General features: G+C 52.1%; 4 protein-coding genes, 1 long non-coding RNA gene and 1 pseudogene across 7 annotated transcripts in view; 2 read left to right on the top strand and 4 right to left on the bottom strand.

Moving 5' to 3' along the window:
• The window catches only part of LOC140400174 (solute carrier family 22 member 6-like), a 33,481-nt pseudogene extending 32,048 nt beyond the window's left edge, over positions 1-1,433 (bottom strand).
• The window catches only part of LOC140399944 (uncharacterized), a 220,487-nt gene extending 212,509 nt beyond the window's left edge, over positions 1-7,978 (top strand). The window contains exon 2 of the long non-coding RNA XR_011937925.1: positions 7,709-7,978. This is a non-coding gene — a long non-coding RNA (uncharacterized lncRNA). The remainder of the gene's footprint in view (positions 1-7,708) is intronic.
• On the bottom strand, positions 5,265-32,746 carry LOC140399941 (solute carrier family 22 member 6-A-like). Its single transcript, XM_072489428.1, has 10 exons — positions 32,285-32,746; positions 29,827-29,930; positions 26,887-27,041; positions 22,554-22,722; positions 18,939-19,062; positions 17,837-17,952; positions 16,319-16,533; positions 13,377-13,485; positions 12,143-12,346; positions 5,265-8,110 (listed from the first exon to the last, which is right to left on the bottom strand). Exons 1-10 carry the CDS (start codon positions 32,672-32,674, stop codon positions 8,017-8,019), a joined length of 1,680 nt encoding a protein of 559 aa, XP_072345529.1. The 5' UTR covers positions 32,675-32,746; the 3' UTR covers positions 5,265-8,016.
• Positions 32,747-44,706: 11,960 nt separating this feature from the next.
• Positions 44,707-84,087, bottom strand: LOC140399934 (solute carrier family 22 member 6-A-like). The gene is made up of 10 exons (XM_072489421.1): positions 83,624-84,087; positions 71,774-71,877; positions 69,005-69,159; positions 65,567-65,735; positions 55,796-55,919; positions 54,199-54,314; positions 51,813-52,027; positions 49,850-49,958; positions 46,479-46,682; positions 44,707-45,276 (listed from the first exon to the last, which is right to left on the bottom strand). Exons 1-10 carry the CDS (start codon positions 84,011-84,013, stop codon positions 45,183-45,185), a joined length of 1,680 nt encoding a protein of 559 aa, XP_072345522.1. The 5' UTR covers positions 84,014-84,087; the 3' UTR covers positions 44,707-45,182.
• Positions 84,088-96,841: 12,754 nt separating this feature from the next.
• LOC140399933 (uncharacterized) lies at positions 96,842-129,717 on the bottom strand. 3 transcript variants are annotated; one of them, XM_072489418.1, is made up of 14 exons: positions 129,609-129,717; positions 123,043-125,522; positions 121,099-121,224; positions 118,872-118,990; positions 111,337-111,504; positions 110,111-110,282; positions 108,514-108,621; positions 107,506-107,670; positions 106,947-107,073; positions 102,595-102,863; positions 101,432-101,616; positions 100,426-100,500; positions 99,039-99,192; positions 96,842-98,625 (listed from the first exon to the last, which is right to left on the bottom strand). In XM_072489418.1, the coding sequence occupies exons 1-14, from the start codon at positions 129,691-129,693 to the stop codon at positions 98,563-98,565; spliced, it is 4,296 nt and encodes a 1,431-aa protein (XP_072345519.1). In that variant the 5' UTR covers positions 129,694-129,717; the 3' UTR covers positions 96,842-98,562. The 3 variants fall into 3 exon arrangements, with proteins under 3 accessions (XP_072345519.1, XP_072345520.1, XP_072345521.1); XM_072489419.1 differs by lacking the exons at positions 96,842-98,625; positions 99,039-99,192; positions 100,426-100,500; positions 101,432-101,616; positions 102,595-102,863 and adding an exon at positions 107,205-107,247 and having other exon boundaries at positions 106,945-107,073; XM_072489420.1 differs by lacking the exons at positions 96,842-98,625; positions 99,039-99,192; positions 100,426-100,500; positions 101,432-101,616; positions 102,595-102,863 and adding an exon at positions 107,205-107,244 and having other exon boundaries at positions 106,945-107,073.
• Positions 129,718-137,409: 7,692 nt separating this feature from the next.
• The window catches only part of LOC140400207 (speedy protein 1-A-like), a 16,637-nt gene continuing 12,425 nt past the window's right edge, over positions 137,410-141,621 (top strand). Inside the window, 1 exon segment of the mRNA XM_072489675.1 lies at positions 137,410-137,561. Within this exon segment, the coding sequence (XP_072345776.1) occupies positions 137,410-137,561 (152 nt within the window).

Genomic DNA, 141,621 nt, shown 5'->3' with positions numbered 1-141,621 from the left:
GAAGGGCCTGTTCCTGTGCTGTACTTTTCTTTGTTCTACATAGATTACTGTAGCTGAGTGGGGTCGTTATGTTTGTAGTTGATAAAAATTCTTGCTGTGAGTGTTTATTTAATTGTGAACTAAATTCTTAGAATAAAGCTTGTTTTTGATTGAAAGCGCCCAAGAACTCAGCTGACTAACACCTGAAAGGCAGGAACTTGTGCTCCTCGTAACCTTAATCGCTAAACAGTTGTAGGTCAGGTGAACTTCATGATATACTATGGGGTTTTCGACACCATGGCCCATAGTGTTGAGAGAGCGGTTCACAATGCACACAGGATCATGGGCCTCATAAATAGAGGCATTAAGTACAAAGGCCGGGAGGTTATGTGAAAACTTTAGAAAGCTCCGGTTCGGCCCCAGTTGAAAGGTTTGCGTCCAGTTCGGGTCATCCACACTTTCGGGACGGTAACCTCGAGAGACAGAGAGGGGGGGTGCAGAGGGAGATCCGCTCAGAATGGTCCGGAGATGAGGGGATTTTAGCTCCGAGGTTCGGCTCGTAGGATCATAGAATTTACAGTGCAGAAGGAGGCCATTCGGCCCATCGAGTGTGCACCGGCCCTTTGGAAAGTGCGCCCCACTCAAGCCCACACCTCCACCCTATCCCCATAATCCCACCTAACCTGCTTGGACACGAAGTGCAATTTATCACGGCCAATCCAACCTCCACGTCTTTGGACTGTGGGAGGAAACCGGAGCACCCGGAGGAAACCCACGCCGACACGGGGGGAGAACGTGCAAACTCCGCACGGACAGTGGCCTGAGCCCGGGAATCGAACCAACAGATTTAAAGTTTTTGGGCAAGGTGGGGAGGATGTGAAGACCAACTTTATTACCCAATGAGTGGGGGTGGAAGCGGAGACGATAAATGATTCCCAAAGGAAATTGGTTGGGCGGGGGGGTCGAGGGGAATAAACCCGCCGGGATGTGGGGAGGGGCGTGGGGCTGACTGAATCGGTGTGCAGAGAGCCAGCATGGAGCCCATGGGCCGAATGGACTCCTTGCCATCCTGCCAAGTGGTTTGCACTCCAATACGGTCATGATTTTAGGGTGGCACGGCGGCACAGCGATTAGCACTGCTGCCTCACGGCGCCGGTTACCCGGGTTCCATTCCGACCTCGGGTGACTATCTGTATGGAGTCTGCATGTTCTCCCCTCCGTGTCTGGCGTGTTTCTTCCGGGTGCTCCGGTGTCCTGACAGTCCAAAGGTGTGCAGGTTAGGTGGATTGGCCAGGCTAACATTGCCCCTTAGTGTCCAAAGGTTTGGTGGAGTTACGTGGATGGGGCAGGAGAGCGGGTCAGTGCAGACTTGATGGGCCGAATGGCCTCCTTCTGCACTGTAGGGATTCTGTGACCCCACGACGCTCACACTCTTTGCCTTTAGCTGGGACCATCGTCCGCAAACCGGGCAGCACGGTAGCCTTGTGGATAGCACAATTGCTTCACAGCTCCAGGGTCCCAGGTTCGATTCCGGCTTGGGTCACTGTCTGTGCGGAGTCTGCAGATCCTCCCCGTGTGTGCGTGGGTTTCCTCCTGGTGCTCCGGTTTCCTCCCACAGTCCAAAGATGTGCAGGTTAGGCGGATTGGCCGTGATAAATTGCCCTTAGTGTCCAAAATTGCCCTTAGTGTTGGGTGGGGTTACTGGGTTATGGGGATAGGGTGGCGATGTTGACCTTGGGTCGGGTGCTCTTTCCAAGAGCCGGTGCAGACTCGATGGGCCGAATGGCCTCCTTCTGCACTGTAAATTCTATGATAATCTATGAAAATGCAATCTCCAATAAATCCCCGTAAGGCTGAAGAAAATATACTTGCATCTAGCTGTCGCCAATACACGTTCATAGTCCAGACAATCTTCCAAAATGGCTCAGTAATTAATCAAATAATGGATCCATTCAATGCAATTGTTAGTTGCTTCATATGAGTTTAATACTATTGCATCGAAACTTGTGATGGGCAATCAAATAATATTTGGTCGACGTTTACCTCACAGGTAAGAACATTTCCCCTAACTGTCTCTCTTCCTAGTCCCTTGGGGAGACCTACCAAGGGAATGTAGAGATTGATGTCCTTCCTTCAATCCAAAATGGCCTTTTAACCGTTCAGACATTGGCAGAAATGTGGCGAGCACAAACATTATTTCTTAAAAGTCAACGAAAGAGTCGGAAATCTGGATTGAGATGTCTAAGTGTATCGGTCTTCCTTTCGGATTTGAGGAATTTGTGTGAGTGCCTTTAAGAAAAGGGTGTTTAAGAAATGTACCTTTAAGAAATGGGTGTTTATCAGTGATGTCAGAGTGTGGGTGGAGCTAGGCTGTCTGTCAGCTTTTTACTTTTGTTTTAGGCTGTTTGCTGCAGGGTGTGTTTTAGTTTCGTTTTCTGTGTTGGAGCTGAAGCCAGACAGAGCAGGTGTACTGCTGTTCTCTCTGCCATGAAAAGACTATCTCTTGATCATTTGGTGAATTCAGAATTATAAATGTTCTCAGTAGTGAATGTAAACCTAATGTGCTTCTGTTAAAAGGTGTTTCTTTTGTCTTCTGGATGTTGTTTGGGAAGTTATTAAGGATTACTTAGTGTTGTATTCTTTGGGGGTTGTATTTGAATTGATGGTTGCTAAGATGTTCACTGTATGTTTTAAAAAGGTTAACTTGAGTTCATAGAATAAACATTGTTTTCCTTTAAAAAATACTTTTCCATTTCTGCTGTCCCACACCTGTAGAGTGCGCCATGTGCTCCCCATACCACAATCTATTAAAAGTTATGGGTCAGGTGAACTCCATGATACACTTTGGGGTTCTCTAAACCCTGGCCCGTAACAAATTGGGGGCTCGTCCGGGATAAAAGTCTATCTATTCGATTGGCTTAGTGAACTAAAAGACAGTGAGGGGTGAGCATATTGTGGTTGCTTATCAGGTGTGGTATTCTAGTTTAAGTGGGGGGTGTATTGAGGACAATGGCTCTTTCAGACGCTCTGAAGTTTTTGGGGGTGGAGATGGTCACACGCAGTACCTTACAGACAGAGACTAAAAGCAGACTGTTAGATTTGGCAAAAACATTGCAGTTAACATTACCTGATGAAATGCAAAAAGATGAGGTAATTATGGCGGTGGTTAAGCATTTAAAGTTGCCTGAGATACACTTTGACTCATTGGAAATGGCAAAAATTCAGTTACAAATTAAACAAATGGAACATGAGAAAGAATGAAAGCAGTTTGAATACGAGAGACAGGAAAAAGGAAGAGAGCGAGAAAGAGATAGAGAGGAACAAGGAAGAGAGAGAGGACAAAGAAAAGGAGAGAGAAGAAAGGAGAGAAAAAAGAATAGCCCTAGCAGAACAAAAAGAAAGAGAAAGGGAGGTACAGATCAGGGAAAAAGATAAAGAGAGAGAGTTTGCACTTCAGAAAATGGCCATGAAACATGACAGTCAGTTAAAATTGACAGACGTAAAGGGAAACATACAGTTGGAAGATAGTGATGAGGATAGTGAGAAAGAGCGTCATAGTCGAAGGCTTGGTGGGGATCTATTTAAATATGTCCAAGCATTGCCAAGGTTTGACGAGAAGGAGGTGGAAGCCTTTTTCATTTCATTTGAGAAGGTAGCTAAACAAATGAAATGGCCACAGGACATGTGGGTATTACTGATTCAAACAAAGCTGATAGGTAGGGCGAGTGAAGTGTTTGCATCACTACCGGAGGAGGTATCTGGGACGTTTGAGGAGGTGAAGAAATCCATCTTAAGTGCATATGAACTAGTGCCTGGAGCTTACAGACAAAGGTTTAGAAATTTAGAGAAAGAGAATTTGGTCAAACATACATGGAGTTTGAAAGGCTCAAACAGAGTAATTTTGATAGGTGGATAAGGGCTTTGAAAATAGACCAAACGTATGAAGCTCTCAGAGAAATTATACTTTTGGAGGAGTTTAAAAATTCAATTCCTGATGTAGTGAGAACTCATGTGGAAGAGCAGAGGATTAAAACTGCGAGATTAGCAGCAGAAATGGCAGATGATTATGAATTAGTTCATAAATCAAAGTTTGGTTTATGCATGTTTCAGCCTGTGAGGGATAGAAACTGGGGACATGAGAAATACTCAAGTGGTAGAGGCAAAGGTAATCTGATGGGAGATAATAAGGAGAGTGTACCTCAGACTAAAAAAGAAATCCAGGAGGGTGGAAAAGAAATGAAAAGTTTCAAATGTTTTCACTGGAATAAACTAGGCCGTGTAAAGTCACAGTGTTGGTGGTTGAAGAAAAGCACTGGGAAGGCTGATGTGGTAAAACAGGATAAGACAGTGGGGTTTGTTAAAGTGGTAAAGGAATGCCCAAGGGAAGCGAAGGAGGTGCAAAAGATTGTACAGCCTGATCAAGAGGTGATTGATAAGAAAGTGCCAGATGTCTTTAAAGAATTTAATTGTGTGGGTAAAATTTACTCATGTGTATCATGAGGACCAGGTAAAGAAGTCACAATTTTAAGAGATACGGGAGCTAGTCAATCTTTAATGGTAAGAGATGAGGAGTTATGTAGTTTGGGAAGAATATTGCCAGAAAAGGTAGTAATATGTGGAATTCAGGGTGAGAGGAGTAGTGTTCCATTATATAAAGTAAGGTTCGAAAGTCCAGTGAAGCGTGGTGAAGTGATGGTAGAGTAATAGAGAAACTATCTTGTCCAGGAATACAGTTTATCTTGGATAATGATATAGCTGGATCGCCGGTGGGAGTGATGCCTACTGTGGCTGATAAGTCAGTGGAAAATCAGACAACTGAAGTGTTGAAGGACGAATATCCTGGGATTTTTCCAGATTGTGTAGCAACAAGGTCGCAAAGTCACAGGTTAAGACAAGAAGAGAAATCAAAGAGTGAAGATGAAGTTGAAGTTCAATTATCAGAAATGAATTTTTGATCAGATGGTTGAAAAAGAACAAGAACAGGTGGAGGATGAGGCGGATATTTTTAGTTCAGGAAAATTGGCGGAGTTACAACAGAAAGATGTAGAAATAAAACGGATGTATCAGAAAGCGTATACGGAAGAGGAATCTGAGAGTATACCAGAGTGTTATTACCGTAAAAATTATGTCTTGATGAGAAAATGGAGACCTTTACATATGCAGGCGGATGAAAAGTGGGCAGAAATTCAACAAGTAGTATTGCCGGTAGGGTATCGAAAGGAGGTGTTGCGAGTTGCACATGAGGTACCAGTGGGAGGTCATTTGGGAATAAGGAAAACTCAAGCTAAAATACAAAAACAATTTTATTGGCCTGGACTACATAAAGATATAGTTACATTTTGTCAATCATGTCACACATGTCAAGTGATAGGGAAACCTCAAGCAGTGGTAAAACCAGCCTCAATACCCATTCCAGCATTTGAGGAACTTTTTACAAGGGTCCTAATTGATTGCGTAGGACCGCTTCCTAAAACGAAAAGTGGGAATCAATATCTTTTGACGATGATGGATGTGTCTTCTAGGTTTCCAGAGGCCATTCCAGTACGTAATGTTACAGCGAAAAAGATTGTGGAGAAGTTACTTAAATTCGTTACTAGATATGGACTACCCACAGAAATGCAATCGGATCAAGGATCAAATTTTACCTCCAGGTTATTCAAAGAAGTTATGGATAGCTTAGGAATAAAACAATTTATATCAACTGTGTACCATCCAGAGTCGCAGGGAGCATTAGAAAAGTGGCATCAGATATTAAAGACAATGTTGAGGGCTTATTGTCAAGATTATCCAGAGGATTGGGATAAAGGAATGCCATTCATACTGTTTGCAATTAGGGATGCACCTAATGAGTCTACCAAATTTAGTCCTTTTGAACTAATTTTTGGTCATGAGGTAAGAGGACCACTTAAATTGATTAAGGAAAAATTGGTGAGCGAGAAATCGGAAATTACACTATTGGATTACGTGTCAAATTTTAGGGAACGATTAAATAGAGCAGGTGAATTGGCTAGACAACATTTAAAAGTTGCACAAAATGTGATGAAACGGGTAGCGGACAAGAAATCCAAAGTTTGTAGTTTTGCCAGTGGAGATAAAGTTTTAGTGTTGTTACCAGTGGTAGGTGAACCTTTAAAAGCTAGGTTTTGTGGACCTTATCAGATTGAAAGGAAATTAAGTGAGGTGAATTATGTGGTAAAAACACCAGATAGAAGGAAGACTCACCAAGTGTGTCATGTGAATATGCTTAAAAGGTACTTTGACAGGGAAGGAGAGAAAAGGAGGTTCTAATGATTCTAACTCAAAGTGACAAACCAAATCCAGATGACTGTGAATTTGACATACCTCCAATTAAATTGGAAAACGAGGACGTTCTTAAAAATTGGGATAAATTGTTGAGTTACCTTCTAGAGGAAAAATGGACTGACCTGAAAGAGTTATTGATATCACATGGGCAAGTTTGTAGAGATAAAGTGGGAAGTACTAAAATGGCTATACATGATGTAGATGTGGGAAATGCTGTTCCAATCAAACAACATCCATATAGACTTAATCCTTTAAAATTGGCACAGGTTAACAGAGAGACTGAGAGTATGTTTAAAAATGGCATAATTGAAGTGGGTTGCAGCCAATGGAGCTCACCCATAGTGATGGTACCTAAACCAGACGGTACCAAACGGTTGTGTGTGGACTATAGAAAGGTTAATGCAGTTACAAGAATGGACTCTTATCCTATCCCACTTTTGGAGGATTGCATTGGGAAAGTGGGACAATCAGCTTTTATTTCTCAACTAGATTTACTTAAAGGTTACTGGCAGATACCTTTATCCGAAAGGGCGAAGGAGATTTCAGCTTTTGTGACTCCAGATGGTATATACCAATTCAAAGTTATGCCACTTGGCATGAAAAACGCCCCAGCCACATTTCAACGGTTAACTAACAAAGTTGTTTCAGGTTTACCCAATTGTGCGGTATACATCGACAATCTGGCAATTTTCAGCCAGACATGGACAGAACATTTGAAACATCTGACGGAGTTATTCGATCGACTTCAGGAGGTGGGTTTGGTGATAAACCTAGCCAAAAGTGAATTTGGAAAAGCCCAAGTCACTTTCTTTGGCCATACAATCGGACAGGGTCGAATGGTCCCACGGGATGTGAAACCAACAATTATACCTGTTTGTGTGTGTGGTTTCTTTTTAAACGAAAAAGTATATTTAATGTGTGCATTTCTTAAAGGATAGCGAAAAGGTGAAAAATGAAACCATCTTAAAGTTGATGGTTTATTTATTTTTCTTGGGGGGAGGTGTCATGTGAGAGTGCCTTTAAGAAATGGGTGTTTAAGAAATGTACATTTAAGAAATGGGTGTTTATCAGTGATGTCAGAGTTTGGGTGGAGCTGGGCTGTCTGTCAGCTTTTTACTTTTGTTTTAGGCTGTTTGCTGCAGGGTGTGTTTTAGTTTCGTTTTCAGTGCTGGAGCTGAAGCTGGACAGAGCAGGTGTACTGTTCATCTCTCTGCCATGAAAAGACTACCTCTTGATCATTTGGTGAATTCAGAATTATAAATGTTCTCAGTAGTGAATGTAAACCTAATGTGCTTCGGTTAAAAGGTGTTTCTTTTGTCTTCTGGATGTTGTTTGGGAAGTTATTAAGGATTACTTAGTGTTGTATTCTTTGGGGGTTGTATTTGAATTGATGGTTGCTAAGCTGTTCACTGTATGTTTTAAAAAGGTTAACTTGAGTTCATAGAATAAACATTGTTTTGCTTTTAAAAAAATACATTTCGATTTCTGCTGTCCCACACCTGTAGAGTGGGCCGTGTGCTCCCCATACCACAATCTAGTAAAAGTTGTGGGTCAGGTGAACTCCATGATACACTTTGGGGTTCTCGAAACCCTGGCCCGTAACACCTTAGTGGGCGATGTGCATCTTGGGAATATTACAGGTTAGTGAGGGGCTTATTGTGAGAGGGTGACTCAGGTTACAGAATCTCTGATATTATTTGTACTCTCGGAATGCTGATCGTTGAGTGTGTCTGGTTAAACGGTCTGCTTCATCAGCGACAGGTGCGTTTCATGCAGCGGGATCTCATTCCTCTTGGAGTCCTTGTATTTTTCCGCAACTTTCAATGCTCTGGAATAAAGAAGTCAGAAAAATCACAGCCAGGAAACGGCCACTCTGTCTCTTGTGACTTTGTTTTCTTCCTTCGCCCATTGTTCCTGTTTGCGTGTGTGTGTGTGCGTGCGTGTGTGTGTGCGCGGGTGTGTGAGCGCGTGTGTGTGCGTGCGTGTGTTTGTGTGTGTGCGCGTGTGAGTGTGTGTGCGCGTGTACGTGTGTGTGTGCATGTGTGTAACGTGTCTGTGTTTGCGTGTGTGCGTGTGTGTGCGTGTGCGTGTGTGTGTGCGCGTGTCTGTGTGAGTGCGTGTGTGTGTGTGCGTGTGTTTGTGTGTGTGTGCGTGTGTTTGTGTGTGCGTGTGTGTGCACGTGTGTGCATGTGGTTGGAGAAAGTGTCACGGGAGAGTCCCTTGAAGAAACGTTTTGTCTTATCAAATGGCTTCAGTGATGTCATTGTGTGGGTGGAGCTGGGCTGTGGCTCTGGGTTTTACTTTCGTTTTGGTTTGGGCTGTTTTGTCGCGCTGAGTTTTGTTTGCTTTCATTTTCACATTTGCCTGCTGGATTCAGACAGAGAAATCTTGTCCTGTCTCTCTCTCTCTCTCTGCAGGTTAAAAGGCGTCTCCAGATCACTTGATAATTTAAAAGTGATAACTGTTTTAGGAAGGAATCCAAACCTACTGTTTTGGTTAAAGGGTTTTCTGGTTCATGGGGTGTTGTTATTAAATTGAAACAGTTAAGGGAAGTAATTGAGGGTTATATATAGAGTACTGTAGCTGTGTGGGGTATTTAGGTTTGCAGTTGATAAAAGTGCTTACTGTGTGTGTTTATAAAACTGTTAACTGAATTCGTAGAATAAACTTTGTTTTTGATTAAAAGTGCTTAAAGCCTCTGTTGAATAACACCTGAAAGTTAGGTCCTTGTGCTCCCCGTAACCAAAATCTATAAACAGTTGTAGGTCAGGTGAACTCCATGATATACTTTGGACTAGCTTAATGGTAAAAACTGGGCCGTATGATTCTATGGTGAGACTGCAAGGTTAACAATATAAAAAGGTGCGAAAGCAAGTGTTTTGCAGTGGAGATGAGCAGGGCTAAGATGGGATGTCAGTGAGCAACAGGAATGGGAATTTGCGTTAGGAAGATAAGAAGGGTGACTTGAAGCTTAACTTGTGTGTTTCAAAACAAAGTCCTCCAGCCCCATCCAGTCCTCCCTATCTCTGTAACCTTCTCCAGCCCCTACAGCCCTCCCTACAATCCTCTAATATACCATAGTAGTATTGTCACTGGACAATTAACCAGAGTTAATTAATTAATCTGGGGACCAGGACTCAAATCCCGCCACTGCAGATGGTAAAATTTGCAATTCAATCAAAACCTGGAATTAAAAGTCTAATGGTGACCGTGAAACCATCGTCGATTGTTGTAAAAACCCATCTGGTTCACTAATGTTCTTTAGGGGAGGAAATCTGCCATCCTGACCTGGTCTGGCTTACATGAGATCACAAACCCACAGCAATGTGGCTGGCGCTTAACTGCCCCCTCAAGGGCAATTAGGGATGGGCACTAAATGCTGGCCCAGCCTGCCCTACCCACGTCCCATGAACAAGTAAAAAAAAAAGGATCAAGCGGTTTCAAGTGCTTGCAGTTTCTGCTATTGATTTGCAAGCTGCATACGGTTTTCTCGCCTCAGCCAGCACATAGAACCAATGAACCATATAGTCTCCATTCGCATCCCCATGCCAAGAGCTGCCCCTGCCTGCTCCCTGCGGTCACTCACTCCCCCATGCCAAGCTATGGCACTCCCATGCCCATTCCACTGCAGGCTACAGCAGAAAATACGGAGGCATGGGATTCAGGGTGATTTAGCAGTTTGGATCAGAAATTGGCTAGCTGGAAGAAGACAAAGGGTGGTGGTTGATGGGAAATGTTCAGACTGGAGTCCAGTTACTAGTGGTGTACCACAAGGATCTGTTTTGGGGCCACTGCTGTTTGTCATTTTTATAAATGACCTGGAGGAGGGCGTAGAAGGATGGGTGAGTAAATTTGCAGATGACACTAAAGTCGGTGGAGTTGTGGACAGTGCAGAAGGATGTTACAAGTTACAGAGGGACATAGATAAGCTGCGGCGCTGGGCTGAGAGGTGGCAAATGGAGTTTAATGCAGAAAAGTGTGAGGTGATTCATTTTGGAAGGAATAACAGGAAGACAGAGTACTGGGCTAATGGTAAGATTCTTGGCAGTGTGGATGAGCAGAGAGATCTCGGTGTCCATGTACATAGATCCCTGAAAGTTGCCACCCAGGTTGAGAGGGTTGTTAAGAAGGCGTACGGTGTGTTAGCTTTTATTGGTAGAGGGATTGAGTTTCGGAGCCATAAGGTCATTTTGCAGCTGTACAAAACTCTGGTGTGGCCGCATTTGGAGTGTTGCGTGCAATTCTGGTCGCCGCATTATAGGAAGGATGTGGAAGCATTGGAAAGGGTGCAGAGGAGATTTACCAGAATGTTGCCTGGTAAGGAGGGAAGATCTTATGAGGAAAGGCTGAGGGACTTGAGGCTGTTTTCGTTAGAGAGAAGAAGGTTAAGAGATGACTTAATTGAGGCATACAAGATGATCAGAGGATTGGATAGGGTGGACAGTGAGAGCCTTTTTCCTCGGATGGTGATGTCTAGTACGAGGGGACATAGCTTTAAATTGAGGGGAGATAGATATAGGACAGACGTCAGAGGTAGGTTCTTTACTCAGAGAGTAGAAAGGGCGTGGAATGCCCTGCCTGCAACAGTAGTGGACTCGCCAACACTAAGGGCATTCAAATAGTCATTGGATAGACATGTGGCGATAAGGGAATAGTGAAGATGGGCTTTAGAGTGGTTTCACAGGCCGGTGCAACATCGAGGGCCGAAGGGCCTGTACTGCGCTGTAATGTTCTATGTTCCATTCACCCACTTTATACTGGAGAGAACAAATGGACTCTAGTGAGTGTAGGATGTGTAAATAAAAGGCTTTTTTAAAAAGAAAAAACAGTAATTCATTGATAACCTTCCACCTTCTTGAAAAGAAACTCCTTTTATTACAGGTCAACAAAAGTGTCAATCATCCAGTCCTTTAAAGCATCAGTAGCAGAAACTGCAAACACTGGAAACCTCTTGATTTTGTGTAAATGTACACTGCGATTGTTCATGGTTCAAGCTCTAGAAATCCTCTCCCTCTCTCGCCTCTCCTGCAAGTCGGCCGGCCTCTTTGACCGAGCTTTTAGTCACCTACTGCCACTTAATGTAGCTCTTCCCCCTGTTATGTCCCATTGAAGCATCTTAGAGTCATGGATGTTTACAGCGTGGAAACAGGCCCTTCGGCCCAGCTTGTGGGTGCCGCCCAGTTTCTATCACTGAGCTCGCCCCACTTGCCCGCATTTGGCTCATATCCCTCTATACCAACCCTGCCCATGTAACTGTTTAACTTTTTTAAAGGATAAAATCGTACCCGCTCGACCACTGCCTTTGGCAGCCCGTTCCAGACGCTCACCACCCTCTGTGTGAAGAAATTTCCCCTCTGGTCTCTTTTGTATCTCTCCCCTCTCACCTTTAACCTATGCCCTCTAGTTCTAGGGTCCTCTACCTTTGGGAAAAGTTGTCGACTATCTACCTTATCGATGCCCCTCATTATTTTATAGACCTCCATAAGTTCACCCCCTGAGCCTGCTACGCTCCCAGCCTATCCAGCCTCTCCTTATAATCTTGGGAGGTATTCCTACTTAAAGATGCTTTTTAATTGGCTTTGTCGCTGCTGGAGACCTAGATTACCGCACAGGAAGCGAGAGTGGAGTAAACGTAAAGCTGGTGAAGCAGTGATTTAATTTTAATTGGGGCCTTTTGACTTGAGGTGAGATTTTGGCGCTGCCCCGCTAAGGATATTCCATCGTAATATCTTCCGGGAAAAGGTCACGTCACCAGCACTAAAATCCCAAGCAGAGCCATACCACGGGGGAGCTCAGAGAGATGCTGGCAGCCATTTTGAATGTATGCGCTAAGCCAGCGTGAGTGTGTGGCGTTACCAACCTGTTCTCTATTTCTTCAACAGTTTCTGGTAAGGGAACGTTCCGTGTTTCTGGTAGGAAAAAGGCAGTAATTCCAGCTATTATTGCCACCCCGCCGTATATAGTCAGCGGCAGAAACGATACATAGTCGCCGCTCATCCTTATAATTGGTGCTAAAATGGCTCCCACCCGAGCCATCGTACTCACAAGTCCCAATCCTGTCTGCCTGCGAGGGATACGCAAAGAAAGGAGAGAGAGAAAGCAGATAAGTATAAAACATTTCACCTTCTAACGTCCCGCCCTCTTCTCGAGGAGACGCTGACGCCGGCCTCCTTCACTGAATGGCCCTGATGGATCCCGCACCTCTGACTGTAACTCTCTGGAATGCCGCACGTCCCTCGCCGTCGTTTCCTGATGCACCCACAGCTCAAGGCCCCGCACCCCTCGCTCTACCCCGCGGGCTGGATTTCCGCGGAGCCGGGCTTTGGGGGAACGGCAGCCGGCGCACAATTCCCAGGATTCCCGGGCCCGTTCCCCGGTTTTCAGGCCTTCACGCCGTGCCTGTTGATGGGGGTGGGGCGGGGGGGGGGCGGGAATGGCCTCCCGGCCTAGCATTCCCGGGCCTGGCTGGCTTCAACAACAGATGGGCCCATGCCCTAGTCGTCACCGGGTTTCATGTGTCAGGCTAGTTTGCCAAACAGTTCTGGTTTACGGACCCTCAGGCGGGTCGTCAGCCATAGTCCGCAGGAGGGAACATGGCCTCCTCGCGCACGCCCCTCCATGCCAATGGTTGCCCCCTACCCACCCCCTACGGTCACTTGTGCCCCCCGTGCCAAGCTGTGGCTCTCCCATGTCCATTCACCCATTACATTGTATAGAACAAATGAACCCATAGTGACAGTAGGATAGGTAAATAAAAAGCTTTAAAAAAAACAGTAATTCATTGGCAACTTTCCACTATCTTGAAACTCCTTTTTACTATGGATCAATACTATGGTCAATCGTCCCGACTCTTTAGCCAATCCATAGCAGAAACTGCAAGCACTTGAAACCTCTTGATCGTGTGTAAATCAACATTGTGCAACTGACAGTATGGGTCAGGGAGGCAGAGCTGTCGACCAAGCCACGTTTTCCCTGGGGCTCTGGTGTTTCAGCAGGAGAGGGGATTTCTGGGCTCTTGGCCAAGCCTCATTATGTATGCTTGGCTGAGAGCCCAGACTTCCAGCAGAGTGCTAAAATACCAGATGAGCACTCACCTGACCACGGTTGGGTAGAGTTCGCCCGAATAGAGATAGCAACAGCTGAACGCACATGCGAGACAACCCTTCCCGACAGCAGCAAATGCCGTTCGTAAGGCCTGCAGGTCTGTAGGCGAGACAGAAGAGTACAAATGTTACTGTCTAACATTTTGGACAAATTGATAAGAGGAATACAAGTTGCTGTTCGTACCGATTGATTTAATCCTGGGACGACAGGATTGACCTATGATGAGAGATTGGGTTGACTGGGCCTGGATTCACTGGAATGAGGAGAAATTTCTTCACTCGGGGAAGGAATCGGCCATTTTGGGGACTGAGATGAGGAGAAGTTTCTCCACTTGGGGAAGAAGTCGGCCATTATGGGGATCAACATGAGGAGAAATCTCTTCACTCAGGGAAGGAGTCGGCCATTTTGGGGACCAAGATGAGGAGAAATTTCTTCACTCAGGGAAGGAGTCGGCCATTTTGGAGACCGGGATGAGGAGAAATTTCCTCACGGGGGAAGGAGTCGGCCATTTTGGGAACCGAGATGAGAAATTTCTTCACTCGGGAAGGAGTCGGCCATTTTGGGACTGAGATGCGGAGAAATTTCCTCACGGGGAAGGAGTCGGCCATGTTGGGGACCGAGATGAGGAGAAATTTCTTCACTCGGGGAAGGAGTCGGCCATTTTGGGACCGAGATGAGGAGAAATGTCTTCACTCGGGGAACGAGTCGGCCATTTTGGGACTGAGATGAGAAATTTCTTAATTCAGAGAGTGGAGGACCCGTGGAATTCTCCACCACAGAAGGCCGTGAAGTCACTGGATATATTTAAGAAATAAATAGATAGACTTCTAGATTCTAAAGGTCTCGAGTGGTATGGGGCAAAATCAGGAATATGGCATTGAGATAGAGGATCCCAGCCATGATCACACTGAATGGTGGAGCAGGCTCGAAGGCCCGAATGATCTCCTGCTTCTGTTTCTAGGATTTTAATGTTGTTAAGAAATACATTAAGCGGTAGGTACAAATGTTCCACCTGAATATTTAAGGATTGGTTAAAAATAGAAGGATTTCTGGCTCTGAATATCTGCGGAATATTCTAAGGATTGGGGACATAGGGCAAAACAGCAATCATTAAGGTCTGGGATTCGGAGAATAAATGCATGGGTTTCTCTCTGCTGTGTGACACTGTTTTAAGACAATTTTATTTTTACAGGGTTGTGAAAGGTGGTATTTAAAACAAGACCTTTGTTTTCTTCTTAAGAAGCTTTGGGAAGGGGAGTCATTCATAGGGATCAGGAGCAGGGGCCCGCAACGGATTTTCTGATCTCCAGTCCCGGAGATAGGAACTTGGAATTTTACGCCCTATTTGGGAGGGACAGAGATGAGATGTAATTGTACTTGGACGGGCTGTTCAGAGGAGCAGACAGTAGCAACTGAGGGCGGCACGGTGGCGCAGTGGTTAGCACTGCCGCCTCACAGCGCTGAGGATCCTAGTTCGATCCCGGCCCCGGGTCACTGTCAGTGTGGAGCTTTGGGACCAAGATGAGGAGGAATTTCTTCACTTGGGGAAGGAGTCGGACATTTCTTCCCTCAAAGGATTTGTGAATCTTTGGGATTCTCCGGGGAAGGTGTCGGCCATTTTGGCAACAGAGGTGAGGAGAAATTTCTTCATTCGGGGAAGGAGTCGGCCATTTTGGGACCGAGCTGAGGAGAAATTTCTTCACTCGGGGTAGGTGTCGGCCATATTGGGGATCGAGATGAGGAGAAATTTCTTCACTCTGGGAAGGAGTCGGCCATTTTGGGGACTGAGATGAGGAGAAATTTCGTCACTCGGGGAAGGAGTCGGCCATTTTGGGGACTGAGATGAGGAGAAATTTCGTCACTCGGGGAAGGAGTCGGCCATTTTGGCAACTGAGAGGAGGATAAATTTCTTCACTCGGGGAAGGAGTCGGCCATTTTGGGGACTGAGATGAGGAGAAATTTCTTCACTCGGGGAAGGATCTGGCCATTTTGGGGACTGAGATGAGGAATAATTTGAAAAGATATGCAGGGTAGGTGAATTGACCATGCTAAATTGTCCTTTAATTGGAAAAAAAAAAGAAATTGATACTCTAAATTTACTAAAAAAGAAAGAAAGTGCCAACTGGTATTAACCCTGATAAGTGTTAGGTGATTTATTGTGGGGAGGACTAACAAGGTAAGGGGATACACAATGAATGGTAGGACGCTGGGAAGTGCAGAGGCCCAGAGGGACCTCGGGGTGCAGGTCCATAGATCCCCGACGGCAGCAGGACAGATAGATAGGGTGGTTCCAGAGGCCTATGGGATTATTGCCTTTATTCGCTGAGCCCTTGAATATAAGAGGTTATGACAGAGCTGTATAAAACGCCGGTTAGGCCGCAGCTAGAGTACTGTGTGCAGTTCTCGTCGCCACTCTATAGGAAGGATGTGACTGCCCCTGGAGAGGGTGCGGAGGAGATTCACCCAGGATGGTGCCTGGAGCTGGAGCGTTGCAGCGAAGAAGAGAGGCTGGTTAGGCCGGGGCTGTTTTCCTCGGAGCGGAGAAGGCCGAGGGGGGACCTGATCGAGGTGCACAAAATTATGAAGGAGATAGAGTAGATGGGAAGGAACTTTTCCTATTAGTAGAGGTTTCAATAACCAGGGGGCACAGATTTAAGGTGAGGGGCAGGGAGTTTAGGGGGGATTTGAGGAAAAGCCTTTTCGCCCGGAGTGGGGTGGGAATCTGGAACTCGCTGCCTGAAAGGGTGGTGGAGGCTGGAACTCTAACAACAATTAAGAAGTGTTTAGATGAGCATTTGAAACAGTACAGTGTACAAGGCTACGGAGGCGAGTGCCGGGAAATGGGATTTGAATAGATAGGTTCTTGGTGGCCAAAGGTGCGAAGGGCCTCTCGCCCGTGCTGTAAAAACTCTATCACTCTACGGACCCATACCTTTTGGGACAAAGATGTTTGCCAGAATGAAGCTCCCTGCCAGGATAAGCGAAGAGCTTTGGGTGAATCGTCTTCCGATCAGACTCATGGTGAGAAACCCCATAGACTTGGCTGGAATGTCCACGGCCCCAAAAATGAACTGGATGAGGTAAATGTCGACGCCAAACCCTTGCAGGTCCATCGCCAGCCCATAATACGCGAAACCCGTTGCAAACCTGTGGCGGAAGAAAGAGAAAGTGCAGCCGCAGAGCAACTGGTCCCAAACTGGTCGAAGGGGGGGGGGGGAGATTCATTAGGGGCCCCCTTTCTGTTCCGGGATCCAGCAGATGGGCCCAAGCCCCGACATAATAATTGAAACGAGGTCGGCCATTTTGTTTTCTCAGGGTGACTAACCTGGGGGTCTCTGGATTACTAGAAACATAGAATTTTACAGTGCACAAGGAGGCCATTCGGCCCATCGAGTCTGCAGCGGCTCTTGGAACGAGCACCCTGCCCAAGCCCACACCTCCACCCTAATCCCCTAACCCATTAACCTCACCCCACCCCATCCCTTTTTGGACACTAAGGAGCAATTTAGCACGGCCAATACACCTAACCTGCACATCTTTGGACTGAGGGAGTAAGCCGGAGCACCCGGAGGAAACCCGCGCACACACGGGGAGAACGTGCAGACGCCACACAGGTGGGAATCGAACCTGGGACCCTGAAGCTGTGAAGCAACTGTGCTAACCACTGTGCTATCGTACTGCCCTAATAATAATCTTTATTGTCACAAGTAGGCTTACATTGCAATGAAGTTACTGTGAGAAGCCCCTGGTCGCCACATTCCGGCGCCTGTTCGGGGAGGCTGGTACGGGAATCGAACCGTGCTGCTGGCCTGCCTTGGTCTGCTTTCGAAGCCAGCGATTTAGCCCTGTGCTAAACAGCCCCAGCCCTTTGGAATACCAGTCCGCCGACATTACGACGAGACCAGCATCTCCCCCTTGGCCCATCAGCTTAATGATTCGCCCCTCCCACCTTCCCCCTGGGCAAGTGGACAACAATATCATTGCCAGCCAAATCTACTTGGCAACATCCTCGCTCACTCCCTGACTGCCCCTGGAATGATAGAAAGGCAGCGATCACTCTAACGGGATTGGGCAAATGTGTTGCCAGTTCATTTCTTCATTGGAGGCACATGGGGAACCGATATTTACGGATAGAAAGACATCAGAGCTGTGCACGTGTGCTGCGCCAAGAGCAAAAGCCAGACTGAAGCTGGATGTCGTGACACACTTCCCTCCGATTGATGCCATGCTGCAACCCCTTAAAGGCCTACGGTGACGCCCCTTTCCCTTCCCCTCCTGCTGCACCGTTCCCTCTGGCATCGTCGGGCTCATACCTTTCACCTGATAACCGAGTTGGGATTTTCCGTCACGCAAATTTGCTAACCTTGGCTCAGGTTAAAACCTCCCCCCCCCCCCCCCCCCCCACCCCCCACCCCCACCCCCCCCTGGTACCCGTTCCCCAATAACCTACCAAACAAGCATGGTACAACAGGCGATCTTGCGGACGGCCGGGGTCCTGAACAGGTCGAGCACGCCGCGCCTATTCGTGGAGGCCAACTGGTCGTTTGCCATTTTAGACTTGAGAATCTGTGGCACACATACACACATACGCACACGTATTAACTCTTCAATAACATTGGAACAACATGGCAGGAACAGGGGAGAAGAGGGAGAGCAAACATCTGAGGCTGTATAAGGCTCTGGTCAAGCCCCATTTGGAGTATTGTGAGCAGTTTTGGGCCCCGTATCTAAGGAAGGATGTGCTGGGGCCTTGGAAAGGGTCCAGAGGAGGTTCGCAAGAATGATCCCTGGAATGAAGAGCTTGTCGTACGAGGAACGGTTGAGGACTCTGGGTCTGCGCTCGTTGGAGTTTAGAAGGATGAGGGGGGATCTTATTGAAACTTACAGGATACTGCGAGGCCTGGATAGAGTGGACGTGGAGAGGATGTTTCCACTTGTAGGAGAAACTAGAACCAGAGGACGCAGCCTCAGACTGAAGGGACGATCCTTTAAAACAGAGATGAGGAGGAATTTCTCCAGCCAGAGGGTGGTGGATCTGTCGAACTCTTTGCCGCAGAAGGCTGTGGAGGCCAAATCACTGAGTGTCTATAAGACAGAGATAGATAGGTTCTTGATCAATAAGGGGATCAGGGGTTATGGGGAGAAGGCAGGAGAATGGGGATGAGAAAAATAACAGCCACGATTGAATGGGAGCAGACTCGATGGGCCGAGTGGCCTAATTGTGCTCCTGTGTCTTATGGGTCTTATAGAACAAGCTCAATGGCTGACCTGCTCTTCCTCTAAGGCGAAGACAGAGGGCAGGATTCCAACCCCCTCCGTGGTGTGTTAACCAACAGTGGAGTTGGCGCGCCATTGGCCCCGCCGACGGGATCTTCCTGTCCTGGCGATGCCTGTGGCGTTTGGCATAGCTCGCCATGGGGGGGGGGGACCCGCCGCGGGTCCGCTGACTTCGGCTGGACGTCAGTAGTACAGAAAGTGACGACCAGTTGCCGTCGCTTTGTGAAGGTTTTGAAGGCACCCGACCCACTGGTTACCAAACAGCCGTCGCTTACCGCGATGGTGAGTTTTTGCCCTTCCGCCTCCTTGCCGTTCAGCTTCGCCACCCTCCGGAGCTGCTTCAGGGCCACGTCCTCCTTGTCGTTTAGGATGAGCCAGCGGGCGGACTCCGGGAACCACCTGTGACAAGACCCGCGCGTGTTTAGGGCGATCATCTCCACGGCAAGAACCCTCTCGGTTGATTCCATAGCATGCCCACAGTGCAGAAGGAGGCCAGCCGGCCTATTGGCCCACTGAAAGAGCTTCCTGCCAAGGCCCACGCCCCCCCCCAACGCATCCCAGTAACCCCACCCAACCTTTTGGACACTAAAAGCCAATCCATCTACCCTGCACACCTTTAAACGGCGGGAGGAAACTGGAGACACCGGGAGGAAACCCACGCAGACACAGGGGAGAGAACGTGCAAACTCCACTCCAGGCCGGAATCGAACCCGGGACCCTGGGACCACAGATTGGGGATTGAAGTTTGGACCTTCTTTTTTTTTTTTACATTTAGAATCCCCAATTATTTTGTTTTCCAATTAAGGGGCAATTTAGCGCGGCCGATCCACCTACTCTGCGCATCTTTGGGTTGTGGGGGGGGGGGGCGAGGCCCACGCAGACACGGGGAGAATGTGCAAACTCCACACAAAGTTTGGACCTTCTTAGTTCAAATTCTCGGCCGTCACACTTACTGAGCACTCAGGGTTGCCTTTCTTAAATACACCGGACTGTATTATTATTTAGAGGGGCTGTTAAGTAACGTTGAGCATAACCAGCCTCAAAGGTAAGAATTTCAAATCGAAAACAAATAAGTTACACCCGTTAGCTCATTTATCAGGTCCTGTGGTTGAGATTTGGGTTGACATTCTCAGTTCTGCTGTGTTATCTTAATGGTTGACTGATCTAACACGCTCCTGGCAGGCCTCCCACATTCCATCCTTCGTGGACTTGAGGTTATCTTCAACTGTGCTGCCCGTTTCCTATCTCGCCTATCAGTCACCCTTGCACATTGGCCCTTCGTTAACCAGAAGCTCAATTTGAAAATTCTCCGGGTGTCTGAATCCCTCATTGCTTCGCCCCCCCCCCCCCCCCCCCCCTAACCCTGTGACTCCTCCTGCCCTACGTCCCTCCGCAAACCCTGTGTCCCTCCAATTCAGGCCTCTTGAGCGTATTCGGTTTGAACCCATCGAGCCTTCAGCTGCCTGAGTTTCCGTCTGTCAAAGAATAACGAAAAGTACAGCACAGGAACAGGCCCTTCGGCCCTCCAAGCCTGCGCCGACCATGCTGCCCGACTAAACTACAATCTTCTACACTTCCGGGGTCCGTATCCCTCTATTCCCATCCTATTCATGTATTTGTCAAGACGTCCCTTAAACGTCGCTATCGTCCCTGCTTTCACCACCTCCTCCGGCAGCGGGTTCCAGGCACCCACTACCCTCTGTGTGAAAAACTTCAGGGCGACATGTAGCGCAGTGTTTAGCACTGGGACTGCGGCGCTGAGGTCCCAGTTTCGGATCCCAGCCCTGGGTCACTGACCGTGTGGAGTTTGCACACTCTCCCCATGTCTACGTGGGTTTCACTCCCACAACCCAAAGATGTGCAGGCTAGGTGGATTGGCCGCGCTAAATTGCCCCTTAATTGGAGAAAAAATAATTGGGTACTCTAAACTTGTATTTAAAAAAACTTGCCTCGCACATCTCCTCTAAACTTTGCCCTTCGCACCTTAAACCTATATCCCCATGTAATTGACTCTTACACCCTGGGGTAAACCTTCTGACTATCCACTCTGTCCATGCCCCTCATAATTTTGTAGACTTCTATCAGGTCGCCCCTCAACCTCCGTCGTTCCAGTGAGAACAAACCGAGTTTATTCAACCGCTCCTCATAGCTAATGCCCTCCAACCCAGGCAACATTCTGGTAAATCTCTTCTGCACCCTCTCTAAAGCCTCCACATCCTTCTGGTAGTGTGGCGACCAGAATTGAACACTATACTCCAAGTGTGGCCTAACTAAGGTTCTATACAGCTGCAACATGACTTGCCAATTTTTATACTCAATGCCCCGGCCGATGAAGGCAAGCATGCCCTATGCCTTCTTGACTGTCTTCTCCACCTGTGTTGCCACTTTCAGTGACCTGTGGACCTGTACACCCAGATCCCTCTGCCTGTCAATACTCAAGGGTTCTACCATTCACTGTATATTTCCCACCTGTATTAGACCGTCCAAAATGCATGACCTCACATTTGTTCGGATTAAACTCCATCTGCCATCTATCCGCCCAAGCGTCCAATCGATCCCCAATTCCACCAACCTTTGCGTCATCCGCAAACTTACTAATCAAACCAGTTACATTTTTCTCCAAATCATTTATATATACTACAAACAGCAATGGGAAGGAGTCGGCCATTTTGGGGACTGAGATGAGGAGAAATGTTTTCATTCAGGGAAAGTGTCGGCCATTTTGGAACTGGGATGTGGAGGAATTTCTTCACTCGGGGAAGGAGTTGGCCATTTTGGGGACTGGGATGTGGAGGAATTTCTTCACTCGGGGAAGGAGTTGGCCATTTTGGGGACTGGGATGAGGAGAAATTTCTTCACTCGGGGAAGGAGTCGGCCATTTTGTGGACAGATGAGGAGAAATTTCTTCACTCGGGGAAGGTGTCGGCCATTTTGGGGACTGGGATGAGGAGAAATTTTTTCACTCGGGGAAGGTTTGGGCCATTTTGGGACTGGGACGGAGAGGAATTTCTTCGTTCAGGGGAGGAGTGGGCCGTTTTGGAACTGGGATGTGGAGGAATTTCTTCACTCAGAAGCTGGTGGATCTTCAAATTCTCTGTCCCAAAGGGCCCATGGAAACGCAGTCATTGATTAAACATATCAAAAAAACTTTGAGGGATTCATGGATAGTTCAGCAAAATGGCATGGAGTAGAAGATCAACCATTATCTCATCGAATGAAGGGAAGTTTATTCAATTATACAGGGCGTTGGTGAGACCACATCTGGAGTATTGTGGACAGTACTGGTCACCTTATTTAAGGAAAGATGTCAATGTGTCAGAAGCGGTTCAGGGAAGGTTTACCAGATTAGCACTGGGATTGGGCCGGTTGATGAGGAAAGGTCGTAGAGGTCGGGTTTGTATCCGCTGGAGTTTAGAAGAGTGAGAGGCGACTCGATTGAAACCTTTCAGATCCTGAGGGGGGGGGGGTGCTGTCTTGACAGGGTGGGACGTGGGGAGGGTGTTTCCTCTTGTGGGAGAATCGAGAACGAGGTGGGGGGGGGGGGGGTTCACTGTTTAAAAATAAGGGGGGGGCCCGTTTAAAACGGAGACGGGGAGAGAAATGTTTTCTCTCAGAGGGGGTGGCGAGTCTCTGGAACTCTCTCCCTCGAGAGGCGGCGGAGGCGGACTCTTCAAATGTTTTTAAGGTCGAGGTGGATAGATTCTCGATTAATGGGGGGGGGGGTGAAAGGTTATCGGAGGTCGACAGGAATGTGGGCTGACCTTCCAATCAGATCGTCCACGATCTTATTGGATGGCATAGCAGGCTCGAGGGGCCTCCCCGTGTTTGGGTTCTTATGCTGATGGGCTCTGATACAATTTCTAAACCAGGCCGATCGCCGTTGACTTTACCAGGCGTAGAAGAAGAAGACGAAGAACGGGACAGAGACTGTGAACTGAAGCCAGCGCCAGTGTTGGATCCCGTACGCGATCGCAGCCAGCAGCATTTGGCCTGTCGTGTAGATGTAATTGCAGATCATTTCCACGGAGGTGCGAAATCTCGTCGGGATCCATTCAACCCCTGGAGGGAAAAAAAGGCGGAGAGGGGTCCACAATGACGAAAGGAGCCTCAAAACGGGGTCCGCCGTTACCGAAGTGACGGAAAGCTAATCGCTTTCAAGACCGCATACGTTTGAAGTGGAACCCTGAGGGGGTGTGGCGGTCATGTGAGAGTTCCCTTTAAGAAATGGGTGTTTAAGAAATGTACCTTTAAGAAATGGAGCTGCTCATGTTACCGGAGTGATGTCAGATTGTGGGTGGAGCTGAGCTCTACTTTTGCTTTTTAGTTTCAGTTTGAGAAAAAGCTTGGGTGTGTCTGTGTTTTTCAGTGAGCTGCATCTGGAGTTTAAACAAAGGGCTGTACTGTTGATCTCTGCCATCCAAAGACTATCTATGGATCGTTTGGTGAACCCAGAATTGTAAAAGGTCTCAATATTGACTGTAAACCTAATGTGCTCCTGTTTGAAGGTTTGTGAAGTCTTTTGGATGTTAAAAGGTCAGCTTACAGGGTTACTTAGGGTTGTAGTCTTTGGGGGGTGTATTTGAATTAATGGTTGCTTAGATGTTCACTGTATGTTTTAAAAAAGGTTCACTTGCGTTCCTAGAATAAACATTGTCTTGTTTAAAGAAATACTTGTCCATTTCTGCTGTGCCACACCTGTAGAGTGGGCCGTGCGCTCCCCATACCACAATCTAGTAAAAGTTGTGGGTCAGGTGAACTCCATGATACACTTTGGGGTTCTCTAAACACTGGCCCATAACAGTGGCACAGTGATTGAAGGAAATGCATCGTGGGCAGCTTGTTTTGGTGGCCTCCATTGCCGTCTTTCGTGGAGGAATAGTTCGCAGTTTAGCCCACCTTGTCAGAGGTGAGCCGCCAGGATTGAGTGGATTTTCCCAGCTGTAAGAAGCCCAGTCGCTGTGCGGAGAATCATACAGCACAGAAAAGGCCCTTCGGCCCATCGCTTCTGCACCCGGCACACCCACCTAACTATTCTAACCCCGTTTCCCAGCACTCGGCCCACAGCCTTGTAGGCCCCGGCGTCGCAAGCGCACATCTAAATACTTCTTCAATGTTCTGAGGGTCTCTGCCCCCACCACCCTTTCAGGCAGCGAGTTCCAGGCTCCCTCCCCCCTCTGGGGGAAAAGGTTTTTCCTCACATCCCCTCCAAACCTCCTGCCCCTCACCTTAAATCTCTGCCCCCTGGTCATTGAGCCCTCCACCAAGGGGGAAACGCTTCTTCCTGTCTGCTCTATCTGTGCCCCTCACCATGTTATACATCTCAATCCCGTCCCCCCTCAGTCTCCTCTGCTCCAAGGAAAACAACCCCAGTCTATCCAATCTCTCTTCATAGCTGAAATTCTCCAGCCCAGGAAACATCCTGGTAAATCTCCTCTGCACCCTTTCCAGTGCGATCACATCCCTCCTATAATGTGGATTCCAGAACTGCCCACAATACTCTGGCTGTGGCCTAACCAACGTTTTATACAGTTCCAGCATAACCTCCCGGCTCTCAAACTCCACGCCTCGGCTAATAAAGGCAAGTGTACCATCGGCCTTCTTAACCACTGTGTCCACCTGCTCTGCTACCTTAAGGGACGGGTGTACATGCACACCAAGATCCCTCTGCTCCTCGGTGCTTCCCAGGGTCCTGCCGTTTATCCTGTATTCCCTCGCTTGTTCGTCCTGCCCAAGTGCATCATCTCACACTGCATTTGATTGAACTGCATTTGCCACTGATCAGCCCATCTGACCAGCCCAAATATATCCTCCTGTAATCGAAGGCCACATCCTCCTCACTATTTACCACCAATTTTCATATCATCCACAAACTTACTGATCAACCCTCCTACATTCATAATAATAATAATCTTCATTTGTGTCACAAGTAGGCTTACATTAACACTGCAATGAAGTTACTGTGAAAATCCCCTCGTCGCCACATTCCGACGCCTGTTCGGGGACACGGAGGGAGAATTCAGAATGTCCAATTCACCCAACAAGCACGCCTTTCAGGACTTGTGGGAGGAAACCGGAGCCCCCGGAGGAAACCCACGCAGACACGGGGAGAACGAGCAGACGCCGCACAGACCGTGACCCAAACGGGAATGTTGCGTGGTGAAGCAACAGTGCTAACCACTGTGCTACCATGCCGTCCAATATCTCAATCATTTATATAAACCACGAACAGCAAGGGCCCCAGCACTGATCCCTGCGGGACCCCACTGGACGCAGGCTCCCAGTCAGAAAAACACCCCTCGACCATCACCCTCTGCTTCCTGCCACTCAGCCAATTCTGGGTCCAATTTGCCAAATTTCCTTGGATCTCGTGAGCACTTCTCAGTCTCTCGTGTGGAACCTTATCAAAAGCCTTCCTGAAGTCCAAGTAGGCTACATCAAATGCATTGCCCTTATCTACACACCTGGCCACTTCTTCGAAAAACTCAATCAACTCAGTCAGACATGATCTCCCCTTAACAAAACCATGCTGACTGTTCCTGATTAATCCCTGCCTCTCCAAATGCAGATTAATCCTGTCTCCAGAATTGCTTCCAATAGTTTCCTCACCACTGAGGTTAGACTGACTGGCCTGTAGTTTTCTGGTTAATCCCTCCCTCCCTTCTTGAATAACGGTACCACATTGGCGATCCTCCAATCCTCCGGCACCTCTCCTGTGGCCAGAGAAGAATTGAAAGTTATTGCCAGCCCCCCTGCTATTTCCTCGCTTGCCTCACTCAACAGCCTGGCATACATTTCATCTGGCCCTGGAGACTTGTCTACCGTTAAGCCTGCCACACCACTCAGAACCTCCTCTCTGTCGATGTTAATCTCTTTCCTTTTATCACAGCCCTTCTCTCTGATTTCTAAATCCACACTGTCCCTCTCACGAGTGAGCACCGACACAAAGTATTCATTTAGAACCCTACTTACATCCCCTGGCTCCACATACAAGTTACCACTGTGGTCCTTAATGGGCCCTACTTTTTCCCTAGATATCCTTTTCCCCTCTATGTACATGTAAAACAATTAAGGGTTTTCCTTTATTTTACTTTCTTTCATGTCCCCTTTTTGCTCTCCGAATTTCCTTTTTAAGTTCCCTCTTGCACATCGAGGGCTCCTGCTGTGTTGAGCCCTCGATATATAGCATAAGCCTCCCTTTTTTTCCTCGTCCAATTCGATATTCTTTTTTTTGGAAACAGAATCCAATTATTTTTTTTCCAATTAAGGGGCGATTTAGCGTGGCTGATCCACCTACCCTGCACATCTTTGGGTTGGGGGGGGTGAGACCCACGCAGACACGGGGAGAACGTGCAAACTCCGCACGGACAGTGACCCGGGGCCGGGATTCGAACCCGGGTCCTCGGCGCCGTGAGGCGGCAGTGCTACCCCTTGATTCTATATTCTGCTACTGTTTTATTGATCTTATTTTCGAGGTGGTTGTTGGTTTTGTCGTGTTAATCACCCTGGGGGCAACACGGACCGCAACTGGATGCAGTTGTACTGGAAAGTCGATGCCAAACTTAGACGTTGGTTCAATACGATTTATTGAACTTCTGTAACAGTGCACACAGCTTGCTGTGGGTTTGACACTCTACTACTCTAAGCGTGCTAACTATAACTAACTAGACCAGGCTAGCTCTGAGCCACGTGTAGAAGGTGCTGACTGATATATACACCCTGACTGTCACTACAGTTGTCGCCAGTGGAAAGAGGCGGAGTGCTGATGCCTCGTGTGTTTTATAGTGGGAGACCACCCTCTAGTGTTCTCATAGATTTCATAGAATTTACAGTGCAGAAGGAGGCCATTCGGCCCATCGAGTCTGCACCGGCTCTTGGAAAGAGCACCCTACCCAACCCCACACCCTCACCCTATCCCCATAACCCAGCAACCCCACCCAACACTGAGGGCAATTTTGGACACTAAGGGGCAATTTAGCGCGGCCAAGCCACCTAACCTGCCCGTCTTTGGACTGTGGGAGGAAACCGGAGCACCCGGAGGAAACCCACGCACACACGGGGGAAGACGTGCAGACTCCGCACAGAGTCCCAAGCCGGGAATCGAGCCTGGGACCCTGGAGCTGCGAAGCAATTGTGCTGGCCACCACGCTGCCGTGCTGCTACCTGCTTCATCTCTGGCAATCGGCCGTGGGGCAGCTGCGGGACGCGCGAGGTGTTTTCACTCACGGAGGGAGAAGCCGTTGAGGATGATTCCGGACACTGCCATTCCGCAGAGGAACCTCCAGAAGCAGAAGAGCGGGTAGGAGGTGGAGAAAGCTCCACACGTCCCGGTGGCTGCCAGCTGGCAATAGGACCAGAGCAGGAGAGTCCTTCGTCCAAACCTAACGGACCATAAACATGAAGCAAAGTGAGCCGTTCCGTTCCGTGTCAAACAGTGTAACATAACGATATTGGTGAGTCATTCATCCCCGTGTGTGCCTTGATAGAGGCGGTGGCGTCGTGTTATTGTCACTGGACTGGCAATCCAGCGACCCAAGGTAATGATCTGGGGGGGGGGTCCCTGGTTCGATTCCCACCCTGGTGAAACAGGAATCCAGTGGAAAATCTGGGATTAAAAGGCTAACGGGGACCATGAAACCATTGTCGATTGTCATAAAAAAAATAACCATCTGGTTCGTGTGGTAAACCACTGTATTGTATTGTACTGTTGTACCGTTACATGCCTGGGCCTGTCCCTGCTGGCTCCGAACCACTGTGGTTATATAATATGTGCTGGCTCCGCCTCCCCCCCCGGGCTCGGTATAAAGGTGGCTGGTCTCCGCCGCTGCCTCAGTTTGGGATCCGAGGCCAGGAGGCTTTCTGCATAGTTTATTAAAGCCTCAGTTACGTTCACCACTCGTCGTGCGTTCATCGATGGCACATCGGTTCGCGAATGTTTCCCCTTTGAGGGGAGGGGGAAATCTGCCGTCCTTGCCCCGGTCTGGCCTACGTGTGAGTCCTGACCCCCCCCCACCCACACACTTACAACAACATGGCCGCCGTTTATCTGCCCCCTTCAAAATGGCCGAATGAGTCACTCGGTTGAAAGGGAATTAGGAATGGGCATTACAGCGACGCCCACGACCCCGGAACGAACAAAAAAAAGAACATTTGGAGCACGCTCTATTCCCTGTTTAATCAGTCTCGTCCTGAACTTTAGAGATGTAAATGCCAGCTCTCAGCTTGCGGAAACACTCTCTGCTCTCCATCGCCCTCTCAGGGGAACTGGAGGTGGATATTAAACACCAGGGGCCGGGATTCTCCGGTTCTGGGGCTACGGCCCCACATGCCGGCGTGGGAACGGTGGCATTTTACGCCAAAACAATGGCGCAAAATGGCCACCGATTCCCCGTGTTGCCGGGGGCTACCAGGGCGGCAGCGGGTCCGTGGCCGCGCGTGGGAGCGCCAGTGGCCTGCAGCGTCCGCGCAGTGCGACGTGGGGGAGGCCCGCCCGCGGATCTGTGGGCTCCGATCACGGGCCAGGCCACCATGGGGGCACCCCCTCCCCCCGGGGCCAGATTCCCCCCGCGCCCCTCCCCCAAGGACCTCGGAGGCTGCCCGCGGAGCCGGGTCCCGTCGGCAGATTCTCCAACCCAGCGGGGGGGGGTCGGAGAATCCCACCCCTGACCTTTCAGCGACCTCTGCTAACTGTCAGAGAATCCCCCCCCCCCCCGGGGCGATATATAGACCTGCCACCTGTGGGCGGCACTCATTTGTACAGCAGACACTGGCAGGCAAGTTCCTGGATAACAAAGCCTTATGTTCACTCGTTCTCCTAGTCTCGCAGTGAATTGATGGTATATCAATGCACCAATGACTTCGACGTGGATGTAAGTGTAGGAGGTATAATTAGTAAGTTTGGGGATGACACAATAATTGGTGGTGTGGTTGATAGCGAGGAGGCTAGTCTACAGACGATGGATCAGCTGGTGTGTTGGGCAGAGCAATGGCAGATGGAACTTAATTTTGGGAAGCCTGATAATCGTAGGAACGGTAGGGCCCCGAGGGAGTATTGAGGAACAGAGGGAACCTTGGTGTACGGGTCCATGGATTCCTGAAGGTGGGAGTAGAGGTAGAGAGGGTTGTTGAAGAAAGCCTGCGGAGAGCTTGGGCGGCCTCTGACCCGGAAGTAGCCGGGGGCCGTCTCGGCAGCAAGAGCGGTGAGCTCGACGAAGGCTCCCGACTCGCCTCCCGCAGAACGGTGAATCTGTGGCCGTTTGATGCCAGTTTTCCTGGCGCAAAAGACCACCGTTGTCACGGCGGCCGGGGGGGGGGGGCGACTCTGTCTCCAAAACGGCGGGGTCCGGCCCCTTTGTCTTCATTAGCAGGGGCACAGAACATAGGAGCAGCGAGGTCTTGGTACAACTTCAGAAAACGTTGCTTGGGCCACAGATGGAATACCGTGCGCAGTTCCGGTCGGAATGCCACGGGAAGGAAGTGGCTGGAGGGGGTGCAGGGGGGGATTGACCGGGATGTTGCCTGTCTGTTTTCCCTGGAGCAGAGGAGGCTGAGGGGAGGGGAGGGGAGGGGGATGGGGGCAATCTGATAGAGGTATACAGAGGGTAGATTGTAAGAATCTTTCCCCCATGCCAGCGATGTCCAAGGCCGGAGGGCAGGGGTCGAAGGTGAGGAGGGAGTGGTGCAGAGGGGAACCTGAGGAGGCATTCCCTCACCCAGTCGGCGGCGGGAATGAGGGACGCGCCGCCTGAGAGGGTGGTGGAGGCGGGAAATCCCGTCACGTCTGGGAAGCATCTGGACGAGCACCCAAATCGTCAATGGAACGGGATGAGAATAGATTGGGGTTCGATGGTCAGCATTGACATGGTGGACCGTAGGGCCTGTTTGTGTGCTGGACGGCCTGATGACACGGGCAGCAGTTGGACCTCATATGAGATTGCCAACTGGATCGAATGTATTCCTGGAGGTATCGCCAATGACTTGCTCCACCCCCCCTCCCCCTCCCCCCCCCACACTCCAGCTATCAGTCGGCCAACACATCCATCCATCCGCGTGCCGCACGGCCTTCCAACGGCAATCAGAATCCGAGCAAGGAACCGGAGGGACCGAGGGCCCCGGGGCTTGGACGCGGCAGCCCGCTGCAGGACGGCGTCGTCCACCGTTTCTTACTTGTCAGCGAAGCGGCCTAGCACGATGGCTCCCACCAGCAAGCCAGCCATGTAGACCGATTGAGAGATCCATTTCACGGACTTCTGATCGCACACCAGGTCCCACTGTCAAAACAAGATGGCGGCTGAAGGTTAGCGAGGGGCCCGACGACCGTACGAGCTCCAAAGGCCGGCGGAGGTTTGAGAGGAAATATTTCTCCTCTTGCCCGTCTCTAATGGGGGCCCTCCCCATTTTCAAACGCCGCCCCTGAGCCCCAGTTTTTAAGTGGACACTGGCACACCTGGCTGCGAGTGCCCACGTTTACATAGTACTACACCAGCGAGAGAGACCCCTGTGGGCCCATTACGCACGAACATCTGAATTAGGAGCAAACGTGGCCCTGCGCCCCCACCCCCCCCCCCCCCCCGCACAATTTAGCACGGCCAATCCACCTAACCTGCACATCTTTGGACACTAAAGGGCAATTTAGCACGGCCGATCCACCTAACCTGCACATCTTTGGACACTAAGGGGCAATTTAGCACGGCCAATCCACCCAACCCGCACATCTTTGGACACTAAGGGGCAACTTAGCGCGGCCAATCCACCTAACCCGCACATCTTTGGACACTAAGGGGCAATTTAGCACGGCCAATCCACCCAATCTGCACATCTTTGGACACTAAGGGACAATTTAGCATGGCCAATCCACCTAACCTGCACATCTTTGGACACTAAGGGGCAATTTAGCGCGGCCAATCCACCTAACCCGCACATCTTTGGACACTAAGGGGCAACTTAGCCCGGCCAATCCACCTAACCTGCACATCTTTGGACACTAAGGGACAATTTAGCGCGGCCAATCCACCCAACCTGCACATCTTTGGACACTAAGGGGCAATTTAGCACGGCCAATCCACCTAACCTGCACATCTTTGGACACTAAGGGGCAATTTAGCGTGGCCAATCCACCTAACCTGCACATCTTTGGACACTAAGGGGTAATTTAACACGGCCAATCCGCCTAACCCGCACAACTTTGGACACTAATGGGCAATTTAGCACGGCCAATCCACCCAACCTGCACATCTTTGGACACTAAAGGGCAATTTAGCACGGCCAATCCACCCAACCTGCACATCTTTGGACACTAAGGGGACAATTTACCATGGCCAATCCATCTAACCTGCACATCTTTGGACACGAAGGGACAATTTAGCACGGCCAATCCACCTAACCCGCACATCTTTGGACACTAAGGGGCAATTTAGCACGGCCAATCCATCTAACCCGCACATCTTTGGACACTAAGGGACAATTTAGCACGGCCAATCCACCTAACCTGCACACCTTTGGACACTAAGGGACAATTTATCACGGCCAATCCATCTAACCCGCACATCTTTGGACACTAAGGGACAATTTAGCACGGCCAATCCACCTAACCTGCACATCTTTGGACACTAAGGGACAATTTAGCACGGCCAATCCACCTAACCTGCACATCTTTGGACACTAAGGGACAATTTAGCACGGCCAATCCACCTGACCTGCACATCTTTGGACACTAAGGGACAATTTAGCACGGCCAATCCACCTAACCTGCACATCTTTGGACACTAAGGGGCAATTTAGCACGGCCAATCCACCTAACCTGCACAACTTTGGACACTAAGGGACAATTTAGCATGGCCAATCCACCTAACCTACACAACGTTGGACACTAAGAGACAATTTAGCACGGCCAATCCACCCAACCTGCACATCTTTGGACACTAAGGGACAATTTAGCATGGCCAATCCACCCAACCTGCACATTTTTGGACACTAAGAGACAATTTAGCACGGCCAATCCACCTAACCTGCACATCTTTGGACACTAAGGGACAATTTAGTGCGGCCAATCCACCTAACCTGCACATCTTTGGACACTAAGGGACAATTTAGCACGGCCAATCCACCTAACCTGCACATCTTTGGACACTAAGGGACAATTTAGCACGGCCAATCCACCTGACCTGCACATCTTTGGACACTAAGGGGCAATTTAGCACGGCCAATCCACCTAACCTGCACATCTTTGGACACTAAGGGGCAATTTAGCACGGCCAATCCACCTAACCTGCACATCTTTGTTCACTAAGGGGCAATTTAGCACGGCCAATCCACCTAACCTGCACATCTTTGGACACTAAGGGACAATTTAGCACGGCCAATCCACCTAACCTGCACATCTTTGTTCACTAAGGGACAATTTAACACGGCCAATCCACCTGACCTGCACATCTTTGGACACTAAGGGACAATTTATCAGGGCCAATCCGCAGATCCTGCACAGATGTGTGATTTGAGAATGCCTCATGGATGTGGGGTTACCCCACTGCATACAAATCCGGTTCTACACCTTCCTTCGGCTCCGTATTATACACAACGTTACTTAAGACTTTTAGCAAACAAACACACACGTTCTCGACCATACCTCCGTGACAATTGTAGCTTTGAACTTGGAGGTGTCGTACGTCCAGCCTTCCGAGCACGTCTGCGTGTCGGGCTCGGTCGCGTTGCCCCGGGTGGCGTTGAGGCCCAGGAGGTGCCACTGGGGCGGGGAGTACTCGCTGCATTTCTTCGGCCGCCCATTCCCGTCCAGGGGGATGAAGACCCGGAGGAGGTCCTCCGCCGTCGCGTTGAGGGACCCGGAGCCGTTCGTTGCCAAGGGGATGCTGCAGTGATGGTCCGGCACGGCAGCCAGGAAGTTGTGGAGCAGGTTGTGCATGGTCACGAACAAAGTTGGGAAGGCCAGCAAGAAAACGTGGATGATTTGGAATTTGCCCATATTCCCGACATCCTCCAAGATATCACTGAAGCTCATGGCTACAGCTCAAGAAGGTGCAGGCATTGAGGGAGAAGGACTGTTCCTGATTGAGAGAGGGCGCGACAGTAACGGACAGTCTGGTGCACAGAGTGTGTGGGCTGGGACCCGAACTGATCATTAATCATTCGTTACCTAATGTTTAACCTGCCGATAACAGAGTTACTTTTTCACTCAACTTTGACAGACCTGGTTCAAGGAGTTTGGACGCAAAGAGAGGAAGGCCACAGCGCCATGGTGGGTGGTGTTTTGGGAGAGTTAGTGAAATTATTACAAATGGATGGGTCGCACTTTCAAAACACACACTGGGGTACGGGTCCCCCACACACTGACTCTCACTGGGGTACGGGTCCCCCACACACTGACTCTCACTGGGGTACGGGTCCCCCACACACTGACTCTCACTGGGGTACGGGTCCCACACACCCTGACTCTCACTGGGTTACGGATCCCACACACACTGACTCTCACTGGGGTACGGGTCCCTCACACACTGACTCTCACTGGGGTACGGGTCCCACACACACTGACTCTCACTGGGGTACAGGTCCCACACACACTGACTCTCACTGGGGTACGGGTCCCACACACACTGACTCTCACTGGGGTACGGGTCCCACACACACTGACTCTCACTGGGGTACGGGTCCCACACACACTGACTCTCACTGGGGTACGGGTCCCACACACACTGACTCTCACTGGGATACGGGTCCCACACACACTGACTCTCACTGGGGTACGGGTCCCACACACACTGACTCTCACTGGGGTACGGGTCCCACACACACTGACTCTCACTGGGGTACGGGTCCCACACACACTGACTCTCTCTGGGGTACGGGTCCCACACACACTGACTCTCACTGGGGTGCGGGTCCCACACACACTGACTCTCACTGGGATACGGGTCCCACACACACTGACTCTCACTGGGGTACGGGTCCCACACACACTGACTCTCACTGGGGTACGGGTCCCACACACACTGACTCTCACTGGGGTACGGGTCGCACACACACTGACTCTCTCTGGGGTACGGGTCCCACACACACTCACTCTCACTGGGGTACGGGTCCCACACACACTGACTCTCACTGGGGTACGGGTCCCACACACACTCACTCTCACTGGGGTACGTGTCCCACACACACTGACTCTCACTGGGGTACGGGTCCCCCACACACTGACTCTCACTGGGGTACGGGTCCCACACACACTGACTCTCACTGGGGTACGGGTCCCACACACACTGACTCTCACTGGGGTACGGGTCCCACACACACTGACTCTCACTGGGGTACGGGTCCCACACACACTGACTCTCACTGGGGTACGGGTCCCCCACACATTGACTCTCACTGGGGTACGGGTCCCACACACACTGACTCTCACTGGGGTACGGGTCCCACACACACTGACTATCACTGGGGTACGGGTCCCACATACACTGACTCTCACTGGGGTACGGGTCCCACACACACTGACCCTCACTGGGGTACGGGTTCCACACACACTGACTCTCACTGGGGTACGGGTCCCACACACTGACTCTCACTGGGGTACGGGTCCCACACACACTGATTCTCACTGGGGTACGGGTCCCACACACTGAATCTCACTGGGGTACGGGTCCCACACACACTGACTCTCACTGGGGTACGGGTTCCACACACAAAGACTCTCACTGGGGTACGGGTTCCACACACACTGACTCTCACTGGGGTACGGGTCCCACACACAGTGACTCTCACTGGGGTACGGTCTCCACACACACTGACTCTCACTGGGGTACGGGTCCCACACACACTGACTCTCATAGGGGTACAGGTCCCACACACAGTGACTCTCACTGGGGTACGGGCTCCACACACACTGACTCTCACAATTGAGTGGAACCTGTACCCCAGTGAGAGTCAGTGTGTGTGGGACCCGTACCCCAGAGAGAGTCAGTGTGTGTGGAACCCGTACCCCAGTGAGAGTCAGTGTGTGTGGGACCCGTACCCCAGTGAGAGTCAGTGTGTGTGGGACCCGTACCCCAGTGAGAGTCAGTGTGTGTGGGACCCGTACCCCAGTGAGAGTCAGTGTGTGTGGGACCCGTACCCCAGTGAGAGTCAGTGTGTGTGGAACCCGTACCCCAGTGAGAGTCAGTGTGTGTGGGACCCGTACCCCAGTGAGAGTCAGTGTGTGTGGGACCCGTACCCCAGTGAGAGTCAGTGTGTGTGGGACCCGTACCCCAGTGAGAGTCAGTGTGTGTGGGACCCGTACCCCAGTGAGAGTCAGTGTGTGTGGAACCCGTACCCCAGTGAGAGTCAGTGTGTGTAGGACCCGTACCCCAGTGAGAGTCAGTGTGTGTAGGACCCGTACCCCAGTGAGAGTCAGTGTGTGTAGGACCCGTACCCCAGTGAGAGTCAGTGTGTGTAGGACCCGTACCCCAGTGAGAGTCAGTGTGTGCGGTACCCGTACCCCAGTGAGAGTCAGTGTGTGTGGGACCCGTACCCCAGTGAGAGTCAGTGTGTGTGGAACCCGTACCCCAGTGAGAGTCAGTGTGTGTGGAACCCGTACCCCAGTGAGAGTCAGTGTGTGTGGGACCCGTACCCCAGTGAGAGTCAGTGTGTGTGGGACCCATACCCCAGTGAGAGTCAGTGTGTGTGGAACCCGTACCCCAGTGAGAGTCAGTGTGTGTGGAACCCGTACCCCAGTGAGAGTCAGTGTGTGTGGGACCCATACCCCAGTGAGAGGAGCAGCCCACCCCCTTCACCCGCACCTCCTCTCCCTGGTTTGGGCCTGTCAGCCAAATGTCCAGAATACTCGCTGAGCGCCTACTTTGAGAGCGGTTTCAACCCCAGAATGTTTGAATATGAGCGGGCAGGAAGGAGGAGCTTAACCATCCGTCTCTGCAAGAACTGCGGTAGACTAGGAATATCCCTAAAGCAGGAGATTAGAGACAGGCTTGCCCCTGACGTGAGAGAAGAGTTCATCGAATATTCAGCGCCTGGACAGCTTTAGAGTTTTAGATGAGGTCGGAGTGGCTGGGGAAGACACAGAGAATACTTAGTGGAGCGACACAGGTGGTAAAGGAGTTCAGAGGTCGAGTGAGGCCAAGAACGTACAGAGATTAAACAAGGTATTTAACCCGAAGGTGATCTCCCCATAATAATAATCTTTATGAGTGTCACAAGTGGGCTTGCATTAACACTGCCATGAGGTTACTGTGAAAATCCCCTCGTCGCCACATTCCGGCGCCTGTTCGGGTCCACGGAGGGAGAATTCAGAACGTCCGATTCACCCGACAAGCACGTCTTGTGGGAGGAAACCGGAGCGCCCGGAGGAAACTCACGGGGAGGACGTGCAGACTCCGCACAGACAGTGGCCCAAGCCGGGATTCGAACCCGGGACCCTGGCGCTGTGAAGCAACAGTGCTGACCGCTGTGCTGTCGCAGATCTCGTGGTAGTGCCCCGTAATGGTACGGTTCCCCAGCCCAGTTTAAAACACTGTTTCGTCTGCAGCTAGAGTATGCGTACGGCTCTCATCGTCAGATTTTACAGGAGTCCATTGGTCATCATGGGCGGGATTCTGCCGTAACCGGCGGGGCGGGGGTCCCGGCGGGACGGAGTGGGCGGGGGCCCCAGCAGGACGGAGTGGCGTGAACCACTCCGGCCTCGGGCCGCCGGGAAGGTGCGGAATCCTCCGCACTTTCAGGGGCTAGGCCGGCACTGGAGTGGTTTGCGCCGCGCCCGCCGGCGGGGAAGGGGCTTTGGCGCCACGGCAAACGGCGTTGAAGGGCCTCCGCCAGCTGGCACGCGTTGGCGCATGTGCAGGAGCGCCAGCGTGTGCTGGCGTCATCCCAGCGCATGTGCAGAGGGCTTCATCTCCGCTACAGCCGCCGGTGCAGAAAAATAGAGTGCCCCCACGGCACAGGCCCGCCCGCAGATCAGTGGGCCCCGATCGCGGGCCAGGTCACCGTGGGGGCACCTCCCGGGGCCAGATCCCCCCCCCCCGCGAGAACCCTGGAGGCCGCCCGCGCCGCCAGGACCCGCCAGGCGGGTTTTACGCCGGCGGGACCGGCAAAAAGAACGGGCGGCCACTCGGCCCATCGCGGGCCGGAGAATCGCCTGGGAGGGGCCGCTGCTAGCGCCCGCCGACCGGTGCGGCGCGATTCCCGCCCCCCCCCGTCAAAACCCCGTCGCCGGGGAATCCGGCAGCTGGCAGGGGCGGGATTCACGCCCCCCCCCCCCCCGGCGAATCTCCGACCCAGCGGGGGGTCGGAGAATCCCGCCCCATATTCCAAAATTCCCTGTATGCGGGAACAGTTCCAGTGGATTGGGAAAATGCGATTCGAAAAGGGAGGGAGGGAGAAAGTAGGAAACTAGAGATGAGTTCGTTTAACGTCTGCCGTTGGGAAATTGTTAGACTCCATTATTAAGGAAGCAGTAACAGGACATTTGGAAAGTCAGAACGCATTCCATCAGAGTCAGCGTGGTTTTACGAAGGGCAAATCATGTTTGACTAATTTCCTAAGATGTAACAAGTCAAGTCGATAATGGAGACCCTGTAGATGTAACATATCTAGACTTCTGGAATGCGTTTGATAAGGTGCCGCACAAAAGGTTAATTCACAAGGTTAGATTACATGGGATTAGGGGTAATAATAATAATCGCCTATTGTCACAAGTAGGCTTCAATGAAGTTACTGTCAAAAGCCCCTAGTCGCCACATTCCGGCGCCTGTTCGGGGAGGCCGGTACAGGAATATGAACCTGCGCTGCTGGCCTTGTTCTGCATTACAAGCCAGCTGTTTAGCCCACTGTGCTGAACCAGCCAGCTTGGATAGAAGACTGGCTGATGAACAGAGACAGAGAGTCGGGACAAATGGGTCTTTCGCTGGATGTTAAGATGTAACTAGTGAGGTGCCACATGGTTCGGTCCTGGGGGCCCCAACTATTTGCAATCTGTATTAATCACTTGGATTAGGGATAGAAGGTTCTCTTGCCAAATTTGAAGATGACACTAAAATAGTTGGGTGGGTAAGTTGCAATGGGGAAATAAGGGGCGGGATTCTCCACTCCCGCGCCGAAGTGGCCGCGCCGTCGTGAACGCCGTCGAGGTTCACGCCGAAGCAAAACAGCCCCGATCTCGACCGATTCAGGCCCTGACAATGGGCCAGGATCGGGGCCGCGTCACCTACACGCGCCAGGCCTTGTCGCCCGCGTAAAGGCGTAAAACCACGCATGCGTGGTTGCCGTCCTCTCTAAGTCCGCTCCGCAAGAAGATGGCGGACGGATCTTGTGGGGCCGCGGAAGGAAGGAGGTCCTCCTTCAGAGAGGACGGCCCGACGATCGGTGGGCACCGATCGCGGGCCACCCCACATTCCAGGTACCCCCCCGGTGCAGGATCCCCCCTGCATGCCGGCCCCCCCCAGCGTTCCCGCGCTGTTCCCGACGGCAGCGACCAGGTGTGGACGGCGCCGGGGGGGGGGGCGGAACCCGCCGTTTTGGCCTGGCCGCTCGGCCCATCCGGGCCTGAGAATAGCGGGGGTGCCGGAGAATCGCCATTTTGGGTGTCTCCGGCGATTCTCCGGCCTGCGGCCCGCGGAACTCGACCGGGCCGTTCCCCGCCGCTCGGGAGAATCGCGGGGGGGCGTCGGACCGGCGTCCCCGGAAATTTTGGCGGCCCAGGCGATTCTCCCAACCGGCGTGGGAGTGGAGAATCTCGCCCCCGAAATTTACAAATGGATGTGGAAAGGTTAGGTGAGTGGGCCAAAATGTGGCAACAATCTGTCCTGGTCCACCCACGTCGACGCTACCACCAAGAAAGCACAACGGCGCCTATACTTCCTCAGGAATCTAAGGAAATTCGGCATGTCCTCATTAACCCTTACCAACTTTTACAGATGCACCATAGAACGCATCCTATCGGGCTGCATCACAGCCTGGTATGGCAACTGCTCGGCCCAGGACCGCAAGAAACTTCAGAGAGTTGCGAACACCGCCCAGTCCATCACACGAACCTGCCTCCCATCCATTGACTCCATCTACACCTCCCGCTGCCTGGGGAAAGCGGGCAGTATAATCCAAGACCCCTCCCACCCGGCTTACTCACTCTTCCAACTTCTTCCATCGGGCAGGAGATACAGAAGTCTGAGAACACGCACGAACAGACTCAAAAACAGCTTCTTCCCCACTGTCACCAGACTCCTAAACGACCCTCTTATGGACTGACCTGATCTCTTCACACATCTTCCCTACTGAGTAGTGCTACACTCTGTGTGCTTCACCCGACGCCTGTGTCTACGTATTTACATTGTGTGTCTATCGTATGTCCTGTGTTTTTTCATGTATGGGATGATCTGTCTGGACTGTAGGCAGAACAATCCGTTTCACCGTAACTCGGTACACGTGAGAGTAAAACAAAACAAACAAACAGATGGGGTTTAACGTGGATAAGTGTGAGGTTGTCCATTTTGGTCGTAAGAATGGAAAGGCAATTTATTATCTCAATGGAGAGAAACTTCAGAGTGGGTCATCATGGGCGGGATTCTGCCGTAACCGGCGGGGCGGGGGTCCCGGCGGGACGGAGTGGGCGGGGGCCCCAGCAGGACGGAGTGGCGTGAACCACTCCGGCCTCGGGCCGCCCGGAAGGTGCGGAATCCTCCGCACTTTCAGGGGCTAGGCCGGCACTGGAGTGGTTTGCGCCGCGCCGGCTGGCGGGGAAGGGGCTTTGGCGCCACGGCAAACGGCGTTGAAGGGCCTCCGCCAGCCGGCGCGCGTTGGCGCATGTGCGGGAGCGCCAGCGTGTGCTGGCGTCATCCCAGCGCATGTGCAGAGGGCTTCATCTCCGCTACAGCCGCCGGTGCAGAAAAATAGAGTGCCCCCACGGCACAGGCCCGCCCGCAGATCAGTGGGCCCCGATCGCGGGCCAGGTCACCGTGGGGGCACCTCCCGGGGCCAGATCCCCCCCGCAAGAACCCTGGAGGCCGCCCGCGCCGCCAGGACCCGCCAGGCGGGTTTTACGCCGGCGGGACCGGCAAAAAGAACGGGCGGCCACTCGGCCCATCGCGGGCCGGAGAATCGCCTGGGAGGGGCCGCTGCTAGCGCCCGCCGACCGGTGCGGCGCGATTCCCGCCCCCCCCCCCGTCAAAACCCCGTCGCCGGGGAATCCGGCAGCTGGCAGGGGCGGGATTCACGCCGCCCCCCCCCCCGGCGATTCTCCGACTCAGCGGGGGGTCGGAGAATCCCGCCCCATATTCCAAAATTCCCTGTATGCGGGAACAGTTCCAGTGGATTGGGAAAATGCGATTCGAAAAGGGAGGGAGGGAGAAAGTAGGAAACTAGAGATGAGTTCGTTTAACGTCTGCCGTTGGGAAATTGTTAGACTCCATTATTAAGGAAGCAGTAACAGGACATTTGGAAAGTCAGAGCGCATTCCATCAGAGTCAGCGTGGTTTTACGAAGGGCAAATCATGTTTGACTAATTTCCTAAGATGTAACAAGTCAAGTCGATAATGGCGACCCTGTAGATGTAACATATCTAGACTTCTGGAATGCGTTTGATAAGGTGCCGCACAAAAGGTTAATTCACAAGGTTAGATTACATGGGATTAGGGGTAATAATAATAATCGCCTATTGTCACAAGTAGGCTTCAATGAAGTTACTGTGAAAAGCCCCTAGTCGCCACATTCCGGCGCCTGTTCAGGGGTGGCCGGTACAGGAATATGAACCTGCGCTGCTGGCCTTGTTCTGCATTACAAGCCAGCTGTTTAGCCCACTGTGCTGAACCAGCCAGCTTGGATAGAAGACTGGCTGATGAACAGAGACAGAGAGTCGGGACAAATGGGTCTTTCGCTGGATGTTAAGATGTAACTAGTGAGGTGCCACATGGTTCGGTCCTGGGGGCCCCAACTATTTGCAATCTGTATTAATCACTTGGATTAGGGATAGAAGGTTCTCTTGCCAAATTTGAAGATGACACTAAAATAGTTGGGTGGGTAAGTTGCAATGGGGAAATAAGGGGCGGGATTCTCCACTCCCGCGCCGAAGTGGCCGCGCCGTTGTGAACGCCGTCGAGGTTCACGCCGGCGCAAAACAGCCCCGATCTCGACCGATTCAGGCCCTGACAATGGGCCAGGATTGGGGCCGCGTCACCTACACGCGCCAGGCCTTGTCGCCCGCGTAAAGGTGTAAAACCGCGCATGCGTGGTTGCCGTCCTCTCCGAGTCCGCCCCGCAAGAAGATGGCGGACGGATCTTGTGGGGCCGCGGAAGGAAGGAGGTCCTCCTTCAGAGAGGACGGCCCGACGATCGGTGGGCACCGATCGCGGGCCACCCCACATTCCAGGTACCCCCCCGGTGCAGGATCCCCCCTGCATGCCGGCCCCCCCCAGCGTTCCCGCGCTGTTCCCGACGGCAGCGACCAGGTGTGGACGGCGCCGGGGGGGGGCGGAACCCGCCGTTTTGGCCTGGCCGCTCGGCCCATCCGGGCCTGAGAATAGCGGGGGTGCCGGAGAATCGCTATTTTGGGTGTCTCCGGCGATTCTCCGGCCTGCGGCCCGCGGAACTCGACCGGGCCGTTCCCCGCCGCTCGGGAGAATCGCGGGAGGGAGTCGGACCGGCATCCCCGGAAATTTTGGCGGCCCAGGCGATTCTCCCAACCGGCGCGGGAGTGGAGAATCACGCCCCCGAAATTTACAAATGGACGTGGAAAGGTTAGGTGAGTGGGCCAAAATGTGGCAACAATCTGTCCTGGTCCACCCACGTCGACGCTACCACCAAGAAAGCACAACAGCGCCTATACTTCCTCAGGAAACTAAGGAAATTCGGCATGTCCACATTAACCCTTACCAACTTTTACAGATGCACCACAGAAAGCATCCTATCGGGCTGGATCACAGCCTGGTATGGCAACTGCTCGGCCCAGGACCGCAAGAAACTTCAGAGAGCCGTGAACACCGCCCAGTCCATCACACGAACCCGCCTCCCATCCATTGACTCCATCTACACCTCCCGCTGCCTGGGGAAAGCGGGCAGCATAATCAAAGACCCCTCCCACCCGGCTTACTCACTCTTCCAACTTCTTCCATCGGGCAGGAGATACAGAAGTCTGAGAACACGCATGAACAGACTCAAAGACAGCTTCTTACCCGCTGTTACCAGACTCCTAAACGACCCTCTTATGGGCTGACCTGATCTCTTCACACATCTTCCCTACTGGGTAGTGCTACACTCTGTGTGCTTCACCTGATGCCTGTGTCTACGTATTTACATTGTGTGTCTATCGTATGTCCTGTGTTTTTTCATGTATGGGGTGATCTGTCTGGACTGTAGGCAGAACAATCCTTTTCACCGTAACTCGGTACACGTGAGAGTAAAACAAAACAAACAAACAGATGGGGTTTAACGTGGATAAGTGTGAGGTTGTCCACTTTGGTCGTAAGAATGGAAAGGCAATTTATTATCTCAATGGAGAGAAACTTCAGAGTGCTCGGGTGCAGAGGGATCTGGGTGTCCTCGTGCATGAGTCACAGAAAACTAGCCTGCAGGTACAGCAGGTAATAAGGAAGGCAAGTGGAATTTCGGCCTTTAGAGCTAAAGGAATCGAGTATAAAGGTAGTGAAGTGTTGTCGCGACTGTACAAGGCAATGGTGAGACCGCACCTGGAGTATTGTGCACAGTTTGGTCCCCTTATTTGAGGAGGGATGTAGTGACATTGGAGGCAGTTCAGAGGAGGTTCACTAGGTTGCTTCCAGAGATGAGGGGCGCGGTTCTCCCCCCCCCCCCACGCCGGGTGGGAGAATCGCCAGGGCGCCACGCGAATCACGCCACGACCCCCGCCCGCGATTCGCCCACCCCCCCCCAGCGCCGCGCCCGGCCCGGAAGGGCCGAGCGGCCGCTACGACACGACAGGTTCCCGCCGGCGCCGATCACCCCCGGTCACTGCCGGAGGGAACTCTGCGGGAACGCTGCCTGTGGTGGGGGGGGGGGGGGGGCTCCTTCACAGAGGGGGGGGGCCTCCGATAGAGTCTGGCCCGCGATCGGGGCCCACCGAACGGCGGGACAGCCTCTCCCCTCTCCCCCCCCCCCGGGCCTACCTCCTTCCGCGCGCGGCCCCAGAACACCGGCTCCATGTTGGTGAGGGACCGTCGCGCCGAAGAAGTTCCCCGCGCACGCGCGGGTTGGCGCGACACCCATTTGGCGGCGCGTAAGGACGTGGGGGCCAGACTAGGTCGTGCCCGGGCCCTGTCCGCGCCGTCGTGAAACGCGACTTGGTCCGCGCCGCGGGGAATCCCCCCCCCGAGGGGTTCGTAGTCCAAGGAGAGATTGAACAGTTTAGGCCGATACTCTCTAGAGTTTAGAAGGATGAGGGGAGATCTAATTGAGGTGTACGAGATGCTAAAAGGAGTGGGTAAAGTAGACGTGGAGCGGATGCTTCCTCTTGTGGGGCGTTCGAGAACGAGAGGTCATAATCTCAGGATAAGAGGCGGCAAATTTAAAACCGAGATGAGGAGAAACTACTTCTCCCACAGGGTTGTGAATCTGTGGAATTCGCTCCCCCCCGAGTGCGGTGGATGCTGGGACAGTGAGTAAATTTAAGGGGGCGTTAGACAGATTTTTAATCGGTAATGGGGTGAAGTGTTATGGAGAGCGGGCAGGACGGTGGAGTTGAGGCCAGGATTGGGATCAGCCATGATCACATTGAGGGTGTTAGGCACGGGAGGCTAAATTGCCGACTCCCCGCTCCGAGGTCATGTGTTCCAGGGAGGAGATGCTCAGGCTGATTTCGCAATCCAGCCCTAGGCCTGTAACGTTGGAGGTAGCAGATTTTGATTTGATTTGATTTATTATTGTCACATGTATTAGTATGCAGTGAAAAGTACTGTTTCTTGCATGCTGTGCAAACAATGCATACCGTACATAGGGAAGGAGAGACTGCAGAATATAATGTTCCAGTTATAGCAAGGTGTAGAGAAAAGATCAACTTAACACAAGGTGGGTCCATTCAAAAGTCTGATGGCAGCAGGAAGAAGCTGTTCTTGAGTCGGTTGGTACGTGACCTCAAACTTTGGTATCGTTTTCCTGACGGAAGGAGGTGGAAGAGAGTATGACCGGGGTGCGTGGGGTCCTTAATTATGCTGGCTGCCTTTCCGAGGCAGCGGGAATTATAGACAGAGTCGATGGAGGGGAGGCTGGTTTGCGTGATGGACTGGGCTACATTCACGACCTTTTGTAGTTTCCTGCGGTCTTGGGCAGAGCAGGCTCCATACCAAGCTGTGATACAACCAGAAAGAATGCTTTCTCTGGTGCATCTGTAGAAGTTGGTGAGGGTCGTAGCTGACATGCCAAATTTCCTTTGTCTTCTGAGAAAGTAGAGTCGTTGGTGGGCGTTAGTGTCGGCATGGGGGGACCAGGACAGGCTGTTGGTGATCTGGACACCTAAAAACGTGAAGCTCTCGACCCTTTCTACTTCGTTCCCATTGGTGTAGACAGGGGCATGTTCTCCACTACGCTTCCTGAAGTCGATGACAACCTCCTTCGTTTTGTTGACATCGAGGGAGAGATTATTGTCATCGCACCAGTTCACCAGATTCTCTATCTCACTCCTGTACTCTGGCTCGTCATTGTTTGAAATCCGACCCACTACGGGTGGTGTCATCAGCCATGATGAGGAACATGCCAGCCATGATAGCATAGCGAAGCAGGCGCAATGGGCCGAGTGGCTTCCAAGATGGCGCCGGAGCGAGGCGACTCTCTGCGAGCTCTCCCAAACAGATCCACTTTTTACTTAACCTATACTCGTTCTAATCTTTTCTCTATTATGTATTTTCTTTTATTCCCTTTTCTTCTCATGTACTTAATGATCTGTTGAGCTGCTCGCAGAAAAATACTTTTCACTGTACCTCGGTACACGTGACAATAAACAAATCCAATCCAATCCAATGGCCTAATTCTGCTCCTATATCTTGTCTTATGAACTTATGTATATCATTATGAATACACGACAGACACACATAATTAAGACAATAAGTTATGGATCCCTTATGGGCAATGGTCGTTTAATAGGATTACATTGAAACTACCAACAGTCAATCAAGGAGTATTTGGTAGAGTTTACCTCACGTTCGAGAACATTTTTACATGACCACTGCCCCTCTTCCTCAGCCCCTGGCACTGAGGTCAGAGGTAGGCCCGGGGATCACTCTCAGTCCAATGTTGTTCAGTTCAACATTGTCCTCTCACAATTGAATCACTGGGGAGGCACGATAAGCAAAATAGAATTCTTAAAAATCATGTAAGTATAACATCGGGATTGTTACGGTCTCAACCCATGGCGTGTGGTCCTTCCTTCCAGATTTGCCTTATCACTTGATGAGCGTTTAATGTGCTTGTACGGAACGTTACAGGTTAATATGTCAGTGAAGGGGCCCTATTGTGAAAGGTGGACACAGATTACAGAATCTCGCTTATCGTTTGTGCTCCAGCAATGCTGATTGTTGGGAGTAAGCTGTGTCTGGTTAAACAGTCTGCTTCATCAGTGATAGGTTCGTCTCCTGCAACGGGCTCTCTTTCCTCTTCGAGTTCTTGTCCTTTTCGGCGTCTCTCAAAGCTCTGGGAACAAAGAAGGCATAAAAATCACAGACGGAAAACGGACAACCTGACTCTCGCGGCTCCCGATTCCTTCCCCCGTCTGTCCTGTGCGTGAGTATGTGTGTGAGCTAGTGCGTGTGCACGTGTGTGTGTTGTGGGGGTGCATGCATGTGTGCGCACGTGCCTGTGAGTTGGGTGTGTGCGCGTGAGTGTGTGCGCGTGCATTTGTGCGTAAGTGTGCATTTGAGTGTGTGCATTTGTGTGTGTGTATGCATTTGTGAGTGTCTATGTCTGTGTGGGTGTGCGTGTCCATTTGTGTGTGTGTGTGTCTTTGAGTGTGTGTGTACGTTTGTGCTTTTGCGTGTATATGTGTGTATTTGCGTGAGTGTATGTGTGCGTGTGCCTGTCTGTGTGTGTGCACACGTGTGTGTGTGTGCGCGGCGTGTGAGTATGTGCCTGTGTGTGTGTGTGTGTGTGTGTGTGTGTGAGTGTGGTTCGAGAAAGTATCGCTATGCCTAAAACATATTTCTCACCGGACAACGCACACACCTCCCGACGGGAGTTAGCTGCATGGTGAGTTCAGTGGGAAACGCTGGGGGGTGGCTGAGGCCTGAGACAGGCCTCATAGGGCGAGACTGTGGCTCCCAGCAGCTTCCTATCATGGGAGATGGATAGAACGGGGAAATCTCGACAGACCAGTTGAGGCAAAGTCTAGAAATTCTTTCGGAGGCGAATGGCTTGAGAAAGGGGAACATCGAGGGGTTTGGCAAGCACGCAGGAGAGTGGATCAGACTAAGTGGGTCACACAGAGAAAAAAACACAACAGCACAGACATGGCAGTGTGGGCCAAATGTCAGGCTGAAACTTAATTTCCAGTGGCCACTTCTGTATAAAGAGGCAGGTTATTAATACACGTGCTGCCCCTTTAGAATATCCCACTCTAATATCTTCCTAGAAAAGGCCATGGGTGCAGATGGTGTAATTAATGGGAGGAGCCAGGTCTGTCTGTAGTTTTGCTCATTGCCATAGGATTTTAGTCTGACAAGGGTGCAGCATTAATACCCCACAATATATGGACAACTCTCACTGCAAAGGCCCCCGACCTGTGCTCTGACTATCAGCGCATTAGGCCGAAACCTAAAAGAGCTTGTTTCTACGTTGGCATCCTGGCCGCCATTTTGAATCTGTGCCCCAAGCCACCGTGAGTGTTTGCCGTTACAAACCTGCTCTCAATCTCTTCGATAGTTTCCGGCAAGGGAATTTTCAGCGTCTCCGGTAGAAAAAAGGCGGCGGCTCCGGCTATTATCGCCATCCCGCCGTATATAGTGAGCGGTAGGAACGAAACGTAGTCGCCGCTCATCCGTATAATCGGTGCTATCATGGCTCCCATCCGAGCCATCGTACTCACAAGTCCCATTCCTGTCTGCCTGCGAGGGACACGCAAAGAAACCAGAGAGAGAGAGAGAGAGCAGATAAATATAAAACATTTCACCTTCTAACGTCCTTCCCTCTTCTCAGTGAGATGCTCACAGCGGCCTCCTTCACTGAACGGCCCTGATAGATCCCGCACCTCTGCCTACAACTCTCTGGGCTGTCACAGGCCGCTCATTGCCATTTCCTGATGCCCCCATAGCTCAAGAGCTCACATACAAATCGCTAGTCACCGTTGTCATGAACCATGCTGCTATTATCCGTGAGGCTATTGTTAGGACTCCTGAACGGGAACCCCAAGAGTGATAACACCGATTCAATATTACGTTTGAAACAAACTTTAATTTAAACAAATTATTATTATATTAGCAACACAGGATGGGGTTCAAATGAACAGTTAAAAAGTTCTTAAATAAAAGGGGGAGAAAAACTATAACTCCCTCTTTACACTTGCCACTATTCCAATTAAGCAACCCAATACAGTTCAAATGCCCCTTATAAATAAAGTTGACACTAAGGGTTACTTGCATCTCTGTGCAGGCCTTTTCAGGAGCAACCTGAAAATCCTTCTGTCTTGTCAGAATAAAATCCTGTGGCAAACCACAAAACTACAGACAGACTTGGCTCCTCCCCATTAATTACACCATCTGTTTCCCAAGCCTAAGCATTCTCCAGTCTCCTCCCACTAAAAGTTCCCATGGCCTGCTTAGCTAAGACTAAAGTTAATCCCTCATAAATTATCGACGTCTCCATTGGGGCAGCCCTGTGGCACAGTGGTTAGCGGTGCTGCCTCGGGGCTGTTTAGCACACTGGGCTAAATCACTGGCTTTGAAAGCAGACCAAGGCAGGCCAGCAGCACGGTTCAATTGCCGTACCAGCCTCCCCGAACAGGCGCCGGAATGTGGCGACTAGGGGCTTTTCACAATAATTTCATTTGAAACCTACTTGTGACAATATGTGACTTTCATTTTCATTTCATAGCGCTGATCCACCAAACCTGCACATCTTTGGACACTAAGGGGCAATTTAGCACGGCCAATCCACCTAACCTGCACATCTTTGGACACTAAAGGGCAATTTGTTGTGGTCAATCCACCTAACCTGCACATCTTTGGACACTAAGGGGCAATTTAGCACGGCCAATCCACCCAACCTGTACATCTTTGGACACTAAAGGGTAATTTGTTGTGGCCAATCCACCTAACCTGCACATCTTTGGACACTAAGGGGCAATTTAGCACGGCCAATCCACCTAACCTGCACATCTTTGGACACGAAGGGCAATTTAGCACGGCCATTGCACCCAACCTGCACATCTTTGGACACTAAGGGACAATTTAGCACGGCCAATCCACCTAACCTGCACATTTTGGACACTAAGGGGCAATTTAGCACGGCCAATCCACCTAACCTGCACATCTTTGGACACTAAGGGACAATTTAGCACGGCCAATCCACCTAACCTGCACATCTTTGGACACTAAGGGCAATTTAGCACGGCCATTCCACCTAACCTGCACATCTTTGGACACTAAGGGAAAATTTAGCACAGCCAATCCACCTAACCTGCACATCTTTGGACACTAAGGGACAATTTAGCACAGCCAATCCACCTAACCTGCACATCTTTGGATACTAAGGGACAATTTAGCACGGCCAATCCACCTAACCTGCACATCTTTGGACACAAGGGACAATTTAGCACGGCCAATCCACCTAACCTGCACATCTTTGGACACTAAGGGACAATTTAGCACGGCCAATCCACCTAACCTGCACATCTTTGGACACTAAGGGGCAATTTAGCACGGCCAATCCACCTAACCTGCACATCTTTGGACACTAAGGGGCAATTTAGCACGGCCAATCCACCTAACCTGCACATCTTTGGACACTAAGGGACAATTTAGCACGGCCAATCCACCTAACCTGCACATCTTTGGACACTAAGGGGCAATTTAACACGACTAATCCACCCAACCTGCACATCTTTGGACACTAAGGGACAATTTAGCATGGCCAATCCACCTAACCTGCACATCTTTGGACAGTAAGGGGCAATTTATCACGGCCAATCCACCTAACCTGCACATCTTTGGACACTAAGGGATAATTTAGCGTGGCCAATCCACCTAACCTGCACATCTTTGGACACTAAGGGGCAATTTAGCACGGCCAATCCACCTAACCTGCACATCTTTGGACACTAAGGGACAATTAAGCACGGCCAATCCACCTAACCTGCACATCTTTGGACACTAAGGGGCAATTTATCACGGCCAATCCACCTAACCTGCACATCTTTGGACACTAAGGGGCAATTTAGCACGGCCAATCCACCTAACCTGCACATCTTTGGACACTAAGGGACAATTTAGCACGGCCAATCCACCTAACCTGCACATCTTTGGACACTAAGGGGCAATTTAGCACGGCCAATCCACCTAACCTGCACATCTTTGGACACTAAGGGACAATTAAGCACGGCCAATCCACCTAACCTGCACATCTTTGGACACTAAGCGGCAATTTATCACGGCCAATCCACCTAACCTGCACATCTTTGGACACTAACGGGCAATTTAGCACGGCCAATCCACCTAACCTGCACATCTTTGGACACTAAGGGACAATTTAGCACGGCTAATCCACCTAACCTGCACATCTTTGGACACTAAGGGACAATTTATCACGGCCAATCCACCTAACCTGCACATCTTTGGACTGTAGGAGGAAACCGGAGCACCCGGAGGAAACCCACGCAGACACGGGGAGAACGTGCAGACTCTGCACAGACAGTGACCCGAGGCGGGAATCGAACCCGGGTCCCCGGCGCGGTGAGGCAGCGACGCTGACGACTATGCCACCGTGCTGAGGGGGTGTGACGAGAAAGTCTGACGGACATTCACCCTCAAATGGACTCTCCCATCAGAGTTATGAGGTGACGGGAATCGCAGCGTTCTGGTGGGTTTTCACCGCTCCCGGCCTAACCCGGGGGGGGTGGGGTGGGCCCCAGGCTGATCAAACCCCCCTCGTCCACTTCGCTGCGATGAGTTCAGTCTGGCGCAGTCTGCCTGCGCTCCGTTGATAGCCTTCTCATCCTGATGGCCGCAAACGCAGTTACTGACCGAGTTGCGCTCCAGCGTTGGCGGGCCGCACTTACCTGACCACGGTTGGGTAGAGTTCGCCCGAGAAGAGATAGCAACAGCTGAACGCACATGCGAGACAACCCTTCCCGATAGCAGCAAATGTCGTTCGTAGGGCCTGCAGCTCTGTACGGGTGACAGACGAGGAGAACTGTTACTGTCTGACATTTTGGACAAAGTGATTAACTGATGAGAATTTCCTGGTGTTAGACCATAAGACATAGGAGCAGAATTAGGCCACTCGGCCCATCGAGTCTGCTCCGCCATTCAATCATGGCTGATATTTCCTCAACCCCATTCTCCTGCCTTCTCCCCATAACCCCCGATCCCCTTATTAATCAGGAACCTATCTATCTCTGTCTTAAAGACACTCAGTGATTTGGCCTCCACAGCCTTTTGCGGCAAAGAGTTCCACAGATTCACCGCCCTCTGGCTGGAGAAATTCCTCCTCATCTCTGTTTTAAAGGATCGTCCCGTCAGTCTGAGGCTGTGTCCTCTGGTTCTAGTTTTTCCTACAAGTGGAGACATCCTCTCCACGCCCACTCTATCCGGGCCTCGCAGTATCCTGTAAGTTTTAATAAGATCCCCCTCATCCTTCGAAACTCCGAACGAGTACAGACCCAGAGTCCTCAACCGTTCCTCGCACGACAAGCCCTTCATTCCAGGAATCATTCTTGTGAACCTCCTCTCGACCCTTTCCAAGGCCCCAGCACATCCTTCCTTAGACACGGGGCCCAAAACTGCTCACAATACTCCAAATGGGGGTCTAACCAGAGCCTTATACAGCCTCAGAAGTACATCCCTGCTCTTGTATTCTGGCCCTCTCGACATGAATGCTAACATTGCATTTGCCTTCCTAACCGCCGACTGAACCTGCACGTTAACCTTAAGAGAATCGTGAACAAGGACTCCCAAGTCCCTTTGTGCTTTAACTTAAACACCGATTCCTGATGAGATGGGTTTAGGGAGCTGAGATTGCAAACAGGTCAGGCATGATCTCAAATGCACATTGCAGCAGCTTCGAGGGGCCGAGTGTCCTGGCTCCTGATTCACACGTCCATGTGCTTCCAGAGGTATCGGTGACCCTCCGGTGGTCGGCCGATTCAGTATAATTTGTACAAATGCGAGGTTGTCCGCTTTGGAGGCAAAAACGGAAAGGTAGATTATTATCTGAATGGCCATAAATGAGGAGAGGGGAGCGTGCAGCGAGACCTGGGTGTCCTCGTACACCAGGCGCTGATGGTAAGCATGCAGCAGGCGGTAAAGAAGGCAAATGGTATGGTCGCCTTCATAGCGAGAGGATTCGAGTACAGGAACAGGGATGTGTTGCTTCAATTGCACAGGGCCTTGGTGAGGTCACACCTGGAGTATTGTGGGCAGTTCTGGTCTCCTTCTCTGAGGAAGGATGTTCTTGCTCTCGAGGGAGAGCAGCGAAGGTTCACCAGACTGATTCCTGGGATGGCGGGACTGACGGACGAGGAGAGATTGAGTCGGTGAGGATTGTTCTCGCTGGAGTTCAGAAGAATGAGGGGGAGATCTCATAGAAAACTCTAAAACTCTGACAGGACTGGACAGGGTAGAGGCAGGAAGGATGTCCCCGATGGTGGGGGAAGTCCAGAACTAGGGGGTCACAGTCTGAGGATACGGGGGAGACCATTTCGGACAGAGGTGAGGGGAAATGTCTTCACCCAGAGAGGGGCGGACTGTGGAATTCGCTACCACAAGAAGTAGTTGAGGCCAAAACGTTATGTTTTCAAGAAGCAGTTCGATATAACACTGGGGAGGAAGGGGATATGGGGGAAAGGCGGCGTTAGGCTATTGAGTTGGGTGATCAGCCATGATCATATCGAATGGCGTAGCAGGCTCGAAGGGCCGAATGGCCTCCTCCTGCTCCGATTTTCCATGTGCGATGGGTGGCACTGTCCCCTCCTGGATCCGGGGGCTGGGGGACAGAGGAGACGCGTCATTATAAAGCCGTACCGTTTGAGACAAAGATGTTTGCCAGAATGATGCTCCCCGCCAGGATGAGGGACATGCCTTGCGTGAACCGTCTCCCGATCAGACTCATGGAGGCGAAGCCAATGGCCTTGGCCGGAATGTCCACGGCCCCGAAGATCAGCTGGATGAGGTAAATGTCCATTCCAAACCCCTGTAGGTCTATCGCCAACCCGTAATATGCAAAGCTGGTCGAGAACCTGGAGCGGCAGAAAGCGGAATCAAAGAAGAACAAAGAACAAGGAATAGTACGACACAGGAACAGGCCCTTCGGCCCTCCAAGCCCGTGCCGACCATGCTGCCCGTCTAAACTAAAAATCCCTACCCTTCCGGGGTCCGTATCCCTCTATTCCCATCCTATTCATGTATTTGTCAAGATGCCCCTTAAATGTCACTATCGTCCCTGCTTCCATCACCTCCTCCGGCAACGAGGAGGCACCCTCCAAGCACCCACTACCCTCTGTGTAAAAAACTTGCTTCATACACCTCCTCTAAACTTTCCCCCTCTCACCTTAAACCTATGCCCCCTAGTAACTGATCCCTCTACTCTGGGGAAAAGCCTCTGACTATCCATTCTGTCTCTGCCCCTCATAATGTTGTAGACCTCTATCAGGTCTCCCCTCAACCTCCTTCGTTCCAGTGAGAACAAACCGAGTTTATTCAACCGCTCCTCATAGCTAATGCCCTCCGTACCCGGCAACATCCTGGCAAATCTCTTCTGCACCCTCTCTAAAGCCTCCTCATCCTTCTGGTAGTGTGGCGACCAGAATTGAACACTATACTCCAAGTGTGGCCTAACTAAGGTTCTATACAGCTGCAACGCGACTTGCCAATTCTTACACTCAATGCCCCGGTCGATGAAGGCAAGCATGCCGTATGCCTTCTTGACTACCTTCTCCACCTGTGTTGCCCCTTTCAGTGACCTGTGGACCTGTACACCTAGATCTCTCTGCCTGTCAATACTTTTAAGGAGCAGAATTAGAGCATTCGGCCCATCGAGTCTGCTCCGCCATTCGTTCATGGCTATGTTTCTCATCCCCCTGGTGCTGCCCTCCCCCCATAACATGTGCCTCCAGACCCCACATCACAAAGACAGGAAGATTCATTGTACGCACCCCCCATTATATTACTGCTGATTTCAGAATGAATCTTAACCAATAACATGCAAAACTGGTCGAAGGCCTCGTTCACAGATGGGCTCAAACCCCTCAACATCTAATGGCAATGAGTTCGGAGGCAGCTCTCCCAACCTCGGACACCACACGTGTGGCCAACAGTGTGATGCCCCAAGAGCTTGGCATTGTGCCTTCCCAATCCTCGGAACAGCTGCGAGGGCGCAAAACGTCATCTTCAACCGCCATTTCCGAGGGTTCACAGTTCCTCGGGCTTTCGAGGTGCTGAACTCAAAAGGCCTGAGGCCTGGGGAAAGGGTCCCCAGCTTCAGGTTGTTCTCCGAGGCCAGTAGTCGCACCTTTAGGTCCTGGTAACATAGAACATAGGAAAATGCAGCACAGAACAGGCCCTTCGGCCCACGATGTTGTGCCGAACCTTTGTCCTAGATTAATCATCGATTATCATAGAATTTACAGTGCAGAAGGAGGCCATTCGGCCCATCGAGTCTGCACCGGCTCTTGGAAAGAGCACCCTACCCAACGACGCCGTGGCAATCTGGCACAAACCAGCACAGTGGGCTAAACAGCTGGCTTGCAATGCGGAACGAGGCCAGCGGCGCGGCTTCAATTCCCCGTCCCGGCCTCCCCGAACAGGCTCCGGAATTTGACGCCTCGGGGCTTTTCACAGTAACTTCAGTGAAGCCTACTTGTGACAATAAGCGATTATTATTATTAATCTGAGCCCCTGTGACCCAGTTGCAACTTGGCCCATCGCCGCAGGACTTGCTACTCCTGCCCGCCTCCTGGGCAAGTGGACAGCAATATCAGTGATGGCCAAATCTCCTTCTAACACCCCCGGCCTTTAACGGGCTGCCCCTCGCTTCTGTGATGATATAAAGGCGGCCATCACTCTTAAGGAATTGTGCAAACATGTTGAAGGTTAATTTATTCATTCGAGGCACATGGGGAACAGATGTACATGGATAGAATGACGTCAGAGCTGTGCGCACGCGCTCCGCTGAAGGTAAAAAGCCAGACTGAAGCTGGATGACGTGACACACTTCCCTCCGATTGATGCCATGCTGCTATCCCTGAAAGGCCTAAGGTGACGCCCCTCTCCCTTCCCCTCCTGCTGCACCGTTCCCTCTGGCATTATGAGGGCCTTTTGCTTGCTAACCGAGTTGGGAGATTCCCGTCACGCCCATTTGCTAACCTTGGCTCAAGTTACAAAACCCTCCACCCATTCCCCAGTAACCTACCAGACAAGCATGGTACAACAGGTGATCTTGCGGATGGCCGGGGTCCTGAACAGGTCGAGCACGCTGCGCCTTTTCGTGGCGACCAACTGGTCATTTTCAATCGTTGACTTGAGAATCTGTGGACACACACGTACACATACACACACGTACACACACACACGATACATCATTACTAAGCCTCTCCTTTTTATTACAGTCCTCAACCATGAATTTGATCCACGGCGTCCTCCTCTTTCAAATTTCATCCATCCACAGGGTGGCGCAGTGGTTAGCACCGCTGCCTCACGCCGCCAAGGACCCGGTTCGATCCCAGCCCTGGGTCACTGTCTGTGAGGAGTTTGCACGTTCTCTCGGTGTCTGCGTGGGTTTCACCCCCACAGCCCAAAGATGTGCAGGTTGGGTGGATTGGCCGTGCTAAATTGTCCCTTAGTGTCCAAATATGGGCAGGTTGGGTGGATTGGCCGTGCTAAATTGCCCCTTAGTGTCCAAAGATGTGCAGGTTAGGTGGATTGGCCGTGTTAAATTGTCCCTTAGTGTCCAAAGATGTGCAGGTTGGGTGGATTGGCCGTGCTAAATTGCCCCTTAGTGTCCAAAGATGTGCAGGTTAGGTGGATTGGCCGTGTTAAATTGTCCCTTAGTGTCCAAAGGTGTGCAGGTTAGGTGGATTGGCCGTGATAAATTGCACCTTAGTGTCCAAAGATGTGCAGGTTAGGTGGATTGGCCGTGCTAAATTGCCCCTTAGTGTCCAAAGATGTGCAGGTTGGGTGGATTGGCCGTGCTAAATTGTCCCCTTAGTGTCCAAAGATGTGCAGGTTAGGTGGATTGGCCGTGTTAAATTGCCCCTTAGTGTCCAAAGATGTGCAGGTTAGGTGGATTGGCCGTGCTAAATTGCCCCTTAGTGTCCAAAGATGTGCAGGTTAGGTGGATTGGCCGTGCTAAATTGCCCCTTAGTGTCCAAAGATGTGCAGGTTGGGTGGATTGGCCGCGCTAAATTGTCCCTTAGTGTCCAAAGATTTGCAGGTTAGGTGGATTGGCCGTGCTAAATTGCCCCCTAAATTTGGAAAAGAAAATAATTGGGTACTCTAAATATATATTTTAAAAATAATTTCATCTATTAGGATGACCGCGGCATTGTATAAAAAAAATGTGGGATGTCAAAGCAGGGTCCATTGCACCAGGAGCAAGACAGAGCAGGTCTTAACGGAACGGTTGCGAGTACCTTCTGACTGGAGTCACATGGAAAGACCGATGAGATAGTGAGCAGAATGGGCTTGGTGAGCTAAATGGTAGACACACCCCCCCCCCCCCCCCCCCGCCTCATTAGAGAAATAATCGTTCGAGTTGGAGTCTGTACGATGTGCTCAACTATTTTTTTCGCAAGCTACTGATTTGTCCTCGTCGCCCCCCCCACCAATCCTTTCGGCAGTTCTCTTCCGATCGATGACCTTCGCCAATCGAAGAGGGGGAATGGGTGCAAGGGCACCACACTTCTGGTTTAACGGGGGTGAACCAGACTGAGGTGGCTGAGGTTGGTGTTACTGAACGAGCGTGAAAACGTTACCCTTTTTTGAAACCCCCCCCCACAATCGCCGCTTACCGCGGTGGTGAGCTTTTGCCCTTCCGCCTCCTTGCCGTTCAGCTTCGCCACCCTCCGCAGGTGCTTCAGGGCCACGTCGGCCTTGTCGTTTAGGATGAGCCAGCGGGCGGACTCCGGGAACCACCTGGGTGAGCAGGAATGCCGATACTTACGATTATTATTATTATTACCTCAACAGCAAACATTCTCTCAGGCGATTTCAGGTAACTCAGCGGAAAGGGAGCTTCATGGAATCATAGAATCCCCCACGGGGCAGAAGGAGGCCGTTCGGCCCATCGAGCCTGCACTGAAGGGGCGCCCTGCCCAGGCCCACTCCCCTGCCTTATCCCGTAACCTAACCTGGACATCTTTGTTACACTAAGCGGTAATTTAGCACGGCCAATCCATCTAACTTGCATATCTTTGGACTGTGGGAGGAAACCGGAGCACCCGGAGGAAACCCGCGCACACACGGGGGGAGAACGCGCAAACTCCGCACAGACAGTCTCCCGGGGTCGGATCGAACCCGGGTCCCTGGCGCCGTGAGGCAGCAGTGCTAACCACTGTGCCACCGAACCACCCATTGTTAAATAAATTTAACTGCAGTACTGTGAAAGAATCATAGAACCATAGAAACCCAACAGTGCAGAAGGAGGCCATTCGGCCCATCGAGTCTGCACCGGCCCTTGGAAAGAGCACCTTACCTAAGCTCATACCTCCACCCTATCCCTGTAACCCAGTAAACCCACCTGATCTTTTTTGGACACTAAGGGGCAATTTAGCACGGTCAATCCACCTAACCTGCACATCTTTGGACACTAAGGGACAATTTAGCACGGCCAATCCACCTAACCTGCACATCTTTGGACACTAAGGGACAATTTAGCACGGCCAATCCACCTAACCTGCATATCTTTGGACACTAAGGGACAATTTAGCACGGCCAATCCACCTAACCTGCACATCTTTGGACACTAAGGGACAATTTAGCACGGCCAATCCACCTAACCTGCACATCTTTGGACACGAAGGGGCAATTTAGCACGGCCAATCCACCTAACCTGCACATCTTTGGACACTAAGGGACAATTTAGCACGGCCAATCCACCTAACCTGCACATCTTTGGACACTAAGGGACAATTTAGCACGGCCAATCCACCTAACCTGCACATCTTTGGACACTAAGGGACAATTTAGCACGGCCAATCCACCTAACATGCACATCTTTGGACACTAAGGGACAATTTAGCACGGCCAATCCACCTAACCTGCACATCTTTGCACACTAAGGGACAATTTAGCACGGCCAATCCACCTAACCTGCACATCTTTCGACACAAGGGGCAATTTAGCACGGCCAATCCACCTAACCTGCACATCTTTGGACACTAAGGGACAATTTAGCACGGCCAATCCACCTAACCTGCACATCTTTGGACAGTAAGGGACAATTTAGCACGGCCAATCCACCTAACCTGCACACCTTTGGACTGTGGGAGGAAACCGGAGCGCCCGGAGGAAACCCACGCAGGCACGGGGGAGAACGTGCAGACTCCGCACAGACAGTGACCCGAGCCCGGGAATCAAACCCGGGACCCTGAAGCTGTGAGGCAACAGTGCTAACCACTGTGCTAGCGCCCTGCCCAAAGGCGCGATTCTCAATACCATTTCGCTTTGCGTCCCTTCCCCGATTGTCCCCGAATCTCTTGCTGTGCAAGAACTGCTGTCCTGGCACCCGGGGTCACTGTTTAAAAATAAGCGATCACCCATTGTGGATGGCGACGAGGAGAAATGTTTTCTCTCAGAGGGTGGCGGGTCTCTGGAACTCTCTCCCTCGAGAGGCTGCGGAAGCGGAATCTTTGAATATTTTTAAGGCCGAGGTGGCTAGTTTCTCGATTAATGGGTGGGGGGGGGGGGGGGGGGGGGGGAGGGGGGTGAAAGGTTAGCGGAGGTCGACAGGAATGTGGTGTTAAGGTGACAACCGGAGAGGCCGTGATCTTATTGAATGGTGGAACTGGCTCGGGGGTTGCTGAGTGACCTCACTCCTGTCCCTAAGTCAGATGTCCCTACGTCCTACACTATCCCCCGTATCGCTCACTGTGCAAACGGTGACAAGAGCCCTCCCGACAACCCCATGCATGTCATCAATCTTCATGGAGACATCCCAGCCCCCCCGCGCCCCCCCCCCCCCCCCCCCCCCCCCCCCACACCGACATTCCGGATCGTCCCAGCCCCGGATCAGGGAAGGTGACCGGCACGAGGGCAGGGGTTGAAGTTCAGGATTTCAGGTCCGTGTGGTTTTACTGCCGTGCGCGCTATTCTGCCAAGGCCGAGAGTCCGACATCCCGCCCGACTGCACGCAATCTCAAATGGGTAACTTGTCCCTTTAGAGTTTAACTTTCTTCCTCCGACTTAATGGCAAACAGGTTCGCAGTGACGTTTGCACCCTGCAGAATTGCACAGCCGAACGCCTTTGCTGGGTCCCCAAGCTCAAGTCAACCCAGAAGTGGTCCGATCGAAGTCCAGCCCCCGACAAAAAGGGTGAAGTATTTCAGTCCCGAAGGGCTACGTTTTGAAGGCGCTGGTGGCCTTTTCTTGTCTCTGACCTTCCTCTTAGCATGCTTTGACTCCCTGTCCGCTGGGACCATGAAGATACCGCACTCATTGGCCGCGGTTCCTCACCATTGAGGGGCGCATGCTCAGAGGTGGGCAAGCTGCGGCCGGGGTGGGGGGGGGGGGGGCCACATGCGGCCCATCTGGGTTCTGAGTGCGGCCCCACGAGAGACGTTTTGTTGACCGTTGCCCCCCCCACGCGGGTTGGCCGCATTCCGCTGATTTCCATCCGCGTGGTATTTTTTTTTTCCTGCTGGTCTGGCTGAAGTGATTCGCCTGCGAAGCGAGGGGCGGGTGAAGTGAGAGTGAGAACCGTGCACTCCCTCTCTACCCAAAGTGTAAATACTTCTTTTGGTTTTACCATTTGAAGTTGAGGCCAGTTCTTTTTTCTTTTAAGAAAATAAATAAATTTAGAGTACCCAATTCATTTTTTCCAATTAAGGGGGCAATTTAGCGCGGCCAATCCACCTAGCCCTGCACATCTTTGGGTTGTGGGGGCGAAACCCACGCAAGCACGGGGAGAATGTGCAAACTCCACACGGACAGTGATCCGGGCCGGGAGCAAACCCGGGTCCTCGGTGCCGTGAGGCAGCAGTGCTAACCACTGCGCCGCCGTGCCAACCTACAGTTCTATTAATGTAGAAATGAGTCAGCATTTTCTATAACTTCATATGAAATATTTGGCGTGTATTAAATGTACTTAATCTTATTCATGGGGGTTTACGGCGAGTGAACGAGTTGCGATTTCAATCTTGTGGCCCACCGAGATCAAGGAGAGTTGCTCGTGTTACCCATTACTGGTGTAGTTTGCGTAAGGGCCGTTCCCTTATTTCTCATTTATTTTACTAATTTTTGATCCATGGATATTTAATGGACGTATAACTTTAACTCGAGCAGAGTTGCAAAACGGTACACTGTGCTATTGGAGATATGGCTTTTGAACAGCAGAACTCAGACTTTCTGGCACCCGAGAGAGACTGGAAGGGGGTTCTGTTGGTTGGCCGGTGGCCAACGAATTGGCAAAAAGGCCGTATTGTGCCCGGCGACAGGCGGAGATTGGGTCCTGACCGAGCGGGATGCTTTTCAGGGGACGCAGGAAGTGACAGTCAGATTCTGGGCACTCAGGGAAGAAACTGCGAGCCTCTGTCTCTCCCTCGCCCTTTCTCCAGCCAACTGCTGATATCTGAACCTGAGTTATTGAGACCTGGATGAATCTCCAGTGGAAACCATTACGGATTGAAAACAAAAATCTCAAACTGAAAACCTGGACTGAAAGAAGAGGTGCTGGAAGTCAACCATCTCAAACAAAGGCTCCTCTCCTTCTTGCATCATGGTGGCAAAGGGAAGGCAGTGGCATTGTAGTATTGCCACTTGTCATGTGAGTGTACCTTTAAGAAATGGGTGTTTACGACTGCAGTGATGTCAGAGAGTGGGTGGAGCTGGGCTGTCTGTCAAGCTTTTTACTTTTGTTTTTGAGCAGGCTGCAGGGTGTGTTTTAGTTTCGTTTTCAGTGTTGGAGCTGAAGCCAGACAGAGCAGGTGTACTGCTGTTCTCTCTGCCATCAAAAGACTATCTCTTGAACATTTGATGAATTCGGAATTATAAATGTTCCCAGTAGTGAATGTAAACCTAATGTGCTTCTGTTAAAAGGGGTTTCTTAAGTCTTCTGAAGGGGCAATTAGGGATGGGCAATAAATGCTGGCCCAGCCTTCGCTGCCCACTTCCCATGAATAAATCAGAAAATATATATTTTCTCACCCCTCTTTTCTCCTCTGTGTTTGTTTGTCTGTCTTGTATATGTGTGTGTGTATAGAGGGTGAGCGTGAGTTAAAGGCAGGGTGGGGGAGAGGGTTAGGAATTTGATAATAGTTAACTAGGGAGAGGGTAGAGCTGCCGAGGGGGTGTGAGTTCAGGTATCTACAGGTTAGGGACTTTGCACGAAAGGTCTGGAGGGGGTTCCCTAGATTGCTGGGATACACGCTGCTGGAGCGACTGCTGCTTCCGGATGTGGAATGGGAGGGAAGAATTGGAGATATATACAAGTGGCTGGGGGAGCAGGGAGGCGAGCGGGTGGTGAAGATCAAGGAGAAATGGGAAGCGGAGTTGGGAGGGGAGATCAATTGGGGAGTATGGAGTAAGGCACTGCGTAGGGTAAACAGGACCTCCTCGTGCGCAAGGATGAGCCTGATACAGTAAGAAGTCTTACAACACCAGGTTAAAGTCCAACACATTTGTTTCAAATCACTAGCTTTCGGAGCTCTGCTCCTTCCTCAGGTGAATGGAGAGGTTCCGAGGAAGGAGCAGTGCTCCGAAAGCTAGTGATTTGAAACAAACCTGTTGGACTTTAACCTGGTGTTGTGAGACTTCTTGCTGCGCTCACCCCAGTCCAACACCGGCATCTCCGCATCGAGCCTGATACAGTTTAAGGTGGTGCACAGGGTGCGTATGACTCGGGCGAGAATGAGTGGGTTCTTTCAGGGGGTAGCAGATGAGTGTGAGAGGTGTGGGCGGGGGCCAGCGAATCACGCGCACATGTTTAGGGGTGACGGAAAATTGGGAAGATTCTGGACGGGAGTGTTCGCGGTCTTGGCCAGGATAGTGGAGGAGGAGGTGGACCCGGAACCTTTGGTGGGGCGATATCTGGGGTTTCAGATAAGCTCATGGAGAGGAGGAAGGCCGATGTCTTGGCCTTCGCTTCTCTGATTGCGCGGCGGCAAATTTTACTGGAGTGGCGGTCGGCATCGCCACCGGGGGTAGCGGCTCGGTTGGGTGACCTGTACGACTTCCTGCGGTTGGAGAAGGTAAAGTATGAGTTAAGCGGCTCTGCAGGGGGGGGGGGGGGGGGGGGTTGAGAAAAGATGGGGGATGTTTGTGACCATATTTGAGTAGCTGTTTGTTGCAGGGATGGGGGAAAAGGGTGAAAATCTGTATTTGTGACACAAATAAAGATTATTGTATTTGAAAAATAAATAAAAATAAGACACAACCTCAGAGTTGTTCATCTTGGAGGTTGTGTCCGGTGAATTTACTCAAGAGGTTGACTTCAGTCCGCGACAGCACATGTTCTTAGCTGTTCAGCGGTAAGTGGTCTGAGTTCATTTCAGAGTACACATCGCTTGATAATGGAAGGTCGCAGGCTGATCGAAAAGAGGTCTTTCGGATTCTGAAAGGTTTATCAGAGAGCGGATTTGGAGACAAGATTTCCTCTCGTGCGGAAGAGCACAGACCAGGGATTCCATCCCCGGGCCGCATTCCGGATTTGGGCGTTGCAGTCTTGCCCTGCCTGCGTTGCCGATCCCAGCGCTGTGGGTCTGAATGAATAACTTGCTCGGTGCACTGGGGGTGGCAAAATGGGGCAGCACCCGCTGCCTCACGGTGCCAGGGACAGTTTTAGCAATGGGCAAACCACCCAACCTGCACATCTTTGGAAACTAAGGGTCAATTTAGCACGGCCAATCCACCTAACCTGCACATCTTTGGACACGAAGGGTCAATTCTAGCACGGCCAATCCACCTAACCTGCACATCTTTGGACACTAAGGGACAATTTAGCACGGCCAATCCACCTAACCTGCACATCTTTGGACACTAAGGGACAATTTAGCACGGCCAATCCACCTAACCTGCACATCTTTGGACACTAAGGGACAATTTAGCATGACCAATCCACCTAACCTGCACATCTTTGGACACTAAGGGACAATTTAGCACGGCCAATCCACCTAACCTGCACATCTTTGGACACTAAGGGACAATTTAGCACGGCCAATCCACCTAACCTGCACATCTTTGGACACTAAGGGACAATTTAGCATGACCAATCCACTAACCTGCACATCTTTGGACACTAAGGGACAATTTAGCACGGCCAATCCACCTAACCTGCACATCTTTGGACACTAAGGGACAATTTAGCACAGCCAATCCACCCAACCTGCACATCTTTGGACACTAAGGGACAATTTAGCACGGCCAATCCACCTAACCTGCACATCTTTGGACACTAAGGGACAATTTAGCATGGCCAATCCACCTAACCTGCACATCTTTGGACACTAAGGGACAATTTAGCACGGCCAATCCACCTAACCTGCGCATCTTTGGACACTAATGGGCAATTTTAGCACAGCCAATCCACCTAACCTGCACATCTTTGGACACTAAGGGACAATTTCGCACTGCCAATCCACCTAACCTGCACATCTTTGGACACTAAGGGGACAATTTAGCACGGCCAATCCATCTAACCTGCACATCTTTGGACACTAATGGGCAATTTTAGCACGGCCAATCCACCTACCCTGCACATCTTTGGACACTGAGGGGCAATTTAGCACGGCCAATCCACCCAACCTGCACATCTTTGGACACTAAGGGACAATTTAGCACGGCCAATCCACCTACCCTGCACATCTTTGGACACTAAGGGGACAGTTTAGCACGGCCAATCCACCTAACCTGCACATCTTTGGACACTAAGGGACAATTCAGCACGGCCAATCCACCTAACCTGCACATCTTTGGACACTAAGGGACAATTTAGCACGGCCAATCCACCTGCCCTGCACATCTTTGGACACTAAGGGACAATTTAGCACGGCCAATCCACCTAACCTGTATATCTTTGGACTCTAAGGGACAATTTAGCACGGCCAATCCACCTAACCTGCACATCTTTGTGTAGAAGATTGTAGTTTAGTCGGGCAGTATGGTCGGCACGGGCTTGGAGGGCCGAAGGGCCTGTTCCTGTGCTGTACATTTCTTTGTTCTTTGTTCTTTGTTGATCTTTGGCCTGTGGGAGGAAACCGGAGCACCCGGAGGAAACCTACGCTGACTTGGGGGGCGAACGTTCTTCAGCTGGAATAAAACCTCCCCAACTTTTACATCCCATTCTCGTCGCAATAAACAACAACGTACCATTTGCCTTCGCAATCTCTTGCTGTCTCCTCACACTAACCTTTGGTGACTCGTGTGCCAAGGCACCCAGATGTGTCGGACCTGAACTTATTATTTTCTTTGACATTAAAGCTGTCTCGCCCGGAGGGATTTACTGACCACCACCCCCCTCACACCTTCCCAAATGTCCCTTGCCCTGACTTCCTCACCAGTCACGTCGCGCCTCTTCGGGCCCTCTTTTCTCTGGACCATTTCTCAGTCGTTTCTGAAGCTTGCTCCATTTTACTCACGCCACGTTGTCGCTCACTTCTTCACACCTTCAAGATTTCCGATGAATTGGCCTCCTCTTCCAAACTATGGCGATGGACCAGAGGGCATTGGCTTTGCATCTTTTATCCTCTGGGGCTTTAAAAAAAAAATCCTCACGTGTGTGTGTGTGTGGTCCAGAGCAAGGGGCTCAAGGCTCAGGATGAGGGTTGAGGTGGGGGGTGTTCGTTTAGGACTGGGATGAGGAGAAATTTCTGCACTGGGGGAAGGAGTCGGCCATTTTGGGACTGAGATGAGGAGAAATTTCTTCACTCGGGGAAGGAGTCGGCCATTTTGGGACCGAGATGAGGGGAAATTTCTTCACTCGGGGAAGGAGTCGGCCATTTTGGGGACTGAGGTGAGGAGAAATTTCTTCACTCGGGGAAGGAGTCGGCCATTTTGGGGACTGAGATGAGGAGAAATTTCTTCACTCGGGAAGGAGTCGGCCATTTTGGGACTGAGATGAGGAGAAATTTCTTCTTTCGGGGAAGGAGTCGGCCATTTTGATAACCAAGATGAGGAAAAATGTCTTCACTCGGGGATGGGGTCGGCCATTTTGGGGACTGAGATGAGGAGACATTTCTTCACTCAGGGAAGGAGGTGGCCATTTTGGGACTGAGATGAGGAGAAATTTCTTCACTCGGGGATGGGGTCGGCCATTTTGGGGACTGAGATGAGGAGACATTTCTTCACTCGGGGATGGTGTCAGCCATTTTGGGGACTGAGATGAGGAGACATTTCTTCACTCGGGGATGGGTCGGCCATTTTGGAGACTGAGATGAGGAGACATTTCTTCACTCGCAGAAGGAGTTGGCCATTTTAGGGACTGAGGTGAGGAGAAATTTCTTCACTCGGGGAAGGTGTCGGCCATTTTGGGGACTGAGATGAGGAGAACTTTCTTCTTTCAGGGAAGGAGTCGGCCATTTTGATAACCAAGATGAGGAAAAATGTCTTCACTCGGGGATGGGGTCGGCCATTTTGGGGACTGAGATGAGGAGGAATTTCTTCACTCGGGGGAAGAAGGCGGACATTTTGGAGACTGAGATGAGGAGGAATTTCTTCACTCGGGGATGGGGTCGGCCATTTTGGGGACTGAGATGAGGGGAAATTTCTTCACTCAGGTGAACCTGTGGAATTCTCTACCACAGAAGGCTGTGGAGGCTGAGTCGCTGAATGCTTTTCAGAAGAACCGCCAAAGGCATCGACAGGCATGCAGGGGGTGGGGGGAGGGGCTTGTATGGTTAAGATAGAGTATCAGCCATGTTCATATTGAGTGGGGGGGGGGGGGGCAGGCCCATGGCCTGCTCCTATTTTTTACGTTAAGGCTCGGGTGTTATTGTCTCTTATATCATTCCTAATATCTCCTCTACCCAACCCTATTAGGGCAGGGCTGGGTGGTACTGGGCGGGTGGTTAGCACGGCTGCCTCACAGCGCCAAGGACCCCGGTTCGATTCCAGCCTCAGGTGACTGTCAGTGCGGAGTCTGCACGTTCTCCCCGTGTCTGCGTGGGTTTCCTCCGGGTGCTCCGGTTTCCTCCCGCAGTCCAAAGATGTGCGGGTTAGGTGGATTGACCGTGCTAAATTGTCCCTTAGTGTCCAAAGATGTGCAGGTTAGGTGGATTGGCCGTGCTAAATTGTCCCTTAGTGTCCAAAGATGTGCAGGTTGGGTGGATTGGCCGTGCTAAATTGTCCCTTATTGTCCATGGATGTGCCGGTTAGGTGGATTGGCCGTGTTAAATTGCCCCTTAGTGTCCAAAGATGTGCAGGTTAGGTGGATTGACCGTGTTAAATTGCCCCTTAGTGTCCAAAGATGTGCAGGTTGGGTGGGGTTATGGGGATAGAGTGGGGTGAGTGGGCCTGGGTAGGGTACTCTCTCAGAGAGGGTCGGTGCAGACTCGATAGGCTGAATGCTCCTGTGTACTGACAGATCATTTCTGCTACAATCTGTGAAAGGCACCAATAACGTTTGACATTACCAGGAGTAAAGGAAGAAAATGATGTAGGGGAGAGAGACGGCGAACTGTAGCCAACGCCAATCTTGGATCGCATAAGCCATTCCTGCCAGGTACAGTTGACCAAATGTGTAAAGGTAACCGCTGATGAGGGAGATACATGTTCGAAATCTCGTGGCAATCCATTCGACTTCTGCAGGAAGACAAAGATGGGGTCAAGGTACAGAATACATGAAAGCAGCCATTACAAGGACGGCACTGTGGTTAGCGCCGCTGCCTCACGGCGCCAGAGACCCGGGTTCGATTCCGGCCTCGGATGACTGTCGGTGCGGAGTTTGCGTGGGTTTCCTCCGGGTGCTCCGGTTCCCTCCCACAGTCCCACATTCGATGCAACGGACAATAGCAAATTCTCTTCGAGCTGACGCTTCGATGGGTCTTCTTTGGTTTTCAACCTGGACGCGGATCCGTCTCAGACCGTCGGGGGGTGTCTACCACAGGCAGGGCAAGGAGGCGGGGCCAGGAGTCACCTCAGCCAGAACGGGGCGAGGGGGGAGATCGAACACCATTTCTGTGTGCACCCCCCCCCCCACCCGCCAAGGATTCTGAGTTGCCCCAATACCTCTCCGGGCCGACCAGGAATCTCTCCCGCTCTTACAACCTGCCACCGGGAGAGTTTGCCAGCTGGCCCACAAACATGTTTGCGGCCGGGCGAGCAACGCATCTTCCCTGGGCCGTCAGGTCCTGGGGTGGGCCTCGGACCCAGGGCTTCATGCTCAGGGGCAAGGGGCGCTAAACCCCACCCACTGCGCCACACGACCCCCCCCCATCTACGCGGAGCACCCCCCCCATAAAATGTGGCTGACGTACGTTTGCTTCTGAAGAATGCCAGTTCACGCTTGGGGGTAAGATTCATTGGGTGGCAGGCCACCCATTTGGGCCTATCTGGCCATTTGGGCCTATCTGGCAGGCTGTTGGGGGAGGGAATTGGTCTGCAGCAGGATCATCGGCCCCTTCACTCAGGAACGTTTTTAGTTCAACGCTCGAACACCTTCCTGAGGGGAACACAGGTTCAGGGCAATCAAGCCCAATTCTCGCCTCGCCTGACGCCCACACGCAGACACTAATCCCTCTGTGGCGGGGTTCCCTGAACAGCGAACAGGGATCGCGGCTGACCTTTGCCCTCCGCAGTGAGGTGCCTGTATTCTACGCCACGGTTAACACCACTTTTCAGGGTCGGGGGGGGGGGGGCTTTTAGAAAACTCTCTCCCACAAACAGCAACCGATACCCGATCAATCTTTAACTTCTCGATCTGGGATTAACGGAATGCTGTTAACCGATTAAGGGACGTGGGGGCAAAGGCTGTTCTCCCGGAGTTAGCCTGCCAGTTAGCCATGATCCTATTGAATAGAGGAGCAGGTGCTGGAATGACGAATTCTGCTCCTATCTGGGGAGGGTGAGGCTCAATTCACCAAGAGGAACACGGAGATTCCTGGGCCGCTGTGCCTCAGATAATCACTGAATGCGCTCTCCGTGCTGCCTCGGGCCTATTTTCGATCGAGTTCCAGGCTTCCCCAGGGCTTATGGGAGGCACGGTCGCACGGTTGGCTAACGCTGCTGCCTCACGGCGCCAGGGACCCGGGTTTCACTTCCCCCCTCGGGTCACTGTCTGTGCGGAGTCTGCACGTTCTCCCCCCGTGTCTGCGTGGGTTTCCTCCGGGCGCTCCGGCTTCCTCCCACAGGCCAAAGATGTGCAGGTTAGGTGGATTGGCCGTGATAAATTGCTCCTTAGTGTCCAAAGATGTGCAGGTTAGGTGGATTGACCGCGCTAAATTGTCCCTTAGTGTCCAAAGATGTGCAGGTTGGGTGGATTGGCCGCGCTAAATTGTCCCTTAGTGTCCAAAGATGTGCAGGTTAGGTGGATTGGCCGTGCTAAATTGTCCCTTAGTGTCCAAAGATGTGCAGGTTGGGTGGATTGGCCGTGCTAAATTGTCCCTTAGTGTCCAAAGATGTGCAGGTTGGGTGGATTGGCCGTGCTAAATTGTCCCTTAGTGTCCAAAGATGTGCAGGTTGGGTGGGGTAACGGGAATTGGGTGGGTGGGGAGTGATTGAGGAAGGGTGCTCTTTCACAGGCAGACTCGATGGGCCGAATGGCCTCCTTCAGCACCGTCGGGATTCGATGATCGTGTGGTTTGGACAAGGAAGGATGATTCTACAGAGTGGGTTGTCTGCCATTGAGTGGAAGGATTGCAACCCAGTTAATTGGCAGCTTCTACCAAGCGAGATGTTGGGGGTTTGGGGTCCCCCCTCACTCCTTGCGTACAGGGTGCTAGGCAACAAAGTCCCTTACCTTCAAGATTAGTCAGTCAGGGTTCGCGAGAGAGGGGAATGGGAGCAAGGACTTATCAAAGGAAGAATCAAAGACCCGTAATTCAGCTCTCTACTCATTTAAGGGATGTGGGTGTTGCGGTCCGGGCCCAGTATTTATTACCCACCCCAGTTGCCCCTCGAGTAGGTGGCGGGTGAGCCGCCATCTTGAACCCGCTGCAGTCCCGTGTGGTGTAGGTACACCCACCGTGCTGTTAGGGAGGGGGTTCCCAGGATTTTGACCCCGGCCACAGTGAAGGAACGGCCGATATATTTCCGAGTCGGGATGGTGAGCGGCTCGGAGGGGGGGGGCTCGCAGGCGGGGGTGTTCCCCGTGCGTCTGCTGCTGCCCTCGTCCTTCTAGACGGTAGAGGTGGCGGGTTCGGAAGGTGCTGCCGAAGGAGCGAGTGGCTGCGGCGCGTCTTGTAGACGGTGCACACGGCTGCCGCTGTGCGTCGGGGGTGGAGGGGGCGAATGTTTGCGGTTAGCGTGTCGATCGAGCGGGGCTGCTTTGTCCTGGATGGTGTCGAGCTTCTCGAGTGTTGTTGGGAGCCGCGCTCATCCAGGCGAGTGGAGAGTATTCCCTCTCACTCCTGACTTGTGCCTTGTAGATGGTGGACAGGCTTTGGGGGGAGTCAGGAGGAGAGTTACTCTCCGCAGGATTCCCAGTCTCTGACCTGCTCTGGTAGCCACAGTATTAATGTGGCTGGGTCCAGTTCAGTTTCTGATCAATGGTAACCCCCAGGATGTTGATCGTGGGGGATTCAGCGATGGTATTGCCACTGAATGTGAGAGAACCTTCACGGTGCAGAAGGAGGCCCTTCGGCCCATCGAGTCGGCACTGGCTCTGTGAAAGAGCATTCTCTACCGCACCCCACTCCCCCTCTGCCTTCTCCCCGTAACCTTGCACGCTCTCTCTGTTTACAGACGGCAAACTGAACCCCCTTTTCCTCAAATCACTTCCAAACCATTTGCCCGCCATTTTGAATGTCAAGGGCGCGGGGGGGGGGGGGGGCTCGATTTCCTCTTAGTGGGGGTGGGGGGCGGGGGGGGAGAGATGGTCATCGCCTGGCAATCGTACAAAATGTCGCACTTACTGAGGGAGAAAGAGTTGAGCATGTTCCCCGACATTGCCACTCCGGTGAGGAACCGCCAGAAGCAGAACAAGGTGTAGGAGGTGGAGAAAGCGCTGCATGTCCCCGAGACGGCGAGCATGAAGTGCGAGCAGAGCAAGAGAGTTCTTCGCCCAAGCCTGACAATAATAAACACAGGGTCAAGGTTAACGACGAGGGAGTTCAACAGGGCGACACAGAAGCATTGCTCAGTCACACGCCTCCATGCTGTGTCACTGTCTGGTGATGTGCTTAATGTTTGGAACAATTTAATTGGTGTTCGACCTTTCGACTCCGAGGGGGTTAAGTGCCATCGGTCATTACCGTGAGCCAGCGCTGATGTGTCACAGCGACGGGGGGGGGGGGGGGGGGACACACACACACAACATCTTCCTCCCGCCCTCCGACGTGTCCCCCGGTTTACGGGGGCTTCCGCTCAGTGCCGGAATTGAAACGGGAAGCGCCGGAAACACTCCCCGGGTCGGGCAGCGGCGCGGAGGCGAGGAAGCGGAGTTCAGCCATCGAAGGACAGAGCCGTTAGCTGATGGAGTGAGGCCGCTCGGCCCTCTGGGTCCATTGCCGGTCCCACCCCCCCCACCCACCCCCACCCCCGTGCGCCGATTCCGTCAGGCCCGTTCCCTCGCCCCCCGCGCTACCCATGTAAACCCAATTGGTTTATCTCCCTCCAGCACCAGCCCACGTCCCCCTTGGAAGCCCTATATCGTCCACACTTACACCCCACTCGCGGGCAGCGGGTTCCAGCCGGGGAAAATGTTCTTCCGCACATCCCCCCCCCTCACTCAAAACCTTATATCTTCCCCCCCCCACCCGGGTCCTTGTAACATCAGCCAATGGGGAAACTGCTTTCCTTTCTTCACCTTATCCAAACCCGTCATCATCCTTGTCCGGCCTGATCAAATCGCCACCCCCCCCCCCCCCCCCCCTCGATTTCCTCCACTCCTTCTCCAACCCGAATCTCGGAGCTAAAATCCCATCATCCCTGGAATCGTTCTGGGTGAATCTCTCTCCGCGACCTCTCTCTCTGTCTCTCTCTCTCTGTCTCTCTGTCTATATCTCTCTCTGTCTCTCTCTCTCTCTGTCTCTCTCTCGCTCTGTCTCTCTCTGTCTCTCTCTCTCTCTGTCTCTCTCTGTCTCTGTCTCTCTGTCTCTCTCTCTCCCCCTCTCTCTCTGTCTCTGTCTCTCTCTCTCCCCTCTCTCTGTCCCTCTCTCTCTGACCCCTCTCTCCCCTCCCTCTCTCCCCTCCCTCTCTCCCCCTCTCTCTGTCCTCTCACTCTCTCTCTCACAGTCCCTCTCTCCCCTTCCTCCCCCCCCCCCTTTCTCTCTCTCTCGCCCTCTCTCTGTCCCCTCTCTCTCTCTCTCTCTCCCCCTCCTCTGTCTCTCTCTCTCCCCCCTCTCTCTGTCCCCTCTCTCTCTTGCCCTCTCTCCCCCCCCCCTCTCCCTGTCCGCTCTCTCTCTCTCCCCCCCCTCCTCGGTCTCTCTCTCCCCCCCTCTCTCTGTCCCCTCTCTCTCTCTCTCTCGCCCTCTCCTCCTCCCTCTCTCCCCCTCTCTCTGTCCTCTCTCTCTCTCTCGCCCTCTCCTCCTCCCTCTCTCCGTCCTCTTTCTCTCTCTCTCCTCGCGCCCTCTCTCTCTGCCTCTGTTTCTCTCTCTCCCACCCTCTCTCCTCCTCCCCTCTCTCTACCCCCCTTTCTCTCTCTCTCTCACCCTCTCTGCCCCTCCCTCTCTCGCTCTCTCTCTGTCCCCCCCTCTCTCTCTCCCCCTCCTCGTCTCTCTCTCCCCCCCTCTCTCTCACTCTCTCGCCCTCTCTCCCTCTCTCTGTCCTCTTTCTCTCTCACCCTCTCTCTCTCTCCCACCCTCTCTCCCCCCTCCCTCTCACTCCCCTCCCTCTCTCTCTGTCCCCCCGATCTCTCTCCCCCTCCTCTGTCTCTCTCTCCCCCTCGCTCCCTCCTCTGTCTCTCTCCCCCCTCTCTCTGTCCCCTCTCTCTCTCTCTCGCCCTCGCTCCTCCTCCCTCTCTCCCCCTCTCTCTGTCCTCTTTCTCCTCTCGCCCTCTCAGTCTCTCTCTCTCTTTCCCACCCTCGGTCTCCCCCTCCCCGCTCAACCCCCCCCCCTCTCTCTCTCTCTACCCCCTTGTCTCTCTCGCCCTCTCTCCCCCTCCCTCTCTCCCCCCTCTCTCTCTCTCTCTCCCCCTCCTCTGTCTCTCTCTCTCTCCCTCTCTCTCACCCTCTCTCCTCCTCCCTCCCTCTCCCCCTCCTCTGTCTCTCTCCCTCCCCCCTCTCTCTGTCTGTCTCCACTCACCTCCTCGTCTCCACCCCCCCCCCCCCCCCACCGCCCTCATCACCTCCTTCTCTGTCCCTCCTCCGTCCCTCCTCCTTCACCCATATGGCACTTTGTCCGCCCCACTCACCCGTCACTCTCCCCTGGGTGACTTGGCACCCGGCCCGCCCAGTGCAGTGGATGTACCTTTCCTTGTGCGTCTTCATACACCATCATTTCAAACCATTCTCAAAGGGGAGAGATGGTGGTGGAGTGGGTTCCGTCGCTGGGCTAGTAATCCGGAGACCCCTGGGTTAGTGTTCCGGGGGGACGGGACGGGGGTTCGAATCCCACCCCGGTCAGCCGGCGAAATTTAACTCCAATGAATAAAATCTGGAATTGTAAAGCTCGGTAACGGCGACCGTGACAACGACCATCGATTGCCGTAAAAACTCATTAAGCCCGTGTCTCCGGTTGCTTACTTGTCGGAAAGCCTGCCCAGGACGATGGCACCCGTCAGCAAACCGGCCATGTAGATAGACTGCGAGATCCTCCTCAGAGACCTCCAGTCGCACACCAGGTCCCACTGTCAAAAAATAGAGCTGATCGTCATTGAGAACTTAACAACCTCAGTATGTTACAGTACCAGACCCCAATTTAGATCAGGACACTGGACCAGATCCCAATAATTGTTCAATTTGTAAACTGTGAGGAAAGGTGTGTCATGTGAGTGTACCTTTACGAAATGGGTGTTTATAAATGGGTGTGTATATAAATATCTGTCGTGGGAGTACCTTTAAGAAATGGGTGTTTATTGCTGCAGTGATGTCAGAGAGTGAGTGGAGCTGGGCTGTCTGTCAGCTTTTTACTTTCGTTTTAGGCTGTTTGCTGCAGGGTGTGTGTTAGTTACGTTTTCAAAGCTGGACAGCTGCAGTCACAGCCAGAAGGTGTATTAGAGTCTCTCTCTGTAATCTAAAGAATGTAAATAAGACCATAAGACCTAGGAGCGGAAGTAAGGCCATTCGGCCCATCGAGTCCACTCCACCATTCAATCCTGGCTGATTTCAACTCCATTTACCCGCTCTCTCTCCATAGCCCTTCATTCCTCGAGAAATCAAGAATTTATCAACTTCTGTCTTAAAGACACTCAACGTCCCGGCCTCCACCGCCCTCTGTGGCAATGAATTCCACAGACCCACCACTCTCTGGCTGAAGAAATTTCTCCTCATCTCTGTTCTGAAGTGACTCCCTTTTATTCTAAGGCTGTGCCCCCGGGTCCTAGTCTCCCCTGTTAATGGAAACAACTTCCCTACGTCCACCCTATCTAAGCCATTCATTATCTTGTAAGTTTCTATTAGATCTCCCCTCAACCTCCTAAACTCCAATGAATATAATCCCAGGATCCTCAGACGTTCATCATGTGTTAGGCCTACCATTCCTGGGATCATCCGTGTGAATCTCCGCTGGACCCGCTCCAGTGCCAGTATGTCCTTCCTGAGGTGTGGGGCCCAAAATTGCTCACAGTATTCTAAATGGGGCCTAACTAATGCTTTATAAAGCTTCAGAAGTACATCCCTGCTTTTATATTCCAAGCCTCTTGAGATGAATGACAACATTGCATTTGCTTTCTTAATTATGGACTCAACCTGCAAGTTTACCTTTAGAGAATCCTGGACTAGGACTCCCAAGTCCCTTTGCACTTCAGCATTATGAATTTTGTCACCGTTTAGAAAATAGTCCATGCCTCTATTCTTTTTTCCAAAGTGCAAGACCTCGCACTTGCCCACGTTGAATTTCATCAGCCATTTCTTGGACCACTCTCCTAAACTGTCTAAATCTTTCTGCAGCCTCCCCACCTCCTCCATACTACCTGCCCCATCACCTATCTTTGTAACATCGGCAAACTTAGCCAGAATGCCCCCAGTCCCGTCATCTAGATCGTTAATATATAAAGAGAACAGCTGTGGCCCCAACACTGAACCCTGCGGGACACCACTCGTCACCGGTTGCCATTCCGAAAAAGAACCTTTCATCCCAACTCTCTGCCTTCTGCCTGACAGCCAATCGTCAATCCATGTTAGTACCTTGCCTCGAATACCATGGGCCCTTATTTTACTCAGCAGTCTCCCGTGAGGCACCTTATCAAAGGCCTTTTGGAAGTCAAGATAGATAACATCCATTGGCTCTCCTTGGTCTAACCTATTTGTTATCTCTTCAAAGAACTGGTTTGTCAGGCACGACCTCCCCTTACTAAATCCATGCTGACTTGTCCTAATCTGACCCTGCACTTCCAAGAATTTAGAAATCTCATCCTTAACAATGGATTCTAGAATCTTGCCAACAACCGAGGTCAGGCTAATTGGCCTATAATTTTCCATCCTTTTCCTTGTTCCCTTCTTGAACAGGGGGATTACAACAGCGATTTTCCAATCCTCTGGGACTTTCCCGGACTCCAGTGACTTTTGAAAGATCATAACTAACGCCTCCACTATTTCTTCAGCTATCTCCTTTAGAACTCTAGGATGTAGTCCATCTGGGCCCGGAGATTTATCAATTTTTAGACCTCTTAGTTTCTCTAGCACTTTCTCCTTTGTGATGGCTACCATATTCAACTCTGCCCCCTGACTCTCCGGAATTGGTGGGATATTACTCATGTGTTCTACTGTGAAGACTGACGCAAAGTACTTATTTAGTTCCTCAGCTATTTCCTTGTCTCCCATCACAAAATTACCAGCGTCATTTTGGAGCGGCCCAATGTCAACTTTTGCCTCCCGTTTGTTTTTAATGTATTTAAAGAAACTTTTACTATCATTCCTAATGTTACTGGCTAGCCTACCTTCATATTTGATCCTCTCTTTCCTTATCTCTCTCTTTGTTATCCTCGGTTTGTTTTTTTAGCCTTCCCAATCTTCTGACTTCCCACTACTCTTTGCCACATTATAGGCTTTCTCTTTTGCTTTGATGCATTCCCTAACTTCCTTTGTCAGCCATGGCTGCCTAATCCCCCCTCTGATAACCTTTCTTTTCTTTGGGATGAACCTCTGCATTGTGTCCTCAATTACTCCCAGAAACTCCTGCCATTGCTGTTCTACTGTCTTTCCCACTAGGCTCTGCTCCCAGTCGATTTTCGTCAGTTCCTCCCTCATGCCCCTGTAGTTACCTTTATTTAACTGTAACACCTTTACATCTGATTCTACCTTCTTTCTTTCAAATTGGAGATTGAATTCGACCATATTATGATCACTGCCTCCTAAGTGCTCCCTTACTTTAAGATCTTTAATCAAGTCTGGCTCATTACATAACACTAAGTCCAGAATGGCCTGTTCCCTCGTGGGCTCCATCACAAGCTGGTCCAAAAAGCCCTCCTGTAAACATTCAATGAATTCCCTTTCCTTGGGTCCACTGGCAGTATTATTTACCCAGTCCACCTGCATATTGAAGTCCCCCATGATCACTGTGACCTTGCCTTTCTGACATGCACTTTCTATTTTGTGGTGCATTTTGTGCAAATCTATCGTGGTTATTTAAAACTAATCACAATAGTGACTTTAACCTAATGTGCTTCTGGTAAAAGGTGTTTTAAGTCTTATGGATGTTAAAAGGAAAGCTTAAAGGATTACTTAGTGTTGTATTCTTTGGGGGTTGTATTTGAATTGATGGTTGCTAAGATGTTCACTGTATGTTTTAAAAAGGTTAACTTGAGTTCATGGAATAAACATTGTTTTGCTTTAAAAAATACTTTTCCATTTCTGCTGTCCCACACCTGGAGAGTGGGCCGTGTGCTCCCCACACCACAATCTAGTAAACGTTGTGGGTCAGGTGAACTCCATGATACACTTTGGGGTTCTCTAAACCCTGGCCTATAACAGGAGTGAGTCCACTGACTTTTAGATTAAAACAAACTTTATTATTAACCCAGCATTAACCCCATAAACATCCAAGAAAACAAGCTTTTCAATTAAGTTAAACAGTTCTTACAAAAAAAAGTAATGAAAGGTCTTTGAGCTGACTTTTCCATCTACTTCCAAACTTTACATGGAGCAAAATCCGCATGCACACACAGGTCAAATGCCACTTATTAATAAAGTTAACACTCTGTGTCTTACAGGTTTATTCACAAAGTCCTTGGGAGAGAAGCTTTCAGAAGTTAATCTGTGAAATACAATTCCTTTCCCCAGAACCCACAGCAGAGCTCTCAGAATCAAACTAACAATACAGACACGGGGCAGGGCTGAAAACGAAACTAAAAACGACAAACACAGGGCAGGGCTGAAAACGAAACTAAAAAACAACAGACACGGGGCAGGGCTGAAAACTAAACGAAAAAACAACAGACATGGGGCAGGGCTGAAAATGAAACTAAAAACGACAGACACGGGGCAGGGCTGAAAGCAAAACTAGAAACTACAGACACGGGGCAGGGCTGAAAATGAAACTAAAAACAACAGACACAGGGCAGGGCTGAAAATGAAACTGAGAAACAACAGACACGGGGCAGGGCTGAAAATGAAACTGAGAAACAACAGCACGGGGCAGGGCTGAAAATGAAACTGAGAAACAACAGACACGGGGCAGGGCTGAAAATGAAACTAAAAACAACAGACACGGGGCAGGGCTGAAAACGAAACTAAAAACAACAGACACGGGGCAGGGCTGGAAATGAAACTGAGAAACAGCAGACACGGGGCAGGGCTGAAAACAAAACTAGAAACAACAGATATGGGGCAGGGCTGAAAATGAAACTAAAAACAACAGACACGGGGCAGGGCTGAAAACGAAACTAAAAACAACAGACACGGGGCAGGGCTGAAAATGAAACTAAAAACAACAGACACGGGGCAGGGCTGAAAACGAAACTAAAAAACAACCAACACGGGGCAGGGCTGAAAATGAAACTAAAAACAACAGACACAGGGCAGGGCTGAAAACGAAACTAAAAAACAACCGACACGGGGCAGGGCTGAAAACAAAACTAAAAACAACAGACACAGGGCAGGGCTGAAAAAGAAACAAAAAAAAAAACAGGTTTAGCCCCTCCCATGAGTGACATCACAGCCTGCCTAGCTGTCAACCTCTTGAGCAGACGTATAATCTGGATTCCTTAACCTAAGTTCTTTTTAAAACATGGCTGCAACAGACACATCATATTATATAAAAACTCCTACATTTACCACAGGGGGTAAGCCTAAATTTAACAGCCTTTTCCAAGGGCAACAGGGGAGGGGGCGATAAATCTGCCGGCTTGGCCAGCAACATCCAGTTCTCGTGAAAATGTGGCCGCAAACACCAAACTAGTGTTTGGGAGGAATTGTATAGTTTCAGCCTCAAACGAGAGGGAATCACAGTTCATTCACCGGGGCCTGGGGTAGATTCTGTGCCGCAGGATTGGCTTTTAGTGAGTTAGACATCCTCTCTCACTCTGCAGTTAACTTTGATGACTGACTCCCCCTCTTCACACCTGTGCTCCCTGATTAACTGGCCTCCAGGGTGTCAATTCATGGTGAGCGATAGGATGTTAGGAAGTGCAGAGGCTCGAAGGGACCTTGGGGTGCTGGTCCATAGATCCCAGAGGGCAGCAGAACAGGTAGATAAGGTGGTTATGGAAGCCAATGGGATTCTTCCCTTTATTCGCCAAGGCACAGACTATAAGAGCAGGGAGGTTATGACGGAGCTGTATAAAACGCCGATTAGGCCGCAGCTAGAGTACTGTGTGCAGTTCTCGTCGCCACTCTGTAGGAAGGATGTGATTGCCCCTGGAGAGGGTGCGGGGGAGATTCACCCAGGATGTCGCCTGGAGCTGGAGCGTTGCAGCGATGAAGAGAGGCTGGTTAGGCCGGGGGTTGTTTTCCTTGGAGCGGAGAAGGCCGAGGGGGGACCTGATCGAGGTGGACAAAATTCTGAGGGACATAAATAAGGGAGAGGGGGAGGAACCTTTCCCCGTGAGTAGAGGGCTCAAGAAACGGGGAGGGGGGGGGGGGCACAGATTTAAGGGGCAGGGGGTTTAGAGGGAATTTGGGGAAAATCCTTTCACCCAAAGGGGGAGTCTGGAACTCGCTGCCTGGAAGGGTGGTGGAGGCGGGAACTCTCACAACAATTAAGAAGCGTTTAGATGAGCATTTGAAACGCCGCAGGGTACAAGGCTACGGGCTGGAAAATGGGATTAGAGTAGATCGGTGCTTGAGGGCTAGCACAGGCACGATGGGCCGAATGGGCTCTTGCTGTGCTGTAAAACTCTGCGACTCGAACACCTTTTGGCTTCTTTTACTTTAGCGAACCTCGCTGGGGAAAACGGCTGCCGATTTTATTGTTACTTGTCATTATCGGAGGTCATGTGACTTGATGAAATTGGCCACTCTAAGAGAGGGCAACGTCTTTGGCCGCCATTCATTTCAGTTTGAGGCTGTTAGAGACTGGAACCAGATTCAATTAACCTTGAAGGTGGGTCCTTTTATTCCTACAGGCGCTGCTCAGGGAAGCGTGAAGGTTCTGTCGACGATAGAAGGGACGGGCCGATGGTTAGCGCCGCTGCCTCACGATGCCAGGGTCCCGGGTTCGATTCCGCCCTCGGGTGACTGTGTGGAGTCTGCACGTTCTCCCCGTGTCTGCGTGGGTTTCCTCCGGGTGCTCCGGTTTCCTCCCACAGTCCAAAGATGTGCAGGTTCGGCGGGGATAGGGCCTGGGTTAGTGGGCCCTTTCAGAGAGTTGGTACAGACTCGATGGGCTGAATGGACCCCTTCTCCCCTGTAGGGATTCAATGATATTTGTACTGGCTAAGCCGTTGTCTCTCGCTGCTAATTTGTACTTTAGTGTTTAAACAAATCGTATGGAGCACTGTGGTTAGCACTGTTGCTTCACAGCTTCAGGCTCCCACGATTCCGGCTTGGGTCACTGTCTAATTGGAGTCTGCACGTTCTCCCTGTGTCTGCGTGGGTTTCCTCCGGGTGCTACGGTTTCCTCCCACAGTCCAAAGATGTGCAGGTTAGGTGGATTGGCCGTGCTAAATTGTCCCTTAGTGTCCAAAGATGTGCAGGTTAGGTGGATTGGCCATGCTAAATTGTCCCTTAGTGTCCAAAGATGTGCAGATTAGGTGGATTGGCCATGCTAAATTGTCCCTTAGTGTCCAAAGATGTGCAGGTTAGGTGGATTGGCCGTGCTAAATTGTCCCTTAGTGTCCAAAGATGTGCAGGTTAGGTGGATTGGCCATGCTAAATTGTCCCTTAGTGTCCAAAGATGTGCAGGTTAGGTGGATTGGCCGTGCTAAATTGCCCCTTAGTATCCAAAGATGTGCAGGTTAGGTGGATTGGCCATGCTAAATTGCCCCTTAGTGTCCAAAGATGTGCAGGTTAGGTGGATTGGCCGTGCTAAATTGCCTCTTTGTGTCCAAAGATGTGCAGGTTAGGTGGATTGGCCGTGCTAAATTGCCCCTTAGTGTCCAAAGATGTGCAGGTTAGGTGGATTGGCCATGCTAAATTGTCCTTTAGTGTCCAAAGATGTGCAGGTTAGGTGGATTGGCCGTGCTAAATTGCCCCTTAGTGTCCAAAGATGTGCAGGTTAGGTGGATTGGCCGCGCTAAATTACCCCTTAGTGTCCAAAGATGTGCAGGTTAGGTGGATTGGCCGTGCTAAATTACCCCTTAGTGTCCAAAGATGTGCAGGTTAGGTGGATTGGCCGTGCTAAATTGCCCCTTAGTGTCCAAAGATGTGCAGGTTAGGTGGATTGGCCGTGCTAAATTGTCCCTTAGTGTCCAAAAAGGTTGGGTAGGGTTAGGTTAGGTGGGGTTGCTGGGTTACGGGGATGGGGTGGAGGTATGGGCTTGGGTAGGGTGCTCTTTCCAAGGGTTGGTGCAGACTCGATGGGCCGAATGGCAAATGTTATCACTCGAATGGTTCTCAATGGACTTCCCTTCGCTCGCTAGAGGTCAAAATAAATAAACACAATAAACTCAGTCTTTTGATCGAGCTGCCCTGCCCAGTCCAGGAACAAAGATATTGCAAATTTTAAAGCTTTATTTTGAAACGTGGCTGGCCAAGAATTGTTTCAGTTGGCCGTTCAGGTACTTGGCTGTATTCAGCTCCAGGCAGTTCCGAAACCCAGGTGAATGTTCAATTACGTACGGAATTTGTGGAACTTACACATCTCTTCGTTAAGGGTGCACTTTCCACAATTTTGAATGTCTGTATCTAACCTCCTCCTTGCCCGACCTGCCCGGTCGTGTGCCCAATGGGCGGTGCTGCCACGGAAACCCCTCTCCGCCCTCGTTAACATTTCCACAAGATACCCTGAGGGTTGGCGCTGCCAAACCTGGGGAGTTACGACTGGGCAGCAAATGTGGCGATGATCCGCAAGTGGGTTATGGAGGGAGAGGGGGCGGCATGGAAGAGGATGGAGATGGCGTCCTGTCAAGGAACGAGCCTGGGGGCGTTGGTGACGGCACCGCTGCCGCTCTCGCCGACAAAGTATACCACGAGCCCGGTGGCGGCGGCAACGCTAAGGATCTGGGGCCAGTGGAGACGGCACCGGGGTGCAATGGGAGCATCGGTGTGGTCCCCGATCAGGGGTAACCACCGGTTTGTCCCGGGGAAGATGGACGGGGGGTTTGAGAGCTGGCATCGGGCGGTGATTGGAAGAATGGGGGACCTGTTCATCGACGGGACGTTTGTGAGCCTAGGGGCACTGGAGGAGAAGTTTGAGTTACCCCCGGGAAATGCCTTTAGATATATGCAGGTGAGGGCTTTTGTGAGGCGACAGGTGAGGGAATTCCCGTTGCTCCCGGCACAAGAAGTTCAAGATAGGGTGATCTCGGGTGTATGGGTCGGGGAGGGCAAGGTGTCAGAAATACACCAGGAGTTGAAAGAAGAGGGGGAAGCGCTAGCAGAAGAGTTGAAGGGTAAATGGGAGGAGGAGCTGGGGGAGGAGATCGAGGAAGGTTTGTGGGCTGATGCCCTAGGTAGGGTTAATTCCTCCTCCTCGTGTGCCAGGCTCAGCCTGATACAATTTAAGGTGGTCCACAGAGCGCACTTGACGGGGGCGAGGTTGAGTAGGTTCTTTGGGGTAGAGGACAGATGTGGAAGGTGCTCAGGGAGCCCGGCGAACCATGTCCATATGTTTTGGTCATGCCCGGCACTGGAGGGGTTCTGGAGAGGAGTGGCGGGAGCAATATCTCAGGTGGTGAAAGTCCGGGTCAAGCCAAGCTGGGGGCTAGCAATATTCGGAGTAGTGGACGAGCCGGGAGTGCAGGAGGCGAAAGAGGCCGGCATTCTGGCCTTTGCGTCCCTAGTAGCCCGGCGAAGGATCTTGCTCATGTGGAAGGAGGCGAAGCCCCCCAGCCTGGAGGCCTGGATAAATGATATGGCTGGGTCCATAAAGTTGGAGAGGATTAAGTTTGCCTTGAGAGGGTCTGCGCAGGGATTCTACAGGCGGTGGCAACCGTTCCTAGACTATCACGTGGAGCGTTAGAGGACGGTCGGTCAGCAGCAGCAACCTTGAGGGGGGGGGACGTCCTGGGGAGGGGGGGGGGGGGGGAGGACTGCCTGGGAGGGTGGATGAGCAAGAGGTAACATGAAGGGTTGGGGAAACTGGCACGCACGGGTGAGGGCCAGTGTACAAAGCTGTGTAAATATATCATTTTGCCATGTATATATCTTGCTCTGCGCGATTTTTTTTTGTAACGGGAGTGGGGGGGTGGGGGGGTTATTGTTTGTAAGGGAGAAAAATGGTGTTAAAAAACTTTAATAAATATATATTTTTAAAAAAACATTTCCACAAGATACGCATTATCCATGGAATGACCCCCGACCTCTTGGGTAGTACCCCAGTTCAGAGATAGGTTTGCTCGAGCTGAATCTGCAGCTCCACCCGAGAATTTCCATAATGGCCCCCCCCCCCCCCGCCCCCCCCCCTCCACACCTCAGACCCACCTTTCCAATGGGCCAAAACGACAAGTTGCCGTTTTCCTTCTGTTGATGTGCCGGTTGAGGAATCCACTCACGGTTCTAAGCTCTCCACTGCGAGCCTACGTGCTGCTCCGGCCGCCCCTACGGCCCTCACGCAAGCTCGCGATTGGCCTACGAGTCGGTAAATCCCGCCAGCAGGGCCGAAAGCTACTCCCGCTCACCGCGCAAAGCCCGGTGGCTGCAAGCGGGTCGCATCAAAGCCATCCAGGGGGATGTTGGCCACCCCGATCAGATCGGTGCTCGCCGCGTATCGTGCACACTCCCAAAAGGGGCCCAAGACTGCCGCGCTCAGACCTGGAAAGCGTCCAGACTATCTCGGGAGGGGTGAACGATGTCATAAATTTAAGAAATGGTGGCGGGGGGGGGGGGGGGGAGGGTCAGCTAATGCTTGCAGGGTAGAGTTACATTAAACCACCAATTTAAGTTCATCAGTCGGGTTTGCAACGCTGGATGCAAGTTTCATATATTCATACGCAAGCAAAAGGTACAGGTCCAGGCATTGCACCTTTTCTTTGATTTAAACGAAAGCGCGGGGCATATTTGCTCCCTGTTGCAATGTCCATGGCAACTCCTCGAACAGAGTCGACTTGTCAACCAATCGATTAGCACCTTTTTTCTCATGCAGCTTAAATCGTTGCCCCCCTCTGGCACGCAACGCGTGCCAGGCAGAAATCCTCGACAGCGTGCCTGTTCTATTCAGCGATATTTAAGAGACAGTGTTTTTTTTTTAAATCCCAGTGATCTCGCCAGGCGACCCCAGCCGCTGGTGGCCCTCTGCCCACCCCCCCCCCCCCCACGCCCCTCCCGCAGTAGCCGTTCTCCAACCGCAAGCCACAACGCTGATATCAGTCGTCCCTTAAGTCTGCAGTGAATCTCAAAGATGTTCCCAGGGGCCCAGCCTCACCCTCACTTCATTCCACACATTTGCAACTTCTTCGCAGCAGTGTGTGCCTCAGAGTGGTCCCAGCTCCTACCCCACCCGAGGTTAGCTGATTCAATGCAAAAAGCAAGCATGGAATCTTCCAGCCTTAGCATCACCATAAGACATAGGAGCGGAAGTAAGGCCATTCGGCCCATCGAGTCCACTCCACCATTCAATCATGGCTGATTTCAACTCCATTTACCCGCTCTCTCTCCATAGCCCTTAATTCCCCGAGAAATCAAGAATTTATCAACTTCTGTCTTAAAGACACTCAACGTCCCGGCCTCCACCGTCCTCTGTGGCAATGAATTCCACAGACCCACCACTCTCTGGCTGAAGAAATTTCTCCTCATCTCTGTTCTGAAGTGACTCCCTTTTATTCTAAGGCTGTGCCCCCGGGTCCTAGTCTCCCCTGCTAATGGAAACAACTTCCCTACGTCCACCCTATCTAAGCCATTCATTATCTTGTAAGTTTCTATTAGATCTCCCCTCAACCTCCTAAACTCCACTGAATATAATCCCAGGATCCTCAGACGTTCATCGTATGTTAGGCCTACCATTCCTGGGATCATCCGTGTGAATCTCCGCTGGACCCACTCCAGTGCCAGTATGTCCTTCCTGAGGTGTGGGGCCCGAAATTGCTCACGGTATTCTAAATGGGGCCTAACTAATGCTTTATAAAGCTTCAGAAGTACATCCCTGCTTTTATATTCCAAGCCTCTTGAGATAAATGACAACATTGCATTTGCTTTCTTAATTACAGACTCAACCTGCAAGTTTACCTTTAGAGAATCCTGGACTAGGACTCCCAAGTCCCTTTGCACTTCAGCATTATGAATTTTGTCACCGTTTAGAAAGTAGTCCATGCCTCTATTCTTTTTTCCAAAGTGCAAGACCTCACACTTGCCCACGTTGAATTTCATCAGCCATTTCTTGGACCACTCTCCTAAACTGTCTAAATCCTTTTGCAGCCTCCCCACCTCCTCCATACTACCTGCCCCTCCACCTATCTTTGTATCATCGGCAAACTTAGCCAGAATGCCCCCAGTCCCATCATCTAGATCGTTAATATATAAAGAGAACAGCTGTGGCCCCAACACTGAACCCTGCGGGACACCGCTCGTCACCGGATGCCATTCCGAAAAAGAACCTTTTATCCCAACTCTCTGCCTTCTGCCTGACAGCCAATCGTCAATCCATGTTAGTACCTTGCCTCGAATACCATGGGCCCTTATTTTACACCGGTGCTGACTTTGCCCACTGGGCTGTTAAGGGGCCAATGTTGGCATTACCCGCCCCCCCACCCCTCTCGTATTGGCACACCTGCCCATGTTTACAGGTGTCTGGGCTACAAATTCACCCGAGGGAAGGCACCTACCTCCGGCTCCACGTTACGCACAACGTTACTGAAGACTCTTAGCAAACACACACACACACACACACGTTCTCGACCATACCTCCGTGACGATCGTGGCTTTGAACTTGGAGGTGTCGTACGTCCAGCCTTCCGAGCACGTCTGCGTGTCGGGCACGGACGCGTTGCCCCGGGTGGCATTGAGGCCCAGGAGGTGCCACTGGGGCGGGGAGTACTCGATGCACTTCTCCGGCCGCCCATTCCTGTCCAGGGGGATGAAGACCCGGAGGAGGTCCTCCGCCGTCGCGTTGAGGGACCCGGAGCCGTTCGTTGCCAAGGGGATCCTGCAGTGATGGTCCGGCACGGCAGCTACGAAGTTCTGGAGCATGTTGTGACTGGGCGAAATGAAAGAGGGGATGGCCAGCAAGAAAACGTGGATGATTTGGAATTTGCCCATACTCCCGACATCCTCCAAGATATCCTCGAAGCTCATGGCTACAGCTCAGGAAGGTGCAGGCATTGAGGGAGAAGGACTGTTCCTGATTGAGAGAGGGCGCGACAGTAACGGACAGTCTGGTGCACAGTGTGTGGGCTGGGACCCGAACTGATCATTAATCATTCGTTACCTAATGTTTAACCTGCCGATAACAGAGTTACTAATTTCACTCCACTTTGACAGACCTGGTTCAAGGAGTTTGGACGTTAAGAGAGAAAGGCCACAGCGCCATGGGGGCTGGGAGAGTTTTGGGTCAATGTTGTGCTTGCTGCCAACATTTGGATCTTCCCGGCCACATTCTCGCAGTGGGCAAGGCACCATCTCAACCGTGCCCTCGCTCCCCTCAAAAAACAATTGTCACGGCTGAAACAATTACAAATGGGGGGGGGGGCAGACGATAAAGAATTGAAGTGTTACCCACTTCAACTGTAGCATATTGTCGACAGCAGCACGGTAGCATTGTGGATAGCACAATTGCTTCACAGCTCCAGGGTCCCAGGTTCGATTCCGGCTTGGGTCACTGTGCGGAGTCTGCAGATCCTCCCCGTGTCTGCGTGGGTTTCCTCCGGGTGCTCCGGTTTCCTCCCACAGTCCAAAGATGTGCAGGTTAGGTGGATTGGCCGTGCTAAATTGCCCTTAGTGTCCAAAATTGCCCTTAGTGTTGGGTGAGGTTACTGGGTTATGGGGATAGGGTGGAGGTGTGGACCTTGGGTAGGGGGCCCTTTCCAAGAGCCGGTGCAGACTCGATGGGCCGAATGGCCTCCTTCTGCACTGTAAATTCAATGATATTGGATGCTAGGATTGTGGAACCTAGTATCTGCTTTTATCCATCTGCACTCTACAGATTGTTAGAACGCACACTGCGTGACACCGAACCTTGACTTTCCACGGTTATTCTATTCTTTGTCCATTTGCCTGAAAAAGCTGCCATTGTAATTTAAGACCATAAGACATAGGAGCAGAATTAGGCCGCTCGGCCCATCGAGTCTGCTCCGCCATTCAATCATGGCTGATATTTTTCTCATCCCCAGTCTCCTGCCTTCTCCCCATAACCCCATATCCCCTTATTCATCAAGAACCTATCTATCTCTGTCTTAGAGACACTCAGTGATTTGGCCTCCCACAGCCTTCTGCAGCAAAGAGTTCCACAGATTCACCCCCCTCTGGCTGAAGAAATTCCGCCTCATCTCTGTTTTAAAGGATCGTCCCTTCAGTCTGAGGCTGTGCCCTCTGCTTCTAGTTTTTCCTACAAGTGGAAATATCCTCTCCACGTCCACTCTATCCAGGCCTCGCAGTATCCTGTAAGTTTCAATAAGATCCCCCCCCTCATCCTTCTAAACTCCAACGAGCACAGACCCAGAGTCCTCAACCGTTCCTCACACGACAAGCTCTTCATTCCAGGGATCATTCTTGTGAACCTCCTCTGGACCCTTTCCAAGGCCCAGCACATCCTTCCTTTCGATACCGCATCGCTTGTGTATCCCATTCTGCCCCGATTAAAAGATAAGACTATTTATAGCGTCACTCAATCAGAGCCGTTTTCAGCCCTATGTGTTTCTACCAGAGAGATATCCGGCATTAAACTCACTTTTCAGTGACGGCGGTTAGCACTGTTGCCTCACCGCACCAGGGACGCTGGGTTCGATTCCGGCCTCGGGTGACTGTCTGTGTGGAGTTTGCACGTTCTCGCCGTGTGTGCGTGGGTTTCCTCCGGGTGCTCCGGTTTCCTCCCACAGTCCAAAGGCGTGCAGGTTAGGTGGATTGGCCTTGATAAATTGTCCCTTCGTGTCCAAAGATGTTCAGGTTAAGTGGATTGGCCGTGCTAAATTGCCCCTTAGTGTCCAAAGATGTGCAGGTTAGGTGGATTGGCCGTGCTAAATTGCCCCTTAGTGTCCAAAGATGTTCAGGTTAAGTGGATTGGCCGTGCTAAATTGTCCCTTAGTGTCCAAAGATGTGCAGGTTGGGTGGATTGGCCGTGCTAAATTGCCCCTTAGTGTCCAAAGATGTGCAGGTTAGGTGGATTGGCCGTGCTAAATTGTCCCTTAGTGTCCAAAGATGTGCAGGTTGGGTGGATTGGCCGTGCTAAATTGTCCTTTAATGTCCAAAGATGTGCAGGTTAGGTGGATTGGCCGTGCTAAATTGTCCTTTAATGTCCAAAGATGTGCAGGTTAGGTGGATTGGCCGTGCTAAATTGTCCCTTAGTGTCCAAAGATGTGCAGGTTAGGTGGATTGGCCGTGCTAAATTGTCCTTTAATGTCCAAAGATGTGCAGGTTAGGTGGATTGGCCGTGCTAAATTGTCCCTTAGTGTCCAAAGATGTGCAGGTTAGGTGGATTGGCCGTGCTAAATTGTCCCTTAGTGTCCAAAGATGTGCAGGTTAGGTGGATTGGCCGTGCTAAATTGTCCCTTAGTGTCCAAAGATGTGCAGGTTGGGTGGATTGGCCGTGCTAAATTGTCCCTTAGTGTCCAAAGATGTGCAGGTTAGGTGGATTGGCCGTGCTAAATTGTCCTTTAATGTCCAAAGATGTGCAGGTTAGGTGGATTGGCCGTGCTAAATTGTCCTTTAATGTCCAAAGATGTGCAGGTTGGGTGGATTGGCCGTGCTAAATTGTCCCTTAGTGTACAAAGATGTGCAGGTTAGGTGGATTGGCCGTGCTAAATTGTCCTTTAATGTCCAAAGATGTGCAGGTTAGGTGGATTGGCCGTGCTAAATTGTCCTTTAATGTCCAAAGATGTGCAGGTTGGGTGGATTGGCCGTGCTAAATTGTCCTTTAATGTCCAAAGATGTGCAGGTTGGGTGGATTGGCCGTGCTAAATTGTCCCTTAGTGTCCAAAGATGTGCAGGTTAGGTGGATTGGCCGTGCTAAATTGTCCCTTAGTGTCCAAAGATGTGCAGGTTAGGTGGATTGGCCGTGCTAAATTGTCCCTTAGTGTCCAAAGATGTGCAGGTTAGGTGGATTGGCCGCGCTAAATTGTCCCTTAGTGTCCAAAGATGTGCAGGTTAGGTGGATTGGCCGTGCTAAATTGTCCCTTAGTGTCCAAAGATGTGCAGGTTAGGTGGATTGGCCGTGCTAAATTGTCCCCTTAGTGTCCAAAGATGTGCAGGTTGGGTGGATTGGCCGTGCTAAATTGTCCCTTAGTGTCCAAAGATGTGCCGGTTAGGTGGATTGGCCGCGCTAAATTGTCCCTTAGTGTCCAAAGATGTGCAGGTTAGGTGGATTGGTCGTGCTAAATTGTCCTTTAATGTCCAAAGATGTGCAGGTTGGGTGGATTGGCCGTGCTAAATTGTCTCTCAGTGTCCAAAGATGTGCAGGTTGGGTGGATTGGCCGTGCTAAATTGCCCCTTAGTGTCCAAAGATGTGCAGGTTGGGTGGATTGGCCGTGCTAAATTGCCCCTTAGTGTCCAATGATGTGCAGGTTGGGTGGATTGGCCGTGCTAAATTGCCCCTTAGTGTCCAAAGATGTGCAGGTTGGGTGGATTGGCCGTGCTAAATTGTCTCTCAGTGTCCAAAGATGTGCAGGTTGGGTGGGGTTACCGGTATAGGGTGGGGGGAGTGGGCCTGGGAGGGTCAATGTCCACTCGATGGGCCAAATGGCCTCATCCTGCACTATGGGGATTCTATGGTTCGACGGACGGGAAACATTGTGCTGGATTTTAGCTTTTTCCCATGCAGCAGTCTGCCCTCCAAAACTCAGCGACCCCCCCGAAGCTGTGACACCAATCGCGCCCCCCCCAAGACTGTCTCCCAATTTTGAGGGGTGCGTAACGCACGGTTGAGATTTGTAGCTGCCTGTCAGCCCCCGGGCCTATTGAAGCCCTTAAGTGGCCACTTAATGACCTCTTGATTAATGTAGACGTAAGGGACCTCACCCGCCATGCTACCCACGCCAGGGAGAGGCCCATACCAAGTATGTAGCCCAACAACATGCAGCCAATAGGTGTTGGGCAAGGGTAGCTGCTGTTTTTTGGGGGATGGACATTAGAGGCACCCTCCCCCTGCAATGTAATACCCCACCCAGAGCGTAAAATACCTGCGGGGCAGCCTGCTTTTTAACAGGCAAACCTCCGTCCGACTTTTTTTGGCAAAGGGGAAGGGACGGAACACCCTATTCAGGCGGCCAACAGGGGTCTCCCTCCACGGATGCAGTCTGACTCGCAGGGATGTGCTGCATATGTTCCCTTTTAAAGCTGCATTTAAACTGGCGTCAACCCCATCCACCTCGACACACAAGATGTGATGTATCAGTCCCACTGTTCCGCAACTCAATCTGTAGCAGCAGCTTGTACAGCCCAGACATGTGATAGTCCGTCCCAATTCACACGGTGGGCGAGATCTTCCGGCTGTTCATCGAGATCTTCCAGCCCCGCTGATGGCATTATCTTCCGGCCCCGCCGACGGCACGATCTTCCATCCCCACCGATGGTGTGATCTTCGGCCCCACTGACGGCACGATTTTCCAGCCCCGCCGATGGCGTGATCTTCCGGCTCCGCCGATGGCGCAATCTTCCGGCCCCACCGGCAGCGCACCCGCGCTGCGGGTTCCCTGGCGGAGTGGGGTAGCCCCATTGACAGCAGGACCAGGAGATCTCGCCGCTGGCCAATGACGGGCCACCTCCCGTCGCCGAGACGCCCTCCTACCGCGGAGAAACACACCGCCACAAGGGAGGCCAGAGACTCTTGCCTCCCGTGGAGTCAGACCTCCTAATGAAGAACCCTCATTATTGTTTTACCAATCCTTGTTCTGCCATTGGTGCTTTTACATCGAACAGAACGCGACATGGTGGCAGCGTGGTTTCAGAATTGACATCCCCCTTCCCTACCCTGGTGTCTCCTGTGGAGGGGAGTCCAGGCCAGGGAATGCTCAATGTGAGGCACATCCTCAAAGGGCCTTTTATTAAAATCAGAAATATGTTTAATCCATTTAGCCCTTTAACACTGAGATGAGGAGGAATTTCTTCAGCCAGAGGGTTGGTGAATCTGTGGAACTCTTTGCCGCAGAAGGCTGTGGAGGCCAAGTCACCGAGTGTCTTTCAGAGATAGATCTGATCTCCTTGTGGCCCTCAACTCTACTTTCATACACCCTCTCCCCTCAACTGCCTGATAAACTCTACCTTCATACACCCTCTCCCCCCAATAACCCTCAACTGCCTGATAAGATCAAAGGAATCTGCCTCGAATATATTCAATGACCTATAGCTTCCCCTGGGATCGAACGTGCCAAAAAATAACCTCGGAGAGGACATTTCCCTTCGGCAATTAAGTTTAGGACAATCCAAGGTTTACCAAGATGGCGCCGGAGCGAGGCGACTCTCCCAACAGATCCACTTTTTACTGAACTGATACTCGTTCTAATCTTTTACATTGTATATGTTGTGTTGCCCTATTATGTATTTTCTTTTCTTCCCATGTATTTAATGATCTGCTCGCAGAAAAATACTTTTCACTGTACCTCGGTACACGTGACAATAAACAAATCCAATCCAATCCTTATTTTTTGTTCTAAATTCCTTCTCCCCCCCCCCCCCCATTCCGTGAGGGGCAACATCCTCTCGTTATCCACCCTCTCACGCCTCCTCAATCTTACCTTTCAAGGGGTTCGCTTTTCAACTCCAATGGGTGATGAGCCAACTTGTCAAAACGTTCATGGTCAGGAGAAGCCCCTTCCTACCAGGAACCCAGCCTGGTGAACGTTCCCCAAACTTCTTCACTGCACGTACGACACGAGGTTGGGGTGATCTAAATAAAACCTGTACACAGTGCTCCAGGTGCGGCCTCACCCTGTCCAGTTGCGGCAAGGCTTCCCTAAGGGCGATCTTCCTTTTACCTCCCCGATTACCTGCTGGCGCCTGAGTGTTGACCTTTTTGTGATTCATGTACAGTGACGCCCAGATCTCTCTGCACCGCAGCATTATGGGTGGCACGGCCATTAGCACTTTTGCTTCACAGCGGCAGGGTCCCAGGTTCGATTCCCAGCTTGGGCCACTGTCTGTGCGGAGTCTGCACGTTCTCCCCCCCCCCCCGTGTGTGCGCGTGGGTTTCCTCCCATAAATCCTGAAAGACGTGCTTGTTGGGTAAATTGGACATTCTGAATTCTCCCTCCGTGTACCCGAACAGGCGCCGGAATGTGGCGACGAGGGGATTTTCACAGTAACTTCATTGCCGTGTTAATGCAAGCCTACGTGTGACACCCATAAAGATTTTTTTAAATATTATTATCCTGCAGTCTGCCTCCATGAAATAATCTGTTCTTTTTCTTGTCGGGGTGTATGTGTTGACTGTTTCCGACACTTCTGAGTCTGCACATCCTCCTCGAGTGTGCGTGGGTTTCCTCCCACAGTCCAAAGATGTGCAGGTTAGGTGGACTGACCATGATAAATTGCCCTTAGTGTTGGGTGGGGTTACGGGGATAGGGTGGAGGTATTGACCTTGGGCGGGGTGCTCTTTCCAAGAGCCGGTGCAGATTCGGTGGGCCGAATGGCCTCCTTCTGTACTGTAAATTCGATGATAATCAATGACACTTCATTTTTAAACAGGAGCATCCAGACGGAGGCCATTTTCAGACTGGCTGGCTTGTTTTCATGGGCTGTTCTGGAGCAGTTAGAGATAACAGAGGTACAACTCCAAAGGACCTGGGTGCATATTGGTGAAGGTGGCAGGACAGGCTGAGAAAGCAGTTAAAGAGGAACAAAGGGACCTTGGCGTTTGCCCATAGATCTCTGAAGGTGGGAGGGCAGGTTAATAGGGTTGTGACAGAGGCACATGGGACACTTGGGGGCTGGTTTAGCACAGTGGGCTAAACAGCTGGCTTGGAATGCAGAACAAGGCCAGCAGCGCGGGTTCAATTCCCCGTACCGGCCTCCCCGAACAGGTGCTGGAATGTGGCAACTAGGGGCTTTTCACAGTAACTTCATTGAAGCCTACTTGTGACAATAAGTAATTATTATTACCTTTATCAATCGAGGCGTAGATTACAAAAGCAGGGAGGTCATGTTGGAGTTGTACAGAACTTTGGTGAGGCCACAGCTGGAGTACCGTGTGCAGTTCTGGTCGCCACATTATCGGAAGGATGTGATTGCGCTGGAGGGGGTGCAGAGGAGATCCACCAGGATGATGCCTGGGATGGAGCGTTGAAGTTATGAAGAGAGGTTGGATAGGCTCGGGCTGTTTTCGCTGGAGCAGAGAAGACTGAGGGGCGGCCTGATCGAGGTGGACAAGATTACGAGGGGCGTGGACGGGGAGCAGCTGTTCCCATTAGTTGAAGGGCCGGTTACGAGGGGGACACAATTTCAAGGTGAGGGGGCGGGATGTTTCAGGGGGACTCGAGGATAAACCTTTTTAATCCAGAGGGTGGGGACGGTCTGGAACGCACGGCCTGGGAGGGCGGTAGAGGCGAGTTGCCTCACATCCTTTACAAAGTACCTGGATGAGCGCTTGGCACGTCGTAACATTCAAGACTACAGGCCAAGTGCTGGCAAATGGGATTAGGATTGGCAGATCAGGTGACTTTCATGTGCGGGTGTAGACTCGGTGGGCCAAAGGGCATCTTCTGCAGTATTATTCTGTGACGTGTACAGTATCGTGGGCTTTAATGGGGGCATGGAGTGCAAGCGCAAGGAGGTTATGTTATAACTTTAATAAGTCACTCATTCAGCCTCAGCTGGAGTGTTGCATCTGAATCCAATCTCCGCACTTCAGAAAAGATGCGAAGAGATTGGAGAGTGTGGGGAAAAGATTCACGAGAACCGTCCCGGGGATGAGGAACTTCAGCAATGAAGATAGATTGGGGGAAGTTGGGACTCTTCTCTTTGGGGACGGGATGGCAGAGAGGGGGTTTGATGGAGGTGTTCGAAAATCACGAGGGGTCCGGACAGAGCAGATCGGATAAAACTGTTCCCACTTGTACAAGAATCGGCAAGGACTACCGTTGCTAGCCATGGAGCTAAAACGGTTCCCACTGGTACACCCGATTTCAGATCTTCTTCTCCCCTCCCCCGGTAAAACGGGCATCGGTGTCGGGAGATATGGCCGACATTGCCGCCCGCCCTTGTCCTCCACGGAGAAGCTGATGGATTCCGGGTGAGTTCCAGAGGCACGGACAGGCAGTGAAGGACCTGGCTATTGTGTCACCCCTTTTGCTCATCGTTGGCAAGCGTGGAGCAGCGGCCGGAGTCGCTAAGGTTTTGCAGATTGAGGTTCCAACGTTGAACCATATAGGTGCTTGGGATAGTTAATCTGGTTGTAGGTGCGGGGGGGGGTTTAATTCTTTCTCCCCCCGGCACTGTGACTTTGGACAGGGAGGATGGGGTTGGGGCTCTTTCAGGTCCAGTTCTTGCCTTTAAGCGGAGGACACCACGCTAATGGCTGCGCTAGCAAGCTGGGCAGAGCAAAGGAGGCTCTGGTAGACTGGTTTGTGGTGGGGAAAATCGGTGCCTCCCAAGGTGGTGAGGGGGCTTCTGCGAGAAGGTGGCCTCGGTCGTAGGAAAGTATGTGAGTGACAACCAGAATGGCATGGAAGGCAGTGATCGGAGGGGGGGGGGGGGGGGGGGGGGGGGGGGCAATTTCATACAAGGATCACAGGGGTAGAGGTGGGGAGAGGGAGCGGACGGACATAGGGTGACAGGCAGTACTCCAAAGCCCCGACGAAGGAGCTGCTCGCGGAAAGAAAACACTTCCATCTTGAGGTTTGAGCTGGTTTCAATCGGGAGCGAACCCACTCCGTCGCTCACGAGTACGGTGACAAGGCCAGCCGAGGCGGCCACAAGGCAGATAGCCCAGGTTAGGGACGAGAGGGGGCAGCTAGTCCCGGCTCCGGAAGTCAACAGAGCCTTTGGGGCTTCCTACCGGGAGCTGTACAAATTGGCACAGGCGTCAATTTCACTGATCCCGAAGACAAGGACCCGGTGGAGTGTGGGTCATACAGACCCATCTCCCGAGCGAACACCGATGCGGAGGATCGCTTGCCACTGGTGATTGCAGACGACCAGTATCCGGCAACTGTGATACGTGGTCATGTCGCCATCCAGGGAGGAGATACCGGACGGAACTAATCCTCTCCATGGACGCAGAGGTCTTTGATCGGGTGGAGTGGGGGCACCTCTTCGACCGGGCGCTGGGTACTGCCCCATGCCAGTTCTCGGCAGCAAGGTTCACGACGAACCCAGCGGTGGTGGCATCGCTGAGAATCGGAGGCCGATTTCGGCTACATTTCAGACTGGGATGGGGGGGGGGGGCACGTCCATCTTGGCACCAATATGCGGTAACCACAGATTAATTCCATCGGGGATGGATGCAACACGTGGATGAGGAATGGGGGTAGAGAGGTTCAGGGCCCCGTACGTGGACGTAAGGGTAGAAGGGAAGAATTTCAACTCTCTGGGGGGGGGGGGGGGGGGGGGTGTTCAGGAATCTGCAGGTACGAGTCTTTCTTTGCAAGGGGGTCCCTGCATTCCCCCTGTTGGGACGAAACGGTCTGGAGTGAGATTTTGCAGGGGGTGAATTCCACCTCTTCCTGCGGCAGGCTGAACCCAATACAACTTGCGGGTGGCACAAAGGGCTCACCTGACTAGAGCGCCCATGGGTGGGTCCTTCCCTGGGGTGGAGTGTGGGTGCAAACGGTGCCGGAGGGGGCCAGCGAACCACTCTGGTAACCTCTGCCCAATATTGATCCGAGTTCTGACCTCGTCCTTTGAGACCATGTCCGACATCGTGGGGGTTAGGATGGAGCCTTGTCCGCTGCGGTCAGTATTTGGGGTATTGGACCTGCCCCCGCTTCTTGTGGAGGGGGGGGGGGGCGCGCAACACCTTGGCCTCCCTGATAGCCCGTCTCCAAATTCAGCTCAGCGGCACCACTTCGGGCCTTGGACTGGCTGGTGGCCTTGGCAGGATTCCCGAGGTTGGAAAAATAAAATATGCCACCCGAGGGTCGGAGGAAGGAATCAGCACAGGGCAGGAGGCCATTCGGCCCATCGAGTCTGCACCGACTCTCTGAAAGGGTACCCGACCTCGGATCAGACACCCCCCCCCCCTCCCTGAACCCAGTAACCCATCTAACTTGACCTTTTGGACACACGGGGGACAATTTATCAAGGCCTATCCACCTAACCGGCACATCTTGTGGAGAGGATGTTTACACTTGTCGGAAAAACTAGAAGCAGAGGACACCATCTCGGACTAAAGGGACGATCCTTTAAAACAGAGATGAGGAGGAATTTCTTCAGCCAGAGGGTGGTGAATCTGTGGGAACTCTTTGCCGCAGAAGGCTGTGGAGGCCAAATCACTGAGTGTCTTTAAGACAGAGATAGATAGGTTCTTGATTAACAAGGGGATCAGGGGGTTATGGGGAGAAGGCAGAGAATGGGGGATGAGAAAAATATCAGCCATGATTGAATGGCGGAGCAGACTCGATGGGCCGAGTGGCCTAATCTGCTCCTACGTCTTATGGTCTTATCTTTGGACTGCGGGAGGAAACCGGAGCACCCAGAGGAAACCCACGCAGACACGAGGAGAACGTGCAGACTCCACACAGCCAAGTCACCGCAAGGCCGGAATCGAACCCAGGTCTCGGCTGGGACTCGCTGCCTCGGAGAGTGTGGCGGAGGCACGTTCAATCGAGGCTTTTCACAATGGAATCACAGACTTATCTGACAGGGGATGAATGTGCAGGGTCGCGGGGAGAAAGGAGGAGGAAAAAAAAGAGAAAGGCATTAGGTGAACGGCTCACTCAGAGCTAGCACGGGCATAACGGCCGAATGGCCTCCTTCTGCACAGTAACAATTCTGTGGTGCAACTTATAAACAAATGGATCTCCTGCTCGGCAGTAAACGTGGTCTGTGCCGACATTACCCGGGTACCTGCAGTGTGGTAGTCGAGACTAAACTGGCAGAGCCATGGGGCACTCTGTTCGCCAGAGACGCAGAAACCCAGGTCAATGCTTTGGGGACACGAGTTCGAATCCCACCCCGGCAGCTGGTGGAATTTAAACTCGAGAGGAATGAAATCTGGAAGCGGAGTCTCGGTAACGGCGACCGTGACAACGATTGCCGGAAAAAACCTCCATCGCTAATGTCCCCTTTAGGGAAAGGGGGAAATCTGCCGTCTTTACCCCGGTCTGGCCTACACGTGACTCCAGAACCACGCCACACACGTGCAATGTGGTCGACTCTTAACCGACCCCCTCGGAGATGGGCCGAGCGAGACACTCGATTCAAGGGGGACAATTAGGGATGGGGGAGAAACGCTGGGCCGGGCCCAGCGACGCTCACACACCCCATCAAACAAGAAAGAAAGTGAGAAAGGGGCAGTAGGAGATATTTCTTTACAGCAAGGTGCCGGATTGCTTCAGCTACTCTTGTGGGGAGGCAGAGACCAGAGCACCTTTATGGGGTAAACTTGACATGATTTTTTGGACTGGAGGGGGGGGGGGGGGGGGGGGGGGGGGGGGGGGGAGATTAGTTTGGCACTGTGCCAACAAACAATGCGTCCCCCAGAACTTTACCAGGGCTTCAAGCGTTAGGTTATGAGGGAAAACTGGGAAAAATCAGGTGAAGGTGCCATTTGATGGCAGCATCGTAAAAAGTAGAACCTTCCCTCGGGTGGGGAATCTCGGGAATACCTTCAAGCGAGAAAACAACTCTTTGTTTTCCAAGATGACCAATCCAGCAGCTCGTGCAGGGTCTTACGGGCAATAGGTTAGGATAAATGAGCCACGATCTCGGAGAGACTCCTTAGAATCCCTACAGGGCAGAAAAGGCCATTCGGCCATCCAGCCTACACCAATCCTCTGAAAGAGCACCCTAGCCAGGCCCACTCCCCTGCCCTATCCCCATTAACCCACCTAACCTGCACATCTTTGGACACTAAGGGACAATTTAGCACGGCCAATCCACCTAACCTGCACATCTTTGGACACTAAGGGGCAATTTAGCACGGCCAATCCACCTAACCTGCACATCTTTGGACACTAAGGGGCAATTTAGCACGGCCAATCCACCTAACCTGCACATCTTTGGACACTAAGGGGCAATTTAGCACGGCCAATCCACCTAACCTGCACATCTTTGGACACTAAGGGACAATTTAGCACGGCCAATCCACCTAACCTGCACATCTTTGGACACTAAGGAGCAATTTAGCACGGCCAATCCACCTAACCTGCACATCTTTGGACACTAAGGGGCAATTTAGCAAGGCCAATCCACCTAACCTGCACATCTTTGGACACTAAGGGGCAATTTAGCACGGCCAATCCACCTAACCTGCACATCTTTGGACACTGAGGGGCAATTTAGCACGGCCAATCCACCCAACCTGCACATCTTTGGACTGTGGGGGGAAACCGGAGAAAACCCACGCAGACACGGGAAGGACGTGCAGACTCCACATAGTCACACAAGGCCGGAATTATCCACGGCAGTGCAGCGGTGCTAACCGCCTCGTCTCGAGTGACTGATTGGGTTACTCCTGTCCCCTCAAGGCGGGCCGAATGGACTCCACCTGGGCTGCAAAAACATAGGAACTTTTAGAATAGACTCAAAAAGCACCGGTTTGCTGCCGTCAGCAACAGTGCGGGGCCATCGGGAGATTGTGTGCGCGCCGGGCCGCGGGTTCTTAGGGCAGAAGAGGAGGCGATTAACCCGTTACGAGTCCGTGCCAATTCGGAGTTATGCTTACACAACGACAGGCAGGCAAGGCAGGCCCACTCACTGGAGCTTCCATTCGGTACAGGCAGCCCTCGGGACGCCAGTTCCGTCCGCCCCGGAATTCCTTTCCCAAACCCGGCGCGCCGCGTTTTTCCGACAGCAGGCAGAGAAACAGGCCCCCCCCAGTCTCTTTATCGTCCATTTATTTGCACCATCCATTCGCGCACACAAAAAAAAGGGAGAAACGTCACATTCGGTTGTTTTTTTTAAAAAGCACTCGCAAAAAAAAAAAAAAAAAACGCCGCCCGTTTTTCTTTTCCTCAACAAGGATTTGTACAGAAAAATTTTAAAATAAAAAAAAGATTCACATTCGAGGTGTTTTGGGATCTGCTGTCAGCTACTGTGGCCTCGAGGCAGAATCGGGATCTCCCCCCCCCCCCCGTGCCAACTTGCAGACTTCCATCGGTGCTGTCACAGCACAAAACAAATGCAGAGAACATTAATACCAACGTAGCAGCAGAAAGAGATTGGAGAGCAGGTTAGTGTTGGGTCGCGGGGTGGGGGGGGGGGGGAAACAGAGGAGGTGGTTTGGGGGGGGGGGGGGGGGGGGGGGGAGAACCCCTGTGGTTGGGTTTGGAGGAAGAAACACCCTTTCAGGAGAGCATTGGGCCTTCTGTGATCAGCTCGCAGAGCTGGCCTGTCCCATCATTCTCCTGGCAGCTGTGGCATTTCTATTTAAATCTGGCGACGAGGCTGGAATGGGGAACGCTGCACGAACCCCAGCCATTAAATAATTTGTGCTTTGCGAAGGTACGAAGAGGATCGTGAGCGTGCGAACGAGCTCAGAGGATCGGAACACGATAAAGCAACGCCCCGGGAAAACGAGCGAGGCGGCGTTCCAAGTGCGAAAAAGCGAATTCCACCCCGCCGTCCGTCGATCGGCTCGTCACACAGTGGACCCGAAACCCGTCTTGGAGGTCGAGGCGCGTGATGGCTGAACCCCCCCCCCCCCCAGGGTCGCCCAACGCCTGGGGTTCCAGGCCGGGAGGCGCGGGCCACCAGCCCCGCTGCAGACTGCTGTATCTGCGCTCGAGGACGAAGACTCACTTCCGAGAACTAGGTCCCACGCACGTCCCGGGGGAAAATGTCATTCGCCTGCCTGCAGGCTGCCGTCACGTGATTCGTCAAGTGCTTGGGGGGGGGGGCCTTTAGCTGGACCCCGTGTTTGCGGAGACGCCTGCCGCAGCCTTGGCAGCTCTGGCACCGTGTTCATCTGTCACACAGGCCTGCGCCGTATCGTGGAGGGAAACGGGGAATGTCCCAAATGGCCGCCTTGAGCGGGGGTCACTGATTACATACTCCCATCTTGGGTGGGTGGGGGGGGGGAAATGCAGCGGTGAGGTAGGACGCAAGTCTGCTGCTCTCCACTCCCATCTCGCTCGAGAACAGGCCGGCATGGGGTAACGACATGCCAGAGACCACCCAGGAGGCGGCGCCAACAGAACCCGCCTGACCTCGCCCACAGACTGAACCCCCCCCCCCTCTCATTTCCTCTCCTCTTCCCCCTCCAAAACAAATAACAGGAGGGGAAAAGAAACTTCAACTGCAAACAGGGACTGCGAACCGTACGCAGTGATCCCCGCTTCTCCCCAGAGTCTGACATCTTACCACGATAGCGTCACATCTGCAAATAGACGCAAAGCAGATTGACCGTCCTGGCTGTGTCGTCCTGCTCGAGGGGGGGGGGAACGAGGACGATGTTCGATGACTGAGGGAGGGAGGGGGGAAAACCAGGAGTTTTAGAAAAGATAGGGAGAGGCAGTGGAGGGGGGGGGGGGGATGAGAACAGAAATCGGTCCCTTGGTTTGAATATGTACACAGTTCACATTCTGTAGGCCCAGCTCCTCTCAGCTCTGTGGGTAATATTGACTGTAGTTCCACGGGTTCTGATAACCATACGATCCGTACGGCTGCGGAGAGACGGAGGAAAGAACAAAAACAAAAATCAAGTGAGGAGCGGGGGCTCGGAACTGCCAACCCCGTCCCCTACCCACCCCCTTAATCCGCGCCGGAAGGTGTGAAGGTGCCCGCGCTCGGGGCCCCAGTCCAGAGACGCCACCACGGGAACCTCGGGGGCCAAAGCGGGGAATTTGACCCACGCCCCGTGGGTGTGCTTCCGGCGGTTGACTGGTCCCCTGGTGTTTTCGAATATGCGACCGAGTAGCTTGGGGGGGGGGGGGGAGAATGCGTGGACCGCTCGCACTCGAGACTTTAGGGTGATCAGAGGACTGATCGAAGGGGTATTGGGGCCTTACCTCCCATGGACGGCCTGAGGTAGGCGTGTAGGGTGGAGGTGGGGAAGGAGAGGTGCAGTTACACCTACCTGATACCACGCACTGTAGTTGTAGGCGGCCTGGCTGCTGGTTACGTCGCCGCTCATTAAGGCAGTGGAGTTGGTGGTGGTGGCCGCCGTGCTCACGCTGCTGGCTGTGGACGGGTCCTCCATCCTCGCTTTCTTCTCCTCCGGCTCCTCGGTGCTGCGAAGCCAAGTGGTGACAGTCAACAACAGCCTCTCGTCTCCTCTTGGAGACGGCGGGGGCTCCAGCCGATAATGGCAGCGGCAATGCATTGTGGGCTTGAGGATTTTGGCCATTTGCGGTGCCGAGGGAGCGTCGCGCTGGCGGAGGGCCGATGTTCAGGGGGTGACGGCCCGCTGGGGGGGGGGGGGGGGGGAGCGTCGCGCTGGTGGAGGGCCGGCGATGAGGGAGCATCTTTCGGGACTTTGTGGGAGGAAACCGGAGCAGCCGCAGGAAACCCACGCAGACACGGGAGGAGAACGTGCAGACTCCGCACAGACAGTGACTCAAGCCGGGAATCGAACCCGGCTCCCATGTGGACATGAAAGATCCTACGACATTATTGGAAAAGGCACAGGGAAGTTTGACATTCCGAGACCAGGTCCGAGACAGAATGTGCAAACAGCATTCGTTGTGCTGCACGTTTCCAAGATTCACCCCCAACGTACATTAAAACCAGATTACCTGGATCAGTTATCAGTTGTAGGGGCTGACAGAGCACAGCTGGCTGCTCTGATGCCTACACAGGGTATCCAGAGACTGTGAAAGGCTTTTTACAAGTGTTCCTTTATAAAATTGATACCAATACGGCTGTCACGGCGGCAGTGGTTAACACTGCAACCTCACAGCACCAGGGAACCAGGTTCGCTACAGGCCTCGGGTGACTGTGCGGAGTCTGCACGTTCTCCCCCGTGCCTGCGTGGGTTTCCTCCGGGTGCTCCAGTGTCCTCCCACAGTCCAAAGATGTGCAGGTTAGGTGGATTGGCCGTGCTAAATTGCCCCTTAGTGTCCAAAGATGTGCAGGTTAGGTGGATTGGCCGTGCTAAATTGCCCCTTAGTGTCCAAAGATGTGCAGGTTAGGTGGATTGGCCGTGCTAAATTGTCCCTCAGTGTCCAAAGATGTGCAGGTTAGGTGGATTGGCCGTGCTAAATTGTCCCTCAGTGTCCAAAGATGTGCAGGTTAGGTGGATTGGCCGTGCTAAATTGTCCCTCAGTGTCCAAAGATGTGCCAATTAGGCTACAGGATTGCAGGGATGTGGGCCCGGGCAGAGTGCTCTCTCGGAGGGTCGGTGCAGATTCGATAGGCCGAACGGCCTCCTTCTGCACTGTAGAGATTCTATGGACAGGACATTCCTCATGGTGCAGATTTACCGGCGATACAGTGAACACGCCATTGAGCAACTCGGCACTCACCCATTCTCGGCCGCCCGCTTCTTACTGGAGTTCTGTTTGAGGAGCCTTTGATGTTCATCGTAGGCGTGTAGTAAACTGCAGCGGGGGACGAGGGGAGAGAAACACGAAACGTATGTCAGGCATCGAGAGACGAGAACAGACACATAACCTCGGGCCGCAGCGAGGCGGCAGCGACACCCGAAGCTTCAAATAAACAGAAGCTCAAAGCCTGCTCTGAAGCGTTTAGGCACTTTGACATTCCCCCGAGTGCTCACAAGTTCATCTCTCTCGAACGCTGACTGAAGACGGGAGAGTGGCCCACGTGCACGCAGACCTGGCCAAGTCCTGGTTCTACGCCCGCCCGCGCCGGATTTTGGGCAGGCTGGTAGGTAACGGTGGCATTGTTGCAGCCGGCGATGGGCAGAGGTGTCACAGGCAGTGAGCTACAGCGAGGGCGAGTGTGTCTGTCACTATTCACCCCGAGCGAGCGTTCCACATTCTCCCCGCTCCCTTTGGCAAAGAAATTTCGCCCGGTTCCCTATGAATTTCATAGAATTTACAGTGCAGAAGGAGGCCATTCAGCCCATCGAGTCTGCAGCGGCTCTTGGAAAGAGCACCCGACCCAAGGTCAACACCTCCACCCTATCCCCATAACCCAGTAACCCCACCCAACACCAAGGGCAATTGTGGACACTAAGGGCAATTTCTCATGGCCAATCCACCTAACCTGCACATCTTTGGACTGTGGGAGGAAACCAGAGCACCCGGAGGAAACCCACGCACACACGGGGAGGATGTGCAGACTCCGCACATACAGTGACCCGAGCCGGAATCGAACCTGGGACTCTGGAGCTGTGAAGCAATTGTGCTATCCACAATGCTACCGTGCTGCCCTGGATTCCTGGACTCTCGCATTTAATGGTTCCTAGTTTTGCTCTTGCCCAAGAGTGTAAATATTTCTCCCCCCCTCCCCATCCACACACAGGCACAACTCCCTCCCGCTGCAGACACGGAGATTGACACTCACGTCTGTACATTGTAGCCGAAATCCTCCAGGAACTCCACTCGCCGCTGGGAGAAGACTATTTTGGTCTCGAGGGGGAGGGAGCTGGTGAGCACCCGCTCAAAGCAGCCCAAGATGTTGCCCTCGTTGACTCGGATGTCCCCGCTGAACTCTAGCTCCAGCAGGTTCAGGTACAGCTTGGTGTTCTCCTAGCGGGGCCAAAGTTACGGCACGTTAGAGGGGGTGTTTTTTTTTGGGAGGACAAGGAACCGCGTCGCGCACGGCTCTTCCGTCCCCCAATAACGTGGCACGAGCCCCGCGCGCGCTCTCCCAGTCTCCCTCACGCTCCCCACGAAGTGCCTCCGGGGTGGCTCGCACCACTCGCATGGGCTGTTCGATCAGGAGAGCCATCTTCTGACCACACTGGTGTCTGCTCTAGAAACTACCCAGGATTGGAAACCTAATTAGTGAACTAGGAATCCACATTCCTGGCCGCCCACGGGGCAACCAATTTCTTTCAACCGTCAATTTTCTGTAGTTGGTAATCTTAAATCGCTGCCCCATTTTACTAATTCTCCGACCAGTGCAAGTCATCTCTTCCCCCCCCCCCCCGCCCCACCTTTCGTTTGTCAAAGTCCATCACATTTCCGAGGAACTCTATTCGATCACACTTCGGTTGAGACTCAAGCCCCGCGGATATGCCCTAAGAGCAGATGGAAAACGGGGCAGCCATTTTGTGCACAGCAAGATCCCGCAACGTGACATTGCTCGCCTGGTTAAATCATGTTGGTCGAGAGACCAGGATTGGGGTCAAGACCAAGGCAGGTCTTTGTAACAGTGGCCTGGGGAGGGGAGGAGACTCTTTTTGACATCCATCCCATGAGGTAGATGATGGTCTCACTTTAAGATTATTGCGCCTGACCTAGCAGAACACCAGCGCACACAGGAACGCATACACACCCACCCCTCTCCCGCCAAGGTCTTGCGTGCCTGACGGGCCATGCGGGCAACTAGAGGTGGATTATCAACCCTAATCGCAGTTTGTATTAACGTTTTAAGTTGCCTTTGAGGTTCTGTTTACTTTGACCCTTTGAGGAGCTGCAGGTTTTGATATGATCGCACAGTTAGCCTATTGAAATTCGGTTGACGTAAATAGGCACACCCTTCCCCCCCCCACCACCCCTTACCTTGTCCCTCTCGACGGCCTCCAGCAGCACCTTCCTGGCCTTCGCCAGGCTCTTCTGCACCTTCAGGAGCTGCCTTGCCAGCTTGATGGCGAAGAAGGAGGCCAGGGCCGTGTCCCGGTGCTGCTCGATGGCCTCGCGCAGGAGCTCCTCCGCCTGCTCCAGGTGCCCGCACCGCCGCTCCAGGCTCACCCGCCGCAGCAGCACCATGGCCAGGCCGGGCACCACCATCTGGAAGGACTTCAGGATACGCCGGGCTTCCTCGAGGTCACCTAGGTGAGGAACACGAGAACAAATTCACACAAAGGTGGGGAGAAAGGGGGAGGTTTTGAACGGCGACCATGGGGGGGGGGGAGATCTAAAACTGTGATTTCTTCCGTGGGCAGCTGTACGGAAGACCCCTTTGCCAGCCCCATAGACCCGGAAGGGGGGGGGGAGAGAGAAAGAAGGGTCACGGTGAGCTGGGTTGCGGAGCTCTGAACAAGCCAAGCTTGTGAAGCAAGCGGGTGGGGTAGGTAGACGTTCGCCAGCATTCAAAGTCATAGAATTTACAGTGCAGAAGGAGGACATTCGGCCCATCAAGTCATGTTTTTATAAAATCCTGATCTGAAAGACAGCCAGGCTTGGTGGTTCCAAAAGGGATAATTAAAGCACCGTAAAAGTAAGGGCTAATGTAATTTTGTTTATATAGAGATGGTTCCCTGGGGAGTAGATCAATGCTGTAGTTAATGGGGGGAAGCTAGGGGCTGAAGCAGTCAGGTGCGGAGCTCAGTTAAAAGACGAGGGTGTGAACAGACCAGGAGCTTCTCTCAGAACAGTTTAGACTTTGCCCAGGAACAGAACAGCTCTTTCTGAAAAGATTGGCAGGATAAACAGGAGTCTGACACGGGCAAGAATCTGCAGGCTGTTTCCTGACCAGTTTTCTCTCTCTCTCCAACCAGTCTTTGAAAAGGAACTCTAGTCAAGTGCACAGCAGGCAACCCTGCGTTTGCTAACTGTATTCAAAAATGGATTCTGACCAGAGACGGGTTTTGCTTGAGTGGAGATTCGTGAGAAAGCAGTTAGGCGTTAAAAAGGTTGTATTTTATTGTTTACTGAGTAATTGAAAGTTGTTTTCTTGCATGATGTTAAAGTTAGTGATACTGCATTAGTAACAAAAAGTTTGTTTCCATATACTATTGTCATATTTGTGCATGGAGTCATCCTGGAGTGAGGTATGCTTTCCTCACAGTCTTTCAAATTAAATTAAATATTGGGGTTTCTGTCTTGACATCCTAGCAACTGGTCCGGGACCGTAATAGCCTGGCTCACAAATTCTCTGGAATACAAAAACGTCTGGGAACAAGCGTGACCAAAAAAAAAAAATAAATCACACGCAACGGCCTCCAGGAATTTGGTTGGTCCGCCAGACTCGGTGGCAGGAGGTTTTATTTGAACCCTGGTCCGGAAAACGGTCGTGGTCGGTGGTCTGCGTTGGCATGGGCATTGTACCAGCGCACCCTGACCCTGAACTGTGCAGGAAGCCCAAGGCGGAATTGCGGAGATGGAGGTGTGCTGCGGCAGGCTTGCAAAACCGGAATTATTATGAAAAGGGACACAATGTCCTTGCTAATCTTTATTTAAAGGTCGCTGTACTCACTTCCCGTGCGCGGTCAACGCCACAGCCGCTAACTATTACCGACGTAGCTTGGTCTCCCCTAACGTGTTCAGAACAGTTCAAGAAGTGGGAGGGGGGCATGCTCCAACTTCACTTTCACACACACACAACCACCCCCCCCCCCCCCACGTACCCCAAAACTCCAACACGTATTTACAATTCCCCAGCTCACCCCACAGCACGCCAACCTACAAGAGGAGGGATCGAGCAGAACGAGCCCAGACATTTCCCGGGAGTTCAGAAGAACGAGGGGGCATCTGGTGGAATTCTTAGAAGGGATCGGCAGAGCGGATCCGGAGAGGTTGTTTTCCCCTGGCTGTCCTGACAGCAGGACACGGGGCGAGGTGGGGAGTTTCTTTACCCAAATGGTGGCGTATCTTTGGAATTCTCCACCCCAGAGGAGCTGCTGTTCGTCAGCCGAGTTTATTCAAGAGATTTCCGGACACAGCGAGGAAGGGGAGCAGTAGGAGATCAACCATGATCTCAATAAATGGTTAAGCGGGCTCGAGGGGTTGAATGGCCTCCTCCAGCTCCTATCAGGTCTCTGTTAGATCAATTGCAACCCATAGTCTGGCAGGCGGACAGCGGCTGATGGGACAACATGGAACATGGCGTCCATTTTGTGCGATGTGGCGTCCATTTTGTGCGACATGGGGCCCATTTTGTGGGCAATCACCACTAGACGTTTCCAATCAAGTTATTCTCACCAGCCGAGCGTTAGGTTTCACGGCAGGCGTGCTGGGATAGGGCTTCTCGGCTCTCACCTACTCTACGGGTACTGGGGGCGGTGGAAGGGAAGCGTTCATTTTGACATCCACACTTCCCAGCGCTGGCCAATGTAGAGTAACCGGGAGTGGCGGCCGTGGGTGACCCATGCCCTCTGCCAGCCCAGGAATGGGAAGACCAACACGGTCGCCTCTTGCCCGCCCCTGTTTTGTTGGCGATGTGTCGTTAATGGGAGTTTTGGCATTTCTACACGTCTGCAAAGGGTGTTTCTCTAACCTGCTACTGCTCCTCCCCCCCCTCTCCCCACAAAACAGCGAACAGGACAATCTACCCCCTCACCCTCTGCAGTCACTGGCAAGGCCCACATTAATTGACCATTCCTCAGGACGTGGCGGGTGGGTCTTCCACTGCGGTCCATCTGATTAGCATGATTCTGCGTGGCAGCTCGATGTGTCCAGCTGTCTGGCCAGGTTGGGGCAGACCGAGGTCAGACACGCTGCTGGGGGGTGGAGTCAGCCACCAACCCCAAAGGCAGTCAAGGCAGATACGAATGAAATGAAATGAAAATCGCTTATTGTCACAAGTAGGCTTCAAATGAAGTTACTGTGAAAAGCCCCTAGTCGCCACATTCCCGGCGCCTGTTCGGGGAGGCCGGTACGGGAATTGAACCGTGCTGCTGGCCTGCTTTAAAAGCCAGCTACTTAGCCCAGTGTGCTAAACCAGCCCCTGGGGTTAATACTCAGTACCCAGCACAGCTCTGGGACTCTCGGCGCCAGGTCACCACTTGCATCGTGAAGGAACTCACCAAGGCTCCTTCGACAGCACCTTCCAAACCCGCCACCTCTACCGTCTAGAAGGACGAGGGCAGCAGACGCACGGGGAACACCCCCGCCTGCAAGTTCCCCCCCTCCGAGCCGCTCGCCATCCCGACTCGGAAATATATCGGCCGTTCCTTCACTGCGGCCGGGGTCACAATCCTGCGAACTCCCTCCCTAACAGCACTGTGGGTGTACCTACACCACACAGGACCGCAGCGGGTTCAAGGTGGCTCACCCACCACCTTCTCGGGGGGCAATTAGGAATGGGCGATAAATACTGGTCCAGTCAGCAATGCCCACATCCCATGAATAAAAAATAAGCCGAGCTGTCCTATTCCTGAGATTCTGCCACTCATTAAAAATTAATTGTATTCGTGGACAAGGCACACTATTGGTTATCAATGTCACCGCAGTGGTTTATTTTAACAGTCAAATAAGTATGGAGGGGGGGCTATCAGTGGGGGTTTCAAACGACAGTCTGCAGCTTTTAAAAATAATCTTTATTGCCACAATTAGGCTTCCGTTAACACTGCAATGAAGGTCCTGTGAAAATCCCCTCGTCGCCACATTCCGGCGCCTGTTCAAGTACACGGTGGGAGAATTCAGAATGTCCAATTCACCAAACAAGCACGTCTTTCGGGACTTGTGGGAGGAAACCGGAGCACCCGGAGGAAACTCACGCAGACACGGGGAGAACGTGCAGACTCTGCACAGACAGTGACCCAGCGGGGAATCGAACCTGGGACCCTGGAGCGGTGAAGCCACAGTGCTATCCACCGTGGTGGCTCACTAATGGCCAGACATTTGTTGAAACCAATTTTGCAATCTGCCCTGCACCGTACAACCCAGCCCTCGCTGAGTACGTTACTGCGCCGCGTGAATCTAAAACTCGCCAACCCACTCCGAAGCGGCACTCCTTCCGGTCAAATGCTGGGGTTGTCCCACACGAGGGAGGGGGGTTAACGCACGGCGTGAAGACTACCCCCCCGTGCGAGGGCCTCAAAACCAGACGCCCACTCCTCCAATCTCACGCACACAATCTCAGCAACCAGGATTCAGATGCTTTTTAAACGAGGGGGGTGGCTCATTTTCCTTGTCTGGCCCTGGAGCGCGCGCGCGATCGATCGACCGGCGGCGGAGGGCCGCCCTCTTACCTTGCTGCTCCTCGAAGGCCGCCCACAGCAGGTGCAGGGTGGGCTTCTTGGGCAGGTGGACCATGCAGGCCCTCTGGAACACGTTGCGGACCCCCTCCACGCTGTGGTTCTCCAGGTACTTGGCGTACTGCGGGCAGAAGGAGGCCAGAGAGGGATGAAGGAAAGCAGGATCAAGTGGGCCCGACGCGCACGGCGCCGTGTTAAAAAATAAAAGACATCATGGTATACTGCTTATTGAGAACTGGAGGGGGCACTCACAGTGATAACACGCTTACACATTTCTTCAGCAATCCCTTAACTTCTTTAGTTTGAAGCAACACGTGCAGATAAAACAGCAATGGAATTAAAAGATTATGTTAGAAGTCAGATCATCAAAAGTAAAAACGTGAAATTCTTTTTTGTTGTTGGAACGCTTGCAAATAAAACAAAAAAAATCAACAAACACAAAAATTAAAAAAAGGGGGGGGGGAAAGAGAGAGAAGCCGCCGATCGGGTACGATCGGCAGGAACGCTGGGATCTGCATCCCGGGCGCTGGGCTTCTGAGAAGGGGGGGTTCACCTTGATCCAGAAGTCCTCGTACAGAGCACAGGCGATCATACAGCGCTCGAACAATACCAGAACCCGCTCGTTGGTGCCGCTGGCGATCTCGAAATCCAGGTAGTCCTTCCAGTTTTTCAGCTGCACTCGCTCGAGGGGCTTGACGTGGAAGTACGGCCGCTTGATCTGGGAGGGGGGGGTAAAAAAGAGGGCGACAGGAGTGGCCATAGGTGACAAAACCCCACTGTAAGCGAGGGTGAGAGAAACCGAGATATCCGCACCCCCCCCCCCCCAACCCCTCACCGATTTGAACTGCTCCTCTGTTGACCGGGTCTGAGAATCCCTACAGTGCAGGCAGCAGCCATTCGGCCCAGCGAGTCTGCGCCGCCCCTCCGAGTACTCCACCCAAGCTCGCTCCACCGCCCCTATCCCAATAACCCCTTAACCTAACCCGCACGATTTTTGGGGGGCACCGAGAGGAAATTTTAGCACGGCCAATCCACCTCACCTGCACGTCTTTGGACTGTGGGAGGAGACCCACGCAGACACGGGGAGAACGTGACCCAAGGCTGGAATCGGTCCCCGGCATGGCAGGTGCGCTGACCACTGTGCTGCCCTCCAGCGGTCTGGGCCCTGAACTCAGCAATTCCCCGCTTATATCTCCTCCGCTTCCCTCTCCTCCTTTGAAGTCACTCTACAAAGCCACCCCCGCCCTCTCTTGAACGGCAGACAGGGCCTCTGATATCTGAACGGCTGCGCCTCCAGAGAGTGCAGCACTTCCTCAGCACTGGCACCGGAGGATTGGCCTGTAGTACAGGCCGAATGGTGGAGCGGTTGCTTATGTGGGGGAAGGGATTCTTTCTTTACAGCGAGACGTACAACACAGCGCAGGCCGCTCTTCCCATCTTTACCCGCCTTGCGAGCTCATTGCACCACAGCCCTGCTTTCAATACAGCGGCGCAGCTTGCTGCTAAAGCAGGTTATACGCCGGACAGTGGGAAGGGCAGGGATGCACCGATTCAAACTTACCGCCTCCTCGAAATTCCACCTCTTGCTGACTTCCTCCTCATTCAGTAGGTACAGCTCGTGCCGAGTGGTCACCAGGTGGGCTCGGATCTTCTCCAACTCCGTGTCGGCCTGGGGCGGGGGTGAGGGGGGTGCATGATGAAGAAAGAAATATCAGCAAGGAGAACTGGCACTTGAAGGCACAAAACGGTTCCCGCACAAATATAAATAACAGATGAATAAACCTGCCCTCCTGAATCACGTTCGCTGCACTGTGGGTCTGTGTAACGTAACAGCTACATGAGCTCATGGCACAGAACGCCCCGCCCTCCCCGGTATGGCCAACATGTTCATGAGGAAGCGGAGGAGTGGATGGAATTAAACACTCGGTGAGGGAACTTAATGTCCACAGCACAGCCCCAGTGTCAAAGAACAAGAACAAAGAAATGTACAGCACAGGAACAGGCCCTTCGGCCCTCCAAGCCCGTGCCGACCATGCTGCCCGACTAAACTACAATCTTCTACACTTCCTGGGTCCGTATCCCTCTATTCCCATCCTATTCATGTATTTGTCAAGATGCCCCTTAAACGTCACTATCGTCCCTGCTTCCACCACCTCCTCCGGCAGCGAGTTACAGGCACCCTCTGTGTAAAAAAACTTGCCTCGTACATCTCCTCTAAACCTTGCCCCTCGCACCTTAAACCTATGCCCCCCTAGTAATTGACCCCTCTACCCTGGGGAAAAGCTATTAGGAGAGACTGGATAAACTCGGGATTGTTCTCACTGGAACGACGGAGGTTATGGGGCAATCTGAAAAAGGTTTATAAGATCGGGAGGGGCGTGGACCGAGTGGATAGTCAGTTTTCTTCCCATGGTGGAAAGGTCAATTACTAGGGGACATAAGGTTATGGTGCGAGGGGGGAAAGTTTAAAGGAGATGCGTGAGGAAAGTATTTTTACACAGTGGGTAGGGAGTGCCTGGAATCCGCTGCTGGGAGAGGTGGTGGAAGCAGGTACGATAGCGACGTGTGAGAGGCAAATACACGAATAGGGTGGGAATAGAGGGATACGGACCCCGGAAGTGTAGGCGGATTTTAGTTCAGGCGGGCATCATGATTGGCGCAGGCTTGGAGGGGCTGATCCTCTGCTCAATGTTCTGGTCAGGACTGGCACAAAGCCCACCCAACCCAAAAACACTGGTTGTGACTGCTGCTGGCCCAGAGATAGTACAGGGCGATTGGTGGCCATTTTACACATTTGTCTTGAAGAGGGCAGGTCCCTCTGTGCCTCAATCGAGTACCGAATCACCGCTCGAGTGATTTCCAAGGCAGGCTCCGTGACCACATTCGCCTGCTAGGCATTCACACAATCACATCTCTCTCTCTCTCTCTCTTCCCCCCCCCCGTGCCCCACACACACAGCAGGTAACAGGCAATCACAATTAGCCAATTCTGCCTCCCGTTCCCGCAAGGACTAACGCATCAGTCCCAGGGTGGCAGTTTCTGGGATCAGCCTCGGCACTAATAGGCAGGTTAAAAACGAGGGTCCCTCTGGACAAGCAAAGTCCAGCTGGGCGAATGACTCCCAGGTAACGGGGGGGGGGGGGTCGCTAACGGATCACCTTCTCCTCGTCGGTGGTCCCCACTCCGGGGGGAGGGTCGTCGCCGGGTGGACCCTCGTCGAATTCCGCCTCGGCCGCCGTCAGGCTGGTCACGACCTCGGACCTGAGCCGGAGGAATTCGTCGGTGGACAGTATGTCCTTTGGCGAGTAGTTCTGCACGTGCTCCTTAAACCTGCGCGACAGAGAGACCTGGAGTTAGAGTGCGGCTCCCGTTTAGGCAATACTGCCCCCTTTTCAGGCAAGTTGCGCTCCCGCCCCCCCCTTTCGTGCTGTCCCTAGTCCCCGCTTACCCCTTTCTTCGCCCGCCCCCAGCTCGCTGACCCACACCATCGCCTGGGCTGGCGATGGCCCGACTCTAAAATTCTCACCCTCGTATTCAAACCCCTCCGTGGCCTCGCCCTTCCCCATCTCGGCTACCCCGCCACACGCTGGCGTTCCCCAGATACATTCCTGGCCACTCGCACGGTTCACCACTGGTGCTGCTGCCTGGGTGTGAAGCTCTGGAATTCCTTCCCTAAAGGTCTCTTCTTTAAGGATGTTCCTTGGACTAAAGCGTCCACCTGCCCTCGTGTCAATGCCTAGTAGATGACCACTCCGTGTAAACAGCCTTGGGAGCTTTCACTGCGTTAGTCATGTTAAGAGACGCTGGTCACTCCTGGAGTCACCGACTCTCACTCGGATACCACCCTACAAGGGAGAGTTGGCCGGAGAGGGGGGGGGGGTCTCCGGCATCTTGCCCAAGCAGCCATTCTTCACGTGCAGGGACTGCCAGTCTCAACAGAGGGCACCGCCACCAAGCTGGACCGTCCGCAGGCAGGGGGCCTGCGAATGGCCATCAGGAGCTTGCAATGCCCTGGACAACTTTCGTGCCATGGCTTCAACAGCACCGATACCGGTGGTGACAACCCAACCGGTTCACCGATATTGTGCAGGCATGTCCTTTATTTAGCCAGTCCGGGCCTCCGCGCCAGTCCCACTGCCACATTATACAGTCTCAGGTGCGAACTGGAGGTCACCTTGCAAGAAAGGCAGCTACGACATAGAACTCGGGGTCGGTGCTATGTTCTGGACTAGTTTTGATGGCCGACAGGAGGTCGGAGAGGGATTTCCGAGGGATCTCACACCGCCCCCGGTTTTGAACCTGTTTTTTTTGGTGCCACATTTCAGATTGTCTGCATTAAGTTTGGCACAAACCCCCCCCCCCCCCCCCCCCCCCCAAAACTCACTTCTCAAAGTGGTGACTGTAGAGTTGAGTGGGGATCAACAGCACCCGTTCGTAGATGGCAGTCACAGACTTCAGCTGCCCCTGCTCCTTCTCCCAGTTGACGTACAGGTCCCAGAGCCGGTCAGACCGGAAATCGGTCCCGGCGGCAGCCAAGGCCATTTCAAACACGCTGCAGGAACAAAAACAAAAGAGCCAGCCCTACTCATCAGGAAGAACCCAATGCCACAGATCAAGAGTTGAGCGCTACACAGAGGCTAGAGGGAGCGGCCAACAATCCTCCCCATCAGGAGCATCGTGCAACGGACGTCTCCTGCCAACGCACGTGCGCACTGACGTAAGTCCGCTGCGCCTGAAGGCACGAAATGCATGCATGCCGAAGCTGGTCTTATGATATAAAAAAAATATTTTATAACCGCAGACGATGGCAGGAAAATGGTTAAAATAATTACACTTCCTAGGGCAGCATGGTGGCGCAGTGGGTTAGCACTGTTGCCTCACGGCGCCGAGGTCCCAGGTTCGGCCCCGGCTCTGGGTCACTGTCCGTGTGGAGTTTGCACAATTCTCCCCGTGTCTGCGTGGGTTTCGCCCCCACAACCCAAAGATGTGCAGGGCTAGGTGGATTGGCCACGCTAAATTGCCCCTTACTTGGGGGAAAAAAATAATTGGGTACGCTAAATTTATTTTTAAAAAAAATAATTACACTTCCACTGTCGACGTTCAAACAACACGGGGCACCAGACTCTCATCGCGACCAGACCCACTCGTAATTATATCAGATTATTGTCAAAGCATTGTTTAAACAATTCACAAATTGAGGCATGTCAAATACGGCTGGGCCGACTTCCGGTGGCGTGGGCGAGCAGGACGGCGGCCGCAGCAACAAGAGCTCCCGCCGGTGGCCGCCATTCGTGGCGATTTCGGGGAAATCCCCGAGTCCTCACGCACTCCCCGACTATCGTCAGCCTTTGGGGCCGTCACGAGCAGCCAGCGGGGCCAGTTTAAAAACCGGCGAAGAACCCTGCGCGGGTGTCGGGCAGCGGGGGCTGAGGCACTGGGCCCGGTGCGGCAGGTTAGAGCAGCGGGGGAAGGAGCTACGAGGAGGCCGAGGTAGCAGGCCCGAGGTCAGGGGGCCATGTAGGGACGGTGCTCCACGTCAGATGGCTCCCACGTAGGAAGAAAGAAGGTTGAAGCCTGGTCCCAGGAGAGCTCTGGGTGAATGCAGAGGAGAAAGAAAGACGGTTTAAGGAAGTTTGGTGAAAGTTTTTGTTTCTCTCCCCTTTTTTTTTAAAATTCAAAAAAAGAATGTCAGATTGATGAAGGACAGGAGGGTGACGGGGGAGAGAGGAGAAAAGAAAGAAGATAAAAAACAATAAGCCGCTAAAGGATGCGAAGAGCAGCATCGAAGAAAGGAGGAAACGCGGGTTCACCGCCGAAGGAGAAGACGAGCAAAAGTGTTGACAGGATGGCGGAAGCTGAACTGCAAGGCGGGGCCGCACTACTTACGGTGGAGAAGATGGCCGAGGTGATGGTGGTGGAGCTGGAAAAACAGTTTGCGAGGCACATGGAGGCCTTGAGGAAAGAGACGGCGGTCGTGTTGAGGTCATTGGTGGAGGAGGCAATCGGCCCGATGAAGGTGGAGGTGGCAAAGGCATCGGCCGAGGTGAGAGAGCAGGGCGAGAAGATGAAGGAGGTGGAGGAGGCCGTGACACGACACAGCGACCAGGTCACAACGATGGGAGACGAGCTGCGGAGGGTGGTGGAGGTTAACAGAGGGCTCCGAGCAAAGCTGGAAGACTTGGAAAACCGCTCAAGGCGGCACAATTTGATGATTGTGGGCTTGCCCGAAGGGACAGAGGGCCCAAGGCCAACGCAATACTTCGCTAAGAAGTTGGCGGAGCTGATGGGGGAGGGCGAGAACCCCACCCTGTACGAGCTAGACCGAGCTCATCGGTCATTAAGGCCAAAGCCCAAAGTGAACGAGCCGCCAAGGGCAGTAATTATCTGCTTCCATAAGTTTTGCATGAAGGAGAAGGTATTAAGCTGGGTGAAGCAGGAGCGTGCTGTGGGATGGTACTGCGGTTCGGATCTACCAGGACTTGACGGTGGAGTTGGCAAAAAGACGAGCGGCGTTTGGACGAGTGAAGGCGGCTTTGTACAAGGGGGTGCGATTTGGTGTGGTGTACCCGGCGAAGTGAGAGTAACATATAACGCCAAAGACTTTTATTTTGAGACAGCGGAAGCGGCTGAGGCGTTCGTGAGGGCAGAAGGCTTGGGACAGACGTGAAGAGCGGAACTGGAAGAGAGGCTGTGGACTGTGTTTGAGCGGCTGGAAAATGTACAAATGTTACAACTTTCTTTTTACTGATTTGTATTGAAATTTACTTCTCTGTGCATTGTTACAGAGTTCAAGTTAATGGCGTTCTGTGTTGCGACGGTTAAATGTTATGTGAGTGAATTGTAGGGGTTGGATTGTTGGGTTTGTTTTGGTGCTTCTTTCTCTGGGACTGGGTGGAAGGGGGCGAGGGGTCTTGCGGGGGGAGCCACCTGCGCTAGCTAACTAGAGTCAGTTAGTGAACGGGAGTGAGGTGAGAGGAGGGCTGCGGACGCTGGAGCCTGGATAGCAGGCTTCAATGGGCCTACGAGGCGAGCAAGAGGGGGTGGAGGGATGGATGTTGGGGGATGTTTTTGTAGGGGGGGGGTTCTTGGGAAGGGGGGGGGGGGGGGGGTTTCAATGTTAACAATGGACAGGGGTGGGTCAGGCTTATGGGGCAGGGCCCGGTGGTATGGTGATGGTGGATAAGAAAGGTGGGGGGGAGAGACTCCCAGTAAGGATAGTCACGTGGAACGTGAGAGGGCTAGGAGGTCCGGTCAAGGATGCTTGCACATCTTAAAAGTTTGAAAGCCGATGTAGCAATGCTGCAGGAGACTCACTTGAGGGTGAAGGACCAGTTGAGACTTAAAAAGGGCTGGGTTAGCCAAGTGTTTCATTCCGGATTTGATGGAAGGGCTCGAGGGGTAGCGGTGTTGGTCAGCAAAAGGGTACGCTTCCAGATGGAGAAGGCGGCAGATCAGGGGGGTAGATATGTGATTGTGGCAGGGGCGCTGGAGGGGAGATTAGTGGCGCTGTTAAGTGTATACGGTCCCAATTGGGACGATGTGGGATTCGCGAGGAAGGTGTTTGGGGCTATTCCCGACTTGGACACGCATGAGCTGATTGTGGGGGGGGGACTGGAACTTGGTGCAGGAGCCATGGTTGGACAGATCACGGCCGCGCTGGCCGGTCCCATCGGGGGGGGGGGGCGAAGGCGCTGGCTGGGCTAATGGTGGAAATGGGAGGGGTGGACCCTTGGAGGTTCCTGCACCCAAGGGAATGGGAGCACTCGTTTTTCTCAGCAGTCCACAAGGTATACTCGCAGATCGACTTTTTTGTGGTGGGGAAGGCTTTGCTGGCTGGAGTCAATGGGTCGGAATACTCTGCAATTGCAGTGTCAGATCACGCTCCACATTGGGTGGATATGGTGCTGGAGAAGGGGGCAGCGCAGAGACCGGGGTGGAAACTGGATGTGGGGCTTTTGGGGGACCAAGTGTTCTGTGAGAAAATTGAAAATGTAATTAAGGAATATGTAGGTTTCAACTGTACGGGTGAGGTGTCGAAGGCAGTTGTCTGGGAGGCTCTAAAGGTGGTGGTGAGGGGTGAGGTAATTTTGTTTAAGGCCAGGGTGGATAAAGAGGAGAGGTTGGAGCGGCAGAGGGTAATAGATGAGATGTTGGAGGTAGATAGGAGGTATGCAGAGGATGGGGACCCGGCGAAGCTGGAAAAGAGGAAGGAACTACAGGCGCACTTCGACCGACTGTCCACCAAGAAGACGGTGCGCCAACTGAGACGAGCAAGGGGTGCAGTCTATGAACATGGAGATAAGGCATATGTTAGCAGGTCAGCTCCGGAGGGAGGCAGCGGCAAGGGAAATTCTTCAGGTGAAGGATAAGGCAGGGAAGGTGGTGGTGGCTCCAGTGCTGATTAACAAGGTTTTTGAGGCATTTTATGAGAGGTTGTACAAGTCAGAGCCACCCGGGGAGACCGTGAGATGCAGCAATTTCTAGATGGGCTGGAGTACCCGAGGCTAGGGGAGGGGGACAGGGCTACATTAGAAGGAGCAATAGTGGAGCAGGAGATAAAGGATGCGATTGGGAGGATGCAGTCGGGGAAGGTGGCAGGGCTGGATGGGTTTCTGGTGGAATATTATAAAAAATTTAAGGATAGGTTGGCACCCCTGATGGTGGGGATGTTTGAGGAGGCGATAGGGAAGGGGGTGTTGCCGCAAACCTTGGGGCAGGCATCCATCTCACTGTTGCTAAAAAAAGATAAGGATCCGACGGAGTGTGGGTCGTATCAGCCCAGATCACTTCTGAATGTGGATGTAAAAGTGTTGGCGAAGGTACTGGCGGGTAGGCTGGAGGAGTGCCTCCCGAAGGTGATAGGGGAGGATCAGACGGGGTTCGTGAAAGGGAGGCAGCTGTTTTCGAACATTAGGAGGGGTTTGAACGTTGTTATGGCACCGGCGGAAGGGAAGGAAACAGAGGTAGTTGCGGCATTGGACGCCGAGAAGGCGTTTGATCGGGTAGAATGGGGGTGCCTGATGGCAGTGCTGGAGCGGTTTGGGATTGGACCAAGGTTTGTGAACTGTGAAAAGCTATTATATAAGGAGCCGAAGGCGAGTGTCCGCACAAATAATATCAGTTCGAGATACTTTTCTCTCCACCGTGGGACGAGACAGGGATGTCCTATGTCCCCCCCCCTGCTGTTTGCACTTGCGATCGAGCCGTTGGCCATCGCATTGAGAAGTTCGGGAGCATGGAAAGGAATAGTGCGGGGGGGGGGGGGGGATAGAGCATAGGGTGTCCTTATATGCCGACGACTTGCTGCTGTATGTGTCGGAACCAAGTGCGTCAATATTGGAGTACTGCGGGTATTTGGGTCTTTCGCAGGTACAACATCACTAGTTTGGTGGGGAGAGTGAAAGCCGATCTGGCAAGCCCCCCCCCCCCCCGCCAACTCGAGCGCAGAATCTGGGGCCGGCACACCCAGCGGCAGCGCTGAGGGAGCACTGCGGCAATCGCTTATGCCGTCTCGCAGGCGCGATATCTGATTGAGGCCGCGCCTGCCCGAGTCGTCAGCACATTGCTGCTGTGGGATCTGGCTGCGCGCAATGTGGCAGCTGCGTCTCCCAACAAGTATCCACATTTCAACAAAGCATTTCCAATAGCCTCAAATGTTTTGGGTGCTCCAAAAGAGCTGTGGAAACGTTAACAGGCGGTTAAAATGAATGTGTTGCCGCGATTCCTGTTTATTTTTCAATGCCTACCGATTTTCCTGCCAAAGTCTTTTTTCAGGGAGATTGAGGGAAGGATTACCTCATTCATATGGGGAGGGAAGGTGGCCAGAGTGAGAAAGGTGCTGCTACAGAGGGGAAGGCAGGCAGGGGGTTTGGGTCTCCCGAACCTGTTGTACTACTACTGGGCGGCGAATGTGGAGAAGGTGCGGAGCTGGGTCAGAGGGGTTGATTCTCAGTGGGTCAGAATGGAGGAGAGTTTGTGCAGGGGGTCAGGGCTGAAGGCTAATCACGTTCATATGTTTTGGTCCTGTCCAAAGCTACGGGAGTACTGGAAGGAGGTGTTCAAGGTAATTTCCAAGGTGGTGCGTGTGAAACTGGACCCGGGTCCCCAGGAGGCCATATTTGGGGTGTTGGACCAGCCATGGTTGGAAACGGGAGCGGAGGCAGATATCATAGCCTTCGCCTCGTTGATCGCCCAAAGGCGGATCCTGCTGGGATGGAGAGCAGCCTCTCCACCCAGTGCCCTGGCGTGGTGGGGGGGGGACCTGTTGGAATACTTGACCCTTGAGAAGGTTACGTTCGAACTGAGGGGAAGCTCGGAGGGGTTTTACAATTCATGGGCGCTATTTATTATGCACTTTCAAGAACTGGATAACATCGAACATTAGTTGAGGGGGGTGGGGGGGTGAGGGAGGCTGTGTAGATTAAGGGTGACTACAGGTAATCCCAGATTCCATTTTGTCATTTGTTTATGTAAACATGCGGGCTGATGTTTGGGGGTTTGGTGGGAGGGTGGGATCGTTGTTATTATGGGGATTGACATATTTGTTGCTGATTATTGTTTATTGTTGATGGGTCTAAATGCGGGAGAAAATGTGAAAAAGGAGAATAAAAATATTTGTTTAAAAATACGGCTGGGCCTACAACTTGGAAACAGGCATTTCAATGTTTGGATTGCTGCTTTAAACAATCCACTTTACTCCTGTGTTAAAATGGTGCAAGATTGCCTTCCCGTCAGTCTGGCCTGTGTCCTGTCCTGCTGCCAGGCTGACGCAGTTTTAGACTCACCCAGATACAGGCAGCTAGTAAGCATGGCAAAGAAACGGTGAAACAGAGCATGGATGGCACAGGCAGCGAACGCAGCCTCGTATAAAAACAGGGAACGCCCCCCCAGCCCGGGGACTCGAGCGCAGAATCTGGGGCTGGCACACCCAGCGGCAGCGCTGAGGGAGCACTGCGGCAATCGCTTATGCCGTCTCGCAGGCGCGATATCGGATTTGAGGCCGCGCCTGCCCGAGTCGTCAGCACATTGCTGCTGTGGGATCTGGCTGCGCGCAATGTGGCAGTGCCGTCTCCCAACAGGTATCCGCATTTTAACAAACATTTCCAATAGCCGCAAATGTTTTGGGACGCCCGGGGGCTGCCGAGCCCGCAACCTTCTCAGGAGCGCCGCCGATTATCGCACGGAAGGAGGCAAGAGTTGGAAGATGGACTGAATGGATTTTGGGAAGAGAGACCGTGACCCAGTGAAAGTTTCCAAACGAGGCGGCTGGCAAAACGTTCGCCGTGACACGTAAATCGCAGAGTTACAAAAATACCCGGATGCAGAGACGGGGTATTTGAAGGACAGCAAAATCGAACAGGATAACTGGGATAGAAGGGACGCCAGCCCCATGTCTGCGGAGATTGAGAGTTGGTTGGAATTGTAACACCGCATCAGGTGGCCATTCAGCCCTTCCTTGCCGGGGGCCTAGCTCTCTGCAAGAGTCACTCACCCAGTCCAAAGTCCTTGCCGCTATTCCCACCCCGGAGCCCCGAAGGTTTCCCCTCGCTTCAATGTATGATTCGATTCCCTTGATCGAATCGCCTCCACCGCACTCAGGCAGAGCATTCCAGATCCTAACCACCCACCTCGTGAACAAAGCCCCCCCCCCCCCCCCGTGGCTTCTTTGGCCCGTCACCAAGCCACACGCGGCAGCTTGCGATCTCTGGTGACTTTGCCGGGGTGGGGTTTGGCGGCCCTGAACTGCAAGTGTGTCCTTTCACGCCACCCGTCACATTACTCGGGAGACCCACCCCCCACCCAATCAAAGCCTTAGCTCCAGAGGACAGACGGAACAGCACCAACCAGCGCTAGAAAACGAGCGGCAACCGTGGTTCGCGCCCCCAACTCCGCCGCGGGTGCAGGGTAACTCAGACTCACCTCCGAAGTTTGGCGGGCGTTTCGAGGTTGGTCGCTTCGAGGATCTCCTGCAGGTACGTGATGTAGTGAACCCACAGATCGACACTGAGCGGGATAGACTGGAGGCCTCGCTGGTAAACCTGCAGCAAGAGAAACGGCACGCTAAAACCGGGAGAAGATATCAGGAGGGAATGGGATGCTCGCTCTCACTGGAGGCTGGGAACATGGTCTTGATAAGAGGCCACGGGGATTGGCAGAGGCTGGTTTAGCACAGAGCTAAATCGCTGGCTTTTAAAGCAGACCCAGGCAGGCCAGCAGCGCGGGTTCAATTCCCGTACCGGCCTCCCCGAACAGGCGCCGGAATGTGGCGACGAGGGTTTTTTTCCACAGTAATTTCATTGAAGCCTACTCGTGACAATTAGCGATTTTCATTTCATTTCCAGAGAGCAAGGGGCGGGGTATACATTATTTTTTTTTGACAAAAGCCAGGAGAGGGAAAGGAGTGAATCACAGGCATTCGGGAAAAGGCTGGAATCGATTATTAAGGAAGTCTTAATAATGCACTTTGATGTCCGTGTGGAGTTTGCACATTCTCCCCGTGTTTGCGTGGGTCTTGCCCCCACAACCCAAAGATGTGCAGGGCAGGTGGATTGGCCAACGCTAAATTGCCCCTTAACTGGGAAAAACATTGGGTACTCTAAATTTATTTTTAAAAATAATGCACTTTGAAATAGAAAAATTAGAACTTGTCGACATGGTTTTACGAAGGGGAAATCCTGTTTGACAAATTTATGAAGAGATTTTAAAAAAAAGATGCAACTAGTAGAGCAGATAAAGGGGAAGCGGTAGATGTTGGAGTTGTGTAGAACTTTGGTGAGGCCACAGCTGGAGTGCTGTGTGCAGTTCTCGTCGCCACATTATCGGAAGGATTTGACTGCACTGGAGGGGGTGCAGGGGAGATTCACCTGGATGGTGCCTGGGATGGAACGTTGAAGTTATGAGGAGAGGTTGGATAGACTCGGGGTGTTTTCGCTGGAGCAGAGAAGACTGAGGGGCGACCTGATCGAGGTGGACAAGATGATGAGGGGTGTGGACCGGGTGGAGAGGGAGCAGCCGTTCCCCTCAGTTGAAAGGTCAGTCACGAGAGGGTTGCACAAGTTCAAAGTGAGGGGCTGGAGGTTTAGGAGGGATCTGAGGAAAGACCCTTTTATCCAGAGGGGTGAGGGTCTGGAACGCACGGCCTGGGAGGGTGGTAGAGGCGGGTTGCCTCACATCCTTTAAAAAGTACCTGGATGAGCGCTGCATTTGTCTGCGATTAATATTCCCAAAAGGCATTTGTTCAGGGGCCACATAAAAGGTTAATAGGCAAGATAAGGGTGGGGTAATATTTTAGCACGGTTCGCAAATTGGTTAATGGATAGAAAGAAGTGTGCACCTAAACAGAGCTTGTTCAAGTTGGCAGACAGGGTACAATGGAGCATCACAAGGATCAGTACTGAGGCCCCAGCTATTTACAATCTATATATGTATTTATGATACAAAGCTCGGTGGAAAATTAAGCTGTGGGGAGGACACAGAGGGTGCAAAGGGATACCGCCAGGTGTTGGCAACAAGATGGCCGATTGGGAGTTTAACGTCTGGGTGTGTGGAGTTATTCACTTCGGCCGGAGGAACAGAAAAGCAGAATATTTTTCAAAAGATGTGAAACTTGTAAACGTCGATGTTCAAAGAGACTTGGGCGTGCTCGGCCAAGGGAAGGCAGAAAGTTAGCATTCAGGTGCTGCAAGCAATTAGGAAGGCAAATGGTATGTTGGCCATTTCTTCACTCGGGGAAGGAGTCGGCCATTTTGGGGACTGAGATGAGAAATGTCTTCACTCGGGGAAGGGTCGGCCATTTTGGGTCCCGAGATGAGGAGAAATGTCTTCACTCGGCGAAGGAGTTGGTCATTTTGGGGACTAAGATGAGAAATTTCTTCACTCGGGGAAGGGTCGGCCATTTTGGGGACTGAGATGAGAAATTTCTTCCCTCAAGGTTTGTGAATCTTTGGAATTCTCCACCCCAGAGGGTTCCCCACTGTTGAATATATGGGAGTGACAGATTTTGAGGTCTCTCATGAGGATTATGGGAAGCAGGTGAGAAAATGGAGTCGAAACCCAGATCAGACATGATTGTACAGCAGCAATATTAACCATTGGCTCGAACAACAGAAATATAAATGCCCAAAGCTCCCAGCATCGCTTCCCTCACCTCCTCGGCCTCTTTGGTAAACCCCAGACGCTTTTCAATGTCAGCGTATTTCTTCCAGTAGCCATAGCAGTAGGGGTAGCGGGTGAAGAACGCATCGAAAGCCTTCCGCACAGCCCAGACATGATTCTGAAAGGAGACTTGGATTAACATCAGACCAGCCACAAACATGCCCAGAGAGAAACACTTCACGGAACCACGTTTCTCAGGCCCTGGGGACGGGCTAAGTAACAGGGGTGGGGAACTGAGAGGTGCCAGTTGTGCTGTAACCTTTGTGGACTATGCCACAGGGATGGAGGAGCAGGGTGGGCGCTGGCTGGAAGAGCTCACCGACAGAGATAGCAGCCAGTGATGTTATTTGAGGGGCAACTGTGGGTCAGGACACCTGAAGCAGCAAGTTAGTACACAGTGGTTAGCACTGTTGCTTCACAGCGCCAGGGACCCGGGGTCGATTCCCGGTTTGGGTCACTGTCTGTGCGGAGTCTGCACGTTCTCCCAGTGTATACGTGGGTTTCCTCCCACAAAATCCCAAAAGACATGCTGTTAGGTGATTTGGACATTCTGAATTCTCCCTCCGTGTAACCGAACAGGCACCGGAGAGTGGCGACGAGGGGATTTTCACAGTAACGTCATTGCAGTGTTAATGTAAGCCTACTTGCAACACTAATAAAGATTATTAAATCACAGGATGTCACCGAAGGTCTCTGTTAAAACGTCTTATTTTAAATTCAGCGCCCTCCTGACAGGGCAGCACTACCTCAGTATTGATGCTGGGATATTCAGCCTGGATTGCATTCCCAGAACCAACCACCTACTGACCAGGATGAGAGTCTGCCTTCTAGGCTAAGCACCTAGCCAATCACCTACCATCGAATGCCCAGTACGAGGGTCTGCCTTTCCCCTCCGACCCCCACCCATCAGGTTTGGTGGGGGGGGGGGGGGACTCTCCTCTCCAGCTCCATGTTTCACTGAGCTCCACCCAGTCAGCTGCATGTTCAACACTAAACATCCCCCCAAACCCCCCCCATGCTCAAAGACATCCTGCTGGAACTGTAACCTTGATCTTCCCTCATGATCTTCCTGGTGCTCCACCAAACACTGCGCAGCTCTCGCTCTCTCTCCCTGGTCGCCCAGCCACGCTGGGAGCCGAGATAATAACCCCACATCCTCCCACCGAGGTCCACCTCCGGCCCCCAGCGAGGTTAACACCGCCATTTGTCACACTCACCCAGAGTCAAACCCCTCCACCGGTGACTTTCTCACTTTAGGAACCCTCCGGCTCATCCCGGGCGCCACCAACCACTGCGTGAAGCCCCAATCCCCACCCTCAACAACCCTTCAATGGCTCTTCCCCCACCCCCCCCATCCCAATCTCTCTCTGCCCGCCGACCCAAAAATAAACAATTCTCAACCTCCCTGCGGCCCTCTCCGCCAACCTTTCCAACTGGTCAGTGGGTTGTGGGTGCTGGGCATGCAATCCAGGCTGAATCTCCCCAGTGCCACCACTGTGGTAAGTGCTGCCCCGTTAGGAGGGCGCTGAATTTCAAATGAGACGTTTAAACGGAGACCTTCTTCGGCAAGGTCCTGTAATTCAGGAGCTCTTGCTCAACAGTTCTCCCTCAACTAACACTCAATCCTCAGCGCTAGCCCCCCCCCCCCCTCGCCTGATATTCAGCTGCTAACCCCCCCACCCCCAGGCAGTCACCCTTTCACGTTTGAACCCCCTAGTTGTGTGGACGCCATTATACAGTCAGAGCGGGGTTGAAGCATCCCGAAATACATTGGGGGGGGGGGATCTATTTGCTACTCGCAGAGATCCTACCAACAGTCAGAGATTTGGCAGCACATTGGATTAGAGGGGATAAGTGACCTACACAAGATATGGCAGGGGGCAGAGATGACAATGAGGCGCCCCAGCACATTCGATGCCCACATTAGTCGCCTCACCTCTTGCTCCACGTACTGCAGGACGTACGTCCATCCGGTGAAATCGTACGGATTATCCTCCACTATCTTCCAGTATTTGTCGAAGTCCGCTGGGTAGGGTGGGATGCTATCCTCCGACTCCATCAGCCCGTACTCACTGCTGCCTTGCCCGTACTCATCCAGGCCAGCAGAGGCGTCCTCTGCTGTTGAGTAGTCCGAGCCGGCCAGTGTTTTGTCCACCGTGTGCTCCGGCCCATTGGAGCTCTCGGGGAGCTGCATCGCTGCCCCCTGCACCGTTGTACTGAAGGAAGAATGGGTCGCCAGCTCGCCTGCAGTGTCCAGCCCGGCGCCAGCCAGAGCAGCACACTCGATGGCGGATTCTTCCGCAGTGTCCCCGTCCACGCTCGGCCCATCGATTTCCATCTGTGTTGCAGCGCTCTGGTCACAAGGCAGGTCAGGATTTTCAGGCAATTCCCCAGCAGTGGGCTCAACACCAGACCCACTCGGACTCTCAGCTGCCAGCTTCGCTACTGCATTAGGGTCATGCGGGCTGCCACTGGCTACAGTGTCTCCATCACTGGGGCCAGGGCTATTGGCAGTGTCCGTATCACAGGGACCAGGGCTCCCAGCGGCCTTACCCTCGACTGTGTCTGTATCACAGGGGCCAGTGCTCCCAGCAGCCGTAGTCTCAACAGTGTCTGTATCACAGGGACCAGGACTCCCAGTGTCTGTATCACAGGGGCCAGTGCTCCCAGCAGCCGTAGTCTCAACAGTGTCTGTATCACAGGGACCAGGACTCCCAGTGTCTGTATCACAGGGGCCAGGGCTCCCAGCAGCCGTAGTCTCAACAGTGTCTGTATCACAGGGGCCAGGACTCCCAGCGGCCTTACCCTCGACAGTGTCCGTATCACAGGGACCAGGGCTCCCAGCGGCCTTACCCTCGACAGTGTCCGTATCACAGGGACCAGTGCTCCCAGCAGCCGTAGTCTCGACAGTGTCCGTATCACAGGGACCAGGGCTCCCATCGCCCATATCCTCGACAGTGTCCGTATCACAGGGGCCAGGGCTCCCAGCGGCCTTACCCTCGACAGTGTCCGTATCACAGGGACCAGGGCTCCCATCGCCCATATCCTCGACAGTGTCCGTATCACAGGGACCAGGGCTCCCATCGCCCATATCCTCGACAGTGTCCGTATCACAGGGACCAGGGCTCCCAGCGGCCTTACCCTCGACAGTGTCTGTATCACAGGGACCAGGGCTCCCATCGCCCATATCCTCGACAGTGTCTGTATCACAGGGACCAGGGCTCCCAGCGGCCTTACCCTCGACAGTGTCCGTATCACAGGGACCAGGGCTCCCAGCAGCCGTAGTCTCGACAGTGTCCGTATCACAGGGGCCAGGGGTACTGGCAACCATTTCCATCACAGTGTCCGTATCACAGGGGCCAAGGCTCCCATCGGCCTTACCCTCGACAGTGTCCGTATCACAGGGACCAGGGCTCCCATCGGCCTTACCCTCAACAGTGTCAGTATCACAGGGGCCAAGGTTACTTGCAGCTGTCTGCTCTATAGTGTCCATATCGAAGAGGCCAGGACTGTCAGCAGCCACTTCCTCCCTAATGCCCCCATCACTTGGGCCAGTGGAATCTGCGGCGGTATCCAGAAACGTGTCGCCATCACAGGGGCCTGGGCTGTCTGCTGTCGACCCCTCCACAGTGTCGCCATCACAGGGGCCGGAACTGTCTGCTGTCGACCCCTCCACAGTGTCGCCATCACAGGGGCCAGAACTGTCTGCCGCAGACCCCTCCATGGTGTCGCCATCACAGGGGCCAGGACTGTCTGCTGCGGACCCCTCCACAGTGTCACCATCACAAGGGCCTGGGCTATCTGCCGCGGAACCCTCCACAGTGTCACCATCACAGGGGCCAGGACTGTCTGCTGCAGACCCCTCCACAGTGTCGCCATCACAGGGGCCAGGACTGTCTGCTGCAGACCCCTCCACAGTGTCGCCATCACAGGGGCCAGGACTGTCTGCCGCGGACCCCTCCACAGTGTCGCCATCACAGGGGCCAGGACTGTCTGCCGCGGACCCCTCCACAGTGTCGCCATCACAGGGGCCTGGGCTGTCTGCCGCGGAACCCTCCACAGTGTCGCCATCACTTGGTCCTGTGGAATCTGCTGTGGACTCCTCTCCACTGTCATTTAGGCCTTTAGAATCAGCTGCGGACTCCTCGCCTGTGGAACTAGCCGCCGACTCCTCATCGGTATCCCCAGTGGAATCGGCCGCCGGGTCCTCTTCAGTGTCGCCGTCACTCGAGCCCGGTGTATCGGCTGCCAATTCCTCTCCGGAGTCTCCGTCGCAAGGGCTCGGGCAGTCGGCAACGGCCTCCCCCGCTGCAGTCTCATCGGCACGCGGGTCACGGGTTCGTGCAGAAGCCTTGCGCGCAGCGCGCTGACTGCTCCCGTCCAGGCTGTCCTTGTGAAGGGCTTTCTGCTTGGTGCCTGCGAGAGAGAGAGACATGAGGCAGCAACGGTTAACGCACAGGTACTCTGAACTATCACAGCTAATAGGCTGGTGAGAAACAGCCGGAGAGCGTGGGCTCCGCGAGGTTCGACTACAACGAGGTCAGGCTGGATGGACCAGGAAGGAAAACGAGAGCAGATTATCCACTCTGAACGACAGGATAGACTGACCTGCGCTTTAAAGACAATATTTCCAACATAATGCAGTATCCCATGGTGGTTTAAGCATTAACAAGTTGGCCAATGAGGGAGGTTGAAGGAAATTCTTAAGGAAGCAAAGGGAGGAAGCGGCTCAGAGCGCTTTAGGGAGGGAATTACAGAACCCAGACAGCTAAAGGAGGAACCAACAAAATCGGGAACGCTCAAAAAGCCAGAACTCGCCTCGAGGGCTGGAGGAGTTTACATAGGTAGGGAGGGGTGATGCCACGGAGGAATTTGAAAGCAAGGATGGTTTTTCTTTCGGAATTGAGGCGGTTAGGGTCGAGTCAAACATAGCTCAGCGATCATAGAATTTACAATGCAGAAGGTGGCCATTCGGCCCATCGAGTCTGCACCGGCTCTTGGAAAGAGCACCCTACCCAAGCCCACACCCTATCCCCATAACCTAGTAATCCCACCCAACACTAAGGGCAATTTTGGACACGAAGGGCAATTTATCTCAGCCAATCCACCCTAACCTGCAGATCTTTGGACTGTGGGAGGAAACCGACCCAAACACGGGGAGGGCGTGCAGACTCCGCACAGACAGTGACCCAAGCCGGAATCAAACCTGGGGCCCTGGAGCTGTGAAGCAATTGTGCTAACCACTATGCTACCGTGCTGCCCCATCAGAGGGGAGATTGGTAAGTGGGCCTCAGAGCAAGTTTTAACATTTTTAAAAAAGTACTCCAATTCAATATTTTTCCCAATTAAGGGGCAATTTAGCGTGGCCAATCCACCTACCATGCACATCTTTGGGTTGTGGCGAGACCCACGCAGACACGGGGAGAATGTGCAAACTCCACACGGACAGTGGCCCGGGATCGAACCGGGTCCTCGGCGCCGTGAGGCAACAGAGATTCAAACGATAACACGAACACTAAAAAGTAGTGCAACCGCCAAAGTTGCACTGCGGATGTCACACTCTGTGACGGATCTGTAACAGACGATGAAACAAATAAATCCAACAGCCACTTCTGAGAAACTCAAAACACATTCCAGTCTCTGACAGGCACAAGTCATCAGCTCCAAAATCTTACGTCTTGCGGACAGACCTTAAACGAGCCACCATTCCCCCTCTTAAACGCTGCTAAAGAAAGCCCTGCATTTCCCCACACTGCTTTTCAGGACCACTGGATGCCCCGCAGAGCTTTACAGACAACGGAGTGCTTCGCGGGGCGGTCACCGCCGCAATGTAGGAAACGCAGCAGGCCAGTCGAGCACAGCAGGATCCCAAAAACAGTAGCGAGGTAATGACTAGATCATCTCAGTAAGAGTGGGGCAATAAACATTGGCCCCGCCAAAATCGCAGCTCGCACTCGGTACCAGCCTTCCGACAGGGCGCTGCTCCCCCGAAAGCTTGGCGTTCCCTTGGCGCGGAGCTCGACCGTTCCCAGGCAGTACAGCACTCCCTCGGCATTTTTAGAGTACCCAATTCATTTTTTCCAATTAAGGGGCAATTTAGCGTGGCCAATCCACCTACACTGCACATCTTTGGGTTGTGGGGGCGAAACCCGCGCAGACACGGGGAGAATGTGCAAACTCCACACCGAGTGACCCAGAACCGGGATCGAATCTGGGACCTCGGCGCCGTGAGGCAGCAAATCTGTGTCTTGACGAGAACAGTTTGATGATCGCAGGATTATGTCCTCTAATCAAACTACCACACAACTTTCTAAAAACCTTGCTCCGACACCTCCGATTCTCTGCCAGGCTGCAACCCACACACATACTGACTGGCCCACGGTATTCAGGATCTGAGTGATTGGAAACTGTTAGGATGCCCATCACTTTGGGAGAGAACAGACCCCCGCAACGCGACAGCTAAATTTGTGCGGAGCTACCCCCCACCCCCCCCCCCCCCCTTGAGCAGGGCACACAACAGGCACACAGTCACCCTCCTCCCAAAAAGCATGGTGCACTCGGAGCCACACCCCCCTCTTGGAGTTGGGACGCTGGGAGCCACTTAACCACAAACCCCTCCCCCTCTTCCCAGCAAAACATGGCGTGCTCAGAGGGGGGGGGGGGGGGGGAGACGACGACACCCCCAATCATAAACCTGTTCCCCAACAAATCAAAGGGCGCTCGGAGCCTCCCCTCTCTTCACATTGGGTGCTCAGGAGACACTCGAGACCCCCCCCCCCCCCCCCAACCAACACACAAACCCCCCCATCGTACGGGGAGGGGGGGGTGGAAGAGAGCTATCAATGGAGACCGCAGCACGGTAGCACAGTTGCTTCCAGGGGCTGGTTTAGCACAGGGCTAAATCGCTGGCTTTTAAAGCAGACCAGTAGCGCGGGTTCAATTCCCGTACCAGCCTCCCCGAACAGGCGCCGGAATGTGGCGACTAGGGGCTTTTCACAGTAACTTCATTTGAAGCCTACTTGTGACAACAAACAATTTCATTTCATAAGCTCCAGGGTCCCAGGTTCAACTCCCGGCTTGGGTCACTGCCTGTGTGGAATCTGCACGTTCTCCCCGTGTGTACGTGGGTTTCCTCCGGGCGCTCCCACAGCCCAAAGATGAAAAATGAAAATCGCTTATTGTCACAAGTAGGCTTCAAATGAAGTTACTGTGAAAAGCCCCTTGTCGCCACATTCCGGCGCCTGTCCGGGGAGGCTGTTACGGGAATTGAACCGTGCTGCTGGCCTGCCTTGGTCTGCTTTCATAGAATTGCAGAAGGAGGCCATTCAGCCCATCGAGTCTGCACCAGCTCTTGGAAAGAGCACCCGACCCAAGGTCCACACCTCCACCCTATCCCCATAACCCAGTAACCCCACCCAACACTAAGGGCAATTTATCATGGCCAATCCACCTAACCCGCACATCTTTGGACTGTGGGAGGAAACCGGAGTACCCGGAGGAAACCCACGCAGACACGGGGAGAACGTGCAGACGCCGTACAGACAGTGACTCAAGCCGGAATTGAACCTGGGGCCCTGGAGCTGTGAAGCAACTGTGCTATCCACAATGCAACCGTGCTGCCCTAAAAGTCAGCGATTTAGCCCTGTGCTAAACAGCCCCTAGATGTGCAGGTTAGATGGATTGACCATGATAAATTGCCCCTTAAGTGTCCAAAAAAAAAAAAAAGATGAGTTGGGGTGATTGGGATAGGGTGGAGGCGTGAGCTTAAGTAGGGCACTCTTTCTAAAGAGCCGGTGCAGACTCGTGGGCCGAATGGCCTTCTGCACTGTGAATTCGATGGAAGAGGCGGCGGCGGCGGAGTGAGGCAAGGGTCCGGGACTGGCACTGATGCCCGAACCCCAACAATGAACCCCCACACACATACCCACCCCACAATGTTGCTGACTGGGCAGAGCCGTGTCCCACCCACCCCACAATGTTGCTGACTGGGCAGAGCCTTGTCCCACCCACCCCACAATGTTGCTGACTGGGCAGAGCCTTGTCCCACCCACCCCACCCCACACACATACCCACCCCACAATGTTGCTGACTGGGCAGAGCTGTTACTTCCGGGTTTAGATCCGGGTCTCCCCTCCTCCTGGCTCTCCCCCCGCCCTGGCAGAAAGCGCACGGCCCCCAGCGCCATTACGAACGGCGTCTCCGCCCCGCTCCCACCTGAGGCGGGCGGGGAGGAGGGCGCCCAATCCCGAGATGGCGACAGGGATAGGGTGACGCCCCCTCGATATGCCCCCCCGCCCCGGGGAATTATTTTTATGTAAGATCCCGACTTCCTCCCTCACGACGAGACGGCGTCCATTTTCCCTCATCCGGGTGCCGGCCCTCCTCCTCCTCCCTCCATCCATCCAGCCCCCTCAAACTCCAGCCGCCACCCCTCCAATACCGGCGCCTCCCCGCCCGCCGCCTCACACCCGTCCCGTCGGCGGCCACAGGCCGCGCGCTCACCGCCCGATGGAGCCGATGGCGGCGGATTGCGCTGCGGCTCCGACCACGGATCATCCGCCGCCGCCTCCATCACTCCCGTCACCATCGTCTGAGCGACCGGAAGCGGAAACTGGCCTGGGGACTTTGGGGTAGAGGGTGTGGGGGTGGGGGGGGGGGAAGGGGAGCAGGAGGGAGAGGAGGCTCCGCCCACTGGTTCAGCAGCCCCGCCCCCTTTAACCCTTCAGCTTCCTCTCCTCACCCACTCTGAAATAAACTGGGCGGGGATTCACATCTATTCAACTGGGGGGGATTCACATCTATTCAACTGGGGGGGATTCACACTTGTTCAACTGGGGGGGATTCACATCTATTCAACTGGGGGGGTTTCACATCCATTCAACTAGGGGGCAGGGTTTCACATTTGTTCAGCTGGGGGGGGATTCACATTTGTTCAACTGGGGGGGATTCACATTTGTTTAACTGGGGGGGTTTCACATCTATTCAACGAGGGGGGGGATTCACATTTGTTCAACTGGCGGGGGGATTCACATTTGTTCAACTGGGGGGGGTTCACATTTGTTCAACTGGGGGGGATTCACATCTGTTCAACTGGGGGGGATTCACACTTGTTCAACTAGGGGGGATTCACATCTATTCAACTAGGGGGGGATTCACACCTATTCAACTGGGGGGGGTTCACATTTGTTCAACTGGGGGGGTTCACATTTGTTCAACTGGGGGGGGATTCACATCTGTTTAACTGGGGGGGGATCCACATCTATTCAACTGGGGGGGATTCACACTTGTTCAACTGGGGGGGATTCACATCTATTCAACTGGGGGTTGATTCACATCTGTTCAACTGGTGGGGGATTCACGTCTATTCAACTGGGGGGGATTCACACCTATTCAACTGGGGGGATTCACATCTATTCAACTGGGGGGGTTTCACATCCATTCAACTGGGCGGGTTCACATCCATTCAACTGGGGAGGGGATTCACATCTATTCAACTGGGGTGATTCACATCTATTCAACTGGGGGGGATTCAACTGGGGGGGATTCACATCTATTCAACTGGGGGGGTTTCACATCTATTCAACTGGAGGGGAGTTCACATCTATTCAACTGGGGGGGATTCGCATCTATTCAACTGGTGGGGATTCACATCTATTCAACTGGGGGGATTCACATCTATTCAACTGGGGGGGATTCAACTGGGGGGATTCACATCTATTCAACTGGGGGGGTGATTCACATCTATTCAACTGGAGGGGTGTTCACATCTATTCAACTGGGGGGTTTCGCATCTATTCAACTGGTGGGGATTCACATCTATTCAACTAGGCGGTGGATTCACATCGATTTAACTGGGGGGGGGGGATTCACATCTATTCAACTGTGGGGGATTCATGTCCATTCAACTGGGGGGGATTGACATCCATTCAACTGGGGGGGGAATCACGTCAATTCAACTGGGGGGGGATTCACATCTATTCAACTGGGGGGGGATTCACGTCAATTCAACTGTGGGGGGTGGGGATTCACGTCCATTCAACTGGGGGAAGTCACATCAATTTGAAAGGGGGGGAGGAAAATTGGAGGAGGAAGGAAAGCAAGAGGAAGGAAAGGGGGAGGAAACGGGAGAAAGGGAGAAGAAAGGGGGGAACAAAGAGGGGAGGAAAGGGGAGGAAAGGAGGGGAATTCACCCCGAGTGTCCCCCTTTCCCCCCTCATCCTCCACTCCTCTCCCTCCGGCCACTCCCCTTCCCTCTCGCTTCCTCTTTGCCCCTCGCTTCCTCTTTGCCCCTCGCTTCGTTCTCCCTCCCTCCTTCCTTTCCCCCTCCTTCCTTTCCCCCTCCCTCCTTCCTTCCTTTCCCCTCTCCCTCCTTCCTTCCTTTTCCCCATCCCTCCCTCCGTTTTCCCCCTCCAGCCTTCCTCCCCCTCCCTCCCTTCTTTCCCCCCTCCTTCCTTCCCTTTCTCCCTCCCTCCTTCCTTTTCCCCCTCCCTCCTTCCTTTTCCCTCCCTCCTTCCTTTTCCCTCCCTCCCTCTCTCCTTTTCCCCCTCCCTCCCTCCTTTTCCCCCTCCCTCCCTCCCTCCCTCCTTTTCCCCCTGCCTCCCTCCCTCCTTTCCCCCCTCCCTCCTTATCCCCCTCTCTCCCTCCTTTTCACCCTCCCTCCCTCCTTGCCTCCCTCCATCCCTCCACTTCCCCCTCCCTCCCTCCCTCCTTTTCCCCCTCCCTCACTGTGACAGTTGAGGAGTATTCTATCTAAGATCTTCCCGATTAGTCGAGGTTGTAAGCTACCAGACAAGGTCTTGTGAATATCTAAAGCAAGGCTCGCTATTTGGGAGTTCTAAAGCCACAATGTGCCTGGCTTTCACTACCTTCAGTGTACAGGATAGACTATGACTTAGATTGCTATCTTTTCCTTAACTTTAACGAAATATTTCTAATTCTTGAGAGCCTGGCATGGGCAAATGACCCTCCAGATAGCCTCAGAGAGTGAGAATATGATGAGTCTTAGTTAAATGTCACTCTTATTTATTAAAATAGACACATCTGTATGGTAAAATATATACGCAATTTATTTAAAGAAAAAGGTAATACAAGTATTTTTGATAAATGATACAGTTTGACAAATATAGGATATATGATGAACTAGCCTGTGACCTCCCTAACTACATAATTGCTTAAGCTTAAACACCTCATACTTACATCGACTAGTAGCCGGGGAATTCGATACTCAATCAATGAGCAGAACTCTACGGGTCGAGATAGCAGCTTGGTCAAATAAACACCAGCTATCTCCGAAACAGCTCGCCGCTTTCGCAGCTTGTTCCTAAACATTTATATCTTTTTTGTAGTTAGGGAGTTTTTGCCGAGCATTTGCTTCTGAAAAATAGATTGACTCCCCAGTTATTTCGAGACAAAGAACAGTCTCTCTCTTGGTCGGCAAGACCTTGGTTTCTAGGGAGGTCCAGCAGGGCACTTATTCCTAAAGATACGAGATTGATACCTCCGGTTGCTATCCCCAGAAAAACACCAGCCTCCCTTCTTGGCAGGGCCTCTTGCCAAGCAGTATCCTCCGTTAGTGGCAAGGTCACTAGACAAGTGATATCCTCCCTTAGTTGGCAGAGCTTATTCCCAGACAAGGCCACAAGACTTAATGAGTTCACTGCACCTGGACTCTTATAAAGATAATGTCTGTAATATTTGTTGAAAAACATTATTGCGATAAGTAATGGTTTTCAAGAGCTAATCGACTTCATCAGTCATCGGCTTTTAATATAGGGTTAATTACATGATTTAATATAACATCAGTTCTGATCAGTTTTTAATTTTCATAGAATTTACAGTGCAGAAGGAGGCCATTCGGCCCATCGAGTCTGCACCGGCTCTTGGAAAGAGCACCCTACCCAAGGTCAACACCTCCACCCTATCCCCATAACCCAGTAACCCCACCCAACACTAAGGGCAATTTTGGACACTTAAGGGCAATTTATCATGGCCAATCCACCTGACCTGCACATCTTTGGACTGTGGGAGGAAACCGGAGCACCCGGAGGAAACCCACACACTCACGGGGAGAACTTGCAGACTCCGCACAGACAGTGACCCAAGCCGGAATCGAACCTGGGACCCTGGAGCTGTGAAGCAATTGTCATAGAATCATAGAATTTAGAGTGCAGAAGGCCATTCGGCCCATCGAGTCTGCACCAGCTCTTGGAAAGAGCACCCTACCCAAGGTCAACACCTCCACCCTATCCCCATAACCCAGTAACCCCACCCAACACTAAGGGCAATTTTGGACACTTAAGGGCAATTTATCATGGCCAATCCACCTAACCCGCACATCTTTGGACTGTGGGAGGAAACCGGAGCACCCGGAGGAAACCCACGCACACACGGTGAGGACGTGCAGACTCCGCACAGGCAGTGACCCAAGCCGGAATCGAACCTGGGACCCTGGAGCTGTGAAGCAATTGTGCTATCCACAATGCTACCGTGTTGCCCCAATATAAAGTGAATATATGATTTAATATAAAATCAGTTTTGATCAGCTTTTTATAGAGTGGATACCGCCACATCCTCCTCTTGAGCGAAATAAGTCTGGTGGCTAATATCTTCTTCGGATAGTTTTCTTGAAGAATGTCCTTGAGTTTCGCTTTTTATGGTCATGGTTCATATTGAATGAATGTCCATCGGTGTTGCATTCCTCTTTTCCTCCTAATTGTTTGGAAAAGGGTTAATTCTGCCACCAGTCCACAGGCTCGAGGGGCCAGATGGCCTACTCCTGTTCCTAGTTCTTATGGGTGTTTTTCCCATGCTATATGCTTCTGATTTCCGAATAGGCGGTTCAGTCCATCTTTTGAGGTTCCATAATAAGAGGAGATAACAACAGAATCCCAAGAGGAGTTTTGCTTTGTAATTTGCCCTCATGTTGAGTGCGATTCTGGGATTAGTGTGACGGGCAGTTTTCTTTCAGCAAGATATGGACTGTGGGCATGTTGTTCAGGAAATCGATTTCGGTTTCGAAGGTACAGTAATCTAAGGCTAATGCATTCAATAATAATGTTGCAGTATTCTGTTATGAGGCAAGCTATTCCTAAAGTCTTCTAATGCGAATTAGAATTAAAATCGTAGATTATACAAGAATAGTGAGCATGATCTTTCTCCCTAGGCCGAGTATCCTCCAAGTGTATGGAGACATGGCCGGGTTGGTCAATCTGGAAAGATAATGCAGGTCTAGTCAGTTAGTTAGTGCCTAGGTGGGGTGGACATCACTACTTGCTTATCTTAGTGCAGCTTTCTGCAGCGCTCGAAATCCATTGGGCCAGTTCCTGGCAGCAGTTTTTTTTTCTAACCCAATCAGCAAATGTCTGGGTTGATGACCTGGGGTCGTTCAGGTAGGTTTGGTAGGTACTCACGTGGAGCGGGGAATGGCCATACGTGGTTAATTTGGCTCTTTCCATCTGGCGTATTTTTGGGGGCATCCAATTGCCAGGGGCCAAATCCAATTTCGTGTCTTCCTTCGTCGCAGACCATTTTCAGCGTAAGGTTGGGAAATTTTGCTTCCGTGTGCTCGTAGGCCGGGGGGGGGGGCATGGGGTTTGGTTGCGTCCCCACCCGTGGCAGAGGGAGAATTCCTTGAATCCTTTCTTAAATTGATCCGTTCTCATCTCGGGCCTTCTTGGCAGAGAGGGTATTTTCCCATTCTGAGAGGACTGAAAATATTTCTTGGACGTTTTGGGTATCAGCTTGTATTATTACTTTATGGACGTCTTCTTGTCCTCTAAGGGACACCATCCTTTCCAGGCAGACCATCCATGTACCATCATCTGGGTAGGTCATACGGAAGGTGTCTGTCTGTAGGAGCTCTGCTAGTCTCATGGTATTTATGCCTGGTTTGAAAGCAGTTGGCATATCCTCCTGCCCAGAGTGTACATATTGGATTGAATGGAGTTTGCTGACCTGTTTCTTTTTCCATGGTCAGTATTTTGAGGGCTTGTTCAGGGGTACATCCTATTTGAGGTGCTATTTTATAAGAAGTTAATTTCAGGATTATCTTTTCTGCCAGTCTAGAATCGGCTTCATAGTTGTCAGGTGAACAAAGAAAAGTACAGCAGAGGAACAGGCCCTTCGGCCCTCCAAGCCCGTGCCGACCATGCTGCCCGACTAAACTACAATCTTCTACACGTCCTGGGTCCGTCTCCCTCTATTCCCATCCTATTCATGTATTTGTCAAGATGCCCCTTAAACGTCACGATCGTCCCTGCTTCCACCACCTCCTCCTGCAGCGAGTTCCAGGCACCCACTACCCTCTGTGTAAAAAACTTGCCTCGTACATCTCCTCTAAACCTCGCCCCTCAAACCTATGCCCCCCAGTAATTGACCCCTCTACCCCGGGGAAAAGCCTCTGACTATCCACTCTGTCTATGCCCCTCACAATTCTGTAGACCTCTATCAGGTCGCCCCTCAACCTCCGTCGTTCCAGTGAAAACAAACCGAGTTTATTCAACCTGCTTGGGGATCTGAAATTATTGGGTCAGAGTTATAGTTAAAACAAATTTCTATTTCCATATTAAATTCCTATGCTTGGATCAAACAGTGCAGACAAATGGGAGAGTACTTCCAGTAAATATTCTGGCTGGAACAGGTTACACTGGAATTGTGTACGGTGCCTTTGCTTCACTGGGTGATTTTGGGCAAAGATAGGCATTCCTGTGGTTAGATTAGATTTAAGACTAGGGAGGTTATGCTGCAATTGTATAAGGTGTTAGTGAGGCCACACCTGGAGTATTGTGTTCAGTTTTGGTCTCCTTACCTGAGAAAGGACGTACTGGCGCTGGAGGGTGTGCAGAGGAGATTCACTAGGTTAATCCCAGAGCTGAAGGGGTTGGATTACGAGGAGAGGTTGAGTAGACTGGGACTGTACTCGTTGGACTTTAGAAGGATGAGGGGGGATCTTATAGAAACATATAAAATTATGAAGGGAATAGATAGGATAGATGCGGGCAGGTTGTTTCCACTGGCGGGTGAAAGCAGAACTAGGGGGCATAGCCTCAAAATAAGGGGAAGTAGATTTAGGACTGCGTTTAGGAGGAACTTCTTCACCCAAAGGGTTGTGAATCTATGGAATTCCTTGCCCAGTGAAGCAGTTGAGGCTCCTTCATTAAATGTTTTAAAGATAAAGATAGATAGTTTTTTGAAGAATAAAGGGATTAAGGGGTATGGTGTTTGGGCCAGAAAGTGGAGCTGAGTCCACAAAAGATCAGCCATGATCTCATTGAATGGTGGAGCAGGCTCGAGGGGCCAGATGGCCTACTCCTGCTCCTAGTTCTTATGTTCTTATTACAATGGCTAGTATAGGCTTTCAGGAAAGCCGTGCTCATAAGTCCTTGCAAAAGGGTTTCTCCTGGTCGCTCTGGGATATAAGGACAAGTATAGGAGTTAGAAGTTTCTCCTTTAGTTACTCCAACATGGAACTGCACTTTGTTGCAAGTGAAGGTACCATTGTTAGATCTGCAAAAGGTTAACATGGCTCTCTGTCCAGGGTCTTTATCCAGGTGGTGTGTATAGAAGTTGAAATTTAGATGATTGTCTGTTGGCATGGACATCAAGGTGAGGCAAGAGGTCCAGTCCTCGGTCCAGGGTGGGTATAGGAATTGGTTTTTCAATTCTCCGCATAAGGAGGTGCGACGCTCAAGCAATAATTGTTGCAGCTTTCGCAGAGTACAGAGGGTCTCTTGTCTTTGTTGATTGGTTTGGATTGGGTAGTATTGATTTGCTGAACCCCATTGCTGGAGGACGGTGCAGTAGGGGGAGCAGACGGTTGGATTGTCAGACATAATGGTTTGTAGGTTTGTTTTCCGTTGGGTCTTCTGCTTTGGTTCAAGCTTTGGTAATTGGAGCTCCAAGGTGATCTGGGCCAATCTAGTATTGATAAGGCGCAATATAATCAGGGTAAGAGGTATAAATGCAAATGCCACAATATATCCGCCTTTAATAATATCAAAGTTCTTTGTTCATAAAGCAATGGAGAATCCAAGATTGGGAAAGTGTTAGGTCAATACTATATATTGGGAAAGTGTGACTGGAAGGTGAGGCAGACTAGGGGGACATAATCTGCAAGTCACAATTGACAAGTTGCTGGTCATATCCTCCTCTTGGCCACCTCGGCTGCTGAGCAGGCCGGAGGAAATACTAGTGGGAGGAAATACTAGTGTCCAAGGAACCAAAAAGGGGAAGCGGAAGGGTCGTCAAAACTGTTCTTTCGTCTTATCATTTTTAGTAGTGGAGAGACGCATCGAAGTTACGGTCGATGGTATTGACATCAACGTCTTCTAGGCCTGGAAGTACATCCAGTTTAAGCCCAATGCTAGGCTCTTCCCTCAGCGAAGAGTCACGATTATCTGTCAATAAAGCAGAGGTAGAAGCCATATGTGCGAGGCGTGAAAGGCGGCGCGTGGAGGGGTAAGGCAATAGCCAAGGATGCTCTTTTGTATTGAAGGTGAGTTCTCTAATGCAAAACGGTCAAGTGGGGCTGGAAGGGAGTAGGATATAGCCTCATAAAAAGGTTTAAGGGGAACTTTATAAGGATGCCAATCCATAACCGTAGTGTTGTCCAGAAGTTGACAACGCAGGGCGTAGCACCAGAGATGGACATGGCGCGAGTGGCAAGATAAAGGATCAAAAGATGGACAACAAAAGTCACAAAGCGGCCATGAGGGCGGAGGGAACACACGTGTCTCACTGCAAGCAGGTTGCTGGTAGGCTGGAGGCCTAGTGAGAACCACAATGACGGCCCGACCCGGAAATAAAGAGCGCCTGGAACGGAACCATTGGAGCTCATATATCGTGGATACATATCTCCTGTGCTGGCGTTAGTGTATTGTACTAACCATTCACCACTGCATTGCACTGTATCACACTGTTGCCCATGTGGGCTCCACCTATGGACCATTGTACCGTACTACACGGAATGGATCATGTTGGGGCCTTGTGGGCTCCGCCCCCTTGAGGGGAGGTGCTGCCCTGTAGGCGGCCCTCACTAGCAGAGCAGTCGCAGGCAGGCACTGTTCTAGTCGATTAAAGCCACTGTTCACTTCAACTCTCTGCCTCGCGTGAATTGATGGTCGCATCAGTTAGTATTTAGCGAAAGCTATACAAGAGCTGCTTCATATAATTCCGTTAATGACTGAGAAGAGAAGTAGGATTGGAAAGTGAATTCTTGAATTATGTCCTGGTCTCTCTTTTGGTATTGATCCATAACTGTCAATTGTCAGCTTGGTCAAAGAAACACCAGCTATCTCCGAAGCAGCTCTCCAAGCGAAACTCTAACTTTCGCAGCTTGTTCTTAAACATTAAACATTCAGGGATCGGTGCTGGGTCCACCGTTATTTGTGATTTATATTAATGATTTGGATGAGAATTTAGGAGGCATGGTTAGTAAGTTTGCAGATGACACCAAGATTGGTGGCACAGTGGATAGTGAAGAAGGTTATCTAGGATTGCAACGGGATCTTGATCAATTAGGCCAGTGGGCCGACGAATGGCAGATGGAGTTTAATTTAGATAAATGTGAGGTGATGCATTTTGGCAGATCGAATCAGGCCAGGACCTACTCAGTTAATGGTATGGCGTTGGGGAGAGTTACAGAACAAAAAGATCTAGGAGTACAGGTTCATAGCTCCTTGAAGGTGGAGTCGCAGGTGGACAGGGTGGTGAAGAAGGCATTCGGCATGCTTGGTTTCATTGGTCAGAACATTGAATACAGGAGTTGGGACGTCTTGTTGAAGTTGTACAAGACATTGGTACGGCCACACTTGGAATACTGTGTGCAGTTCTGGTCACCCTATTATAGAAAGGATATTGTTAAACTGGAAAGAGTGCAGAAAAGATTTACTAGGATGTTGCCGGGACGTGATGGTTTGAGTTATAAGGAGAGGCTGGGTAGACTGGGACTTTTTTCCCTGGAGCGTAGGAGGCTTAGGGGTGATCTTATAGAGGTCTATAAAATAATGAGGGGCATAGATAAGGTAGATAGTCAACATCTTTTCCCAAAGGTAGGGAAAACTAGAGGGCATAGGTTTAAGGTGAGAGGGGAGAGTTTCAGAAGGGCCCAGAGGGGCAATTTCTTCACCCAGAGGGTAGTGAGTGTCTGGAATGGGCTACCAGAGGTAGTAGTAGAGGCGGGTACAATTGTGTCTTTTAAAAAGCATTTAGATAGTTACATGGGTAAGATGGGTATAGAGGGTTATGGGCCAAGTGCGGGCAACTGGGACTAGCTTAATGGTAAAAACTGGGCGGCATGGACTGGTTGGGCCGAAGGGCCTGTTTCCAGGCTGTAAACTTCTATGATTCTATTTATATCTTTTTTGTAGTTAGGGAGTTGTAGGGAGTTTTTGCTGAGCATTTGCTTCTGAAAAATAGATTGACTCCCCAGTTATTTTGAGACAAAGAACAGTCTCTCTCTTGGTCGGCAAGACCTTGGTTTCTAGGGAGGTCCAGCAGGGCACTTATTCCTAAAGATACGAGGTTGATACCTCCGGTAGCTATCGCCAGAAAAACACCAGCCTCCCTTCTTGGCAGGGCCTCTTGCCAAGCAGTATCCTCCGTTAGTGGCAAGGTAACTAGACAAGTGATATCCTCCCTTAGTTGGCAGAGCTTATTCCCAGACAAGGCCACAAGACTTAAGGAGTTCACTGCACCTGGTCTCTTACAAAGATAATGTCTGTAATATTTGTTGAAAAACATTATTGCGATAAGTAATGGTTTACAAGAGATAATCAACTTCATCAGTCATCAGCTTTTAATATAGGGTTAATGACATGATTTAATATAAGGATCCTCGAGGGATCTAGGTGTCCATGTACATAGATCCCTGAAAGTTGCCACCCAGGTTGATAGGGTTGTGAAGAAGGCCTATGGAGTGTTGGCCTTTATTGGTAGAGGGATTGAGTTCCGGAGTCGGGAGGTCATGTTGCAGCTGTACAGGACTCTGGTACGGCCGCATTTGGAGTATTGCGTACAGTTCTGGTCACCGCATTATAGGAAGGACGTGGAGGCTTTGGAGCGGGTGCAGAGGAGATTTACCAGGATGTTGCCTGGTATGGAGGGAAAATCTTATGAGGAAAGGCTGATGGACTTGAGGTTGTTTTCGTTGGAGAGAAGAAGGTTAAGAGGAGACTTAATAGAGGCATACAAAATGATTAGGGGGTTGGATAGGGTGGACAGTGAGAGCCTTCTCCCGCGGATGGAAATGGCTGGCACGAGGGGACATAACTTTAAACTGAGGAGTAATAGATATAGGACAGAGGTCAGAGGTAGGTTCTTTACGCAAAGTGTAGTGAGGCCGTGGAATGCCCTACCTGCTACAGTAGTGAACTCGCCAACATTGAGGGCATTTAAAAGTTTATTGGCTAAACATATGGATGATAATGGCATAGTGTAGGTTAGATGGCTTTTTGTTTTGGTGCAACATCGTGGGCCGAAGGGCCTGTACTGCGCTGTATCGTTCTATGTTCTATAACATCAGCTCTGATCAGTTTTTAATATAAAGTGAATATATGATTTAATATAAAATCAGTTTTGATCAGCTTTTAATATAGAGTGGATACCACCACATCCCTCCCCCCCTCTCCCCTCCCCCTTCTCCCCTCCCTCCCCCCTCTCCCCTCCCCCTTCTCCCCCTCCCTCCTATCCCCATTTCCACACCTCCCGCCTCCTTTTCACCCCTCCCCCCCCCCATTTGCCCTACTTCCCTCCCTGATGGCACTTGGCAACCTTATGGGCAGCAGGGTAGCACAGTGGTTAGCACTGTTGCTTCACATGCCAGGGTCCCGGGTTCGATTCCCGGCTCGGGTCATTGTCTGTGCGGAGTCTGCACGTTCTCCCCCGTGTCTGTGTGGGTTTCCTCCGGGCGCTCCGGTTTCCTCCCAACAAGTCCCGAAAGACGTGCTTGTCGGGTGAATCGGACATTCTGAATTCTCCCTCCGCGTACCCGAACAGGCGCCGGAATGTGGCGTCGAGGGGATTGTCACAGTAACTTCATTGCAGTGTTAATGTGAGCCTACTTGTGACAATAAAGATTATTAAAAGCTGCCGTCAACAATGTTGAGGTTTATTAGTTCCAGAGGGCAGCCAGATTGCTGCAACGTCTTTTGTCAGCGTGTCTTGTGCCTCTAATTCCTTCTTGGGCGATGTGGGGGCGTCGCAGGGCCCCCTTGAAGCGAGTGTCTCGCTTGGCCCTTTTCAGAGGGGGGGGGGGGGGGGGGGGGCAGTTAAGACTCAACCACATTGCTGTGAGAGAGTGGGGGAATCTGGAGTCACGTGTAGGCCAGACCAGGCTAAGGACAGCAGATTCCCTCCCTCAGTGAATCAGATCATAGAATTTACAGTGCAGGAGGCCTTACGGCCCATCGAGTCTGCACCGGATCTTGCAAAGAACACCCTACTCAAGCCCACATCTCTACCCCTATTTACGTTTTTGGACACCAAGGGCAATTTAGCATGGCCAATCCACATAACCTGC

This window comes from Scyliorhinus torazame, chromosome 24 (genome assembly GCF_047496885.1).
Source record: "Scyliorhinus torazame isolate Kashiwa2021f chromosome 24, sScyTor2.1, whole genome shotgun sequence".
NCBI lineage: Eukaryota > Metazoa > Chordata > Chondrichthyes > Carcharhiniformes > Scyliorhinidae > Scyliorhinus > Scyliorhinus torazame.
The sequence above is the reverse complement of the archived record's forward strand: the minus strand, read 5'-3'. Positions and strand labels throughout refer to the sequence as shown.

What these genes read in the sequence shown, in the direction of transcription:
- LOC140399933 (XM_072489418.1), bottom strand. Translation starts at nt 129,693, where the DNA reads ATGGTGACGGGAGTGATGGAGGCGGCGGCGGATGATCCGTGGTCGGAG. An exon ending in TTACCAAAGAGGCCGAGGAG is followed by an intron (nt 118,991 to 121,098) that starts GTGAGGGAAGCG and finishes CTCTTGCTGCAG; the next exon opens with GTTTACCAGCGAGGCCTCCA. An exon ending in GGACCACCGACGAGGAGAAG is followed by an intron (nt 108,622 to 110,110) that starts GTGATCCGTTAG and finishes CCCCCGCCCCAG; the next exon opens with GCCGACACGGAGTTGGAGAA.
- LOC140399934 (XM_072489421.1), bottom strand. Translation starts at nt 84,013, where the DNA reads ATGAGCTTCGAGGATATCTTGGAGGATGTCGGGAGTATGGGCAAATTC. An exon ending in AAGCCACGATCGTCACGGAG is followed by an intron (nt 71,878 to 83,623) that starts GTATGGTCGAGA and finishes ATTTTTTGACAG; the next exon opens with TGGGACCTGGTGTGCGACTG. An exon ending in ATTTTCTTCCTTTACTCCTG is followed by an intron (nt 55,920 to 65,566) that starts GTAATGTCAAAC and finishes CTGCTCACCCAG; the next exon opens with GTGGTTCCCGGAGTCCGCCC.
- LOC140399941 (XM_072489428.1), bottom strand. Translation starts at nt 32,674, where the DNA reads ATGAGCTTCAGTGATATCTTGGAGGATGTCGGGAATATGGGCAAATTC. An exon ending in AAACATCTTTGTCCCAAAAG is followed by an intron (nt 13,486 to 16,318) that starts GTATGGGTCCGT and finishes TCTCGCCTACAG; the next exon opens with ACCTGCAGGCCTTACGAACG. An exon ending in GTTGAAGAAATAGAGAACAG is followed by an intron (nt 8,111 to 12,142) that starts GTTGGTAACGCC and finishes TCTTTATTCCAG; the next exon opens with AGCATTGAAAGTTGCGGAAA.